We start from the raw sequence: 143,530 nt of genomic DNA, 5'->3' as shown, positions 1-143,530 counted from the left end.
TTCTTTACCTTACCGCATCTAGACCCAATATTATATTCAGTGTATGCATGTGCACTCGTTTTCAAGCTAACCCTAAGGAGTCACATCTTAGCGCAGTTAAAAGAATCCTTAAATATCTAAAGTGTACACCTAGTATAGACTTGTGGTACCCCAAAGGCTCTAGTTTCTTACTCTTGGGATACTCGGATTCAGATTTTGTCGGATACCATATGGATTGTAAGAGTACATCGGGTGTGTGTCACTTGCTAGGGCAATCCATAGTTTCATAGTGTTCTACGAAGCAAAACGCTGCGGCCTTGTCTACCGCGGAAGTAGAATACATAGCCACCGGAGCATGTTGTGCTCCAATCCTTTATATGAATCAAATATTGTTAGACTTTAGTATTCTTCTAGAGAAGTTTTCACTCCTTTGTGACAACGAGAGTGCCGTAAAACTTGCAAATAGTCACATTCAACACTCTCACACAAAGCACATTGATATCCATCATCACTTCCTTAGAGATCATGTGGCTAAAAATGATATTTCTCTTAGTAGTGTAAGATCGGAATATCAATTGGCAGATATCTTCACAAAACCTCTAGATGAAGCTAAATTATGTAGATTTTGAAGTGAGTTGAATGTGATAGATGCTTCAACGTCATGTGATGCCGTGTCATATATACGTATTTCATGATAGGTGCTTGTCTAATCTTCTCAAGATAATGGTGAACATGGGTTTTGCTTGAGTTGATGGCCCTTAGTTTCACTCAAGGTATGTTGTTGAATTCACTATGAAGAAGCTTGAGAAGAGAAGTAATATGACAAGATAGATTTATTTCATGTTATGCATTCGCTTGTCATATAGTTTCACTCATGTTTACTTTCATGCACTTGTTTTACATTGCATATACATTGATGGTAGAGAGATCATAAAGGAGAATATCACTCTTTGATATTGTTATTCGCTCTCAATGTGAACATACATCTCTATAAGTGAGATTAAAAGATATTTGTGCTTAGTGCCTATTAAGTCATGTCCTAGCGAATTTGAAGTCTTAATCTTTAAGTTCATAGGCAATATGGCTCATATATTTCCTTAGAATTTTCTCCCTCCTTTCTTTTTGGTTCTTATTGCCTATTGCAAAAATTCTATATGGTATAGCCCCGTTGGGTAAATATTTGCAAATGAGTGTTTGATAGGGTAAGGTCTTCACTCAAACTAGTACAAACATGTGTTTTTATTACGTGTTTATTTGAAGTTTGGACTCAATGAGAGATTCTGGTTCCACAGAGTCTTTTTCTTCTCATCAGATGGTCCGATGCCCCTATTTTTCTTCTCAACGGACCATCCGGCACTTAGTTCCTCTGTCAAAAGGTCTGGTGTGTGCTAAGTGTTCTTCACCGAACCTTTTGGTGTTCAGGTCTATGGCAGCTTCTCAGAAGTTCTAGAAAATAGTCTAGCGGGTGCACAATTTTCAACATCGGACCTTCCGACGTTAAGAATGCAGTATACACTTAGATAAGGTCCGGTGTTCGGTGCAACTGGTCAGTGGATTAACCGGTGTGTGATATTTGGTTTCGGCTCAGTTTTGCAACTCTCTTAGAAAATAGTCCAGTGGATCTATCCAGCACTCAGATGGTTTAGCAGCAGATCTTCCATTGTTCGCAATTTTCACAGGTCCCACCTGTCATGTATCTTCTCGGTCTCAGCGGTGCTTTTTGTGTTCATCTACTCTCACCACCACCACCCGAGCCCCCACGCCTCTCACCGAGTCGATGTACCGTCGCCTTACGCCGACACCGTAGGCTCGCCGCAGCTTGCCTAGTGCCCCTCGCCGCCACAAACGCCTCACCGCAGAGTAGCATCACTACTCACGCACTAGCCCTAGCGTTGTCGCTACTTCTCTGCACCGTTAGTGTCGTCGCCTAGTGCCTCCGGTCGTCGTGTTTCCTCCTCGCCGCCGGCTTCTCCTTCAGATTTTTTCTTTGTGTTGAGGATCTCTTGGCCAGATTGCAATTTCTTGCCCTAGTTTGATCATCCATGCAAATTCATACAAATTTGTCTCAATTTGATCAAATTTGGTTCAAATTCGCGCTACTTTCATTCAAATTTGCACAAAAATTGTTCAAATTTTGGTTCAAATGTTATGTAATTGATCAACTCTATTGTCATGTTCATGAATCCTGTACGACGGTATTTTGCCATTTTTTTTTGCATAATCCCTCCACATACATACACATATACATAAAAAAGAAAAGAAAAGAAGAAAAGAAAAAAAAGGAAAAAAAAAGAAGGGGCGACCCCATCGCCCGCACCTACCCTAGGGGGCACGCCGCCCCCTCCTGCTCTTCTCCCACGTCTCCTCCTCCTCTCCCAGGCGCCGGAGCGACCGCGTCGCTCTCTCTCCTCCCTGCTCCCTGGGCCCATGCCGCCAAGCTGCTCTCTCCTCCGCTCGGCTCACACCGCCAGCCCCTCTGCTCGGGCCGCACCGCTAATGTTCTTCTCCACCCGCCCAAGCTGCCGCTTTCCTCTCTCTCCCTATCCCCCTCGAATCGGACTTATCTCTATTTCTTCCGCCCAAATCAGAGCCACTTGATGCTTATCCCTCTGCGTGGGAACCCTAGCCGCCGGCTTTAAAAGGCAGGGAAGGGGTGCCGCACAGAGGGAGGAGGAAGGAAGGTGGAGGCTGATGAAGAAGAGATAGAGAGAGAGAAAGAGAGAAAGAGAGAGAAGAGAGATCCAAATAGGGAGGAGGCCGGTGAAGAAGAGAGAGATAGAGAGGAAGAGAGAAGAGAGATCCAAAGAGGGAAAAATCCAAGCCGGAGCACCATGGCCGCCGCCGCCGCCCTTGCTGGTGGGTACCTGCTATGACACATCTCTCTTTCTCCCTCTTTATGCTACGGGGCTCTTGCTGCCGGTGATGCTGCGAGCCTTCGATCTCACTGGGGATGCCGAGCGTGTTGCCCCCCCCCCCCCTTCCATATCTGCTACAGGTGCATCCATCGTGGTTCCTTCGGCCGATGTGCCACGCTAGTGTTGAGTTGAGGTAGCCTGGCCCGCCCCGCGTGCTATTGTTGATCTGTGGTGTGCAGGCCACCGTCGTGCCGTGGCTCGCCCATGCTAGCCACCGCTATGCATGCGCCCCCAGTCTCTATGCTAGCCACCTATGGATATCAGCGCGCGCAGAGGATAGGGTACACCGCCCTCCTGCTACCATCATGCTCCCGCGTCGCAGCTGTTGAACTCGCACCGGTGAGCTGTTGTTCCGCTGTGCACGGACATGGTTACACCAGCTATCATTGAGGTATGCATGTGTGTCGGGCTTGTTTGTGTTGTAGCGCGTTGCATGGTCGCCACAGATGAGATACTCTAGCCGGCCTTGGTGTTGTGCTGAATGAGATTGCTCTAGCCAGCCTTCGTGCCATAGCTGTTGAGCCCGTGTTCTGTTTCCGGTGAGGTGTTCCAGCTGCGTGTGTTGTGTCTCTCCACTCATAGAGCACCACTGCTTGTGCCAATTCAGTCAATATCTTTGTGGTGCCGCAGCGCTTTCTCTCGCTGACGCGGTGCAAATGAGTACTCGAGCATGCTTACGTATTTTGATTTTCAGTGGCTCAGTTGATTTTGATTTCAGCTGTTGCCTGTATCATGGGTCAGCACTAGTGTTGTTGAAGGCCCAGAAGTATTGTTGCAGTTGAGGGCTTGATGACCTGTGAGGAGATGGCATTTTGCTTCCCTCCTTGTTGGTTCTCTGTTGCCTGTTACGCTGTGATGGCTAAGAGTTGTCAATTGAGACTGCTGCTTTTGATTCCCTGTTGATGGTTGCTGGTGGATGGCTTGGGAGTATTAATACTGCTACATGTTATGAGTGAGCAGCTGGTGATGATTAATATCAATGTATGGCTATGAAAATGGCTCTGTTGATATTTTCTTTGGCTCTATTATTCGGAGATTTGAGGATGATGGTTCTGTTGGCAGCCAAGACCCAATGGTGACAACTACCTTGCTTTTCTGTCACTTGCATGATCTATGGCTCAATGATCTTAATGGTGCTACCCTTCTGCGGTTTGGGCTTGCCATTTAGCTCCAGTTATTGTTGCCATGGGATATACCTACTGACGCCATTGCCCCTTTGCTATAGGCTTGGTGTCACTGATCATCTCATGCAGGTCAAGTTCACTCAGAGGGCTCCTTTAAGTATTGCCCCTGTTATTGACCTGTTGGTGCTCGCTGTCGCCTAGAGGGATATGTTGCCTTTGGGCCCTGGTTATCACCCTTGCCTGTGTGGCCTGATGCCTTTGTGGCTCATAGCCTTTGTGGCTCATTGCATGTTGCCTTTCGGAATAGCCAATGAGGATAAGTTCAAGGCCCAGCGAGGGATTTAGTGAGCTAGGCATGGCATTGGGCTCCCAGTCATGGCTTCGCTGTTGAGCCGGTTGTAGCTATGCGTTGTGCCATGCTCCTAGCCCACCTCATTTGTATACACTATATGTTGAGGTTGTTTAGCCGATGATGACTCGGGATACGTAAACAGTCCATAAAACTCACGCTAGACTGTTTGTCCCATCTTTTGCTTTTCTAACGCTTACTTTGATCTATTTTGATGCGTGTGACTACAGCATTGCAGACTCGGAGATGACCTAAGTACGACCAGCCAACAGCTTAATCGGAGGTAGCCCGAGACGGGCATAATTAACCGGGGGGCTTCGCGAGGCCCCGGGAACCAGGACGAAGCAATCACCGAAGAAATAGTCAGATAGCGTGTGTTTGTACATGTGTATGAGCAAATTGTAAACTATGAAACTGTACTTTATGATTTCGATATTGAATGAATAAAGTTATGTGTTTCAATTACAGTTTGTCTCCTGTTCTTTCGTATACTTTGAGTATATTGGCACGCCCGTAATACATATACAGTTACATATACAGCGGTTCGAATACACGAAACGGAGTGTTTCGAATCCGCGAAACAAATCCATAGCAAGTTCATTTCAATTCCGCATCCAATTCATGCTTAGGGTTTGAATTGGGTCAAATTCATATCTATTCCTTAAACCTAAAGCGTTTGCTCATCTTGTTATCATCATTATATCTATCAGATGGGTCGTGGGTGTCGCGATAAAGGCAAAGCAGTTGAGCAGCTGAAGAAGAAGAAGACAATGGGACAGAACGAATAGGATAGAGCCATAGCAGCCGTAGATGCTCTAGTCACCCAGAGTGGACGAGGTATTCGTATCAGAGGTAACAATTCTCCGCCTCATCGGTCCGCCCACACTCGGTCTGTCGTGGGCTTGAGCTCGATGCCTTCCAAGCAGTTAGGTAGCCAGAAGAGGGCTCGTCAGGAGCCAGAGCCAGAGGAGCAGCAGCAAACAGAGCAACCTCAGGTACAGGTAGAGATCAGGTTGTGTGACTTGACATCCTTTAAGTCACCAAAGACTTGACATCCTTTAAAGTTTGTAGGATAAAAATGTATGATTTAAACATCTATTTTGTCTAAAATAAAAATAATATGACTTAATCAAATACCAGCAATCTTTTCATAGCTCCAACTCCAAAAATTTCTAAAGTTAGAGATGAACAGCTTTAATAATTCTTGAAGCTGAAGATCTGCAAACAAGTCCTATATATCTCCATTCTTAGTCTCATTTTAAAATGTCAGCAAGGTAATCTGACATCAGAGTTTAAAATGTCAGCAAAGTAATCTGAAGTAATGAAATAGATAGGTTGCAATGCAACTTATTGCCAAAATAATTATAAGTCCAAAATGAGCTTTTGAGAAGTCGATGTCAATTTCCGTGGAATCAATTGTCACGCTAGAGATCGACTCGCAACTTCAAACTGACTTATAATTATTTCGGCAATAAGTTGCATTGCACAATTTCAGTCTAGGCAGTAGTTTCTTTGAGGAGGGAAGGAGGATCAGCGACATGAGCTCTGTCACCGACAGAACAAGGCACATCCCTAGGTAAACGATCCGGTTCTTGTACAGGAACGAGGCCAAATCCGGCGGCAGCTGCTCCCACACAGTCCCCTTGAGGAACGGCACCACCTACAGGCCCAAAGAGACACCAGCTAGGCATTCCTCCACTAGTGACACGCCAATTTGCTCACGGGAGTTCACTAGCAAAGCGCGGAACATACCATCACGACGACGTCCCTGGCGTCGCGGCTGTTGACCCCGCAGGCGGGGTCTGGATGAGGGTTCAAGAACCACGGCTTGGAGGCGGCGGCGAGCACGCGCGGGCAAGCGGCGACGCGGAGGTTGGGGGAAGACGGGGCGGGGAGGGTGGAGGGAGAGGAGAAGAGGGCGCGGGAGTCGAGGGCGACGCGAGAAGGGGACAAGGCGGCGGCTGCCTCCATGGCGAGGCGGCGGTGTGCGGGGAGCAAACTCAGCGGAGGAGGCACGGTCGAAATGCGGATAAGGCCCCGCGGTCGTGGGGTTTGGTCTGGGCGGATGGGCGACGCGACGGCTATGATGGGTTTATCGGTGTCGTCTAGTACGGGTGTTGTCGGTGACATGGGAACCAGGGGTCCCCGAGTCCCGAGGACAGGACAGTAGAGTGCCACATGACGCCCTCCCTCGGGGATTATCTCCCCGAGGTCCGAGAAGACCAAGTCCCGAGAGAGGGTGCTCGGGGCCATGAACAGTGGTCCCCGAGCACCCGAGTTCCCCGAGGACCCGAGAAGACCAAGTTCCGGGAGAGGGTGCTCGGGACCATGAACAGTGGTCCCCGAGCACCCGAGTTCCCCGATGACCCGAGCAGACACAGTTCCGGGAGAGGGCACTCAGGGCCATGAATAGTGGTCCCCGAGTACCCGAGTTCCCCGAGGACCAAGAAAGGGCATATCCGGGAGAGAGTGCTCAAGGCTATGAACAGTAGTCCCCGAGCACTCACAGTTCCTCGAGGACCTGAGAAGTCCTTCGCCGGTGGTCCCCACAGGGGCTCGGTGGTGAGGTGTCAATTGGTGAGAGGCCCGATACTACATTTAAGAGGGTGCGTGGCCTGTCACTTCCAACCACTCCCCTCACGCCTGCTGTCAGTCCCTGCCACAGCCTGACAGGGAGCGTGGGGACATTTAATGTGGCGGGTTCCATCGCGCGTCATCCAGCGCGCCTCGGGATATTGTCGCAAGGCTCGAGGCATATCATATGCCGCTCTGCTGTGTCAAGCTCGCTCTGACCGGGCGGGCATGTGGGGTGCTCGGTGGCTGCCCAGTGGGTCCTCCCCGCAGCACCCGCTGAAAAGCGGGATGATGACGACAGGACCGGACGGGGGTGCATTTTCAACCCCCCGTCACATCAAATTGCAGCCCATGATGGTTGCTTACCATTTATGGCGCCTTGGAACTCGCGCCATCCTTTCTGGGCACGCTACCCGCCTCGACGGGTATAAAAGGAGGATCGGACAACTTTGGATCGATAGACCGAACTGAGAAGATCGAGAGACACAGAAGACAGCGACTTCTTCAAGATTGAGACAAGCTCACGAAGCTCTAGTTTTAGACAGACATCCTTGTAACACAAGAGATCCTCAGAGAGGCATTTATAGTGCATTTATAGCATACACATAGGAGTAGGGTATTACGCTCCGTGCGATCCGAACCTGTCTAAAATCCCCAGAGCATTTATTTCCTCCTACATCTGATCATCCATTCCACCTATATCTCATTTACTCTCATTTTTTTCACATACGTGGTAGATTCAGAATCATCCCCCCGGCCGAATCTCAAAGGGGGCCCCTCCGGATCCCCACTTGTGGAGTTCATCCTCCGACAGGTGTATTGGGTTTTCTGGATCGTATTTAGTTTGGCTCGGTGAATACTATAATCTCAGTAAGAAACTGTTTAGCTATTTGATGTGGGTAGATGTAAATATACGATTTTATTTTGGCGTAGGAGTGAAGCTCAAAGTGAATATAGAGTCTTTATCCGCTCATGCAGATAAACTCACTTGTTAGTATCATAAAATTATTTTCATATGAGTAGTATCATAAAATTATTTTCATATGAGTAACCAATCATTAGATATCTAAATCCCTACTCGATGCGTCCAGTCTCCATCTGCCCCGCCCCGGTTGAGGTAAGACAGGACGGGGCACCGGTCAGGGTAGGGTAAGATGGAGCGGGGCACCGGTCGAGGCAGGGGCGAGTTAAGTTCTGCCTCGCCTCGCTCCTTTTCGGAGTATGTGTTACATGCATGTTTAGCGGGTTTATTATCCTTTTGTAATAAAATTTTTAGTATAATAATACATATATGTAATTATTGTCATGTTATGTTAGGCCTCATGAATTTTAGGTGTAGTTTTTATTGATTTGTATGTTATGTTAGCTATAATCTTCTATTTAAACTTGATTTAGAACTTTTAACAATTTTAATCAGAACATAGTAGGACGGGTTGGGTCAAAGTCGGAGCTCCATAAGATGAGACGGGTCAAGAAAAAATTTCACCTAGTCTCAAATCATGGCGGGATGGGACGGGACGAGGGACATACGGGTGAGAGCGGATGGGAGGCAAAATCCTCCCTCGCCCCGCTCTATCTATATCCCTATCAATTATAATCTCAATTCTTACATCCGCTCATACGATCTCATATTCAGTCAATTAAATAAAAAATCAACTCAGTCTGTCTAAACAGATATAATTAACCAAACATTTTTCTTTTCAATACATATAACTTCACTTAATCTATTTTTCTGAACTTACTTATACGACGGAGCTCCCTGTTAGAACAACTAAACACACGCTACGTCTCAGCGGCCAGATGAATCGCATCATTCGCTGGTGGCTTGGTGAGAGTGCGTGTAACGCACTGTATTTTTTTTTTTTTTTTTGCAATTAAAATATAATCATGAACGACCAAGAAATGTGCAACAATGGCCGAGAAGAATGGTCGGTTTTTTCTGGGTTCTATGTACCAGAATAAAACTTCAATATATAGCGATATACATAATAAAAGTTAATTCGAGAGGAGAAATTACGATGGGAATACAACACTCTGGGCCGAGCTACCCCGCCTTCCAGGCTCCTATCACTATCAGTTCAACCATTCTTCAATTTTACAGCACCAAGGAGTTAAGGATTTTTCATAATTGGATCAAGTAAAAATTAAAGAGGTGAACTCAGAATTTTGGTTTGTTCTGTACATATCTGCAATACATATGGCGTATGAAAATGTTGATTTACCTCATGTTGGGATATTACCATAGCCCTGAAGTTTTTGTATGATCACTGCATTACACATTGTTTTCTTTTTTTTCAGTTATCTTTTATGATGGCATAGAGTTTTCGTACAAATTTGTGTAGCTATTTTTAAGTACTGCTATACATACGACTTATTTGTACGACCGCGTTGTACGACTAAAGATCCGATGGCCAGCTTATATCACTAGAGTGGTAGTTTACTTGGTTTTTAAGGTATCGGATCTCCGGCTGTACAATCCGGTCGTACAAATGGGTCATATGTGAAGTAATTTTCATTTTTTTAGCTCAGAACCATGGAGTGAGGCTAGTGCGGACCGTAGGGGTATAATGACTACCGATGAGCTGGCCGGAGCAGCGATTGTTGAGCGGCAGGCTCTAGCAGAGCTAGCAGCACACCTGCAGATTGTCTCACAAGTTAGCCTCTCAAATATATAAATATTTTTAAGTGAATTATATAAAAATATTAGTATTGTGTCATTTATAACATAAAACTATAAGTATAAAACTGTAAGTATTATACACTAATTTCACATAAAATCCTATTTTAATTAGATTCATAAAAAAATACTCTTATATTTCTTCACTAATCCTAGAATTTTTTATATATGTTCCATAATATATGTACAACCTATTTTAATTAGATTCACTAAAAAATTTCATGTAAAATTTAAACTAAAATTCTTCAAAAAATACTACTTTTATAACCCCTTAAAAATTGTTAGAGTTTCAAATAAAATACTAAAAATATGGAAAATTTTATTAATATTTTTCTTATATAATGGACTGAATTTTGAAATTATTTTCAATCTTATGTTATATGGTGAAAAAGTGAGTTCCTTTGTATATAAATAGAGCATTACAAAAGAACTCATCTTTTCACCATATAACCTAGGGTTATAAATAATTTTAGAAATTATTGTATCACATAAGAAGAATATTAATGAATTTTACTATATTTTTTGGATTTTATTTGAGGTCCTAACAATTATTAAGAATTATAAAAGTAGTTTTTTTGGATAATTTTAGTTTAAATTATATATAGACTTTTTGTGTGAGTACTATTAAAATGGGTTGCACATGGATTATGGAACACGAATAAAAAGTTTTAGGATTTTTGAGAAACAGAAGACTATTTTTTGAGTGAATCTAATTAAAATCGGATTTTGTGTGAAATTAGTGCACAATACCTGTAGTTTTGTGTTTCTATTCACAATACTTATAGTTTTGTATTATAAATGACACAATACTTATAGTTTTGTGTAATTTACTCAATATTTTTTGATGGGACAATCATACAAATATCAATATACCTTGTGACTATCTTCCCTTATTCTCCTTCTGAAATTAATTACCATTTGAAATCAGGATGTAGACCATCTATCAATTAGAATGTCTCACTGTCTGAAGGTTTAACAGGTTCTGATTTCAGAAAACTGAAATGTCTAATGAATTCTACCTGCCAAGTGAAAGGATTCCTTCGTCGAAGATAATACTATTACGATGACAACAAATTATCCAGCAGGCTACCATAACAACTTCTCTGAATTTTTTTTATCCAAACATGTGAATTTAGAAATTGTTTCACCCACTACAAAAGAACGAATCTTGAAGCATATCTCATGTGCAGAATAGTGGGTGAAATGAAAGAAGAGCAATAGCGATGAAATTGTCACAGAATATTTGTTGTTTGTATGTTTCATTTTTACCCTATTATGTGGAGACGTAAATTCCAATAAACCCTGACAGGTGATTTGCTCTGGACCTCGACACAACCAGTTAGTTTAATTGTCTAACGCACAAGTTAACAATCCATTCTTATGCAGGGACATGTCTGGTTATTTCATTTTCAAATTCATAACCGTCAGATTGCATGGTGAAGCACTAGAACCGTCAGATTGTATGGTGAGTATTCTCCATCGCACATTGGTATACACTTAGCACTTGAGCGCTAAGCTTGTACAATTATTATGCATGATGATGATATATAATGCACATGCAACCGAGGAAGCAATTTTTGGTACATCTATTAAAGTAATGAGAATGAATTTGAAGACAAATTTCCTTAAGTTATGCAACATTTTTGTCAAAAGTTTCGACTCAAGTTGCAACATTATCGGGGTTTTTTTTGGTACTCAAGTGAATTTCAGTGCATGCTCACAGTCTTAAGTAGTTGACAACAGGGTTAGCCGATTGGTCAGAGATGGATGCCTGTTCAGATCATGAAATTATTTAAGAGTAAGAGTGCAAACGGGATGTATATTTCCTTACTAACCAAAAGGTTTGGATGCTATTTGGACAAAAAACTTAGATATCTGAGATATTTTTCGGATATCGGGTGCCGAATCGGATAGTTGGATTGGATATCGGATCTGAATACTGGGAGACTGATATCCATAGGATAGCGAATATCCTATATATTTTTTGATATATTTGATAAATTTTTAATCCTCCAAAGTCAAGCCAATCGCCCAAGCTGATCCGCATGGAGTCACGAGCTCACCGCTCACGGCATCACTAGGTTCATCCCACGCTCCCAAATCCCAGTCGCCATCATCTGCTCCCGGGCCACCTCCCCTTGCTGCCGGCGTCACCTGAACTTGTCGCCGCCCAGCCTGCCTCATAATGCCCACTTGCTGCAAACAGCCACCACGTGCTATGCTCCCAGCAGGCCAGAACTGATTCCTTTCCACCACTGCCGACCTCAATGGATCTCCCCCACAACTGCATATAGTTTGTCGCTCTCTCCAGTACCGACCTCTCCATCCCTTGTGCTCCTATCGCCAGGTTTTACCTTCAACCTTTCTGTTGACGCAGAAATATACCACGCTAAACACTAAGCACCTCATATGCAACATCCAGCAAGGAGCACCTTGATACCTCGATCGTGATGCTGCGTTATTGGACCTTCATCGTCACCGACACTCAGGAGGGACCCCGTCGAAGTGTGGATGGTCGGCGGCTTGTCCTTAGTCGTCGAGATTAAAAACATGTAGTAATGTAGATTGGAAAAGAGAACCGGACTATAGGAGCTAGGAAAAATAAAAACGTAATGTAAATTGTGTTTGATCAATGGGTTGATGATTCTCAATCGAACATGACCCTCTCATATTGAAAGGAAGGTAGATCTTAGCTATAAGAAATCAGGTCTCCTAATTCAAACCGAACAAGACATACAGATATGATTCGTCTATGCCACACCACTTGGTCTCTAAACTTTCTATAATTAATATATCTTTCCTAATCAACCATGTAAACTCTCATATATTTACCTGAGTATCCTTTATTGAAGTTTGACATTCTTAGATTCGACTACATGCTCGACCTGAACATCTGCTCACATACTATCTTCTCGGTCTGACTACCTGCTTAGAGACCAATTGCTCCATATATCCATATGCTCGAACCCGCCTAGTTCTTCCACTTATTTAGAGACCAACTGCTGAAATTCACCTTATTTAGAGATCACCATAATCGGTGGTCGCCTAGTCGTGGTCACCTAGTCACTGGTCGTGGTTGTTGGTCGCTTGTCGTGGTCAGTGACCATGGCCAGTGGGTAATGACCAATGTAGATGACAAATCTTGTCATCAGCACATGCCCCTCTGTTTTTAGTGAACAAGCATGTTTGACACAAAACAATATCCTCGGTTATTCTTCAGGACGACGGTAAGCAAAACATCGGCTATATTTTATCTAAATACTCTACCACATACTAGGATAATATTTCTTTAAGTACCGTCCGTTAATAGCTCTATGCAATTTCTCCCCTTGCAAGGTTTTTAAAAAATAAGAATTTTCAAGGATGATACTTACAACTCTATATGGATTTTTCCAACTTGGAGACCAGTTGTCAAACCTATTGTATTTTGATCTAATCGGCAGGATAGTCTTTCACACAAGATCCCTAATTTGAAATGATTTCACTTTTACCTTCTTATAATCTTTGGTTACTCTTAATTTGTCCTTCTCCATTTCTCTCAAAGTCTGTAATATATCATCTGTCTCTTCATCAATACTATTTATCATTATATCATAATAATCCACAGCTGACATATTATTCTGCTCGACCAACCTTAAAGCACCAAGGTTTACTTCAACATGTAGTACAACTTCTTATCCATAAACAAGTTCATATGGTGTTATTTTAGTGGCACCATGTCTAGAGAAACGGTGGGCCCATAAAGCCTCTGATAGAATTTTATGCCATCTTTTGGATGTTCCTCTATTTCCTTCTTAATAAGCTTAATCAAAATCTTATTATTAGACTCGGTCTGACCATTGGTCTGAGTATAATATAAAGATGAATTGAGAAGCTTAACTTTTAATGACTTGGCAAATTCACGTACCTGATGTGACATGAATGAAGTACCTTGGCCGTAGTTAAGTTTGCGGAATGCCGAATCTATGAACAATATGCTCCAAAATAAAAACCAATCACCTCCTCATGTGTCATGTTTTGAGACAAACAGTTTCAACCCACTTGGTGAAATAACCAATAGCCACCAAAATAAAGTGATGACCTTTAGACGATGGATGATGTATATGACCAATAAAATCCAAGCTCCATCCTCACAACTGTCATGATTTATTAATAGGATGCATCATAGTAGCAAAAACTGATTGAATATCACTAAACTTTTGGCATGCCTTGTATCCCTTATAATACATAAAACAATCCTTAAGCATAGTAGGTCAATAAAATCTAGCTCTTTTCAATAACCACTTCATCTTATGTGCTGATTGATGTGTGTCACATATGCCTTCATGTACTTTTTCCATAGTATTTTTTGCTCGATCTAAATCCAAGCATTTGAGAAACAAACCATCTACAACTCGGCGATATAAACCACCATTCAATAATGTATATTTGAAGGCTTATCGACGAATCCTTCTATCAATATTTTTGCTTGGATCCTTCAAGTAATCAATTAAAGGCATTCTCCAATCCTTAGATTCAACCACTTCAACTTTTTCTCTCACTGAAGAAGACATAACCAAATCCAATAACTCATGTCCGGCTATACAATGACCAACATTTTCAAACATCAATATTTCAATTACAAAGAATTTGTCTCTATCAACTTGATAACCATATGCTTGTTGTGCTAAGTCATTAGCTCTAAAATTATCATCTCTAGACACATGATTAATAGAAAATTCATCTAAGATAGCAATGATGTCTAGACATTTATTAAGAGGACTATTTGGTGATTCATCAAAACACCGATAATTACCGGAAACTTGTTGTAAAACTAGCAATGAATCACCAAAAGCTTCTATATTCTTTACACCCATGAAACTCAAAACTTCTAATCCTAACAAGAGAGTTTCATATTCGGCTTGGTTATTAGTACAAAAATACTCCAAACAATAAGATATTTCAAAAACAGCAACTCTAGATGAAACAAAAACAAGACCAACACCTTATCCTACCTCACAAGTCGAACCATCAAAGTAAAGTTTCATAGTTTAACAGATACATAGCTGACTTCTAAATCATGCTTATCATCAATCCGATGATCAACAATAAAATTCGCCACAATCTGACCTTTCATAGATTTCAAAGACTCATAAGACAAATCGTATTCTATAAGTTTATAGGCTCATTTGTCAATTCTACCACTTAAAATTAACCTTTGAAACATGTATTTAACCACATCGGCTTGACGTGCTACTACGCAAGTACTAGATAGTAACTAATGCCTCAACTTTGTGCAAGATTAATACAACGATAAGTATAATTTTTCAATAAAGACATACCTTGCCTCTGCTTCCAAGAGACATCAACTCAAATAGGCAACTGCATATTCATTGCCATCAATTTCTTGTGTCAAAACAGCACCAACCATGTTCTTTGTCGCAACAATGTGTAACCGAAAAGGTAATCTGACTTTAGGCGTCCGAAGCACCGGAGGAGTAGGCAAATATTTCTTGATCTCATCAAACACAAGTTGTTATTTTGCCCCCAAGTAAATTTAGTCTCATTCTTTAGCCAAAGTATAGGAGTAAAAGCATTAACCTTTTTAGACAAATTTGATATAAACCTTCTCAAGTAATTTACCTTACTTATAAATCTCTACATATCTCTTTTACATATAGGTGTCCGAACCTTTTGTATAGCCTCTATTTTAGTAGGATCTATCTCTATGCCCTTCTCATGTATTACAAAACCTAAAAACTTTCCAACCGACACACCAAAAGCACATTTGAGTGGATTCATTTTCAAACCATACTGATGTATTCTTTCAAAGGCTAATCTCAAATCGGCTAAATGACAATCACTATCATCCGATTTAATGATTATGTCATTAATATATACTTTTAATACAACTCCAAACAAATCATGAAAGATTAAATTCATAGTTGTAAGACCCCAAACTCAGGATCTTCTATGCCTCCTGTATCAGTCCCTGGATCAAATAGTTGATACGCGTAGTATAACAGTTATAGTATTACAGTCAAACTTCGTACATAAATACTAATGTTCAGAGTACAAAAAGTTTACAAACCATACAATATATTACAAACCTGGTCGAATGGCCAACAAAACGCAACGAAAAGCAAAGACCCAAGCTACAAGCAGCTAGGGTGCGAATGCGACTTCTAAGACTACTTTTCATCCTCGCCTTCACCTCCGACGAAGTCAGCATCGGTTTCCTCCTCTGAATGACAACAAGAGTGAGTACGGAAGGTACTCAACAAATCCTATACTACTCCAAGGTGTTGATAGATGCATAAAGGGGGGTAATTCAAGAATGAGGCTTTACGGTTTAGTTTTAAGTGTAAAATAGTTTATGCAGGTATTCAATTGTATCATCTATGATTGACTTTAAAACAGTTTAAATAGTTCAAAACCATATAACAAGCTATATCTGGAGGTTTTTTTGTCCTAGAAGGGGCTACACCTTACTCCGCAGTTTCTATCATCACCTTTGATGTACCTCTAGTACACACAACTTCTGGCAGATTGAGCCAGCAACCTCATCACACGGATATCTAGTCTACACACTCACTCATCAAGACACACACACCCCGAGTCTAGTCAACGTGATTGCTGATGTCGCATATCCATGACATTGGACATGACTATTCAAATAGGTTTACACTCTGTAAAGATTGTACACTGTACCCACGCGATATGCTCAGCCTCCAACCATTACGAGCGGAGGAGCGAATCATACCGAGAAACTCCAATCACCTTTCCTACCGGGTTTTTTTACAAGATACCCCAAATACCAGAGTCCTTAGACTGAACACTAGATTGGCTATACCGTCTCTCGAAATATTCAGACAGAGGGACAAATGGTCACCTGACTCCTCGCTGCTCCCCAGCCTCCTAGTATGATGCCTAACTCAGTCCGGTGAAGGAGAAGTCAAGTTTTGTCCATTTAGGACGCATGGTTGCATGGGATGGCTAGGCTAGACAGCACAATGACTCGGTCCTTAAGAGGCCGGGCCAGACATCTTTATTGGCAATGAATACCACCAAGTAACTCAAGCCCCCAAAAGCATCCTCCCCGGAGGACCACTCTACCTGCCTGCGCCAAAATAGTTTTCACTTATTTTTACACATCACCCTCCATATCCCACACAGCATCAAGGATTTCACAACCATCACGAAATTCAAAACCATCAAGGATTCATGATATATGAGTTAACATTGATAATTGTAAATTATTATCTCCGAAGAGATGTATTTTAAAGGTGACGTCTTCGAGGAGACGTATTTAATCCTAAGCATGCTAGATGTCAATGCGTCATCTAACACTAATGTAGATAACGACAGGTAAATCCTAAGGTGATATGTATTCTAGATGATGATATTTAAGGCATGACAAGTGTTTGATAGGAGTAACTACCGTAGGTAGTTTGTAAAAGCGTGATGCATAGCACATACGATAATAAGTCAAGTTTTAGTTGATCATGTGAATTATCTGAAAACATAGGTTCAATATGATCAAGGAAATAGGACTTGCCTTCTCTGAGTTTTTTTTTCAAGATCTTAGTTGTAGTCAGGATCTCCCTCGCTCCTAACGCTTCCCGCGCAGTACTCGCAGAATTCTGGTGGTTCTGCAATTGTGACTACGATCATTAACGGGATATACTAGAGAAGAATAAAATAACACTAAATGAAAAGCCAAATGATCCCTAATGGATATCACACTATGATAGATAGGTAAATCTTGAATTTAGATTAATTTTGACAAAACAATCACCAAAATCAGAGCCAGAACGGAGAAGTTATGACTCCAGAAGATTTAATCTAATGAAAATTGAGAAAATACAAAATAACACTATTCATGGGTGGGACCCACATGAACAGTAACCTGGGTCCACATGCACAATAGTCGAGATTGGGTTAAAATGGGCTTGGATTGGGTCGGGCTTGGGCTTGTGCCGCATAGTACTGAGCCATACAGTACTCGGTCCACTTAGGTTGGGCTGGCTGGTTTAGCGGGCTACGGAGTTGGGCCGGCCAACTAGGACACAACATTTAGGGTGGTTGGGTCGGCCTGCCAGGCCGACCGCTACCGGGCCAAGCTACGGCCTACTCAGCCGGCTGCGCAACGCGCGACAGGCCCAGCCACGAGCGCGCTTGCATGCGGGTGCGCTGGCCAAGCAGAGCGGCAAGATTGGTTGGCGGTGAACAATCGTGGCGGAGTTGCGATGGTGATCTCACCGAAATTGCGCTCCTGTAGGGGTTCACAAAGGTAAAAGGTCGTCGGACTTCTACACGTGATAGTGAACTCAGTTGGGGGCTTATCAACGAGGGGCCACAACCAAAGGGGCGTCAGACGGTGGCCGGAGCGGAGCTAGGCGGCGGAGCATAGTTGGGGCAGTGGCTAAGCACTAAGCACACAATTAATATCGATGACCTATGTCTATGGCTGCTACACAACAACACGGTACGAAGGCCGGCTCAGCAAGGGGATAGGAGTTCACCGGTGGCGATAAATACGTGAACTATGAAAAAGTAGTTCTTAGGGATAAAGTCAATACGTGGATCCCACATGTAAGTATATATTCCTAATATATTATTATTTTATTATTAATTAAAGATTAAGATTAGATTAGTAAAGGATTATCTTAGACTAATTATAGTACTTAAAATATGGTTGTTTTGGCAATGCAAACTGCTATTATTCTTAAGCATTAAACTTATTTATGGGTTGATTCAATTCTTAAATTAATTAGTTAGGCAAACCTCTAATTATCTTATAATTAATTAATTGGTTCCTCACATTCTTGAAAATGGAGTATAGCATCAAGTTAACCGCGGCTTCTCCATCAACAAGCATTCTCAAAATTGATTTCCCATTAATAAGGGCAATTTACATATAATGGCTTCAAATGTCGATCTATCTCTATGGGCTTTTCAAAGATAGCCACTCTTGGGCCCAAATCTAATTGAGCCACTGCACCTTCATCTATAGCACGAAACTCTAAAGGTAACATAAAAACCATATTGATATCCATACCTTGGGTCGGTGAAGCATCATTAGTGTGTACCAGTAAATCACCATAATTGAGCAGTTCTTCATCTTTATTGTCATCTTGCATATGCGTGTGTCAACGCCGGTGTAGAAGCTGGCGTAAGAGCTGATATTGGCATGGTTGTAGTACCTTGGTTTGGCCTCCACACTTACTTTATGGGTTGCATTGGTTTGACCTCATTGAAAGTATCATCCTGCAACTTTTCAGCTTATTGCTCCATCAATTCTTGCTTGCACAGCCGCTACAATGTTCTCTTCTTTGTGTGAGATAAGCCTGAGGGACACCACCTCGACTGTAGGTACTTAGAAAGTGGCTTGCTACTAATTGCTTCATGATTTTTGGTCTTTGGATCAACTTGGACCATAGTAGGCACATATTTAGATTCAATCAAATTATTACCAATGACAATTGGCCTTTTGCCAAGTTCTTTGGTAACCACTTTCATTGAACTAATCTCAATAATATTAGCAGCAATGGTCCTTATGTTATCAACATTAGAATATGATATTTGAGTAAAAACCCCACCCTCCTTGGCTCGGTATACTCTCGTCACATCCTTAGCATATTAAATATCACTAGACCGATTTATATGCCCCAATTGGTCATGGACAGAACGTGATACTCTATCAAATACCAGCCCACGTGGTGCTGCACATCCCGGATGAAAAAGAGGAAATTGCATAGGAGGAAGAGGCATCCACATATCGTTATAACCCCACATCGGGCAAGGAGGGAATGGCATAGGAGGGGTGCGCATGGCCATGGCGCTAATGGCCCAAGTGGTGGGTAAACGGCGGTAGCAAGGTCTTCCCTTAGTTGATAATGATCATGCACTCCTTGCCTTAAAGTTGATTTTGGTCACTTGAACCTATTTGTCCGACTCATATGAGTTAGGACGGCCTTGTTTTTCTTATATTTAGACAAGAGTTGCTTGAATGTGGGCTTGAATTCTCAACCTTGCCACGTCTCTTTGCCTCATTGACTTTCCACTTGTCGACTTTCAGGCTTTTTGGTTTGAACATCCTTGGCTTAGCATTGTAATCATGCTCCCCAATAGATGAAGTGTGCACCACAATCTTGATTGATTCTTTACCTTTGAGAGTCTTCTCAAGTAACACTTCTCTTAACAAGCTTTTGTTTTCCCCCAAAGGCTTAGGTCTTTGTTCACCAACGATTACATTTTTCCCTCTAGTTGATTCGGTTTGATTTGGTCGAATTAGGATGCTTTTGTCTTAAAAATCGACCACGTTAACCAGAAACGGTTGTTTATCCATTTGCATCTCTGCAAATTTCAATCATCCTTTATTAATGACCGATTGAATCTATCGACGAAAAACATTGCAATCGTTAGTCGCATGAGAATAAGAATTATGTCATTTGCAATAAGCTCACCTCTTCAATTCATCTAATGATGGAATTACACAACCATGAGACAGCTTAATCTATTTTTCTTGTAGCAAGTAATCAAAAATCCTATCGCATTTTGCTATATCAAAAGTAAATTTAATTTCCTCTTGCTGATTCTTAGGCGGCATCGGCTTAAGAGTAGAGGAAATGAATGATTTAGACTTAAAAGACCAAGCCCATTCAGCTACACATACATCAACGTCATCATCGTCCGAACCTTTATATTCATATTCAAGCATGTGAACATTAGGACGATCAACTCTCGATTTATCATTTGATCTCTAAAAATTTCTAAACTCTTTAGCTTGGCTCTCTTGTGCCAGAGCTCTTTGCAAGACTTGACTAACTTCTTGAAAATCATACATTCTCATATTTTCTTTCAGATGAGACAATAAACCCGAATAAGCTAATCCGGTCAAGTCTTTTTCAGAACGCGTCAAGTTAAAACATTGGTTCTTTGTATCTCTAAACCTCCTAATAAAATCAACAATGAGTTCATTGTATTTTTGTTTTACCGATGTTAAATGTGAAAGTCTCAATTCAGTATCAGCACTATAAAAATATTTATGAAAATTTTCTTCTAATTGAGACCACATATGTACATAATTGGGAGCAAGAGATGTAAACTATGTAAAAGTAGTTCTAGACAATGACAAAGGAAATAATCTAATTTTCAAGATATCATTGGAACTAGCTTTATCCAATTGCACTAGAAATTGACCCATATGCTCCCTAGTTGTTCTATTATCTTCCCCGGTAAATTTTACGAAATAAGAAACTTTGAAACCATGGGGATGTAGAATTGTGTCATAATGCTCGGGATATGGCTTTTAGTATGCACGAGCTTTTCTTCTAACCTCGATGCTGAATAGTTCCCTTAATACGGTAGCTACTTGTTCTCGCATAATTTTAATATAATTGGCCACGGGCCGAACGGGGTTAACTACTGACTCCATTTGTGGTGTAGGCACATTCGGCATATAGGATGTAATAGGAGGTGACGTGGTAAAATTTGCCTCAAGTGTCGGCCCATAAGGTATCCCCGACCCTTGCGGCGGTATAGGCGGAATACTATATGCGACAGTTTGGTAATAAGGTGTTTGCACATTGGGATAACGTTCGGCTCTATAGGGTTGAGCCGAAGTTAAAACATTATGCTTAACATACGGCGTTTGATATAGATTTTGTGTCACATCAATTTTAATAGCATAAGCAGTAATATGTAGGTGCAACACTACCTATATAATTTTGGCTATCATGAGGATTATTCAAGTGCGCATAATAAGCACTAAGTAATGTTTTAATAGCAGTAGGAGGAATTAAAGTATTAACATTACTAGCAACATGTTTTTTCAAATTGTGTCCCACATGTATTTGTAAAACTAAAGGTTATCAACCAATGTATCCTCAACCATCTTTTGAACACTATTTGCCATGGTTGCACTAACAGATAGATCAATCATATTAGCTACATCTTCATGAGATAGAGAGGGGGTTGAATACTTACATTGGTTAGCATCTTAGGGTTTTGGATGACAGATGGTGGAGAATCGTCCTTCTTGAGCACGCCTTGCTAAGTCTTTACGTAGCGTGAGAGCAATTATTGCCGATGTTGCTCCAAGTCAGCCTCGATCACCAAACATACTTCTTCCGGCAACTCATCCTAGGATGTCATGATGATGTTATCTTTGTCAATCAAAATAGACATGCCTAGGGTTTAAGAATTTGGCTAAAAAGCAACCAAAAACTTCGATTCCTCAGTGGAGTCACCAAAAAGTGCGTTGACGCAGAAAGATGCCACACCAAATATTGAGAACCTCGTATGCAATATCCGACAAGTAGCACCTAGGATACCTCGTTCGTGATACTGCATCGTTGGACCTTTGTTGTCACTCACACTTGAGAGGGACCCTGTCGGAGTCTGGATAGCCGTCGGCTTGTCCTTGGTTATCGAGATCAAGAACATATAATAATGTAGATTGGAAAAGAAAACGAGGCTATAGGAGCTAGGCAAAATAAAAGGGTAATGTAAATTGTGTTTGATCGATTGGTTAATGATTCTCAATCGGCCATGACTCTCTCATATTTAAAGGGCGAAATGTCTTAGCTGTAAAAGATCAGGATTACTAATTCAAACCGAACAAGATTTACAAATATAATTTGGCTATGCCACGCCACATGATCTCCAAAATTTCTATAACTAACCTATCTTTCCTAGTTAAGAATGGCAATCTGGTATAGCGGGTATGAGTAATGCTCATCCATACCCCATACTCATTGCTTTTTACCCACCCGCGGGTATACCCGCTGAAAGGATTGAATGGCCTAAGAGGGGAGAGTGAATTGGACTCTAATTAAAAACTTCTACCAATTTCTAGAACAAGTAACAACCTTAGCCTGGATGAAAGAAAATACGATTACACGAACAAGCTAGAACAAGGCTAACAAACTAGCAAACAAAGATACTAAGGAAAATACGTAAACGAAAGCTTGCAAAAATATAAATGCTCAAAATAAAAGTGGAATAGTAAAGAGATGGCAAAGAGTGCACTGGATTTTTCGCCGAGGTATCGAGGAGTTGACACTCCCCCTAGTCCTCTTTGGAGCATCCACCAAGGATATCGTTCCTCCTTGAGTCACTAAGACTCAAGTGCTCCCTCATGATTGTCACTACTCCATCTCCGGATTAGCGGGTATCAAACCAAGTACTCTTCTCGGAACTCCCATAAGAACTCCAAGAGCTCATTGAGAACACCTCAAATTACCAAGATCGGCTAGGTGTTGCCAACCACCAAGAGTAACAAGCCAATAGTTTCACTTAACAAAGATCAAGCCTATACTATAGCTAGATGCACACTTACTACTCCCCAATCACTAATGATGTCATTAACCTTCAATTCGGGACTTGCAAATTAACTCAAGTGCTCTCTCTTGCTTCTTGATGACACACACACACAGTGTATGAATTCCTCTGGGTCGCTAGAGATCACAGTGAAACGAAATGAGGGGTATTTATAGGCTAAAGATCCAAATTTAATTGTTGCCTAACCACCCACTTTTTCTATTAACGCTGGATGATACGGTGAGCATCTTCTTATTCACATCGGACAATCCGGTGAGTTCAAATTTCAATACCCTACTGTTCCGGCTGTCATTAGTCGTTACTGCAAATAATGCTCCAGTGAGGTCATCCAATGAGCACTCCATTCACACTGGACCATCCGGTGAGTTACTCATTAAACTTCAATAGCTGCGACCTTCTCTGGTAGAATTTATTCGGTGTATTGTCCAGTGTCCACAACATTATCATCGAACCATCCGGTCAACTTATCTTTATTCTTTAGTACTTGAAATCTCCTATGGAAGAATTACTCTGATGTAAACATTAGTCTATCACTAGACTATCCAGTTAGTAGAACCACTTCAATCTACCTGTTGCAATCTTCTCTAGAAAAAAACACTCCGGTGATCCATCCCACAGATCACTGGACCATCCGGTGAGGTCAAATCCATTTTCAAAGAGTTTTCACTTCTGTTCAAAATAGTTTGGTGATGCTCTATACTCGAGCACTGGATCTTCTGGTGTAATACTTCACCTTTTTCTGAACACATGTCGCCAAGAAAAGGCTCCTATGATTTCATCTCATCAATCATCGGACCATCCTGTGTACTCAATAGCCTTCAGACTCTAGAGAAGAAATATGCTCCGGTGAGTTCACTCTACACAGGATCGGATCATTCGGTGAGACAAAAAACCTTCTAAACTCATCCAATTCAACCAATCTTGATTTCTAACTCCTTGGTAACTAATCCATGGGCCTCTCTGAGCTATCTAGTGCTACAATTTCACAAGTGTACATCAAACCAAGTCTAAACTCAACTAGATTAAGCTACTACTCTTAGTCTCTCTTTATAGTATTGTCAAAAGACTAAGAAATGAGACCTATACTGCTCTAAGTGTCATTCAGCTCATCTGTGATACACATATCATTTGATCATCCATAAAATTGCCTTAGGGACCAAGAATACCCAAATATCATTGTGAATTAATTTTTTATTCCCTTCAAAATAAATTATTAGTCACAATGATACGATTTTACTACCCCTGTGAACACCCATAGGTGAAGAACGAGCACCAAACCTGTCACCCACGAGTACCCGTCCAGGGGGTTTGAATGGATGAGTGACACTAGCGGTGATGGCACGAGGCAGGGTGGCGCCAGGCTAGTCGGGGCGTCGCGGCGTGAGGCGGGTCGGGGTGGCGCTAAGTAGGGCAACACAGGGCGAGGAGGGGCGGCGCATCACGACATAGGGGCAGCGCATGGTGGGTCGGGGTGGCGCTAGGAGGGGTGGTGCTAGGCGGGGCGACGCATGGTAGGGAGGGGTGGCGCGACACGGCGTAGGGAAAAGCTGGTGGCGGGGGCGTGTTGAAAGCTAGGGAGAGGGAGTATGCCGGTTGGAAAAGGATCGGGGATTTGGAGGATTAGGTTGGGTCCACCTGTTAGACAAGTTTCATAGGTAAACGAGTTTCATGGATATGAGTATGTCTTACCCATACTCATGCCTATCAAGTAGTATTTTCTACCCACAAACGTACATGTGGATACCAAATACTACCCATACCCTACCCTATTCGGGTATTTACTCAAGGGTAAGTGAGTAATCGGGATAAATTACCATTCACATTCCTAGTCAACCACGTAAACTCCCATATATTTATCCGAGTATCCTTTATTGCAGTTCGGTCTTCTTAGATTCGACTACATGCTCGACCCAAACATCTGCTCGCGTACTACCTTCTCGATCTGACTACCTTCTTAAAGACTAATTGCTTCATATATCCATGTGCTCGAATCCATCCAATTTTTCCACATGTTCGAAAACCAACTGCTGAAATTCACCTTGTTCAGAGATCACCGTGGTCGGTGGTGGCCTAGTCGTGGTCACCTAGTCACTGGTCGTGGTCACTAGTCATGATCGCTGGTCATGGTCACTGGTCATAGTCACTGGCCACGGTTGTCACTGGCCACGGTCACTTTCTCGAAGATCACCTCCCACATATTCGACTAGATCCAACAATATACTGTTAAACCGATCATTATTGTAATAACCACTGTAGGTATCAAATCTTATCATCAACCATTTCTCCCTCTCTCTTGACTCATCCCTGTTTGTGTGCTTTATGCAAGGGATATTAATTGTGCTATCGTGCAGGTCCGTTGTTCTGTTTGACAGTGGATGCTACTCATGCGAGTGTGTGAACTAAACACTAGTGTTAGCCGAGACCAAATGGGATGAGCTGACGAACTGAATGAAAAATAACTTTAGTCGTTGTAGACTTGTCTGTATTGAATGTGCCGGAGGCTAGTAAAAATTCTGGACTCAATGGCTGGATTTATTAACATGTTTTCTATCATGCTATGGTAAGATAAACAGCTCAATGATGTAATCCAATGGACGTTCACAGCTAGCGACGGCATGATAGCGCGTTGCAAATATTGCCTTTTCAAATAGTGCGGATGGATTCTGCTTGTTCCCCTTTACCCGTTTTTTTTTCTTGAGCTGTCTTTGACTATTTTCATTTCAGTGAAGAATACATCCTTTAGTTATGTCTGTGGAATGTATCATGAGCTAATGAGCTGTTAATTTAGTAGTGAGTGAATTTTGCTTTTGACCTACAATGTAGTTGGATTTCTGATTTGTGGAATGGTCAGATAATTCTAACATATATAATATGTATGGTTGTTACTTTTACTTAATATTCGAAGAAATATTCGTGACCCACAATTTCCACATCCGACAAGCCATATATTCAACCTAAATCGATCTGTATTTGTGATCCAGACTATCAAAATCCATATATATATATATGTATATGTATATGTATATGTATATATATATGTATGTATATGTATATGTATGTATATGTATATGTATGTATATGTATATGTATATATGTATATATATATGTATGTATGTATGTATACATATATACATATATAAATATATATAGAAAAATTAGTCTGTACTCCTGGGAGTACATACTCTCTACTATGATATACCACATAAATAAACTGGATATACTCTTTTATCACTATGAGTATACTTATATACTCATTCTAAGATACTTCAATATGAATTACATGAAAAAATTGAAAAGAAGTCCATCAATTTTAATAGATTTTGATAATACCTTCATATTGTACATAAAATGTAATATACTCAAAAAAATATGTACAAATCACCTAAAGAAAGTATACATACCACTTGGATGATCTTATATACTCATATGCTCTATATACATACCATTTATCACATGAGATATTCCCTATATTATGAGATACGCATGTGAGAGTACATACTCCTGAGAGTACGAAATATACTTTATATATATATACACGACGAGTCTATCCTGCGAGGCGCAACAGTGAACTATGTTGTGCCACTCTCAGTTGTTGTAGCCACCTTCGTACCACCCTAGTTACGACTAAGAAACTAGTCAGTTACGACAGCACATATAGGTGAGTTACGATCACATGATAAAAAATATATAATTATGAGAAACATTGTAGTTTAATGCTGTGCCACCCCCAGTTACGACTAAGAAAATAGTTAGTTACGACAATACAGATAGTTGAGTTACGATCACATGACAAAAAAGTCAGTTACGATAGCAACTATACTGCTTTTTGGATCGTAACTGAAAGTGCATCTAGCCCTTATATATGGTTTTGGTAATTAATAACAATACCTATGGGCTAACAATGGTGTTGAGTTTGTTAGTAGGTTGTTTCATAGGTAATGCATTGAGAGATACGCATGAGCTCTAGGTGTATGGGGAGATTGAAAATGCATCAAGATAAATGAGCTATATGTGATGCTCGCGTAAGTGATGATATTACCTATGGACTAACAATTGTGTTAAAAATTATTATTAGGTTATTTCATAGGAGATACATAAGTGATGAATCATGGATTTCCTAAGAAATACTATGAGAATAAAAGAAATGCATCATTGTCTTTGAGCTCCTAGTGATTCTCATAAGGAGAAGAAAAAGCTCAATAAGATTGACAATAAACTTGAAGATTAAGTTACTTGTGGAGATCAAGTAACTAAGATATGACATTGTTAATAGAGTTTTATGAACTAACCCGTGTGCTATGTGCTTGAGAATGAGTGGGGTTAGGTTCTATATGAAGATTGAAAATATGCATGAAGGCTAATAAGTTACATGTGGAGATCAAGTAACTTAAGGTACAAAAGTTATCAATTAGGTTTTATGAACTAACCCATGTGTTTTGTGCTTGAGACTGAGATGGGTTTAGGATCCATAAGAAGTCATAAGTTGAATTGAAATCATATATGCCAAGAGTGAAGAACAAGAGTGGACTTCATATTTGATAAAGTGAATTCTTGAAGATGTCGAATACAAAGTGGTTTTCTATGGTAAGACGGTGAAGGGCAAGCAAGACTCGGCTGCGATGGACCATCCGGTGGTGAAGGGTAAGGAAATGGCTTGGCGCCAAAGGACCAAGATGGTGGTGAAGAGCGAGTGAAGGCTTTACGCAAATGGACCGTGTGAGGCCATGGGAAGCTATGAGTGATTCGCATCAATCATATGAAAAAAATCAAGAAGAGATGTAGTGAAGAATATATGAAAGTTGGCCACCCTCAAGGTTTGAATGAAAGAAGCGGTACTTGAAAGTTATTCAAAGGCTCAAAATGGTTCAAATGAGTTTTGTCTTTGAATTTGAGTATAGGTATGTCGCACTATTAAGAGGGATGCAATGTAGAGCTAATTGTTGTGTCTCAGTGCTCAAGAGTTTCTAACCAAACTCAAGTGAGAGTTCTTTTTAGAAATCCCGGTGCAGAAAGTATAGAAGTGTCCGAATTTAGTTTTAGAGTGTTCATAATTTTATCCAATGTGTTTGATATCATGAATTCAGTTGGGATGTGTAGACCTCTAAATAGGCTTTCCATAGAGTCCAAAATCGTCGAAATTGAACTTCGGGATCAAAAGTTATTGCCGTTTTTAGAGGGCTAGCTGTGTTGAACCCGCATACTCCGGGTTGACCTGGATTCTCCGGGTTGTCTGGAGTCTCCGGGTGAGATTCCGAGGGGAAATCTCAGTTTGGAGCTGTTTAGTTCACCCGGAGTCTCTGGGTGGACCCAGATACTCTGGGTTCCGGAGTCTCTGGGTTGAGTTCCAGCCAGGGTTCTCGGTTAAGCGTTCCTGTGCCAACTCGGAGTCTCTGGGTTGACTCGGATACTCCAAGTCAGTAAAGAAACTGTTGTAACGGCTAGTTTTTGGAGGTTAGGTATTTATACCCCCTCACCCCCATCCTTTTGGCCAGCTGCAAGGGCATGAAAGAAAAACCGCAAGTGAGCTAAAATCCATTCTTGAGCACTTGAGTTCATCAACAAGAAGTCCGTGAAGCATTTGTTACTCTTGGAGGTGAAACCTCCTAGTTGGCTAGGTGTTGCCCGGTGAGCTCCCGCGCGTGTAGTGAGTCGCGGAAAAATTTGTGAAGGTCGATCTCGCCTCCGCAAGGGAAGAGATAAAGCTAGTGGATCGAGGAAAGTGGTTGAAAGAGACACGGCTCGTTGGAGCTTTATCAACAGGGACGTATGATTCATGGTGGTGAATCCGAATTTTGGGAAACAAATCTTTGTGTCCCCACTTCAGTTTGTTTATATTTGAGTTCTTGGTCAATATTTATGCATATTGCTCGATCTACTCGTTTGTGTGTATTTGACTGTAGATTCTTCGTGGATCTACTTGGAGTCATAAATTGAAACACACGACTTCATTTGGTTTGAGCTAGAACTCTTTAGGCGCTGTTTAATTTTAGTGTCGGGCTAGTTTCTGTACAGACCCCGGAGATTCCGAATTTACCCGGAGGTTCCAGAATTGTACAACACAGAGTATCCAGATTAACCCAGATACTCTGATGAATAGTGTTTTCAACTTTTTTTTATTAATATTTTCTTGCATATCTTTTGTTAGAATTGAATAATTTTTGTCACCATAGAATTGTAACTTTCACACTTATTTAGGTTGATTGTGCACTAGTTGAGCCTAGCATATTTAGGTTTTTTGCTTCTGAAAAATCCGTTAGTTTATTTTCCGCTGCAAGTTTAGACTAACAGTAAAAGGGGACGAAATTTTGCAAAAACGCATATTCACCTCCTCTAGGCGACATCATTGTCCTTTCAGTAACTGGGGTATGAGCAGAGGTGACCCAGTTGCGATCACAGTTACGACTAAAAAAAATAGTCAATTACGACAGCATAAATAGTTAAGTTACGATCACATGACAAAAAAGTCAGTTACGATAGCAACTATACTGCTTTTTATCATAACTAGGAGTGTGCACATAGTTGACCCAGTTGCGATCATGACAAAAAAGTGTATAATTACGACTAGATAAGATACCTAGTTACGGTCATATATATTTGTAGTAACTGACCTATCTTGTGAGTCGCAACTATACTATTTTTTTATCGTAACTGCGGGGTGATGCAAGAATGAACTACAATACGTCTAGACACATAATAGATATACAATATATATATATATATATATATATATATATATATATATATATATATATTCCAGTAAAACCGGGCTCAAACTCGAGAAAAAAAATCTCTATCTTATCTACTACTTAAAAAGTACCTAGCGCTTTCTAAAGCTTTCACACACCCGAATGTTCTGCCTCCGTAAAAAAAATCACGTTCTCACAAGTGGGCCCGTGCCAACCATCGACGTTTCCTCCCACACGTACCCTTTCACGCCCACCCTGCCCTTCGTCCCGATCTACCTCATCTGAGTCCACTGCCACCACCGCCACCGCCCCTGGCTCGAACTGGCCGACAAGATTCCTCCGCACGCTTACCCCTCCATCCCCTTCCACCAATTCCGTCGGTGCCACCATTGTCCCCTTGTTCCGTAGTTCGAGACAACACCACTGTCGTGCTCCTCCTCACCCTCAACCTCGAGGACTTCAAGGTAGTCGCTTCCCCTCAAATTCAGGGCGGTGGTCTCCGCCGCGATTTGGTCTCACCGTGGCAGTTGTGTGTGTGCGTGCGGTGCAGGGGGCTTCTCCTTCAATGCGCTATTCGGGGGCCTGGAGGACGAGCTGCTCCCAGCGTACCGTGGGGACGATGTCGCCAAGCCCACGTCGCTGCTGTCGTCCATGCTCAAGGCAGCCCCGCCTGTCTTCCCAGCCGTTGACGACATGCTAGGGCTCTTCAAGCACTCGTGCAAGGAGCTCATCGACCTGCACAGGCAAGTCCGTCATGTCCCCGCCCACTCCTCACGTTCTACCCTCGCTCATCTCCCTGATGCACCGCCACCTCCATGCCATCTTTCTTCCTCGCGCACGATCGCCGCCCTACACCGACCCTATCAGGTCCACTGCCACGGAAGGCGCAACGAGTGAGGGAGCGGCCATGCCTGACCAAGAGATGAATGTCGAAAGGCGCATGGCATGGGGATGAGCCCGGCCACGGGAGAAGCGGCAGAGGCACCGTGCCGCCCCGCGCGCATCTGCTGCCCCCGCGGTCTAGCCGGTCGGTAGACCCAGCCACTCCGCGCACCAGGAGCTAGCTCCGCCATCGCTTGCCTTCCCCACTAGCGCCAATGCCCTCTGCACGCTACCGATTGGACCAACAAGAGCAACGTTATTAATTTCAGACCTCCACCCCGACAAGCATGGACGGAGCTACAGGGTAGTCCGGGTAGGTCCAGGACTACCTATAATTTTGGCCTAATTTTTTTATACTACTCAGCAACTCATGTTAACTAAGAAAAAACCCACAAATTTTTACTGACTATAGCCCACTAGGCCCAACTCAGCAAGCTCTCCGATCGGCCACATCCCGATCCCCATCCCGATCGGCTGCACAAAATTCCCCAATCCCCATCACGATCCCTAGCTTGATCTGTGCTCACTACAGACCGTCTCCTCGTCGGAATCCCCACCGACGGATCGATCGACGACAAATGTTGTGTGCTGCTGTGCTCGTCGTGGCCTATCGGGATGGAGCTCCATGGCGGAGTGGCCACCAAACGCCAGTGAGGTGACAGGGCTACACCGCCACAGCCCACAGGGGCTGCCCGCTGGCCGCTGCTGCCTGCGCCAGTGTGCCTGCGTTGCTTCGACTATGCTTGCGACGCAGCGCTAGTTGCCGCTTGCTTCAGCTGCCGCGGTGCCACTTACACCTGCGCCTGGTCGGCTGCTGTAGTGCCGCCTGTTGGCTTTTGCCAAGGCAGTGAGCCAGTGAAGTCTCTCAGTTCTTTAGAACGGCACAAGCGATCCAAGAGGTTGGTGTTAGCAGGATTTTACTTTTGCAAAGTTCATTGGTTCTGTTGGCAAGAATGCTCAAAATGTGATTACGTGGATTCTGAATGGCAATTATTTTGAGGATATATATGCTAGGCTAAATCCTTTCGGTATAGTCTAATGCAGATAAGAAATTGTATTCCATTTGTATAAGCTTCTGAAAAGGAACAATTGTTTTTATATTTTTCCTATTGCATCAATTTGTAATGTATTCAATTTGTGCTTTTTATATCTTTCCTGTTGCATCAATTTGTGCTTCTTATTCAATTTTACTTGTGAATTGCAAATGTAGAATTGTTAACAGTTAAGATATGAAGAGGAACAGCAACATTGCGTCACTTTTTCGGAAATATGAAGCAAAGACAAAAAAGATTGCAGATGAAGGGCTTCAAGAGCAAACTCAAGAACAAGAATCATCTCCGGTTCCGATTGTGGATGAAGGGCTTCAAGAGCAAACTCAAGAACAAGAACTATCTCCGGTTCCAGTTGTGGATGAAGTGGGAATAGGAGAACATGAACCACCTCCTGTTTACGATGTTAATCGTCTCCAACTTGATCCAGGATTAAGGGTGTCTATTGCAAGCTCTCATATCAATGATCAGGATGCAATTCGAAGAGGATATATTCTAAAAGGTCTATGCCAACCTTATGCTCATGAGTACGAAACTAGAAAAATATATTGTAAAGATCACCGCTTTAGTCTTATTTAGTTTCATAAATACCCTTGGCTTGAATGTAGTATTGAGAAGGATGCGGCATTTTGCATGGTTTGTTTCTTGTTTGGCAAGGGAAGTGGTAAACTTGTTAAGGATGGTTGGAGAAATTGGAACAAAAGTGACGCACTAGACAAACATGTAGGGGGTATAGGTAGTGCTCACAATATGGCTTAAGAGAAATACAACTTATTTGTGCAAGTTAAACCAATTGGTAATGTTCTTGTGAAGGTGTCACAAGAGAATCTATCTCTTTACAAGGTTAGGTTGACTTATTCACTTAGATGTTTGAGGTTTCTTTTGCATCAAGGATTGGCATGCCATGGACATGATGAAAGTGAAGAATCTAGCAATCGAGAAAATTTTCTTGAACTTTTAAAATGGCTTGCAGAAAATAATAAAGAAGTTAATAAGTTGGTTCTGAAAAATACTCCAAAAAATTGCATTTTGACTTTCCCTCCCATACAAAAGCAAATTATTCAATGTTGTGCCGAGAAAACTACTAGACACATAATTGAAGAACTTGGTGACGATCATTATGCAATTTTAGCTTATGAGTCTAGTGATGTATCACATAAAGAACAGCTAGCTCTTTGCTTGCATTATGTTGATAAATATGGAAGGGTATGTGAAAGATTTCTTGGAGTAGTTCATGTAGTTGGTACCACTTCATTGTCACTTAAGACAGCAATTCAATCTTTACTTATTGGTCATCACTTGACTCTTACTCAAATTCGTGGACAAAGATATGATGAAGCTAGTAACATGAAATGAAATGAGAGATTAATGGGCTGAAAACATTGATCATGAAAGAGTCTCCTTCTGCTTATTACATCCATTGTTTTGCACATCAACTCCAATTGGTTCTTGTTGCTGTTGCCAAGGGAAATGATGGTTGTGTATCATTTTTTCTCAACTTTCTCGCTTGTTGAATATTATTGGAGTTTCTTGTAAGCGTCATGATATACTTCAAAATGTTAGAGCTCAAAAACTAAAGACAACATTTGAATTTGGTGAAATAGAAAGTGGAAGTGGATTAAATCAAGAGATGGGCTTAGCTAGACCCGGAGACACTCGGTGGGGCTCTTATTACAAAACTATTTTGCATATTATTGATATGTATTCCACAATCCGAGAAGTGCTTATAATTCTTGAAAAAGATCCCACACAAAGGGGTGATTAGCCGAACATACATGCTATGGTTGATGCCTTTGAGTCATTTGAGTTTGTTTTCAATGCTCACTTGATGCTCGTCATTCTTGGATACACAAATGAGTTGTGTCAGTCTTTACAAAAGAGAGACCGAGATATTGTTAATGCAATGCCACTTGTGAGTTTGGCAAAGGAAAGAATGCAACATATGAGATCTCATGGGTGGGAAGAGTTCTTTAAAGGAAAGGTTACATCATTTTATGTAAAATATAGCATCAGCATTCCTTCATTGGATGGTAATTATGTGCCTCATGGAAGATCCTCACGGTTTTACCCCAAACAAACAATTGATGATCATTATAGAAGAGAGGTATATCTTGGTGTCATTGATAAAATTCGGCAAGAGCTTGACAATCGGTTTGACGAGGTTAATATGGAGTTGCTTCTTTGCATATCGGCTTTGAATCCGTTCAATTCATTTGCTTCTTATGATACACACAAGGTACTTAGACTTACCCAGTTTTATATGGATTTGATAAGACTTGAAATCCAACTTGATAACTTTATTCATGATATGAGAAGAGATGATAGATTCAAATGTCTAAACAATCTTGGGAGGCTCTCTATTAGGCTTGTTAAAACAAATAAACATGCTCTTTATGATTTGGTATACTTGCTTTTTAAATTGGTATTGATCCTACCGATGGCAACGGTAAGTGTTGAAAGAGTATTTTCAGCATTAAGTCTAATGAAAGATAAATTGAGAAATAGTATGGGTAATAAGTTATTGAACAATTGTTTAGTCACATTTATTGAGCGTGATATTTTCTGTAAGATAAGTGATGATGATATAATCGAGAGTTTCATGGTTATGAAAAAGCGTAGAGTAGAGTTCCAAGGCCATCCCATTCTCCTCCGAGAATGTCCCCGGGTTCTTGTAGCAGCACCCGCCGCCACTTCATCTTCAGACTTCCACATGAACAAGAATCGATGGCAGTAGCAGCAGAGCGAAGAAAAAGGTTGATGAATGCCATGAGCAAAGCCATCAGATTTGCTACCTCTCCATCGGAGAAGCTTTACCATCGTTGGTCTTTCTCCTAACCTCGTAACTGGTTGCTGCCTTTTACCCGTTCGACAAAATTCCCAACCCAACGGACCGTGCTGATGTGACGTTGCGTGCGCCGGTGCTCCTTCTGTCAACATTCAGCTGCAGCCTTTCTCTGCGCCACAACCAAGCGACAGGCACTTCTTTCAAGCCCTGCAGACTACCAAAATAAGAATTGATGGCATTCGGTTCAGGTAGACTTATTTCAGTAGGCCACTGTGAACAAATCATTATTCAAGTGGGTTGGGTGAGTGTCATGGAAGATAGTAGCAAATCTGTTAATTTCTTTCATTTTCATTCATAGGTAATTCAAGTCTTTGAACTACTTTACTCTTGTTCCTTGTTAGAGTTAAATTGATACTCGTAAGTTAAAATTCCCAAATTATAATGCAGCCTAATGGAGGATAATACGTGTATAATTTTTTTGAACTACATATGCTAAGGACAGAAGCAGAATGTTAAATGTGTTAATTTTCAGATTTTACAAGAATCTTTACAGGTGCTCATATATAGAAATTTACTTACCACAATCTTATTTACCCAGTGGCTGACACCATCTGCCCAAGAAGATTAACCTGAAGAATAGAGAGGCAAGCAGGCACATGGATAGGTCATTCAAGTCAAACAGCCATTCGACGAAAGCATTCAGAGAAGATGTTACAGGGGAGATGAGATTCTGAAAATTACACTTGATCATGAAATGTGGTGTCAGTTCGTACAGTAGTCCAATAGATTGATCAATGTGTAATTGTATATCCTATAATACCTATTTCTTTTGCATGTAAATCTTCATATATAATCATACAGATGCCATGATATTAGTCTATCTTTCCTAAACTCACTAATTTCCTTTTTTTTTTGTGCATTTGAAAGTGGTAAATAGCAAAATAGTTCTAGGTGGTTGGATATGACTTCCTAGAGCAATAAGTACTATTAGAAGTTGTTTCAGGGTCAAGCTCATAAGAAGCTTTTCGATTGTACAGACTGAATGCATTCCATTAAAAAGCATCATGTGTCTTTGTATTGATTGTTGCTCCGCGTCAATAGAAAAAAATATACGATCATTCATCATACACAATTTCATTGACATTAAAATCTACTAACCATACATTCTCGAATTATAACCAACATGAGAAATTGTCAAATTTTGAGAGGAAATTGTTGATATTTTACCCTAAGCACACTTACCTTACAAATTTATAAAAATGGAATAGGTATGATCATTTTCACGATCCAAGTCAGCGGCACCGTGGTCAGCCTGTTGTTAATAGTGGCGTCAGTTAAATCTAGAACTCAATCAACATACGAGTTAGACGTTTGGTCATGCCCCAAAATATGAACTGGATGGTCATAATTGGTATATAGGAACATATTGCCAATGCTGATAATCTTGCGTTGCGCCCAATTCTTTCACCAACAACCATTTACAATGTTATGCTTTGTCTAAAAGAAATTAACTATTAAATACGAGTCCATAACCTTCACATTGTATGTACCAAAAGCATATTAGCAATCAAAACAGAGATGCAAATGGTATATCTTTTTTGTACTTTTGATTGTTGTAATGTTAGACTTTTAGTGTTACGGAGCACTTTTGCTCTATAAAATTAAATATATTATCTTTAGCATGTTGTTTAATCTCTTCATGTGAAAAGTAAAATCGATATCGTTTGTCAAATTTAGGAACATTTTTCTGTGTTTCTGTTACAACACACATGTATTATTATGAAAATAAATATGGATAAGACGGTTGTCGGGTCTCAAGGGTTGTTGGTTCGGTCTCAAGGGTTGTTGGTCGGGTCTCTATGGTTGTTGAATGCTATCTTGGGATTTTCTATCGGTAATGTAGGATTTGTTTCTTCTAATCTTTTTTCTTAAAACCTATTCTTTTAACTTCAAGCTCAAATATCTAAGCAGAAAAGGAATAACTCCAATTTTAAGTTTTATGTAGCCGCATCTCGTGGCACCATAGGATTTTTTTTTTTTTTATTTTATATTTTGTGACAATTTCTAAGTATATACTTTATGTTCTACTTCAACGCTTAACCTGACTCTCCTTTCCTTATGTTTTTTATGAGTGTTCTATGAATGTTCGAATAAGGATGCAAACTTGGTTATACAACAATGTGTTGTATGGTGTTCATAATAGTGTCTTTAGTATTTGCAATGCTTCAACAATGTTAACAATATTATTTTTTGAAAGATATTTTGACGATGATATTTGGTTTTAGAGGAATCAACAATATTATCATATGCAAATTTGTGACTCCCGTTGCAACACATAGACATTCAACTATACAGTCTAATTTGCACACATACAAGATCAAACCATCATTCAACTTTTAGAGGTAGTAGAAATAAAAATAGTTATAAATATGCAGCAGATCTGTCATGTGGTAATATAGAGAATCTCTACTTAGATTTAATGATATAAGTAATATCTATCTATATATATATATAGTCTTATATCAATTTTATTTTCATTATAACTCACGGTGACTCAACTAGTAAAATAAAAAATAAAACCGGGCTGCCCAACTTCTGCCGAAATCCGTCCGATCGGGCGCATCACGCATCCTGGCCGTCCAGCCAAGCACCTGGTGTTAATTCCGACCTCCTTTCGGCCTTTCCGCCGCAGCCATTAAAGCCCGCAGTCCGGCCGCACCCTCTGCAATCGAAGGCAAGGTAGTCGCACCGCCGACCGCCGAGATGGCCTCCCCGGACGCGGAGCTTCCGGCGCCGACGGAGCCCGAGAGGTGGCGGGACCTCGACATGCTCCTCTCCCGCCCCGGCAACCTCGCTGAGGCCACCTTTGACCCCAGCCCCAAAGTGAGCCGCCCCCGTTACTCATCCTCCTTCGCCGTATCTCGTTGCGATTCCTCCCTCTTTACTTACTCTGATACGGTTGGTTTGATCCGTGCGCGCAGTTGCGGGACCTGCTTGGGAGCCTCGTGGAGGTCCTGGTGGTGGGCGCTGGCGGGCTGGGGGGCGAGCTCCTCAAGGACCTCGCTCTCTCCGGGTTCAAGAAACTGCACGTCATCGACATGGACACCATCGACGTCTCCAACCTCAACCGCCAGTTCCTCTTCAGGTCCGGCTGGTCTTCTCCTCACCCCCGTCGCTTGTGTATCTTCGTTTGTTATTGTCTTGCGAGTTGGGAGAGGAACTGAAGGGATTTATGTTCTGGTGATGTTAGGATTTGATGCTCCGTTCAAATGCCAATCGCTACCTGCCTGTAGGCCTTCTGATTCCACTGATATATCTCTTCTGCATCTTCTTCTTAATCGGATGGCAGAGCTCCTGCCCTTCGGGGTTTAAGGATAAAAAAATCTCTTTTATCTTCACTAATCATAATCAAAGGGTTAATCTTTTCAGTGGCAAACCATCAATTTATTCAAGTGGCTTCGCTTATTTGCCACTGTGACCCACAGTCATTGACTCAGATGGTCTTACATTTTATTGATACGAGTGACATCATAATCAAAGGGTCAATCTTTTAAGTGGCAAATCATCAAAAAAAAAATTACCTTCACTATGCATTTGTTTACAAGTTTTGAGTTACCAAATGACAGTTAGACAGGATGCAGGGTAAACAGATTTTTTTTTTATGCAACGGTGCTGTAAACACATCCTCTGCAAAACCATTTAGGATGCCGCCACTTGTCCCCAACATGGATCTCAAAGCAGTGGACGAGCGAGCGGTGCTACATGACAGGTTTGAGATCCACGTTGAGATCTAGGACAGGTTTGAGACCCATCTATCTCCACCACTTTCAAATCCATGTTGGGGACAGGTGGCAGCCATCTAGGTGGTGCTGCAGAAGGATGCGTCTACAGGACCACTGCATGGAAGCTCAATGTGATGGTGATGGCGACATAGTATAGGCATATTTCCCTGAGAAAACTTTATAATGTCTTGGGAGGATAAATAGCGACAGGAAGGATAATTTGGGTTCCCCAAGGCAAGCCTAAGTGAATCGCGAAAGAAAGAATTATCATTCTCCATTTTAAATTCAAACTGAGGCTAAAATTTGACTTGGTTTCTCATCACATTATGCTGAAGCCTCACTTAATTGCAGCCACAACTATTTGTGTGCTTTGATATTAGATTTTCTTTATATAATTACTTGTCATCTTTTATCGTTTCATTGTGGGCTGTATGCACTCATGTACAGAATTCAAGATGTTGGGAAGTCCAAGGCTGAAGTAGCGGCGAAGAGGGTTATGGAGCGAGTTAGTGGGGTGAACATTGTGCCCCACTTTTGCAGGATTGAAGATAAAGAGATAGAGTTCTACAGTCAGTTCCACATAATTGTGCTTGGTCTAGATTCCATTGAGGCTCGAAGCTATATCAATTCTGTGGCTTGTGGTTTCTTAGGTATGTTTTTCCGTGTCAAATTTTATGTAGATATATTCTGCGACTCAGGAAAATTGGCTTCAAACTAGGAGACTGCAGCCTTTGGGTCTACAGCATGTCCTTGTTCCTTTCTAGAACTGTGGTTGTGACATTACACATTGAGATTTGCAAGTGAACTACATCCATCACGCTCAATTGGGACTAATAAAGTTTTACAAGAAAATGTGCGCTAGAGATTAATGGCAATCAATTTTGTTCTGTATCCACTTCAACTTAAACTATCAATGGTCAACTCTGCACACTGCTTATAATTCTTCAAAATTATTACTTCTTTTCTCAAGTGATAATTATGATGCTGTGGAGATAAACTCAAGGTTTTGGCTATGAGTTCACTGGTCTCTCCTCAGTGCAGACTATATTTGGCCCGTTATTGTTGGTTATGACCTTCGTAATGTAGTTTGTTTATGTTTCTGCTTATCAGTTGATCAGAGCCTATGCATGTTATTATTTACACAGTAGAAATCAAAATGTGTCATGCATGACATAATGGTTCGCCACATATTCATTCATATTGCAGAGTACGACTCAAATGACAATCCAATCCCAGAGACGTTTAAACCTATGGTAGATGGTGGAACCGAAGGCTTCAAAGGTCATGCTAGAGTCATAATACCAGGGAAAACACCTTGCTTTGAATGCAACATATGGCTTTTTCCTCCCCAGGTTAAATATCCCTTATGTACCCTCGCTGAGACTCCAAGAACTGCAGCTCATTGCATTGAGTATGCTCATTTGATCAAATGGGATGAGGTACTACTTTTGTCTCTTTATGATTTCTCTTTCAGTTCTCCCCACGCCTACAGTTAAATTCACTGTTGTAGGTTCATCCCCGAAAACCTTTTGATGCTGATGATGCTGAGCATATGCAGTGGATTTATTCACAGGCATGCTTTACTGCAATGTCGTGTAATTTATTTTATTATTAGTGTCCTCTGTCGAATCTTTTGATATGTGTACTTATACAGGCTTTAAAGAGAGCAGAGCTTTTTGGTATTTCTGGTGTAACATATTCATTGACTCAGGTTTGTTCTCTGTTTATTGACCAAGCCTTGCTGTATTTTAGTCCTTACGTATCTCAAATCGTTGCTTCTTATACTGATAGAATGTGTTTTACCTTCAATTCGGTAATGATGCACGATTTCTATAGACAAACCAATTTTAACCTCTCTTTTTTTCCGAAGTCATAACTCATGACATTTAATCTATATTGCACGTAGTGATGTTAAACAATAGAACCTTGTGATGTTAAATTTTGTGTTCAAAGAGGACATGAATGCGGGGATGGGTGGGTAAGAAAAATCCACTGCGGAATTGCTCATTGTCTGCTAATATGGCGGCTTGAGTGATATAAAGAAGCTAAGGTCTGAGCATAAGAATGGTTCTAAATCAGGGCTATAGCTTCTTTAAGTTCTGTTAAGTTATGGAATTGCTTATTTTTAAAATAATTATAGCGTTGTAATATGGGAACTGGCTAACTGCACATACTCTACCGGTCTACCCTAATTTTGAATGAATATGTCTTTTGATTATCAGTATATCTTTGATTCCGGTGCTATTGCACATGTGTTTCTTTGTTGCTTTATGCACAAAAACTCATCATCTAGTTGATTATTTTACATGATTTACCTGGTGCTTAAGCACTTCACTAGGTAACCATGCTTCTCATTCTTGGTACTTGGCGTTTTAATTTTCCATAGAATTGAATAGTATTCTTTTGTCATAAATGTTTTTGTGCCATTTTCTCGGAAGTTCAGCGACTTATTCTCTGTGCATGGCATATATAGTGCTTTCGTCTTATTTGTTTTGATATTGACACAGAAGTAATGATCTTTTTATATATATTAGTATCTGGAATCCTAATTTTTATTTTTGTCAGTAGTCTAATCTGCCTGTTTTTTTCTATATTTATTTATGTCTGCTAGATTGAATTCTAGATTAACTGGATAACAGAGTTCCAACTTTGTATGTGATGCATAAATTTCATTTTCTTAAATTTTATTTTCATAGGACAGTGACATGTGTAATAATGGCCATGTTTTATGATTTTCAGGGTGTTGTCAAGAATATAATCCCAGCCATTGCTTCCACGAATGCAATTATATCTGCTGCTTGTGCATTGGAAGCCTTCAAGCTTATATCTGGGTGCAGCAAAAGTGTGTCAAACTATCTCACGTGAGTTCCACTTGTTCATATCCCATTCTTACTCTAAAAGTTGGTTTCCTCAAAGAGTGAGGACTAAAGTAGTTCTTTAAATTTATGATTTAGAAATGTTTTCGTTCCATCTTTTAACCAAATCCATTGCCACCTGAAAATTTAACTAATAGCATAATCTCCATTCTCCAAACAAACTAATTAATTTGCATATTAGACCATAAAGGAATCCTAGTATCCTACGCGCTAGATTCTGTTTGATGATAAACACCGGATGTAACACTGCTTTGGGGCTATAAGTTACATAGCTATTCAATATTAATCGCATCACATGTAGTGATATAATGCACATGCAGATTTTGAGAGAAGCAATGGTCCTTAACTAGATAGATATATTTATTATCTCACGGATCGTCAGTCTTTAATGATTTGGTTGCAAATGTTCTGAGACCTCAACAGTACACTAAACGCTGATTGCCAACAAAAAGTAACCAAATTCGAAATGCAATTTAAAAATGAGAAAATGAATTGAAAAATAAAGGTGCCCATTCATCTTGTTAGCGCTTTGGACCAGAGTTTCCATGCCTTGGACCGTTCTGACAGTGGTGGGACATCAAGAAATGGTGCCAGTTCTTCAGCTTTAATAACTCCACCATTTGATGAAATGTACTGCCTAATCTGTAAGTTATTTAAGGAGCCATCAGAAATTTGTAATAGAAAAAATAAATATGCAGTAAATGGTCATGGTGATTTCAAATAGCGGAAGCCACATTTTCTCTGAAGAAAATAAAATACCATCTTCCACCTCTTCTCTTCAAGCCCATCATTTGGATCACCATCCCTCAACACAAATGAGAATACATGTGGAATTGATTTAATGAGCATTACGTACAGTTTCAACCTACCTACGCATGCCAGCATTACATAGTGAGAATGAACAATCAAGTCAAACCCTTTTAAATTACAGATTGAATAAAGTTCATCCCATTTTCTTTTTCTACTCGTTGCCTTCTATAATAATATGCATCCAAGTACCTGCAGGCACATGAAATTTTAGTGTCAACAATAAGAATGTGTACATGATGATTTTTGTTCACATACAAAGTTGCATTTCCAAATTATATGTGTAGATTTATGTCCCATTTCATTGTAGTCATCTTAACAGGAAGTAATGAAAGGTATAACACCGGAACATCCCAGCACCAGAATACAGATTCTTCTAACATTATCACGAATATCCTATGAGGAACATTATCATGCCCAAATCATGAGATAATTTGCATGACGAGTGTAATGGATAAATTCCAAAAAACACATATATAATAAGAAAGCACTCCAACTCAACTTAATGTATTTTATTCGATTGGTTTGCCAACAAACAACATTTCAAATAGAACTTTCTTCGGGGTTTCTTTTTTTCCCCTAGGATGCTTTTTTAAACAGGAAATTCTAGAACACCATGAAGCATGCAAAGTACAGGCAATATCCAACTCGAAATTACAGTAATATGATGTGATTGACAGGTTGAGTAGCTCTGCAAGATCAAAAGCAAAGGGAATTTGTCTTTTTGTTCCTTTCAGTCAAGAGTGTAATAGGGTGATCCAGAAGTTTCAAAATACTCATTAAAAATTACATGAAACTTACCAGAACAAATCTGACGGAATGATAATAGTAGAATCATAAGATCTCCGCTGCCTACCACGATTATCTTCATCACTTCTAGTAGAAGAGGAGGTGGTATCAACGGAAGGCACATTGAGTTAAATGACAATGCCTCCGCTAAAGCTCCCAAAAATAAAAAGCAGTAGCTAATGCTCATGAAATCTTCGAGTGTGCTTTTATTTTTCTTTTACCTTTCGAATTGAGAGAGCACCTCTCTAGATAAAGAGTGAAATGTTCGCAAAAAAGTAGATGGCATATTGATTAAAACTGTTCTTCGTTCTCAGTATGTAATTTAGTCATTGATCACTAAGACATTCACAAAATGCTCACTTCAGGGAATAGAACAACATGACAAAGATGAAGACATTATGCCAGAACAGCTTTGGCCTTTGGCCAGTACATATACAGTTAGTACGCACAAACTCTATCCTATAGTACTAAACATACTTGAACTTGAGAGAATGGCAATGATGGTAGTGTACACCAGCACAATGGAAACAATGGGCGCTGTCACGAATGAAACCCTTAACAAATACGCACCCACTTCCTGCAAAAGAGCAACAACACAACCAATATCAGCACAATTCCTAGTGATCAAGAGTATCAGTTACATCTCCCCTGCTCCATAACCTTGGCTTTCTCCAGCAGAGGCTTGGCCCGCATCCTAAATGACTTGTCAACCAGCTTTGCACGGTAGTCTTTTGGGAAGACATACAACACCTCTCCTTCCTCCGACACCTACACAATTCGCAATGATTATCACCGAAGGCTGGAAGGCCAGCAGCAGGGGATGCAAGGAGCTCGGGAGGCAACGCCACCGATGGTGACACGATCGCCGAAGTGGTCGACTGCCTCCATGGCGTGGTCCCGCAAGTCAGAGGGGAGGTGGTCCATCTCAACGACGCTGCCAGGGCGCGCAAGCGTCGGTGTCTGAATAGTTCCCGTGCGCGCCCTCACATCAGGGCGCCAAGAGTGCGGGGACGGGAGCCGGCTGGGGGCGACGTGGAGATGGAGGGGAAGAGAAGAAGGGGAGAGTAGAAGGGGGCATGGCGCGGGGGCCTGCGGGGAGAAGGGAGGGGTAGGCGGAGACAAAGGTGGAGGGAGAGAGATGGAGGCGGTGGCGGCCATGGCGGGGTTGTTTGGGGTTGGTGGGGGCTGAGTGGGAGCCTCAGCGCCGGAGAAGGAGGGCCCGATGGCGGCAGAGGCGTCCATCGCAGGCGCGCGAGCTCGAAGGGTTTGGTTGAAGCGGCGGAGAGGGGAAAGGAGGCGGACGCGGAACACTACAGCGGTAGCAGTGAGGAGGCGGCGTGGAGGGTATGCTAGGGTTCGTGGCGGTGCGGAGGTGTTGCGGCGGTGCAGAGCAAGCAGAAATGGCCTAGATCCGGAGGGAGTGAGTAGGGAGGAGGGCGCACGCGCACGCGCACGGGAGGCATCGATGAGGCGAGTCGGGAGAGGAGCAGCGCTTTCGGGACTCGGAGAGGAGGCGAAACGATCGTGGGCCCGTGAGTGTTGGATGAACTGGGCGCTTTGGGCCATCAGATTTGATGAAGCCATACGAGAAGAGGTCTGAATGCTTCATTTCAAGAAAGCAAGATTCTTGCATGCACAGATTGGGCTGGACAGAGGAAAGACCATTTGTGTGGAGGTAGAAGGTTGTGTGGACGTAGGAAAGAGTTGAACTAATCTATTATATAGGTGTATAGATTGTAGCGTTGAGTAGTGGCATTAGCCTTGTTACGAGTTATCTTGCACACATGGGTGCTGTATCTTTAGAGTTACTGGGGCTGTGACCTGTGAGCTTTTGTGTTTAAGTGATCTTGGGGCTGCCGTGAGTCAATGGAATAATATCAAGTAGAAAATGGTGTGTGGTTGTGTGGACATTTCGACCGGCATCACAAACTACATCGAGTGTTGTTTCTTCCCAAAGTTGGTGCGTGTACGCGAGTCTGTGGCGTGTTCATGTTTTTGAAAAACACGATTGATTCCCTAGGTTGAGGGGGGAAAGAGTATACAGTATAGTGATTCAACTTCAGCATAGAGGTCATTAATATCAATTGGTTTGAATGTTTGATAATTGCCTTGAGTGCTGAGTTACTTTTTTGTGTTGCCACTCCACATGCTTGATTACTTGGCAAGATTTGATGGGTCATTTGTCACTATATTCCTCAGAGCATTTTAATTTGTATCCTACTAGATGCTATACTGCTGTTAACATTTTTAACAGTTATATCTGACTCATGCATTTCTTGATGGGGTTACAAAAACACAACACATGTTCAGTTTGACGACCAGTGATTATTTATGTTTATTTACAGGTACAATGGTCTTGAAGGAACTCATATTAAAGTAACCGATTTTGTCAGAGACAAAGATTGCCTTGTATGTGGGCCTGGTACCCTTATCGAGCTGGATACATCATCTACTCTTTCGGAGGTCAGTAACAAGCTCAAAACCTTGCAAACCCATGTCAGCGGAGTTAAATTCTGATTGCATGAGCAATTTTCCTTTGCTAGGATTATCTTATTCAAATTCCTACATATGCTCTGCTATGTCATTTTGTGTATTGCTAGTCTGAGGTATATTCTTTCTCATGTTATGGACGTATTTGTGAAAGGGGCATAGACATACTGTTTTTAAGTATGCAAAAGTAGCTCAACTTGATCGCATGTCTACACAGGCACATATGAACACAATCATCATATAAAAATCACATAACTGAGTCTTAAACAGAAAAACAGAACTGGCTATGTTGTTCGCTAAGTTTAATCGACGTGCCATGTTGTAGCTCAAGGGTTCTTCTATACAATGTGTTTTCATACATTTGTGCAAACATTTCTTGATTACCACTTTGTGTGCTGCTCATAGATATCTAAGCCCATTACACTGATTGACAGTTCATCAAAATGCTTGAAGAGGACCCCAGACTGCGGATGTCAAAAGCTAGTGTGACGCATGAAGGCAACAACCTGTACATGCAGTCACCGGAGGTTCTCGAGCAGATGACTCGGCCAAACCTGAGCATTCCAATGTTTGAGCTCCTTAAAGGAGTCCCATATGCGACTGTCCATGTCACGGGTATGGCAGAGAACAACGGGAAGAAAGTGTCGTCACAGAGGAAGCTCCGTCTTGCCTTCAAGGGTGTCGAAGAAGCATCGAAAATGGATACGACCGAGAGCTCGTGATACCATCATCATCACCTTGCTAGCTAAGTCTCCCAAGAAGATAATTAACCCAGTGTTTTTGAGACAGTCCAGTGCATTTTTCAAGCAGCCGGAACCAAAATTGAAATATGCGCATGATAATTCTCAAAGAGGAACATATGTGCTTTGTACAAATTTATTGGTTAACTGAAATGAGGTTTGCGAAAAGTGAGTCATGTTGGACTATTCGCAGTTTGTATGTTACGTGGGGCCTGACTTATGGGCGCCGCACCCGGCAGTTGGGGCGACTATTAGGAATCAAGGCTTGCCATTAGAGATAGGTTAGATCGGTTTAAAACTAGAGTAATTTCAGATGAGTTAAATTAGAGATAAGATGCAGTTGGATTCGGATAGAGATAAAGCAGGAATTACATTGGGTTTAGTTAAGGAGTTGGAGTCGGCTAAGATTGCATCTGCCATCTCTATTAAAGGAGAGGCCATCGTGATAATAAAGGCAAGCAAGATTATTCCCTCACCTTCCTGTTCTTCTGCTCTTCTTCCTGCGCTTCTCTCCTCTCTCCCATGACGGCGCCCTCTTGTCGACCATCAGTACTTCCTCCAAAGCCAATCCACCAGCCATAACATTGTAACTCCGGTCACCCATGCTTGAAGTGTAGGGGAAGCTTTCTTCGCATTCTTCCATGCCATTCTTGAACTTTTAGACCTCCTTTGGAATTGGAGCAAAGGAATTTCATAGGATACGAAGATTTTCTTCACGTTGCAGAGAAATTCTAGCATGAGCTCTAGCCTCATTTTTCCAATTCCTTTGAAAGTTCCAATGCATCGTCTCTCTTTCTCTTTCCTTTCTCTCTTGCTAATGAACATCTAACTCCCAAATTCCTCTACTCTTCCTGTGGAGCATCCAAACACTTCACACGAGTAATTCCTGCAGTTTTTCATTTCATAAGATTCAAGATGCTTTGCAACTCTAATTATATGTTTTTTCTATTCCTACGTTTCAAGAATACTGCGTTCTGAAAGGGCCTTATTGTTTTTTTATCTGTCGTTGGTCTGCCAATCTTGTACTTCAAACATGAATGAAGTGCGACATGCAACAAGCTGGCTGTTTCTGTTCATTACTGTAAGATAGAGGAAGCGTCTACTTGGCGCCTGATTGTGTCCGCAGCAACAATCCTACTTCTCCTTTTAGTTTGGATGACGAATGAGTATGCATCTATTCGGGGAAAATAAAGGAAGAAGAGAAGAGAGAAAAGAAGTCTCAAAAGAATAGCGAGTCGACTATTTTGACGTGCTATTTATTTATATTATTTTAAATAAAATATTGCAAATATATGTGTTTATTTTGGAAAATTATAAATCCAAACTCGTGTTGTCCTTCCAACTTATAAAAATAAAAAATATTGTGTTCTAATGCTTCAAAATTTAAAAAAAATCTAAATGGCCATAAGAAATTCTGAAACTTTTTTCGGTATAGAGGTCACATGTCTTCCTTCTAATGAGCGTTAGAGTCTAAATCTATAGTTTTTCAAAACGGGCGTATATATTTGCAGTTTTTTATTTCGAAATATAAAAAATAAAAGAAATCGTATTTTTGTAACTGTTGGGCCTCCCAATGTTGAAAACGAGTTGGGCCACCAAACTAGGACGAACCTTTCTTACTATTTTGAAAGCCTGGTCTTCTCCGGCCCACAATAGCAGGCCCGACCAAAGAAAAGCCCTAGGCGGCGGCGCATCCCCAACCGTCATAGCAGCAGCAGCTCCAGAGAGGCGGCGCGACGCGGGCTTCAGGTTTCAGCCGAATCCTTCCGATAGCACAAGTCGCGGCGGCTGTTCGGTTGATCGATTGGAGAGGAGGGAGATGACGCAGAAGCAGAGCCTGTTCAAGGGGCAGAAGAAGAACAAGTCCATCCCTCCCAGTCGCCACGGCAAGGCCCCCCACGTCCGCAAAGGTATGCGTGCCATTCTTTCCTGCCCTGCCTCCTCCTAGATTGGATTCTTGATTTTTTGTTCTTCAGGGCTTGTTTGATTGATTGATTTGCCACTGGATCTTGCAGGGAAGAGGGTCGTGAAGCCGAACAAGTTCACCAAGGACATGGACGCCGACAAGGTATAGTGGACAGCATGAGTGCAGTGCACCGTAGCATTAAAAATTGATTCCTCTATCAATCGGTACTTGGTACTTGTCTTCTTTGTTTAGTACACAAGATTAATTGAAGTCCTTGCTCTGGATCGTGATGTTTTAGTGTAACTGGGTTTTTCGATGTTTTAGCTTAATCGGGTGTTAGAGGCTACTGTTGCTAAATTAGACTAGGATGTCACTGAATTCAGCTGCCAGCACCCTGTTCTGTTTCTTAGCAATTAGAGTGAGAGGATGCCAATTTTTCAATCATATAGGGCATACGCTGCTGAAATTAAGAACTGGATTACTGTTTGACGTTAGCTAGTTTTATAAACCAATCTATTTCTGGTTTCTTCCCTTGTTTCATGTAAATGTCACTTGCGATGATATGTTAATTGAGTGTGATAGTGCACTATTTCTGTTGTAGAAATGTTCTGTGTTTTGTGACAAAATTGTGCTGCCATTGCTAAATTGTATCATGATTGGAAGTTGGAACATACATTTTGGTCAATCATAACCACATATCGATTGCTAGCTGGTGAACTACTCCCATTGTCACTAAATATAGGTCGCCATGGGATCCATGTGGTCAAACTTTCAAGATCTTGCCAATTTTGCCTAGATTTTAGTCTATAATATGCCAGTACAGTAGTTGATGTGGATCCCATTGTCATTCAAGGACCATTGTCACCTGATGTTCAATTGTGGCAGAAACTGCTGTATTGTGTTTGCAGATGCTATGTGACAATTGTTAATCTGATATGATTTAATATTGTTGTTTTTTGGCAGTGATAAATTGCAAATACATTGTTTGAAAACTGGAATGTTGCGTTGAAATTAATTTAACTATGGATTTGTATTCAAATCTGCATTCCGAATTCCAGCTGGTTACAATAATACTAATATGAGTTCCCCGGCGTTTTAGCAGGTTAGGTGGTTACAGTTTTCCCTGTACACATTATTTATCGCAGTTTTATCTATTAAATATATAGGGTTAATTAGATTCATGCCATTATAAATATCGCGGTTTTGAAATATGCCAATACAAATCCGGTATTTGGAAACATGCCATTACAAATCTCTTGAAACTATATCCATGCCATTACCGTTATAAATCAAGCACATCTCGTAATGACATGGATCCAATTTCAAGAGATTTGTAATGGCATGAATTCAGATTTCAGGAGATTTGTAATGGCATGGATCCAATTTTTAGAAGATTCGTAATGGCATGACCCAATTTCAAAAGATTATAATGACATATTTCAAGGCTGCGATATTTATAATGGCATGAATCTAATTATGCAAATACGGGGGTATAAACACAGAAATCAATCTTATTAGAATTTGAGTACTTGACTCCAGCATACGTTTAGTCTGATGATGCAGCTTTTTTTTTATCTAGCATTTTCTACTGTGTTACATGGACACGGGTGCGGGTGTCGGAGTCCGACTCGTGTCGGGGCGTCCGATTCGGCAAAAAAATTTGGGACACACCAAATACCACTTGGAATCCGACACGGATACGCGAGTGTCCGACTTGGCAAAAAAATTTGGACACGGGTGTCCGGTAACACAGATTTTCTATCGTAGTCATGTACCTCAAGCTACCTTGTTGCGTATCTCAGGCTGTCTGTACCATGGTTCATTGTATTTTGTACTGCAGTGAAATAAAAGCTGCAAATCTTGCTAGCAAAGAAGGCAGTGAATCGTATCATATTTTGTACTGAATTTAATCAACAAAATTTCTTTAATTGCAGGAACTGACCAAATTCATCAACCACTGCAATGAAATAAAAGCTGCAAATCTTGCTAGCAAAGAAGGCGGCGACCTCAATATCGTGAAGCCAGACGGCGATCAATCTAAATCAAAGTAGGAAGCTGGAAGCTAAACTGATGTGCAACTGAAGACGAGTTCGTGGACTGTGAAATGCCGTGTATGCTGTTCCCCTGAACCAATTCAATTCAATTCAATATGGCTGGGTAGAAGAGCATGTTTGCAACCAGTTTTGTGGAACACAAGTTTTGTTCTGTGAAATCTCTGTTCTTTTATTTTTTGGGTGTTAGTTTGCGTGTAATTATCCGATCCATTAAAACATACTTAACTTAGCCGTGGGCCCATAGGATCGCTGTGGCAGCATAAAGCTGGACGTTGCAATCATGCCATCAGTAGATTGTTTCTGCTCGCAAGCATGGCCGCTTGTTTTATCTGTTTTACGCATGTGGTTGCACTCATGTGTTTCTTGCTTTTGCACCTTGTTCCCTACCATTTGAAGCAAATCGAGCTGTTTTTTCTGCTTGCAAGCCACTGGACGTCGGAGTCGTCCTGCCGTATGTGTTGCCAAATTTCTACAACTACTTTGAAACTCGTTATTTTTTAAAAAAAATCCTACTTTTGGAACGTAGTAATTTTACATGAATCTGAAATGTAATTCTATTATTTTTTTCGCAAGAATCCTAAGAAACTCCTGCGTGTCAAATGAGTTGCAGATCATACAGAATCTGTCAATGAGAGATGATGCGAAGGCGAGGCCAGAGATTGAATTGCGACCACGCAGCTGCATCAAGCACTACTGCGTGGAGTTGCCGTTGACTCGAACCATTTGATCTGGTCGCTTACAGACCGGCCCCACGTGGGTCCCACCTGGGAGCACTTTTCCAGCGAATCCACGTCATCAACTGTTAATTACCATGATGCCATCTGTTAATTCTTAATCCTCGCTTCCCTCCCAGCTTGAACGCGCACGCCAAGAATTCTAGAACCTAGAGAGAGAGTAGAGAGGGGGGAGAGATGAACGCAGCGGCGCGGAAGGCCGCGGGCAGCGTCGCGGGGCGCGCGCCGGCGGTGGTGCTGGCGCTGGTGGCGGCGGGGGCGTTCCTGATCTCGTACAACTTCTTCGCCATGGTACTCCGCCGCGGCGGCGGCGGCGGCAGCACGGGAGCATGCGCCGGGAGCGGGAGGGACCCGGTGGTGGCGATGCCGGCGTGGATGTGCGCGGCGGCCGTTCCACGTGGCGCTCACGTCGACGGACGCGCCGTACAGCAGGTGGCAGTGCCGGGTGATGTACTACTGGTACAGGCGGATGCAGGCGCGGCCGGGGGGCGAGGCCATGGGGGGCTTCACACGCGTGCTGCACTCTGGCAAGCCGGACGGCCTCATGGACGAGATCCCCACCTTCGTCGTCGACCCGCTCACCGCCCGCAAGGACCACGTACGCAACGATAAACAACACAAACTTCTCTTCTCGTTTCTTTTTCTTTGTCTGTTGATCAACGTGGGAGGGACAATGTGGGGCTATCCACAATCTGGGGCTAAAAGAAATATTTTAGGCATAAAAATTGCTGCCGCAGTTGAACTTGCAGTGGCAAACTGAAGTGGTTCTCTGTCGTTTTTTCTTCTTTTTTCTTATACTACTTTCTGACAGTTTAATGGTTTGGTATCCCGCATGTATAAGTTTATGATTTGGCATGAAACTTGCTTGCGGGGTAAAGAATCATGGTTAACTTTTCAGAGTCATGTACCCTGAAATCAGCAATCTGTCGATGTCGTAATTGAAGTACCAATTCAACTTGCTCACTTGTTTTATAATTAGTCTCGATAGGTCTGTAGTTTGCACATCGAAATGCTTTCAAGTTATGATTTTTGTATTGTTTTGCAGGGCTATGTCGTCTTAAATAGGCCATGGGCATTTGTGCAGTGGCTTCAGAAAGCAAAGATTGACGAAGAGTGAGTTAAGACGTATCTGTGTTTTTTTTTTTGTGTGTTATGGTTTTCTTTTTTCTAGTTTTGACCTTCCACGCCTAACCTCATGATTTTGCATCCTGTCAGGCATGGGTTAAAAAGAATAGGCATCCAGTAGTTTTCCTCCTCCATGCTTAAATAACACGGATGCTCTAATTTGTTTATACTGTTCTGCTTTGCTGAACATGGCAGTTATATACTAATGGCAGAACCAGATCATATGTTTGTGAAACCTCTACCAAATTTGGCCCATGACGACGATCCAGCAGCATTCCCCTTCTTTTACATCACACCATCAGAACATGAAAAATAATAAGGAAATACTATCCTAAAGAAAAAGGTCATGTCACAGATATTGACCCTATTGGGAATTCTCCTGTAATCATTAAGAAGGTAATTTCTTGTTGCAGACATGACACTCTACCTATAAGTTTCATGGATTTGTTGAACTTCCATTCAATCCATTTAATTTTGCACGAGTTTTATTGTACTTGTTGTTTTCTGTTTGGGTTAGCAACTTGAATAGACTTCACTTTTCTCAATCTCGTCATTCGAGTAAACATTTCAGACACTTCTTGAGATGATTGCCCCCACATGGATGAATGTGTCACTGCAAATGAAAGAGGATGAGGAAACTGATAAAACTTTTGGATGGGTCTTGGAAATGTGAGGATTACCTTTTTCCTGCATGCAAGTTAATTGAGGTCATTTGGTCGCTTGTTACTTCATTATAATTCCAGCTTGTCTCGCTGTTTTTATTGACCTCTAGGTATGCATATGCTGTTGCTAGTGCATTGCATGGGGTTCAGCATATCCTTCATAGAGATTTCATGATCCAGGTACTCTACTTGTTTGGATTTTTCTCGACAGTATGCTTCTTCACTTCAAATGATGTGTTTCAGTGACATGATGGCAAACAACATATGCAGCCACCATTTGATACGAAGCTCGGGAACACATTTATTATCCACTTCACCTATGGATGTGACTATTCACTAAAGGTATTAGAATCCCAAATTGGCATTTCTTCTATACATCTGGTTTTCATATGAATTCAATATGTTTGAGTGCATAAAGGAAATATGCCACTGTTCCCATTATTCCACTGAGATAAAGTATTTGACAATAATAACCTATCAGGGTGAACTGACCTATGGAAAAATTGGTGAATGGCGTTTTGACAAAAGATCATTCCAAGATAGGCCACCACCAAGAAATCTTACATTGCCCCCTCCTGGGGTCCCAGAAAGTGTGGTACGTGTACCTTAACATGTTTATTATGATACAATAAATCTATTATGATATTGAGGTGTTTTTTATGCATTCTCCCTTTACATGAAATTTTCTTTTGATTGTTCCTGTACTTGACTATCTACCTTGGCCTTCCCTAATATTCTTTTAATGCAGATGACACTAGTAAAAATGGTGAATGAAACTAGCGCAAACCTTCCCTGGTGGGATGATGGAAGATAAGCTTTGGCTGATGTCAAATATATCTGAGTTCCCGTACTGATATGCCCCTTATATCGGGGAAACGGCAAAGTATCAGGTGCAATCTGCTATTCGGGTGCGAACAGTTTGCACCCAAATAGCATCTTGCACTTGCACATCATACCTGACAGAAGAAAATACATAATTTTCCCTTTATACTTTTAGAAAGAAGTAAGGTAGCACCCAAAGTTTTTCATTTAATTCTCTTGTAATTGCTACTCGCTGCTGGAAATCTCAATATCTAGTTTTGTGCAAGTGCAGTTGTGCTTGCGCTCCTGTCTCAGTGCTTTAGGCAACTTTGGTTGTCCCTATGTGGTTCCCTTCCGTTCCAACTTGCAAGCCGTAAAATTTCGTGTCTGCAACCCGAAATTTTTGCAAGCACTGATGCTGAAAAACTAGAGCTTGCAAGTTCTGAACGTAGGGCATCTCACTCGTTTGCAAACAATTTCATGTGAATTTGAATCGAAGTTCACATATTGTGTCACAGGACAGCGAGTTGATTGTATCTGGCTGTTGTATACAAGTTTTATTTTTCCCCAGAGTGTTGTCCCTTGGCTTCCTTTTTCTTCCCGGTTCATCAGAGTCCAGAAAGCAAGAGTTGACTAGCTGATTATCGCCGGGTTGCTTTTCTTCCCTTTTTTTCCTTTGGAAGGAAAAATAGCTCTCAGCGAGATGAGATTAAAAAAACTCGGCATGGCATGCAAGCACCAGTCTCCTCGTATCGTAACGGCCACCTCGTTCCCCACGTCCCCTCCGCATCCCCACGTCCCCGTCAACCCAGAGCGCGCGCCGGCGGTCAAAGGAACCGCCCGACGCGGCACAAGTTGCACCAACCGTTCGACCTCGTGCTGCCGGAGCCCCCTATAAAACGCGCGCGCACGTACACGAGCGCGCACCTGCAGTTCCACTCCGCAAACACATCCCGCGCGCGCCTCGGCGACGCCAACCCCGAACCTGTACTGCAGAGCAGCACCGCGGGCGCACCACCTCCATTCAGGCTAGACGACGGATCCATGGCTGGAAGCTCCCGTAGGCTCCCGCTTCTCCCGGTGCTGGCGCTTGCCGCCGTTCTCTTTCTGATCGCTCCCGGCGTCGCGGAGGCGGCGCCGGAGCTGGTGTTCCACGTCGGCGGTCCGCGCGGGTGGCGCGTCCCCGAGGTCGGCACCAACTACGGCTGGTGGGCCATGAACAACCGCTTCCACGTCGGCGACGAACTCTGTGAGTACCAACCAAACAACTAATCCCGTCCCATTCCCATGCAACGCCAGTTCTCAAATCCCTGCCTGCCATCGTCACTGCCGTGCGTGTTGATCTTTCGCAGACTTCAAGTACACGAACGACTCTGTTCTGGTCGTGGACCGGGAGGCCTTCGACGCCTGCAACGCCACGGAGCCGCTCACCACGTTCGCCGACGGCGCCACCACGTTCCGCCTCGACCGCCCGGGCTTCTTCTGCTTCATCAGCGGCGAGCCGGGCCACTGCGAGGAGGGGCAGAGGCTCATCGTGCGCGTCATGGTGCACCCGGCCGTGGCCGCGTCCCCGGCGCCTGGCCCGGCTACGTCCGCGCAGCCGGACCACGGAGGGTCTGGCGGCCGCCCCTGGCCGTCCGGTTGGCCGGGCGCGGCGTCTGGCGCCGCCACGGTTCCTACCGGCGTCGCATTCGCGGCGGCGATGGCTGCTCTTGTTTGTTTCGTCTTGATGCTTCAGTGATCAGTTTGCTGCGTGCAAACTCGCGTACGTAGTAGTTTATGCTTTGTTATGTTTGATTTCCTCTGCTATTAGATTCATGACTCATGAATTACCGTTAACTACGTTGTGTAAGACATTCAGTACTATAGTCTTTATCATACTGCGATTTATTGTACTAATTCGGTTCTTGGAGTTCTTCTGCGATGCATCTGAATGATTGTTCTGTGAAAATGTGCATGTGGTGTCTTGGTAGGGTGAACTCAATTCACAAGTGTGTCCTCTGTAGTGCGGTTTACAGCAAGCGAAAATGATAAAATCCTTCAAATTCACATGAACTCAGTACATAGAAACTGGGTTGGTGGGCAAAGCGTCGGACACCTCTGTGATTTACATTTGTCATTGCTGAGCTACAAATTGCTGGTTCAATACTCCAGATATAGAGCAAATGTTGTATCAAATCCAAGATAAAATTGACCTGTTGTAGGAGAGAGAACGTTCATTATATGTACTGCTCATCCAGTTTGGATTATCGAATGGCTAACGGTCCATTATATGTACTGCACAAGTTGTTCAGCCATGTGAAAACTATACAGGCTGCAGTCCTTTGCTTTGCTACATAGCTCAGACACATGGGCGATCAAGAATGCCTATCTAATCTACCACGGCTCGGAGTTCTTGGTTCAATAATTCGCTGCCGGTCTGCGGCTGCTCCAGCCATCCTCTGCTAAAATTATTCCTGCCCGCACTCTGGGAGTATTTACGACTTCATCCTCCAAGATCTCCAATGGAGTGCTCGGTGACTTCCAGCCTGCAAGGAAACAACAAAGAGTGATGTTAAGGAGCTCTACATTCTAGGTTTCTGCAATGACAGGATCACATCTGAAAATGAGTTACCATGACAGTTTGATATGTTGTTAAGTACTGTAGGCAATCTTCATAGTACCCATAGTGGTACAGAAGGGCGGCATATTCCCAGTTCACATGGATCAATATGCAGTAGAATGAGTCGCTCACATGCTACAATCAAAATGCAAGATATGAACTGTTTAGGGACTGTTTGAAATGAGAAGTAAAATAATGCAGAACTAGCCGAAATACAGCGATTTTCCTAAAATAAAGTACAAGAGCACAGAAATGGCCCATGATATATCCAAATTATTGCAGACGAATAAAAGAACTAATAAATATGGGTATTTTGGGTGTACCACAGAAAATAAATAGTAAGATCGATTCTAAACAGGGTGAAGTAGTCAATGAGGCGACATAATGTAATCAGTTCATCAAAAACAGAAGCTAACAGTTTCGTGAGTCTCGCCGTGCCTTCCTTGCCCACACCTCTATCCCAAATTATGTTTGAAGTATTCAATAACGAAAACAAATAAGTGATTAAAGCATTAAAAACAAATAAGTGATTAAGCAACAAACATGGTAATCATGTCTTAATTCCAGATGCAACATTGTTGCCCGCATGCTGCTTCAATGTAGAAATCTCAGCTTTCATCTCGGCCATGGTAGTCTGCATACGACCTCGCATAATTGGAGATCGGCATCACAAGGAAACCGGGTGTAAAGCTCTAGAAAACCATTATCCACGAGGTACCCATGATACTCATTTTCCCACTTGAAGAAACCGTAAGAATTTTCCGTCTGCAAACAAGAACAAAGGAAAAAAAAATCCCCAATTAGAAACACTAGAACGAAACCAACTTGTCCAAAACCTAAACCCGCCTCAAAATCCATCCATGAAAATCTAAACCCTCTATGAGTTTTGATGATTGGCAATAAACAATTAAGAGACTAAGGTATACAATGGGTATTTAAATAGGTGAAGTCTCATTGATGAGAGCATCATGACGTTGGTGACCTCCCCAAAAATTGAAAGAAGACGACGAATGATTTTTACCTTTTAAAGTACTCTTTTTATTTTTGAATTGAGTATAGGATCACCGTACTATTAATAAGGATGCAACATAGTAGTTTTATCATAAACGTAGTGCTTAAAATGATCTACACTCAGGTTAGAGAGAGAGACATAGTTCACAACACAAACACTGAGTCAAATATCTCTTAGTGAAATCGAAAGTTCCGATCAAGTCGGATAGTTAAAGTTCTCGAGTTGCATATTTCCTTACTTTATTGCAAATTCATATATTGCATAGTGTAAATTCTAGTTATGTTTATCTCATGTAAAATTGCATTTTATAACTTACCTTAGAGTACCTTTAATTTTATCATTAATTTCTTAAAACAAAATTTTAACTTGTTTTAAAAAAATAAAAAAGAAAACATATTCACCATCCCTCTTCACCGTCATCTAGATCCTTCAATCCAGAAGGATTAAAGGATCCTACCTTATACTCCTTCAAACATCTATAGAACTTCATTCTTGGATTTTAAGGAGTGAGGATTCGTCGTGAGGCGCACCACCTAGTGGTCTAAGTGATACGGACACTCAACGAAGGGCAAAGAGCATGTTGCTTCCACCAGGCTACAGGATCTCGAGCAGGCCAAAGATGACGACCACGAGTTCGTCGTTGTCATCCTACCTTCCTCGCTGCATAGATGATGTCGCTCCGCTTCTTCTCGTCACCGCTCTGCTTCTTCTCACCTGTCGGGATGAAACGGGATGGGGAAGAGTTGGGCTTGGAGGAGCGACCTGGTTTGACTCAACCAAGCCGCTATAACCTGACCCGAGTCGGAACAAACACCAATCTCACTCCAAGGGCACCAACGTCAGTTTTCAACCCCCTCCCTCCAACCGGAACGAATTATTTTGGATTATTTTATTCGCTACAGTGTCAACGAAACCCCACAATCGCAGTATGCTATTAGCAAAATCAAACGTAACGTTATCCTAGGACCAAACCATGTAAAAAAACAAATTTCCCTATCATCAGCCGGCGTCCATCATTCCGGTTCCCCGTAACTTGTCAGAAATTTCTCTATTAGATGATAGATATAATAAAATTTGATCTTCACGAATTTATACGAGGACAGGATAGAAAAACACTCTGTTCCCGCTATATTTTCGATATCACATGTGTACATATTTTTTTATATATAAATATACAAATATTACATTGCGTAGGATAAATAATAAATTAATCTTATATTTTTTATCTAACCTATAATATTTAACACATCTTATATTAATTACTCTAGTATGTATCAATAAATTATTTAATTTATACTACGGCACATTGTTAATATATAAAAACAATCAACTACACCTCCATTGAAAATTCGATCCTCGTAAAATTCTCTATAAGAATAAAAATAGAAAAAACTTCCTTCCAATAATTAAAAAGATTGAGAATAAAAAATATTCCCCCACGAAAATTGGCACTGTTGCCATCACTAATTCTGGTCGCTGCACCTTCAATTCGAGCCCATGATTTGACATGGCGGTGGTCAGCCAGATCACCAGGCTACTGCCCCCGCCTACCCACCTGGCATCCCGGTCCCAGATCGTCAGACACCCACCTACCCATCCATGCCCGCTAGTACAATGCCACATATTGGTACGAACGCGTGCACAGCCCTCCCTCGAACTGGCCGTTGGAGTCGGCGGCCGCGGCGAAAGCTGTCGCCCAGTCGCAACGGCAGATTCAAAGCGCACCGCCCTCCTCCCCTCCCCAACGGTCACTAGCCTCGACCCCCGCACCAATCACGCCTCGCCTTTATAACCCCCCCCCCCCACCCCCACCCTCTCCCACCACTCTCTCCTTCGCTCGCTTCCTCTCCCCCCGGCCCCGCAAGCTTCCACCGACTCGATTCGATCGGCGCCGAGGAAGAAAGGAAGGGGGAGCGAAGCCGAGATCATGGCTCGGGGCGAGAACAGCGACGCGCAGGCCAGCAACGTCCCCGCGGCGACGGCGGCGGGGAAGCCGGGCGCGGGCCCGCGTGGCGCGGAGGGCCAGTCGGTGGTGCGGCGGCTGCAGTCGGAGCTGATGGCGCTGATGATGGGCGGCGACCCGGGCGTGTCGGCGTTTCCCGAGGGGGACAATATGTTCCACTGGGTGGGCACCATCGCCGGCTCCGCGGGGACTGCCTACGAGGGCACCTCCTACCGCCTCGCGCTCGCCTTCACCGCCGACTACCCCTACAAGCCGCCCAAGGTGCGGTTTGACACCCCCTGCTTCCACCCCAACGTCGACGCCCACGGCAACATCTGCCTCGACATCCTACAGGACAAGTGGTCGTCGGCGTACGACGTGCGCACCATCCTACTCTCCATCCAGAGCCTCCTAGGAGGTAATTGATCGCTCGAACTCATCGTTAGATTGCTTCCTTTGATCGATCCTTTTCTGCTCTTGCGTTCCTGTTTCTGATGGATGGGCTGGTTCTTGGCACGCGTGCAGAGCCGAACAACGACTCGCCGCTCAACACGCAGGCGGCGGCACTCTGGGCGAACCAGGAAGGTACGCGATTCGACATCTTGCACCAAGAATCGCGTTTTTTTTTTTCTGAAAATTCGATCGATCCAATCGGTTTCTTGTTGTTCTGAATCGTTTTTTTTTTTCATTCTTTCTCGCTCTTGATTGTTCAGAGTTCAGGAAGATGGTGGAGAAGCTCTACAAGCCCGCGTAGAGGAGGAAGGCACTCGGCGCAAATGTCGCCGGGGCTTAATTTCGCAGATGGTGGATGGAGAAGAGATCAGATGGATTCTTTCCCTGGGTTTGGTTCCCAGTCTGGCGTGTAGGGTGTTGTGATACGAAGTGTGTTCTCAGACCTCTTGATCTGTAATTGTCTTTTGAGTTTTGGATTGTTCAGTGATTCCTGATTCGCTTTAGTCGTTTTCGCCTCTTGTTGTTCCATTGTAATGGTATGTATTCGCATCGCATCGGTCTCGCGTTCGGCACCTGCTTGACCTGAGGCGCGATCAATTCGATTTCGAAAGTATTCAGAAACTGCATCGGTTCAGTTGCAGATTCAGAAACTGAGGATGCATTTTGATACCAAAACTATACCAGCAGCGGTGGTCAGGTGGTCACAGTCACACTCGTTTCCTCTGTTCTACGCAGGCGGCAATGATGGGCATAGGATATTTTATTTCCCCTGGTTTAGAATTTCGGCAGTACGAATTATAGTTATCTACCTAAATTTAGTGGATTTCGTACATATTATGAATATGTAAGCAGAAGTCAATAGTCAGTACCATTTCAATTGTACATCTTTGGTTTTAACTAACATAGTATGCAAACATTTTTATAAAACCAATCAAACTAAACAAATATCCCACTAAAGATTGGGGAAAACATGAATGTCCCCTTAACCACAAGCCAAATTTCGAAATTGTCTCATTCACTGGAGCTAAGTTGACCACAATAGTAGCCATGTGGGGATTCCTAAGTGAACTGATTGCTGCATTAGGTAACCCAATTTAGGGGTTATGCAACGGCAAACCAACTGGCACTCAGAAACCAGTTTCTCAACACAGGAACGCTGAAGGAGAAACAAGAATACAGGCAGTTCTGCTACGAGAGTCTGTCAGTCATTTTTACATCCGGTTGCTTCCAGTTCAGTAGGCAATTTGAAAGCAGCAAGCTTTCAGCCTTTTGTGATGATGTTTGATATCCGCTCAAAGAAGAGACGGCACATGTTCATGCTAAATCTTATGTCTTGCCTCATCCAATCCACGGCTATCCTATCCAGGGTGCCCAATTGAGTGTGCTTGTATGACCATTCACCACCGCCAGGTTGCTCTAACCATGTGAGAGTGAAACTGTAACCTGCAGCAGTTTGAACAAGTTGGTAAGGACCATATTCAGTTCCTTTATACCACAAATGTGAGAGCGCCTATAACAACCTGGACTGAAATGAAATCATATGAAAGATATTACTCTGTTAACATCTTCGCCAGCTCGTAAAATTTTCAGATGCTGATGGTAGAAAGCAGACAGGAAGGTCACATGCAACAGAATACAGAGACATGATGCTGATTCTACATTCTTAAATAAAGGACAATATCTTGAGCCAGATATCAGACAAGTACTTAACCAGAAGGCTTACCCCATATATATATATATATATATATACACTAAAGATTGGGGCGTGAATGCCTCCCTGATCACTGATCTTCTTTATACCCCCAACATACACTCATATATCAAAAACATGTATTTTGTATCTAACCTTGATGTTTTTGTGTAACCTATATCAATTATTTAGTATTATTCTACAATTCTGTATACCTGAAAAATAAGTTAATATATCACCATATTATAAATTTCAGATCATGACAATTTGTAAGTGTTGTACTGTTCTGATAAATCATGGTCTAAGTCTAACATCATTGTTATGGTCACCATGACATTACACATGTATTTGCACCCAGTAACACACAGTATGCAGCTATTCCATATAAAGGCCAGGTCAAACGACAAAGCACCAAAAAACGTTCTTGTTTTTGCTAAAGATAATAAGACATTAGCATGTGTATTTGGGTGCAACTTTTGGCAGTTTAAAGATATTATTCAGGTTGAAGATGCAGCGCCAGTTCTTAACATGATTACAGTCTGCACAAAGTTACATACAAAATCACATTGATCGTAACAGAGCATGAACAAAAGTATATATAAAGCATAACAGAGCATGAACAAAAGTAGATATAAAGCATAATAAAACAAGAACATGAGATTTGACATATGAAAGTACCGGTAGCTTCATGGGAGACTGAAACCGAAAATCTTTCTGTGTCATTATTTAATGAGATCTTCAAGCGAACTAAAGATTCAAGGAGCAAATGTAACATATGAAGACTGGGACATTCATTTGCCCCATTCCCTGCAAGCAACAAACTTATAAGTTAAACTAATTTATAGGCATGTGACAAAGTAGTAACGGTGTTTATATTATCACTAACCTGAGATGCATGTATGCCTTCTAGAGCATTCTTGCTGCAGGACCAATTCAAACCATAAGAAAAGGATTAGAAAACAAAGCACACTCACATACTTGTACATTATGAGGAACTAGATGGACTTCTACAAACAACTGACCTTTCGAGCTTCCTCCTCAGAGCTAATGCAAGGAAGAATAGCTTTTTCACTTAATCGTACTCTCTTTGCCTTGCTGTTTGACTGTGGTGTCTTCTTTGCAGGCAAAATTGGAGTTGAATTTTCTGGGATAGCTTCAGGCGTTCTGTTCAGAGACACAGTAGCTGTAGAATTGTTTTTGTCAATCTTCTCAGCCAAGAGAAGCTTAAGCCTCAGAATTTCATTGTCCTTTGCTGCATGAAACAAAAATGGAAAATAAGTTTATATGATTGGGTTGCAACTAAACCAACTTAGTTAACGCCAAATAAAAATGAAAGACGAAAAAAAAACTATCGTGGCAGCCTTAAAAGTAAAAGTGATGCTACAAGGACTGCTCTATCTCACAAATTGTGTGGAATTATACCTTGTCATAACTAGATTATAAACCAGGTGCAAGCAAACCATGAATTGCATTAACACATCAGGACTTTGGTACATTCACAGGATAGTGTTAAAGTGTTCTTCATGTAGCACTGTTCAGTAACCAGGTGTTGAAACATATTTTGGACCATACAGAGAGACATGCATATGAACACAAGTAGAGGTAATATTTCAATGGAGCAGCCTCCCAAAGAAAACATGATAAAACTAGGGAAAACATAATGATGATTTTTTCTGTCAGTTTGCCACTTGCGTGGAATAACCATTTAATTAGAATTGTCAATACTAAAAAATTATGAACATGGAGTAGAACAGTTGATTGACTATATGGCAGGCAACACTAGCAAGCAATACACTAGACAAGTCAATTTCGATGTATTTACATGAAATAGATGACTAGCATCTCCCTTAGATGTCCTTCTGTGTCCATAATGCGATGTGTTAGTATTCTTTGACCTGAGCTGTTTGATGCACATATCTGTGCGGTAATTTCATAGAAAAATACCCCAACTAGTATATACTCAGTCTATTTTATATTTGTCCCTTCACGGGCGGAATGTTCGAAGTATTTGACAATTGAGGAAAATAAGAGCATAGTTATTGCAGCATTTTAACTCTCAATTCATACTTTAATGATGTGAAAGACGTTAAATGATTGTAGCATGCCATTTGATAGGGGCATGTGCGGTCATTTATCATGAAATATTTTTTTTAAGACTTAGTGCCTTGTTGGTCTTTGTGTATGGCTGTTAAAGACAAATATAGGGAGATGGAGGGCAGCAATTCTATTAGTTATTAGCTTAAGAAACATCACACTGTTTATTCAATTTCCAAACGATTAATCAGTACCCTACGACATGTCACTTTTCTTGCTAATCTTCCCAATAATCTAATTTGAGCATAAATACATCATATTAAGTAGAATTAACTCAAAAGGATTAGCTCCATTCGTGACTACTTCCTATGCCAAACTAAATAGCAAAAAAAGAAAAATATGGCAGCCAGACAGGTACGACCTAGAGAAAGAAATTTACTAAAATAACTCAAGCTGATCAAACCTATGATGTGTAAGTTTCAGCAGTATTCACACCATTCATCATTAGTTAGATACCTAGATATGCGAGCTGAGCTGTTTCTAATACAGAGCATAACCAAGATAAACGTTGGCACAAGTTGATCAATTAGTACTTTCGAGCAGGGACAAATCACTGCCGCCATTTCCCAAATATGCATATCAGCTCCAAACAAGTGTGAGTTACAAGCTCTGAGTTTCTATTCCAAATGCTAAAACAAGTCCAACTAAAAATTGAGGAACTTGAGATTTGATAGATTCTTACCGCGAATATCTTCAAGATAATCCATACGGGCCTTCTCAAGCTGATCCTGCTTGTCCCCCCTGGCATCATCAAATTAACAAAAAAATAAAAGATAAGAGAAAGAAAACGAGAAAGACATATGCAACGGCGTGTAGGCACCAGTTCCACCCCCAAACAACGGAACCCTAACCCGCGCACACGCATAATAATCTTATCTTACAGCTTCTCGTAGAGCTCCTCTTTCTCTTTCTGGAGGTCGCTGACCCATTCCTTCATGGCTGCAACATCAAAACCCCAAAAAATTCATTAAAAACCAATAGAAAGAACAATATTCTCTCGAAAACCCCAAAACTCTCCCTCCCACAATCCCACCCAAATTAAGGAAGACCTAATCGCCTGGCCTTACCATCGTAAAACTCCTTGAGCTCCGCCTCCCGCTTCGGCTCCAGCACCTCGTCGACCAGCTTCCGCTTCTGCGGCGCGGCAGGAGACGGAACGGGAAAAATGCAATGTCAGTGTTCTGAGCCACCGCGAGCAGGGGGGCGGGAGAAAGAAAGAAGCGGGCGGGCCGTACCTTGAGAGCGTTGTACTTCTCGTAGATCATGTCGTGGACCTTCTCCATCCGCGCCTGGGGGAAGGATCCAGAAGCTTCTAGACGCGGGTGCGGGATCCGTGGCGGTGGGAGGAGAGGGGAGAGGAGGGAGGAGAGAGATTTGGGGAGGTTTTCGAAAATCCCCGCGGGCTCGACTTTTGCCCCGACGGCCGAACCAGGCGCACGAGAGGAAATCGCCAGATTTGGGATTCCACGGATTTGGAACACGAGAAAAAAAAAACAGAAGGACCTTTCTTGAATATTTCTACGGATAAATTAGATATACTAGAAAGATTAGCGCACTACGCTGCATCATAGAGGTTTAATTAATTCTTAAAACATTGCTGCTAAGAGCAAACCCCACATTAACATTAAGATAAGATTGTCACTTCGATACAAACATGATATTTATGGGTTTCGTGTCTAACATCTTTCAATAAAGTATAATTCATCTATACATAGACAAAAATGTTCAAATAGGAGTGACACTCGGAGATCCGGTGATAACGAGAAGGGATCAATTTTTTCTTTTCTATAGTAGTGGATCCACATGTTAAGAGCAATAGTTATAGTGAGGAAAGTGGTTTGAGATATCGTTAATCTTAGTTTTGATAAATATGTACTTGATTGATTCTAATTTTTGTTGTTTTAAAAAAAATTCTTGGGAGGCACGCTCCGCCCCGTCTGCACAGTTGGGGTATGCGTCTGTAAAGTATGGACTATTTTTTGACCGGTCATATGGTTTACAGACCAATAGCTCTAGCCCACTTGAGGAAGCTCAATAGCTCATTGTCGGAGGGTTAACTCATGTCGCAGTGATCCTGAGGGACTTTTTTTAGAGATTTGGTCAGGGGATGATCCTGAATATGTTTGTCGGAGAAATAAATGGATATAAATGCGATGGCTGGCGGGGTGGAATGAGAATGTCCCTCAAGGATGTTGCTAGTTACAAGAATGTTTGTCTATCCTAGAGCCTGGGGCTCCTTGTTCTTCGGTCTGTGTGTATCTGTTGGCTTTGGGTGCTCTTGGGCTTCTCGATCTTCTCTACTTTCTTAACTGCTTCAGCTTTTCCTGAGCTAAAACCACCTATCTTTGTCCGTGCTGCCGGCTGCCTTAAATACCCGCCGACAGTAGCGTGTCCCGAATGGGAGGGCACGAGTTCCAAGGCACCATAAATTGAAAGGGCGTCATCATAGCCTCTGTGCGAAGTGACCGAGGGTGGAAATACGCCCCGCGCCCGGTCATCTGTCACCATAAATGCACTGGCAACGGGCGCCGTGGAGAGGGCCCACCGGGCAGCCGCAGAATGGCCCGACGTGCCCGCCCTGTCTTGTTCTCCTGCCACAGCAGCGCGGCTGATGGAATGCCTCGACCCTCACGATGTTATCCCGAGACTTGCCGGATGGCACGGGATGGGACCCGTGCATTTAATGTCCCCACGCCCTTCTGCCAGAATGTGGCAGGAACTGACACCGAGCGTGGCGGGAGCAGTTGGAGGTGACAGGCCACGCGAGTCCATGTGGGAGCGAAGGGGACGGGCATCGGCCACATCGCCCTTGGCTTCAAGAACATCAGCCAGCGCCTCGAGGCGCTCCCCCAGGCCGTCCAGGAGCTAGCCGCCCGGGAAGGGCGAGGCTTGGCCCAAGCGATGGCCGAGCACGTTCTGGCCTGCTACCGGAGACAGGATCCGAACTTTCTGCTGGAACCAGCTCGGGAAGGGGTGGTCGAGGTCGAGGAGGAGGCCACCCGGGAGGCAGTTCGGGGCGCCACCACCGAGGTGGCGGCTTGGTTCATGCGAGAGGCGCCACCGATTCCGGACCTGGGGAGCAGCGGCGAGGAGGCCCCGCTATCTTCCGAGCCTGAGGGCTCTGATTTAGATTAGGCTTTTGTAATTTTCTTTTTCTTTGACTTGATGTAAATATGGGAGTGATCTCTCAGAATAGCTATCCTTTCTTGTGAATATAATGGAAGCCTTTCTTTGGGGTCGCAACTCCAGTGTTCTTCCAAGTGCTTGATGAAGTTTCTGTTCTTCTCACTTGATGTCCCGAGGAGTACTCAGTCAAACCGAGCCCGACCTTTCCCTCCTCGAGAACGAAGTCGCCCGAGCAGTGAGGTCTTCTCTACGCGTTTAGCCCCTGAGCCCTCGCGAGTCCGCAGCGGCTAAGTCAAAAGACAAAGGCTCGAACTTCCTTGCTCAGGAGATAGGTCGATCCAGCACGGAGCACGCCACGACCAGTGAACACTTTCCCATTCTGCGACCACTCAAACAGGTAGACTGGAGACACGTGCGGGTGGAAATGCGATCAAGAATCCCCACGGTTTGGTGGTGCCCGGGCTAGAACGGACCGGGCCGTGCACCGACAACCCGCCCCTAGGGTCTAGGCTCCCGACCGCTCTTTGCTCGAGCGGTGAGATTACCCGAGAACCCTAGAGGCTCGGTAGTGCGCGGGGCCTTTTAAGCGTACCGAACACCACGACCACCATGAAAGACTTCGGTCAGACATTGCCGTTCGTACGGTACACCTTTCTACTGTCCGTTCTGTAGTTCCGGGAAAAGCGGACACGTGGCAGGGTTTTGTGTGCGAGGAGACCATCTCGTCGAACAGATTAGAATACGGGGCCCCCGAGGATAACTTGGGAACAATACATTACTGAATGTAAATTCATATGAATTTAACCACTCACCGGACAGCTGTCAGCTTTTCGGCCGACCGATCCAGGAGAGGTATGCGCTCCGAGCTCGGGGTGCCCGGGAACTTGGTTCCTTCGACTAGAGCGCCCAAGCACTGGGGAGCGCGGTGGGGAGCCCGGGACCAGGCGATCCCGACCACTCATGTCTGAGCAGTAGGACCACCCGAGGACCCCTAGGGCCGAGCAGCGACCTGGGCACTGAGGCCCTCGCGGTCGAGCTGTTTTTGCTTTTGATTGTTCATCTGTGATTCGAGAAAAATAGAAAGATTCTTTTCTTGGTGCGCTCTGTTAGTGCGGTACTCATTATAGGTTGCTCTTGCTTTCGACCCGAGACCTCTCGAATACCCAGACCGGTGGACTATACAGGCAGAGGCATAACCCAGAGGTCCTATGGTTCGGTGGCGCCCGGGTATAACAGACCAGACCGAGCACCGACAGCCCGTCCCTGGGCACTAGGCTCCGGACTACTCTTTGCTCGAGCGATAGGATTACCCGAGAACCCCAGGGACTCGGTGATGCCCCGGGGACTGCCACGATACCGAATACCACAGCCTATCACGACAGACATAAGTCAGCGGCAACTGCCCGCACGCATACCGATCGGGATTCTTTTATCAACGGGGAAAATGGGAGAGCAAATTTTTTCTCGCACAATCGAGCATCTCACCAGACAGATTAAACATATGAAATCCAGAAAAATAAAATTTTGACATAAGAACTGCACATTGATAATATATATATTGTATTGACAATTTTTACAAGATTGGGTGACTTACCCGGTTAGTGGTAGCCCCTGGTCAATTTGGGCGGGGGGAAGCCCCCGGCCTGGTTGAACTGAGCACGCATACATGTCATCTACGGGAAGAATTTGCGCAGGTGCTCGATGTTCCATACGTTGGGGAGCGGCTGCCCATCCTCTGCAGCCAACCGGAAGGAGCCTTCTCGCGGGACACCGATCACGGTAAAGGGGTCTTCCCACAGAGGGGACAGTTTATTCCTTCCTTCACGTAATTGGACGCGTCGGAGAACTAGATCCCCCACCTCGAGAGACCGGGCCCGGATGTGACGCTAATGATAGCACCGCAGGCATTGCTGGTAGCGGGCTGCTCGGACGGCAGCACGCCGCCGGCGCTCTTCCAAGTAGTCGACGTCGTCGCGCCTCTGCTGTTCCTGTTCGCCTTCAGAGTAGGCGTGCACCCGAGGGGAGCCTAGAGTGAGCTCGGAGGGGAGGACCGCCTCAGCGCCGTACACAAGGAAGAAAGGAGTCTCCCCGGTAGCGTGACTTGGTGTGGTCCGATTGGCCCATAGCACGGCAGGTAGCTCGTCGATCCACCATTTCCCGTGCTTTGCGAGCACGTTGTAGGTCCGGGTTTTGAGCCCCTTCAGTATCTCCGCGTTGGCGCGCTCGACCTGTCCATTGCTCCGAGGATGAGCGACAGAGGTGAAACAGAGCTTGATGCCGAGGTCCTCGTAGTAGTCCCCGAACAGGGCACTTGTGAACTGAGTGCCATTGTCGGTGATGATCCGGTTCGGGACACCAAAACGACTGGTGATACCGCGGATAAACTAGAGCGCCGTGTTCTTGGTCACCTTGATGACTGGGACCGCCTCCGACCACTTGGTGAACTTGTCGATGGCGACGTAGAGGTACTCATAGCCCCCGATTGCTCGGGGGAACGGACCCAGAATGTCCAGCCCCCAGACCATGAAAGGCCATGACAGTGGGATGGTTTGAAGAGTCTAAGCTGGCTGGTAAATCTGCTTTGCGTGGAACTGGCACGCCCTGCAGCGCCGAACCAGCTCGGAAGCATCCTGGAGGGCTGTAGACCAGTAGAAACCTTGCCGGAAGGCCTTCCCGACCAACGTGCGGAACGATGCATGGCCACCGCACTCGCCCTCGTGGACCTCAGCGAGAAGCTCGCCGCCTTCTACCCGGGTGATGCATTTCAGGAGGACGTCGCCTGCGCCACGCCGGTAGAGATCCCCATCTACTATGGCATAGCGTTTGGACTGCCGAGCAACTCTTTCAGCAGAGGCATCATCCCCGGGGAGGAACTTTTCCTTCAAGTACCATCGGATCTCGTCCATCCACGAGGCATCTTGAGAACTGCCAGCAAGCGCAGCGCACTCGCTGGACGGCGGCACCCTGTCGGGGCTTCCCACTGAGGGCGCCGCCGGGGTCCCCTGACTTGAGCTCGAGGTTTTCCCTTCGTCCTGTTCGGCAGGCAGGACGGAAGGCCGTGTGAGTCTTTCTTCAAAGACTCCGGCAGGGACGTGCGCACGGGAGGAGGCAAGGCGAGAAAGGTCATCGGCCAGAGCGTTGTCGCGGCGAGAGATGTACCGCAGGTCCAGGCCGTCGAAGTGCCTCTCCAGCTTCCTGACTGTCGCCACGTACACCGCCATTTGAGGATCCGTGCACTGGTATTCTTTCGATACCTGGTTGACCACCAGCTGGAAGTCTCCCTTAACCAGGAGGCGACGAATCCCAAGGCCCACCGCGGCTCGGAGGCCGGCGATGAGGCCCTAATATTCCGCCATGTTGTTGGTTTCATGTCCTATTCACCAGACTATCCGGTGAAGGCTATTAGCCTCTGGACATAATAATCTGGTGAGTACAAACTCCTCTACATCGGACCTTTCGGTGGGGCAAATCTTCCTCGAACTTTTTCAATTCAATCAAACTTATCCCGACTGCGGTGGCTTCTTGATGTATTACACCCATGAGACCTACTAACATATATTTTTGAAAAAATATGTTAGTTCCAATGACTATATTGTCATTAATCACCAAAATCATAATTATAGCCTAATAGGACCATTTTTGCTACACCTCACTTGCTCTTCGGGTGACAGAGATACACAAATGTGACTACCATCAAGAGCATCAATACAATCTTTGAAGTGTGGATAAGCATACCTATCATCTCTAATCCTCATCAATTTTCCATCAAGACCTTACTCAGAAGCCATAGCACAACATGCACAAACAGAAGATGCAAAGTCTCATCAAATTTCCATCAAATGTACTACATACAATGGGGTATTGATAGTATCGTCCCACTTTGATTTCATCTATAACTAGACAACAACCATTTACAATTTTTAAGGGTTATAAATTATTGACTATAACATAGCCACTCAGATGCAGAATGTGGGGTACCTCTTATCCAACTTATGCACAAACCTACTAAGAACTTCTTGATCACAAGTGGCAGATTCAGACATTAATTTTCAAAAACTTCTTGATCACAAGGGCAATAATAGCAAGAGTCAGCCCAAATGTGGCCAAGGTCAATAGCATGTCATGCTTTGGCTTTTGGATTGCAACATAATGGAAATAACAAGCATTATCACCACTAGGACATAGTATCAACAGAAGGGGGGAAAAGCAAGCATAATTTGACAAAGCACCCATGAAAATTTGATAAGACCAATTGTCAACTTGGTGATGGTGGGCAGTCAGCGGTGCTGAGCGTGGCGGACGGCTTCGATTTGTCGCAAATCATGGGCGGTGGCGTGCAGTGTCGAACAAAGGTAGTTGATTGCGAGAGTAGGTGGCGAGTGGAGGTGGGTGGAGGTGGGCGGAGGAGAGCAGTGTCGGGTAGAGGTGGTGGAGGCGAGCAGAGGTGGTGTCGGGTGGAGGCGGCCAGCTGCGGGTGGAGTTGGCCAACGGCAGAACGATGAGAGTTAAGGCAAAAATCATATCTGCATTCCAGTTGTATAGGGCAGGGGCGGGCCTGGGGGCGTGAGGGATGGGGGTGGCATCGCATGGGGTATTACCCTAGTGGCAGTGACGGGTAATTACCCCCAAACTCTATGAGGACATCTGAAAATGAGGTCCCCTTCAACCGCTTCACCAAAATAAACTACAAGAGGGACTGCTCCATAGAGTTGGCTGATTCACGGATGGATGGAGCTAGGGTGTTGGGGAGAGCTCCATCTAGATCCACGGTGAGTTTGGAGCTGGAGCCCTCCCAAATAGGCCATATATATTGACGACATTATTGTATCATTTTAGTGTCAACTTCTCTCAATATATGATAGATTTATCACTATGATTATATCTTATCATCACTAGTATTATCAATTTTGCAATACAGTGCATTTGAATTGGTTTTGTTGTGATTCTAAATAGATCAAAGTTCAAGAGCTAGACACGATCACCGTAAGGTATGCCTATTATAGTGCTTGTATCATTTACCCTAAGAAGATTGATTTGCCTTTCTAGAGTATATTAGCGATCTTGTCTCTCTCTTGGTCCTTATTCTCACGATCATGCTTAGCCATTCTTTTAGATGCATCTAGATGATTAACTAGTAGATGCAATCGTAACAGTTAGATCTGTTAGTCAACCTATCATGATAATAGGGTATGATCTAAGTGGGTACGTTGCTGGTTTTCGCTAAACTTAATCTGGTTGAAACTTCTCTATTAGGTCATGATTTTCTACTGGTCTTATAGACTTTCAGAGCCATCTAACATCTATTAGCTACAAGTCTACTTGTTTAGGCTATATTAAAAAAAAAGTGAATTACCCTACAATGTGATAAGGAACCAGAGGAGTCTTCGTGTAGTAGGTGATCATCGAGAGAGGTAATATATTTAAATATGCTTAGCTTAGCAATAACAAAACTATCTTTTGGCTAGAACTACAACTAGTGCTACCAAGTTAAGCATAATTCATATATGACTAAGACTCATAATTTTGGCTATTACTTTCTTGTAATGCTTTCGCTCTCTATATGCAATCATGTTTTATGGTTAGGGTTAACTTGTTAGATTAAGTAGAATGCCCAATTAGTTTGCTTGCTAATCCTTGTTGACATGATAATCTTGGAATACTTCAAGTGAAAAGATATGTGCGCTTATAGTAGTAATATTACGCATAACCAGTGTCAATACTATATTAAAACAAACACTACCCTATGAGTTCCACTTTTCATGAGTTGAAAATTTTGGATCCTATAAATCTATCATATATAATATGTTTTTTCTGCTACTTCTCAATCTATTTGTCTTTTCAAACAAGTCAACAACAATAAGGTTTATCTAAAAAATATGTAATGTCATTTTTGTCAAACTTATAGTCCTTCAAAGTCTTCCTTTTCTCTTTCCAATACAAATAGAATTGAGTAAAATGACACTTTGCATATGTCATCGTAACATTTAATCTCTCTTGTATCCCCTCCATGAGTAAGCGATTAGCATGTCCATGGTTAAGGAGCGCATGAGCAGTGTTTGGAGATTGTTGCCAATCTTCTCAAGTTGCAATGTCGTCAAGTGTGGAGGTCAGCACACGGTTTAGGTCGAGTGGAGGTTGGGTGAGTGGTTAAGCTATGGCAAAGGGTCTTCTCTCGTGCAAAAAGTGTTAAAAGATTGCAGAGGCAAAGTTGCAACTATCTACGGTAGCCAAGTCCACAAAACCAAATTAGGTTGGATATTTCTTAGTCTTGAAATTTTCATTGCAACAAAGTTTGCTAAATTCAAGTTAAGACGTTCTCGGTATAATGCTGCTTAGTGAAGGATGATTTAAACTTGTAGTATGCTAAATTAAGAACTAAAAGTACCTTGGTAGATTTTTTTTTCCAATTGACTCTATATTAGATTGTACCTAATTCAATTTAAAATAAGGGTTTGTTAGCAACCACCTTTGCATGTAATGGTGGAAACATGATATTACGATTCTATTTATATGATTTAAATGATGGTACTCACGATTTACGTATACACGAGTATTTTTAATGGTATTATCTACATATGATAGAAGGCGCATTTGCGTATATGTGAGTGTGTTGTGCGTGCATACTCGCGTCACCTTATAATAAAAAAAATCAGGATTTATTATCCTTTTGTTTTTTGATACAGTAGAAAGGACAGCATCCGACGGTGCCATGGGTCTAGTGGATCCAGACCCGCAGGTGGGCAGAAAGCTTTGCCTCCACCAAAAACACCACATCGGGGTTGGGCTGGTCCGCATCGCACCCAACCCAACCCATCACCCGGCCACCTTCCACTAACCCATCCCTCCGTCCCTCGTCACTCTTCCCCATGCTGCAACCGGGCCCACAATATCTGGTCCCACTCGTCATTGTAACGAATAAAGCTATAATTAAAGCACATGGCGGAGAGCAAGGGAAAATTATTTTCTCGCCAACGGCAAGTACCAGATTTATCTATCTCCCGACGGCGCCTCCGCCTCCGCCTCCGCCTCCTCGTCCAGATCCAAATCCGAACCCTGATCCGCGCGCGCCCATGGATTTCTTCAGCTCCGTCTTCTCCGCCCCCGCCCCCGCCCCCACCGCCGAGCAGGGCGACGAGGAGGAGGAGCAGGAGAAGCAGGAGGACGAGCAAGAAGCGGCGGCGGAGGCGGGAGAGGAGGAGGAGGCGGAGGAGTCCGGCGGCGGGTGGATCTTCGGTGGGCTGATCAAGACTCTAAAGGAGGAGATTGAGGAGCAGCGGAAAGAGCAGGAGGCGGCCGCCGCCGCGGAGGAGGCCCAGCGGGGAGCCGCGGCGGACGGGGAGAGGGAGGCTGACACCGGCGGCGGGTGGATTTTCGGCGGCCTGATCAAGACGCTCGCGGAGGAGATAGAGGCGCAGCGGAAAGAGCAGGAGGCAGCCAGCGCGGCGGAGGAGGGAGAGCGGGGAGCCGAGGCGGAAGCGGAAGCGGAGGCGGAGGCGGCGGATGGGGATGAGTTTGAGGAGGGGAAAGTGGAGGGTTCCGGCGGCGGATGGAGCTTCGGGGGGCTTATCAAGACGCTCGCGGAGGAGATAGAGTCGCAGCGGAAAGAGAATGAGTCCGCCGCCGCTGCGGAGGAGGAGGAGGGCGAGCGGGGAGCCGAGGCGGAAACCGCGGCGGCTGATGAAGGGGAGGGTTCCGGCGGCGGATGGGGCTTCGGGGGGCTGATCAAGACGCTCGCGGAGGAGATAGAGTCGCAGCGGAAAGATAATGAGTCCGCCGCCGCTGCGGAGGAGGAGGGCGAGCGGGGAGCCGAGGAGGAAACCACGGCGGCTGATGAAGGGGAGGGGGATGGTGAGGGTTCCGACGGCGGGTGGAGCTTCGGCGGGCTGGTGAAGACGTTCGCGTCGCGGTCGGAGTCGGTGATCGGGGGCTACCGCCGCGACCTCCAGGACCTCGGCTCCGGCCTCCGCCTCGAGACCGCCGCCCTCCGTGCGGCCGCCGCGCGCGCCGCAGCGGTGCTCCCCGGCGCGCTAGAGGCTGGCGCGTCCGCCGCTTCCGACAGGCTCGAATCCGTCGGCCAGGCCGTCGACGACCTGGGCGCCACAGCTGCCGTCCTCCTCTCGCACGCCAACGAGGCCCTCCGGTCCGCCGAGGCTGACGGCGAGGGTGTCGACGGCGGCTCCCGCCCCTCTGACACTGCTGCTTCCGGAGCCTCCTGGCGCGCGTCCCTGTCGTCCAAGAAGTACACCAGGTTCGAGGCACAGGTCCTGGCACTGCGTGCTGACCCCACCACGTTCACCGAGGAGCCTGAGGACGTTGAGGGGTTTGCCCGGTGGAGGGTATTGTTCTCAATTGACGAGATGAGGGAGCAGATAGAGGGGGTGCTCCGGGAAAGCCCTGGACTGGTGAGCTTTGTGGAGAGGCTTGTACCGTCGGTTGTGGATAATGAGACATTCTGGTGCCGGTATTTCTTTGCGGTCAATAAGCTCAAGCAGGCGGAGGATGTCCGCACCAAACTCGTGAGCAGGGCCATGTCGAAGGAGGACGATGAGGAACTCAGCTGGGACATCGATGACGAAGATGATGATAACAATGTTGGTGATCACAAAGAAGACACATACTCCATGGCAAAAAAGAAAGAGGAGCAAATAGAAGAGCCTGTTAACCGCAAACCAGAGGGCAGTGGGAAACAAGAAGCAGTGGCTGAAAATGATTCGGCAGAAGATAAGGAGACAGATTTGACGGCAGCAAAGGATGGTAATGGTGAATCCAATGGTGAGACAGCAACACCGAAGTCGAGCGATGGTCTGGGGCGAGAAGAGAAGGCTGAAGCTGGTGACTCATCCAAGGAGAGTGATTTTTCAGTGGTGTCTCAACCATCAGCGCAGGAGGAATATCTTAGCTGGGAGGAGATTGAGAATGTCAGCGATCAAGATGAGAAGAAAGGGGCAAATCCACAGTCAAGCTCTGCTAGCAAAGTGGAGGTTCTCCAAAAACGTCTTAATTCTGTGGAAGATAATGAGGACCTGAGTTGGGATGTGGATGAGTAGAAAGAACCTGTGCAGCCCTAGATTGAGTGGTCTGAAGGCCTTTAAGTTAAAGAAACTACCATAGTTTTGCCTCTTTGGGCATGAATTGGATCTATACGGTGCACCGATGAAATGAATACAGTTTATGGATGGATTGACATACGATGTGAATATTGTGATGAGACGCCAGTGATTAATATTCAACGGGGGCTGTATGTTTGATTAGTCCCCTTGTATGATCTTGATTGAATGGTAGTTTTCTTCTGTTATGGTTTGCAATTTGTTTTCACGTAGTATTCATTTGTTGCTAGTCGAATATGTACTCCTTCATGTTTGAATATGACACAATTAGGCCATTTACGTAGTGTAGCGATAGATTCATAGTCAACATCTGAATTTGCGAAACTATTTGTCCAGTGTGACTGTAGTTCATTAAACGTACTCTTGTATAGGTAGTTTCTATACTCAGTAACCACTGAACTTTGGGAGTTCCCAGATTATTTAGGGAATATAGCCGTCTTCTGATCTTCTCCCCTCTTTCAGAATGTCTTTTTTTTACTGTTATATGGTTATCTACCTTCCAGTCGGTGCAACTCTGTAAATTTGTATCAGATTTCAGAGTGAGCTACTCGAGTGATTTGTATTTCTTTGTGGTAGGGTAGTATATATAGTTTCTGTTTGTTTATATGCAATTCAGGAACCTTTTCTTTTCTTTCCATTGGCAATTGCATTATTCCATGTGTCCAATATTTTCAATCGTGTTACGTCGTAGTCGTGTGAATTGCTCTATGGATCAAATAGTTGCTCACTCATCTTTTGTAGACTTATGTAAGCGAGAGGACCCACAAGTAATTAGTCAGTTAGTTATGGTTGTACTAAAAGTTGTGAATATCTACATCTATTTGCCTTTTCCTTGTCCAATGATTTCAAAAGAGGTAAATGCATTTGCAGTACTCGAATTTATCTTGACATGTTATTTAGTTTTATAAACTCTGAAAATGTATTTTTAGGTTATTAACATTGTCAAACTGTGTTAATCAGGTTCATATAGGCTCAGAGGGGGTTTTGACGTTGACGCATCATTGCCACGTGGTGCCTACATAGTAAAGGTGACTGACGTGGCATACCATACGGTGCCTACATGGTAAAGGCCACATAAAAACAATCAGAAAAAATAAAGAAAAATCATAAAAAATAGGGGAAAATAAAAAAAAGAAAATAGTAAATCAGAAAAATAGAAAAATATTAAAATTCAAGGAAAAATCAGATTTTTTTAAAAAAAATCAGAAAAATAGAAAAAATTAGGGAAATCAAGAAAAATCAGTTTTTTAAAAAAATATAAAAATAATTAGAAAAATTAGAAAAAATCAGGACACATGAATATGTCACTAGACCATGTGCAACATGTCCTATCTTATAAGATATTTTACTTTTAGGAAGGATTTAGAATATGAAGAGCCAACAAGTGAGTATATTGCTAACAGCCAGTAGAATATTATATGTCACTAGACCTCGTATAACACGTCCTACATGCTAATAGGTAGTCTATTGCTAGAATAGGGAGCGGGAGCAACGCGACCGGGGACAAGGGGGCGCCGGGAGCAGGAGCGGAAGCAAGAGGGTCAACGCATGATTGTGTCGAGCTATTTTCAATAGATAGGCAAATTACTGCTATAGCCCTGAATGGTAAGGTGGGTAATTTTAACAAAATTATCATAATTACCAAAATATCAAATTATGTGGATCGACGGATTAAGTTTATACTACCCCTCACCTCTATGTAGTATAGACCACTATAAAAGAGCTCTATTTTCTTCACTCATCTTTTCTTCATGCGTAACCAGTTGTAGCGAAAATGACCCTATTAGGTCATGATTGTGATTTTGGTGATTAATGACAACATAGTCAATGTAACTAATATGTTTGTTAAAAATATATGTTAGTAGGTTTTATAGATGCAATACATGAAGAAGTCACCGCAGCCAGAACAAAGTTTAGTTGAAATGGAGAAGTCCTAGGAGATCTGTTCTCACCGAATGGTCCAGTGTACTGAAGGCTATAATCACCGGAGTATTCTCAACAGAGGAGAAAGAAGGCACCGAATAGTCTGGTGTTAAGACCCTTATACTCACTAGAGTGTTTCTGCTTAGAAGGCAAAATATAACAACCCACCTGATGGTCCGATGATCAGCAAAAGATATATACCAGAGCAATTCTTATAGAGATGGTTGCAAGTGCTGAAGAGCGATGATTTATTGATCGGATGGTACAATGTTTGACTTGTGCACATTGGATGATCTCACCGGAGCATTTCTACCAGAGAGAATGCAGCTGTTGAAGAAGAAGAAGGATGAAGCCACCAGATAGTCCGATGATCATAGAGACAATTGCAATGGAGCATTTCTAAGAAAAAAGAGAAGATTTAACTCACTGGATGGTCCAGTGTGAATGGAATGAATAGCAGATAAATGAACCAGAGTATTTTACACAGAGAGCCTACAAAGGTGCGGTTTGGATTAGGAACTCACCGGATGGTCTGGTGATGAAGAGATGCACACTGTAGACTTCACTGGAGCAATTTACATAGAGAAGATACAAAGGCTCGGATGGCTCAAGATAACTCACCGGAAGGTCCGGTGATGAATTTGAGTATACACCAGAGAATCCGGTGTTCAGAAGAAGTTTGAGTGGAGTTCCAACGGCTAGTATCCACTACCGGATGATCCGGTGCTTGTACTATTGTTGTCATCATATCATCCGGTGTTCATATTAAAGTTGAGCTGTTGGAGCAACGGCTAGTCCGTGAGTTTGGGGCTATAAATACTCATCCACTTAGTTATTTGAAGGGGTGGCATGCTGTTAGAGTCTAGAGAATCCCATATACACTTAAGAAGACATCCAAGCTACTAAAGTGTTTAAAGTGTTCATCCAAGGCAATTTAGCATACCAATAGAGAGTGATTAGTGCTATTAGGCCTAGAGAGAAGTGTTGCTAGGTGTTGCAATCTAGAGAATGGATCAAGGAGTTATCTAACTGTGTATCGAGAGGTACGCTGGCGCCTTGGAGTCTTTGTGACTCATCGGCAACTTGTTGATCCTCCGATTTGGTGTGGAGTGGTGGCAAGACACATGTATGGGGATGCGTAGATCCTTGCCTTGGTAGCTCAAGCTCCGATGTAATCATGGTGGCAAAGGATCAGAAGACAGGCTTGTGGTGAGGTCGTACCTTGGTGGCTTGGTGGCTCATCCGAGTTGAGATGTTATCTTTGTGACTTGGTGGCTCAATAGCTGTGACCGGATGCCGACCGAGAGCATATCCTTAGTGGAGCTCCAATATGAACTAGAGGTAGCATTCATGTCATCGATACCACGAAAAAATCCTTGTACCGAGTTTGCTCTCTCTACCTTATTTACGTTTCTGCATTTAATTATTTATAATTTACCTTCTTAGATAGGTTGCAAGCACTTTGATCGGTAGAATAGATACACTAGATAAACCTAGAACACATTCAGATAGAAATTGATGTAGGTTTATCTTATATTGTGTTTGTAGCCGAATAGATTCTAAGTGTACTAATTCACCCTCCTCTTAGGACGTCACCGATTCTCACACCAGTGACCACAATTAACGGATTACTTTTTCATTCTTATTTTGTTTAGGGTAAAATAGGCTCACTTGTTGCATGTGGTCTAGTGATATAGAGACTTAATAATGTCTAGCATTTTGTATTAGTTGATTCTATGTTAAACTGTCTAAGAGACTTTGATGGTATGTTAAACATAATGGTTGGAAAGCTTGCTTTCATTTAGCTTGCTGTTTTCCGTTAATTGCTGTGTCACATTACCTCCTATTATACCTTGTCATAATATGTTGTTGCTTCCATGGTGCCCCTTTTCCAAGGGAGTTGTTGCCAAAATTTTCTAATAATACAAGGAACTTTGTAGTGTAGTTTTAGTAGCCCATGTGTATGCAGAATATCGGGGCGTTACACCAAAATTAACATTAGTGAAAGGAAAGGATCAAATGAAGCGTTGAAGTCGTCGGCCTTCGCGTGAAGATTAAGAAAGGAAATTAGAAGGACCAACGGGTTTCAATGCAACTAGTGTCTAGAGGGGGGTGGCCCTTGCTGGCCTCCCCTTGGCTCCGTCACTAATGCCGAGATTAATTCATAGGGTTTGCTTAGACTCCAATCTGGCGTTTGACATAGCAACTTTGAGTATTCTTTTTTTTTGGCTTCTCACTTCAATAACTATGGTTTTGAATTTTTTTATGTACATAGTTGTAGAAAGATGAATATACGGTGATAATTGTGGATTATTGTATTGAGTCTCATGGGCTGCTGTTTATATATAGTATATGGTGGTTTGGATATCAAGCAATCCTACATATTAGATGGAATCATATCGTAGAGACTAATCCTATACTACCATAGGCCAGATCCTTACCATATGCTCTAACATCTCCCCACAATCGTAGTATGAGCATCGCGAACGCTCAAACTTGAGTGGAAGGCGACGAGTTTGCTCAAGTGGAGGAGGGTGCAAACCCAAAGCATCAATACAAGCACACGTGTGCACAAAGTTAGGTTGATCCAGCTGAGGACCTCGACTATCGATGGCGGCGGCCTCGATAGGGCGGCGACCTAGAGGTGAAGGAGGAAGGCACTAACTTGGAGTGATAGTTAGCGTGGTAATGAGGGCAAGCAACATGGGGTAGAGCCACTACTTGGAGAGGTAGTGACCCCGATGATGATGGCGTGACCATGAGAATCGACGTTCCAGCCTGTGAGGGCATGCAATGAGAGCCTTGTCTTGATGCAAGGCTCGTGCTCGTGGACAACGGGCCAACGACGATGATCATCGTGAGGAGGACGTGTAGATGGGGCGCTCAGAAGGCCGTGGATGAGGGACGTGTCAATGAGAACTCCGTGTCACGCCACAACGTCATCGGAGGAGAGGAGGCGCCGGAGAGGTCAAAGCTGAGGCGGTGAAGTTCAGAGTCGAGGAGCATCGATGGGTTGGTAGGGCGACGCGAACCAATCTATGATTGAAAATACTTAGAGAAAACCTGATCTAAAGATGACTAGAAAAAATTCTATTTGGTAGCCAACTGGATGATCGATGACATGACTAAACTACGGGTTGCAAAACCCTCAGGGGAGATCATGGAGATCATATCATCTCCTTGAGGCGGCGCGCGTGAAGCTGTGGAGGTGACTGAACGACACTGGGTTGATACCATGTAGAAAGATGAATATGCTACGATAATTGTGTATGTATTGTATTGAGCCTCGTGGATTGTTTATATAGAAATACATGATAGCTTGAATCTTAATCAATCTAAGGGATAAGATGGAATCATATTAGAGAGACTAATCCTATCCTACTATAGCAGCCAAATCCTTCTGGATCCTTATCATATACTCTAACAATAATAACGGTTCGAAAGTGATGCCTTCAATTAGAGCATTCCTTTTTTTTTTTTTGAAACAATTGTTGTACTATTCAGATAGTTGGTTATCCTCGGTAGTATTTCTGTTTGGGAGTTTATAATTTCTCAATCAAGTTGCTCATAATTTTGTACAGGGATTTTATCCATGCATAAACACAATTCTTCGATATATTTCCCGTGTTGCATCTTTTTCCAGCTTCTATAACCAGGATACTATTCAGGCGTCACACGTACGTTTTGGCCAATTATTTGCTATAAAGTTGTCTGTCAACGATAATGATGATTGTCCTGTTATTCTAAGTTGTTGCTGTTATTACATTTGTAGGTTGATCAATGGCTTGAGTATGCCCCAGTCATTCTTTCAGGCTCTGAATTTGAAGCGGCTTGCTCATTTCTAGATGGATACTTGGCATCTCAAACCTTTTGGTTGGCTATTGTCTGTCAATTGCTGGCATTGTAGTATGATCAAATATCGCAGGTGATTTTCTTGCTTCTTTAATCAGTGTGTAACTTGATTTCCTAAAACACATATTGCTTAACTTTGAAGTTCCACCAATCTTCTTCAGGAACTGGCCAACGATGGGGAAGTCTTAGGTCCAAGAAATATCAAAAACCTTGCTCGCTGGTTCAACAGCATAGCTGCAGACTATGCGGGCAAGCTAGATGAAGTTGTAGCAGCTTATGTTGGGAAGCGAGGAATTGGAAAATCTCCTGCACCAAGCCTGAAAGAAAAGGTTCACGATTCAAAGGAGAACACAGAACACCTCAGGTCCTGAAGTGGATCTTCTGGGTGCAAAAGTTGGGGAGGTTTGCATTTGTTTTGCCCCGGAGCCTAGCTGGTATCTCCACATTGGTCATGCAAAGGCTGGGCTGTTGAATAAGTACTTTGCAGAGAGATATAAAGGGCGTCTAATAGTTTGCTTTGATGACACCAATCCTTCAAAAGAAAGCAATGAATTTGCTGAAAACGTCCTGAAAGATATTGAAACACTGGGCATCAAATATTTGCTTTGATGACACCAATCCTTCAAAAGAAAGCAATGAACTTGTTGAAAACGTCCTGAAAGATATTGAAACACTGGGCATCAAATATGACAGTTACATAAACATCAGATTATTTTCCAAAGCTAATGGAAATGGCCGAAAGTCTGATTAAGCAGGGTAAGGCATATGTTGATGACACGCCAAAGGAGCAAATGAGAGACGAGAGGAGGGATGGTGTGGAATCTAGATGTAGAAACAACACTGTTGAAGAACACATTTTGCGTCTCTCATTTGCTCCTTTGGCATAACATGACATTGTTGACTTTACCAGCTATTCAGGGCTTGTGTCCGATATATCATTTCGGTACGATCAACATTGCTCTTCCAGCATTAAAAAACACATTTTGCTTTTCTCTACTCTTACCTTTCGAACCAGTAACTGAGACCAAGTTTAATAGAACTGGTGAACTGCAAACTTCTGAAAGATACAATTGCCAAAGCTATATCTACTGCATCCTTCACATGGATTAGGGAATTGACGTGATATCATGTACATTTTATGAAATAAAATTGAACGCAGAACAACCCAGATCAGGCAAGTCGTGTTCTACATCAAAACTGCCATACATCAATTTTGATGACATTAACATGAAAAGTACAGCAAAACAAGAAAAAGAAAGGCAACACTAAGAGGTATTGAGTCAGTGGAGCCCAATTATTGTAATTGCTACATTTAATGGAACTTACAAAGAAGAAAAGGGCCATTGAAGGTAAATGTTACTTCTTCAGACTGAGCTCAAGTCGTTCTATAGCAGCACCCACACGGCTTTGGTTTCCTTTCTTCTCTGTCAAATCGGATGATGATTTCAAATTTGCAACCCCAAGATTGGCCTTTTCTGCAAGCTTCAACTGTATCCAGCCTGTAGATGAATTCACAAGAGGCAGATAAATGAGCAAACAACCAATAGATTTTGCTGGGTTGACACAATGTACAATGATCATATAAGCTGTAAAAAAGGACCTACAGTAGCACTCCTTTCAATCCTTGAGCATTCTATAATAAATAAATGGTTGTTTGGTGCTAGATGAAAAGGGCATTGGAAGATGGACACAAATATGTACATGTTGAGGAAGTAGTATCAGTTTCCACAACAGTAGGCTAAGCTGAAGAACTAAAAACCAGACACTAGAGGCTATCCATCAGGCAACAAACTTTTAGCATAAATATCAAAATGGTATTTAAGTTCGTGAGGGCTACTTCCAAATATGGAGCAAGACGCTGCCAAAGATGCTAAAGCAATCATTTAACTTGCAGAGTTCAATAAGTTTTATTACTGTCATGGAACATACTAGGACATCTATGAATATTCCATTATCAGGCCCATAATTTAGAACGTGAGCAAATAAATGCCACTTAAAGTTTTTAGTTCAGAGTTCATAACTAAATAATCGAATTCATGATGAGATCAAAATACCAAGGGGAAAGCCGATTCCAGCACCAAGAGCAGATCCGACAAGTACATTCCTTGCACGCCACATCATTGAACCTGGCACTGAAGATATACCAACATCGGTTCAAGTGAACTCAGTATACAAAGCACTATCCCAAGTTAGCACTGATTATTTGCATGATAGAATCAGAAGTAAATACAAATAATATAATAAATGATGATTTAGCTGGTGCAGTAAAAGAGATGCAGAGAACTGCCCCAAGGACAATTAGCAGAGACTCCTGAGAAAATTTCAAGAGGGAGCAAACCCCTGTTGACACCTCAAAAAAAGAGATGCAATGGCAACAAACCCAAAAAGATATTTACAGTTTCTGAAGATCTTGAAAATTATCATGAAACAGCATCATCAAAGATACCAAGAATAACTAAGATATTCCAGCAAACAATTTTTTTATGAACTTCTTACCCAACCCAACTAACTATATGTTCAAGGCATTGACATGAAAAAATTCAAAGTTTGGCATAGCCTGTTTGGTTCATTACCATAGGTTACCGCATTTTTGGCAAAATCGTGCCTAAGGTGTGGCAAACAAATTGCTCGCCACACCTTAAGCAAAGTTTGGCAAAGAAATTATTCTATGAGAGGTGGGGTTAAAGGCTGAAAAACTATGGCACGCCAAAACTGTGGCAGCAAACCAAACAACTGCCAGAAAAAGTGTGGCAAAGTGCGGCAGCAAACCAAACAGGCCCTTAAGAATATTGAGCGACACAAAAATTCAATTAGAACTAACTTCAAAGTCTATTACATAATTCCATGTATAAGATGTTCATATCATCAGATGGCTAGGTGTTAGATAACTGTAGAAGGCCTCCAAAGGCAGCCAATCATATAGATGAAGACGAATAAAATAAACAGGAACAATATTACCATTAAGCCTACATCAGAAATCTTTTAACAAGCAACCATTATGAGAGAGGAATATAAATACCAATTATTACTATGCTACTGTTAATTCCATTTTAATCTTTTTTTGATGTGAATTATAGTATTTTTAATTACCCCAAATCATACAGTGTTAAACCTGAATTAAATTTAAATGTCTTCATATGACTGAAATTCTCAAATCTTTAAAGTTTCATTGAATAATAAAGTCCAAGATCGAATATGGTGAGACACATACAGATAAGCCCAAAAGTAGCCGCCGTAGCTGAGCCAGCTCCAGCAATGTTGAAGACATCATGTACCCCACGATTCTCAATAAGAAGGTTCTGTATGCCAAAGAATGTGGCAGTAAACATCCCAAGGCGAACACCGCCAACTAGTGAGCCTTTGGCAATCCGGATGAACCTTTTTTCCATTGCATCTCTCATCAATCTATACTGTTCGCGCTTGTCTGTGGTGCTTCCCATCTTCAACATCACTTCGGCATCCTTGCTCTGTGACAATATATGATACATACCTTGTTGTCATAGAAGGCATTTTTTAGCATAAAGCACGTTCCCAGTCCAGGGATGACACAAAAGAGAGAAAAAATATGCTCCTAGATTAAAATAGAGATGAAGTTAAACGTCTTATCATAATTCAGGAACTACATGACAGTTGGTGACACCTGATTCCCTTTTGATCCTATATCTGTAGATATATTCGACATTACAAGAGGGGCTATTTGTACATTTTGTAGCTTCACACAGTTCTGCAACGTAACCTCCACAGTCCACAATTGTAGGTCATTTCCACGATTTCAGGTTGAATTGAATCATTCTGTCATATGCAACTGTTGAATATTCAATAAAAATGAAGGCAGGCAACGCATGAGGTATTGAAACAGGAGATTATATGCCCTGGTCTAGGAGCGAGCGGTAACAAGATGACATGAATAAGATGCAAAATGAGCACTGAACAATTCATCTGAGTAATATACTCAATTGCCACGGCAAGCTAACACAGAGGGCAAAAACAACAAGCGAGACCAGAGTAGAGTGGCGACTTACGACGGAGGCGCTGGCCTCCCTGCTACCGCCATAGAGCAGCCCGGTGAAGACTCCAACGAGGGTGGCCGTACCCCAGTTCACCGTCCCCACCGCCGCAGCCCTCGAGGGGGAGCCGCCCGACACCTCCGCCTCCTCCTGGATCATCCATCCTCACCCAAACCAAACATGTCAGAAGGAAAACAAAAACGTATAAACTAAGCGTCCACAAGCACAAGAACCAGCATCACGAGGCGCGGGGCGAACCGTAGCCGCGGGAGAAGCCGGAGTAGGCGCCGCCGCCGCAGGCTCGGCGGGAGGAGGCGCCGAGGCGGGCATGGGCGATCGGGTGCGAGGCGGCGACCGGCGCGGGGAGGCGGTGCTCTCTGGGACACGAAAGGGAGGGGCGATTTTGGGCGCACGGGGGACAGGTGTTGGGGGACGGATGGAGCTGGCTCGTCGCGCAGCTCGGCGGCGAGATCGCGCACCGAGGACGAAGAGGGCAGGCAGCTAGGCAATGCGGACAAGGGTAGGGATCTCAATGGACCCTGATACCCGTACCCGACAGGGAATTCCTTATTAGACCTTATTCGGTTCTTTGAGATTTAATTTTTAATAAGAATTTATTTAAAAAGAGATTAAGTGGATCCCTCCTATATTATCTAAACTCTCCCGCTCCCCTTAATCTCTCTTTTGAAGAATATATTCGGTTTTAGCTAGGATTTTAGCTAGGGTTTTGAAATTAAAATTGAAATCTCTGTAGCTCACTCTGATTCCGTTTGGTTTGAGTTAAGTTCAGGGACTTCCTGGCCTGGTCTGCTATGCTCTGCATCAGTTGGCCTGGCAATGCTAAATGCACCAATGCTAGATCCAGGTAAATATGCATATATAGGCATTGCATTTAGCTCCCAACATTGATCAAGATGATCAATGACACCCTCGATACCATTTTATTACAACTTATCTAAAGAGTTACTCATCATTACTGTCGTAACTTTATCAGATAATGCAAAACAACTAGTTGAGACAGGACAACAATATATTTCCCTACACCATAAATATAGGATCATCTTCGTTTAACACCATCAAACAGTTTTGCTCAAGAGCATCTTTCTTAAGTTGGTACAAGGAGGTGGCATCAAGTCTCTCAGACGATAGTAAAGATGCCCCTCTAAGCTAATCTATCATTACCCAAACAACTAGGACGCTAGTAAATAAATATGGTTGATTTTGATCACAACTTCCTTGCACAACAAAGCAAGCTGCACATTAGCCAATGAGCATACAATGCATGTATGGGCGCATGCGCGCGTGTGTGAGAAAGACCAGACCTCAATTGTCACAAAAATATTTATTCTTCAGCGTTGACCATAAAATCAAGGCAGCTAAACATCAAGTTCCACTTCATTTCTTAAACAAATTAAGGCAAATTCTGAATCCTTATTATAAGCACTCAGAAAATTTTCTCTGTTATCTAGATTCTTGAAGACACCATATGCTTTACCCTTTTCCTCCTTTATCACTTCCATTGAGTTAAGAACAGATCTGCATCTCTTGATTGAAAAATTATTACCTTGAGCAACCTCCTTTTCTGTTACTAATTGTGCAGCTTCATCCTCAGCCTGTTTGGTTCTCATATCAAGGTATCTCTCCATCAGTACTTCTATATTACCACTCTTCTTCAACTCCTTTTCCTTCTATTGAATTTAGGCCTATGTGAAAGTCATGTACTTATCCCTATCATGAAATTCCTTCACGATCTTGTTCCAGGCTTCTGACGACCATCTATTTTGACCCTTATAATTAGGAGTGTTGTACTCATGCAACAACTCAACAAGGGTCTTCTCTAGGACTTGATTTCAAGAGGCTCTAGATTTTTTACATAAAACAAGGATCAAATATCAATGGTAGGATTTTAGAGTTGTAAAACTATAGAATTTGATGTGTAAAACAACTAGTATTATGTTCTCTAGTTGCATACTTCTCAGAGAACCTCCATGCTTCTTTGTAGGACAGTCTTTAGGAGAATTTTTCTTTTCTCTAGCTTTAGACAAGAGCATGGTCAACCTTAAAGAACCTCTTCCAAATATATTAACTGTGAAAATATACGTAACAAAATATTCAAATGTATGTAAGATGCAACCAACATAACTTATGATAACACAATATTCATAACATATTCAAGTTATTGCAACCCACAAAATATCAAAACATATTCAAATATACAACTTATTACAACCCACTAATTTCTATGTCGTTGGTAATCATTCCACATTTGTTGTGCTATCATGTCTCTCATATTGTTGCCTTGATCATTGCCTTGACCACCTTCTGGTAGATGATAAAATTTTGTGGATGAATATTATCTGGATGGTCATCTAAACATTGCTCGTCTCAATTTAGTGATCGGATAATATTATGCAACACAGCAGTAGCTACGGGTATCTTCACTTGGTTCTTTATTTTGTGAAATGTGACAACTTTGAGGATGGTGAAGTGCTTCTTTAGAACCCTCAAAGCCCTTTCAACATGATTCCTCAATACCACATAGCGATAGTTAAATAACTCTTTGTAGTTTCGAGGTCTACGGCTGCTCTGTACTCCTTCAGATGGTATTTGACTCCACAATATGGTGCAAGAAAAGAAGGGATGTTCACAAACCCACCATCAACCAAATAGAACTTCCTCATAGGTACTTGAAAACCGTTGTTCATTGCAGATCTAAGAACTCTAGCGTTCGTAGCCGATCCCTCCCATCCAGTAGATATGAAAGTGATATTCAGATCAAAATCACAAGCTATCATCACATTTTGGCTAAGAGTCTCCTTCCTATTTCTAAATGGAGCGGCTTTTTCAGATGATATGGATATAGGTATATGAGTGCCATCAATTGTACTGATGCAATTCTGTAAAAAAAACACTACATGTGATTTTCTAAAATTAAAAAAAAACAGATATTGATCAGGATAGAAGTGTTAAAGTAAGCATCTTGAAGTAGGGATAAAATCTATGATCTCTTTTAATTTTTAAATATACTTGATTAGGATTGGGAGGCTTCAAAAATCGCCCGGAGAGGGTAGGGATTGCCAAACTGCGCTGCACTCTCAAGTCTAAAGCTCGGCACAGATTTCAATTTCGTTTTACAATCTTTTTTTCATCTGCAAAATTCACCGGTCTTTTTCCGTCATCCGCTCAGTGGGTTTCATATGTTAGTAAAAAATTATAAAATTAGATATTTCGTTCCTCTCCAAAATTCACAAAATTTCATCAATATTTCAGCAAAATGTTAATCGCTGCACCGAATTAAATTTCGATCGTCTTATATAAACATCCAGCCATCTGATGAGCATCCAACCACCTTCGGAAAGGCTTCCTTTTAATTATTTTGTACAAACTTATAGAGAATTCCCTTCTCATTTGGAGTCCATCTATGCTCCACTTCGAATGTTCAACTTCCAAATTCTCCCTCGTAGATTGTAGAGTCCATGTTAGCCTCCTCCATCTATTGTCACATGCCACTTCGATGGTTGACCGCTTCGTGAAATGTCACTGCATACATGTCAAGGAGATAGAGCGAATGGCATTTCATGACTTGCCAATCTTTAGAGCGGCTTTTCATGAATTCTTCCCGATATTGTATTTCAAAAAAGTTAGTTCACATTTCGTATCTGCTTTCTTATTCTACGCCATTGGAAAAGCAGGGATTCTATTCTAGGAAATATGTACAGCTCCATTACGGGCTATATACTCAAACCAGTACTGGGTTTATTTATAAGACAACATCCAAGTGATTTCAAACCTTTTGACCAGTGTGTGCTCTTGACTCCTACTAGTGGTCCAGAGGAACTATTCATTTGAATCTTACCAAGGCATAAGAAATATGAGGGTGCTGGAAAGAAGGCTACAACCTTCACAAACAGAAATATGCATCAGTCATCAGCACCGGTCAGGGACTCACTTTGATGGATTGGGGAAATGCTATTATTAAAGAAATCAAGGCAGAGAATGGAATAATTACTCAACTGGTTGGTGAACTCCATCTTGAAGGGTCAGTGAAGTTGACTAAGCTGAAGCTAACGTGGCTGCCTGATATCGAAGACTTCGTATCTCTATCTTTCGGACTATCTAATAAAGAAGAAAAAGGTTAGACACAAAAAGCACATTCTTATGCTATGTATCTGCTACAATAGTTATATTTTTGTACAATTGACTGCATTTTCACTTTGATGATAATTTATATATAGGAAGCTTTTTTTTACATACTCCCATAGTTGATCCCATCATAACTTAAGTATATACTACTTTCTGATATATATATATATATACTATTTTTGAGATGTATATATTACTTTTCTGATATGTATATGCTATTTTTTGAGATGTATATATTTCTTTATAAGTGAAATATATATTTTTTCTGAAATGTATATACTATTTTTTAAGATATATATACTCTTTCTAAACACCCATTAAAGAAAGAGTATGTACATCTGGGAATACAGAAAAGACTTCATATATATATATATAGATGCTATTTAACACGTAGCGCGTGGAATCCAATGTCCGGCCCAATCCAACCTCGTGGAAGCAACCAAACATACCTACAAGTGGGAAAAGCAGGAAACAACCTATTAAGAAATAGGAATACACATATTAAGAAACCGGAAATGGCATTACTTGGAAAACAGTAAATTTAGTCCCCCCACGCGTCTAGCATGTTACGCAGCTCTTTACTTGTTCTTTGTTGACTCTTTACGGTATTGTATACGAGCTTTTCCTGTTTATTTGAATCATATTTACGGTACATTTACTATTGTAAGAGCTCTCTACCTGTTGCTTTATTGATTGTTTATAGTATTGTATACAAGAGTTTCATATTAGTTCTTTCTATAACGGTATCGTATACATGTGTTTACTATATGTCGCTTGGACAATGATGAATTTATAAAACCGATGTGAGTAAAGCAGTAATGGGTTGTCAAATAAGATGGAAATTGTAGGACAAAGAAGTAAATAAAAAATTCGAACTTGTTGATTCATTTGACAATATTGCATCATATGTGGAGTACAAAAGCAATAACAGCATGTGAGATTTTCTCTCTAAACAAGGAAACTAATCACGTAATCAAAGGAGCAATTCAAAGCTGATCAAGGAGATAATCTCTAGGTAATTTGATTGGCAATAACAGTATGTGAGATTTCCTCTGTAAACAAGAAAACTAATCACATAATTAGAAAAATAATCTCCAACTAATCAAAGAAATAATCATCTAAATAAGGAGATTACATGCACTCACATAAATGGATTCTTAATCTACTAACAGAATCAAACAAAAATGAAAAACATATTACAATATATAATTCATTAGATCTCTTTCTATACTAGAAAAGATTTTAGATTTCAGCGTGGGCATGGCTGAGCAGTGCACACACCCGCCACACCGACACCGCCGCGTACATCAATTGGGTCGATGATGGAGATTGTGGAGGTGTGACCAATGGATGGAGATGCCGATGGAGATTCTGCATGTACAATTCTGCTTGCAATGATGGACAACATCTCGAATCGTCATTGAGCGTTGGGGAGCGAGCGCAAAGAGTTGGAGAGATTCACGAACGTGTTGGAGTCGATGGATGATGTCTCGGCTCGTTGTTGAACATTGGGGAGCGAGCACAGCCAACTCCAGTGGACGAAGTCATGGGCAGCGCAAAGGGGCCTTGTCCCCTCTCATAGCATTAAATGCTATGGAGTGGGACTTTGGCAGGTCAACGCGGCACCGCATGACAGACGGGACGTTGTCAGTAGGCCGATCAAGCAAGTGGTTGGGAATGGTCCTCCGTAATGATGGCTTGGGTTAAATATTAGGATGAGTAGGGTCTTTTGTTTGGACCTACACGTAAGTTCTCCCCCTCCCTACTATATAAAGGGATGAGGACCCCGTTTGTAGAAAAGGAAGATCAAGTTTGGCAGCTAGCTAGAACAACTTTTGTAACCAATTGAGATCCTCCATAACACAACACACATGATGTATGGCTATTATCCTCTAGGAGGTCTGAACCTGTATAACTTCATGTGTCCCTGAGTCCATCGTACGCGCACACGTCGATTCTTGAAATGCCATTCACGCACCTGCTGTCCAGCATACCCCAAAATCATTTCAGGGACTAACCCTCGACATTTGGCACGCAAGGTAGGGGGACGTGCTTTCGTCGTTTCATCAAGTTTGAAAAGCTTGATCAGGTTACCAATGGCTAGATCTACGGCAACCGCTAAGTCTCGTTCTGAAGACCCCGGCCGCCGTGAGGTATTCATCATGGGGTACCACCTGAATGAACCTAGTGTGCTCCAGGCATGGGACACCGAGACAAAGTCCGAGAGCTCTGAGACCCAACGTGAGGTCTGCATGACGGATCATACAGCAGGGGGCGCTGGAGGCCCTCACGTCCCAAGCACTGGTGGTGAACCCCCGACTATACGCCCAAAGGGAAACCAGTCCAACGTCAGACACGCAAGTGCTTCGAGACAGCTCCCGCATCCCCAGCATCATCATGAGGATCCCCTGCACAGGGCGCAGTCTATGGTGGCATTATTGCATAGGCCATCGCGTCGCCCAAGCACTAGGGACTCCCCTTGCGACTTATCACCGCTCCACGCCCAGCGTCTCGACTACGAGACCATGATGCCAATGTAGAACCTATAGACCCTGCGAGTGCTCCTTAGCCAACCACCGGTTATACCGGAGGGCTCACCTGTGGCACCGTGGCTGTGTGTTCTCGCCCTCCTGGTTGAGACTGCCAGACGCCAAACCACATCAACATGCATCATGCCCATCACAAAGGTTGGTGAGGGTCACGGTTGTCAAGGGTCACGGCAGGGCCCGCGTTGGAATAAGTCATGTACTCCCTTAACCACAGGGGGTATTTGTGGACCACCACCACGTTGAGACAGCCAACCTTCTGACCTGCACGACTCTCTATGCCAACATGACCTCTGTGACGTGATCCAAAGCCAGGTGGCCACTAAAGAGTATGAGGACTGAGCTAGGCGGGAGCAGGAACGGGGGCGGGCAGACCTAAAGCACGCCTTCCCCCTGCAAGGAGATATCAGACGGCTCCACCCCATCACCGGGACCCCAAGACCATCGTCTCTCCCCCCAGGCGCGTGCCACCACCCAATAACAAGCAGCTCCCCATTATGGGACAGGGTGCAACACCCTATCCGCCCGGTTACGGGAGGTGCGTTAGCCGGACAAGTTTCGGCTGGTCCTAGCCGAGAAGTATGACAACTCGACCAACCCGGAGGAGTTCCTGCAAATCTATACCCCCATGGTGCAGGCTACGAGAGGTCATGGGAAGGTCATGGCTAACTACTTCCCTACTATCTTGGTTGATTTTGCCCGGTCCTGGCTGATGAACCTCCCCATGGGTCACCTGTGTGACCAGTTCGTCGCCAACTTTTAAGGGGACCTACACCCGACCAAGAGTCAAGGATGACCTATATCAGGTTTGGCAGTGACAAGGAGAGTCACTGTGAGACTTCATATGGCATTTCACCAAACGCCGGAACATCATTCCAAGGATCACGAGAGAGTCTATGATCATAGTGTTCAAGGGAGGAGTCAAAGACTAGAAAATGGTCGAGAAGCTGGACACCCGGGTAATTCGAAGCACAATCGAGCTCTTCGAGCTCGTGGAAAGGTGCGCGCAGGCCATCGAGGCCCAAGAGCGGCAGATCAATGTCAAGCCATGACCTACTTCTGACCAGCCCACCTCTTCCAAAGGGGTCGGCCGAAAGAACAAGAAGAGCAAGTGTAAGGCCGGACCTCCCGAGGTCTTGGCGACTGAGAAAACCGACCTAACATGCCAGCGCTTCGAGAAGAAAGATGGGAAAAACTGATGGGGCTACTGCCCGATCCACCATATAGACGCCCACAACCTGAATGAGTGCAAGGTCGTTTGAGGCATCATCGACCAAGAGCTCGGGAGCGCAAGCACAAGCACGACAAGGACGATGAGGATAGGGCTGCCCCCAACCAGTTGGCGTCGGTACTGGGATACCAGCTGGTCGATCATATGGCCCACCACTTCTTCAGAGGCGTCACGACATATTCCTCTAACAGGGAATACAAGTCGATGGTCCGGGAGGTGTGGGAGACCGCATCAGATCCGAGCCTGCGCTTGAAGTGGTCGGAAGTCCCGCTCACTTTTAGCTAGGTCGACCACCCTGCGTGCGTCAGACGTCCTGGTCGCTACCCCATCGTGGTCTAACCCACGGTGCAGAACATCCAACTAGGCCGAGTACTCGTCGACGGGGGGAGCTCAATCAACCTCCTCTTCGCTGACACGTTGGACGCCCTACAGATTATGAGGAGCTTGTTGAGGCCATCTCCACCTTTCTTCAGGATCACCCCGGGCTCCTCGACTAAGCCTCAAGGGAAAATCAAGATGCCTGTTACCTTCGACTGGGCAAAAAACTTTAGAACCAAAAGGGTCCTATTCGATGTGGCCGACTTTGGGACCACGTATAACGAGATCCTCGGATGACAAGCGATGGTCCAGTTCATGGCCATTGCCCACTACGCATACCAAGCAATCAAAATCCCTGGGCCAACAGGGCCATCACCATTTTTGGCAATACCAAAACGACCCTGCACTGCCACAATAGGAGCCTCGACATGGTCGAGCTGACTCCTGGATTGCAACCAGTGACCGCTGAACCCAGTGGGTGACCGGTAAAAGTCCATGTCATCACTAGCCCAGACAATCGGCTCAAGGCAGTGAGCCTGGACGACATCGACCCAGCCAAGGCAGTCTAGATAAGGGCTGCACTAGACCCCAAATAGGGACTCGTGCTCATCACCTTCTTCCAGGCGAATGCGGACATCTTTTCATGGAGTCCATCTGATATGCCCGAAGTCCCTAGGGATGTGATCGAGAACAAGTTGTCTATGCGACCAGACGCATGACCAGTAAAGCAAAAAAGTGCGTCAATTCACAGCCAACCAGAAGGAAGTGCTTCGTTAGGAGATCGACAAGCTCCTAGAAGCAGGCTTCATCTGGGAGGTACAATACCCAGAATGGTTGGCTAATCCAGTCATGGTCCAGAAGCACAATGGCAAGTGGAGAATGTACGTCGACTTCATCGACCTTAAAAAGGCGTGTCCAAAGGACCTTTTTCCTCTTCCCCAAATCGACCAGTTAGTTGACTCAATGACCCACGGTGATCTGTTATGTTTCTTAGATGCTTGATCGAGGTACCATCATATTAGTATGTTTAAGGAAGATGAGGAAAATGTGGCTTTTGTTACACTCTTTGGGGTTTTTCTCTATGTAAAAATGTCTTTTGGCCTAAAAAGCGCCGGTGCCACTTACAACGAAGTAATCAACTTATTCTTCGACCACAGCTCAGAAGAAACGTCGAGGCATACATGGACGATGTGGTCGTCAAAAGCAGTACCAAGATAGACCTGGTCGTAGACCTTTAGGAAATGTTCGACAAACTTCAGAAGTACCACATGAAGTTGAACCCGAAGAAGTGTATGTTCGGGGTTCCATCAGGTAAGTTGCTCGAATTCCTCGTGTCTCATCAAGGGATAGAGGCGAATCCTGACAAGATCAGGGCCATCGACCAGATGAGATCCCCGAACAGGTTAAAGGAGGTTCAGAAACTAATAGAATGCATTGCTGCTCTGAGCAAGTTCATCTCAAGGATAGGGAAGAAGGGACTGTCGCTCTTCAAACTCTTGAAGAAAAATGACCACTTCCAGTGGACACCGGAGGCAGAGGCGGCATTCTAAGAGCTCAAAAGGTACCTCTCCTCCCCTCCCATACTGACCGCGCCTTGACCTGACGAGGAGCTTTTGCTCTATGTTGCCTTAACACCACAGGTTGCAAGCGCGGTCATGGTCGTCGAGCAGGAAGGTCTCCAGCGACCAGTGTATTATGTTAGTGAGGTCCTGCATGACACGTAGGCTTGGTACCCATAGGCTCAAAAATTGCTATAGCCATCCTAATGGTCTCTCGCAAGCTCAGACACTACTTCAGGCTCACAAAATCAAGGTGATTTCCTCGTTCCCAATTAGAAAAATTCTCTATAATAGAGATGCGACAGAAAGAACAACAAAGTAGGCAGTAGAGCTCGGGAGATTCGATCTCCAGTTCATCCCCCGAACATCTATCAAGTCCCAGGCGCTGGTCATCCTTCGAGCCCGAGCAACAAAGTAGCCGAGTGGTCATCCTTCGAGCCCGAGCAGGTGTAACGACCAGAGGCAGACGAATACTGGACCATGCACTTTGATGGATCGTTCACACTAAAGGGAACCAGGGCTGGAGTGGTTCTAACCTCACCTACCAGCGATATCCTTAGGTACGTAGTTCAATTATATTTTGCAGCCACTAATAACACTGATGAATATGAGGGCCTCTTGTCTGGAATGCGAGCAGCCTCCACACTTGGGATTAAATGACTATTGGCAATAGGGGACTCACTACTAGCCGTGAACCAGGTGTAAAAGGAGTTTTAGTGCTTTAAGCTGACAATAGCGACATACCTCGCCGAAGTGAGAAGACTAGAGCGATGCTTCGTCGGCTTTGAGGTCAAGCACGTCCCTCGCAAGGACAACTTCCTAGCTGATGAGCTGGCTCATCTAGCTTGTTCTCGTGAACCTGTCCGGTCAAAGTCTTTGAAGAAAGACTCTCACGATCATCCACCATGGTCTTACGCCAAGGTGAAGGGGATGCTAGGCAACACCACCGAGGGAGCAACGACTTTTTACTGAAATGCATTACTCAAGAAGAGGGGAGCACAGTGCTCTCTGATATCCAATGAGACATATGTGGTAGCCACGCTTCATACCACACCTTGGTACAAAAAGATTTCTAGCAAGGATTCTATTGGCCCACTGCCCTCCAGGATGCCTGCGAGCTGGTGAAACAGCATGGGTCGTGTCAGTACCACGACCAAAATACCAACCTACCAACCTAGGCACTGCAAACCATACCACTCTCTTGGCCTTTCGCTGTCTGGGGGCTCGATATCATGGGACCATTCCCTAAAGCCCCAGATGTTTTGAGTTCCTATTCGTAGCAATCGATAAATTCACTAAGTGGATCGAGACCGAGCCCGTCAGGAAGATCACTGCCACAACCACGATTAAGTTCATATGAGGGCTAGTAGTATGGTTTGGTAGTCCGAACAACACGGACAATGGAACTCAGTTTGCCAATAGTGCCTTCTGAGACTACTGCAAAGAGATCGGGATCATGGTTTGCTATGTGTCTATGTCTCATCCCTCAAAGCAATGGACGGGTCAGAAGGGAGAATGGGATGATACTGCAAGGGATCAAAACTTGGGTCTTCAACTAGCTTAAAAGCTATTCAAGACGTTGGATGGACGAACTCCCCATAGTACTCTAATCGTTGCAAACGACCCCTAGCCGGGTCACAGCCGAAACCCCTTTTTTCCTGGTTTTTGGTGTCGAAACAATGCTCCCCTCTGAAATTGCCCTTCAGTCGCCCCGAGTCAACAATTACTCGGATAACAACCAGGTGGCACGACAGGAGGATGACATAAACCTAATCGAAGAGTTCTGTGATCGCACTCTAATTCGAGCCGCCCTTTATCAGCAGAGCCTCAGATGCTACCACAACCAAAAGGTGCGAAAGCGAACACTAGTCATAGGTGACATTGTCCTTAGGAAAATCTAGAATAAGGCAGGTTGGAATAAACTCTCCCCCAAATGGGAGGGACCCTACAAAGTGGTCGCCATCACCGGACCTGGCGCGGTCAAGCTAGCCATGGAGGACAGCCATGAATTACACAACTCCCGGAACATCACCTTGTTGCGCAGGTTCTATGTGTAGGGTCACTCGAAGATGGGCTTATCTTTCTATTTTGTAGGACCTTCCGGACGAGCGTGGAATACAACTTGTAAGTTCTTAAATTAAAAAAAGAACCAGACTCTCTGTTTTGTAGGACTTCACAACCAAACCATGGGCTCCCAACATATTGATTCTCTGACCACAGCACGCGACCATGCTAGACGGCTACTATGGAACTTAGTGACCAAGATTCCAAACGACCAGGAGGCCGGAGACAACGACCACTAGGCCATAGGTCCTCGCTAGGGCCGAGCGCTACTCTCCCCCGATGGACTTGTTGAGCCGTGTCTTGTTCCACGCACTAAAAACCTGACTAGCATGCGAATAGAACAAGAACAGGCGTTCAACCCCCCATGCTTTTTCATTCATGGAAAGGTTAGATTACAGGACGATTAGTTGCATCCGATCGGACTAACTATCCAATTACATGCATGTCCTATCCTTCCTGGCTCAAGCGGCTAGCGCAAAATTGACAGAAAGAGTCCGCCAAACTCTCACCTCTATTTGCCCTTGAATGAGTTAAGGAACCTCTTGTACTCCTCCTCACCACTTCGGGGATCGGATGACGACCGGTATAAGGCCCAGGGAAGGTGGCCAACGCAAAGCCCCTGCTAGGGCTATTGATCGACACCGGCACACCCTTCAGATCTCCCTTCCACTTCATCTCTGAGACTCTAACTCTTCCTCTTCATCTATCTCCTTCTCTTGAAGGTCCCAATCGACCTCATCCTCGTCATCGGAGATATCGATGACCTTGGCCGAGGGATCCACCCGAGCGAGAGATCAAGACGGACTAGAAGGGGGCGGCCTTCTTTGGAAGGGCGTGAGCTCAATGGTCACCGGCTTCAACCTTGCAAGCATACCTGTGGAAACCACCACCTCCGGAAGCACCACGGCGAGCGGATCCAGAGCCAGAGCCGACTCTGCCCCCGCCGAGCCGTCCAAGGTCATCGACCTCTCCGGCGATGAGGGAGAGGAATACGCCATGGCCTCAGGGCCTGCAGACACTACAGAGCATAATGCAGAACAGGATGGAGGCAAATGGACTCTAGGCATACGCGACCAGCCCCCCTGCACCATCACATAAACTCGTGATCGGCCTCACTGGCCGCAGGGCCGGATCTGACACAATGTGTCCAATCGCATTTATTGATATTCACTCAAGCGTTTTCCTTTCCCATGTGCCAACTTCAATGGACGAAGTCATGAACAGCGCAGAAGAATCTTGTCCCATCTCGTAGCATTAAATTCTACGGAGTGGGACTTTTGCAAGTCGACGTAGTGTAGCATGACGGATGGGACGTTGTCAGCATGCCGATCAAGTAAGTGGTCGGGGACGGTCCTCCATAATGATGGTTTAGGTTAGATATTAGGATGAGCAGGGTCTTCTGTTTGGATCCACACATAAGTTCTCATCATCTCTACTATATAAAGGGATAAGGACCCCATTTGTAAAAAATGAAGATCAAGTCTGGCAGCCAGCTAGAACTACCTCTGTAACCAATTGAAATCCTCCATAACCTAACACATAGGACATAAGGCTATTATTCTCCAAGAGGTCTAAACCTGCATAACTCCATGTGTCCTTGAGTCCATTGTTCGCGCACACGTTGATTCTTGAAACGCCGTTCACTCACCCACTATCCAGTATACCCCAAAATCATTGTCAGGGACTAACCCTCGATAAATAAATAGTGATTTCCTGTTAGTTCATTGGTCCTTTCCTCCTAGGTTAATAAATTGATATTGATTCAGTTTTTTTTCAGACACATTTACTGTTTTGAATATGATCGTTCCTGCTTTATGAAATAACTGATTATGTTTTTTTATTTTCATCATATTTACTACTTTGAAGATGAGTGTTTCTGTTTTCTAAAAACTTGATTATATTTTATTATTACCGACACAATTACTGTTTTCTGAATATGATTGTTTCCGCTTTGTGGCACATTTACTGCTTTGAAGATGAGTGATTCCTCTTTCTGAAATGCTTTATTACGGTTTTTCTGGTTGCGGAAGTAAATTTCCGCCTTTTTCCAGTTGCGCAGTGGATAGCGCATTGATTTTCTAGTTATTAAAGTAAACTTTCGGTTTTTCTGGTTGCGGAGTGGATGAGGTGTTGAATAGTTATTTCACACGCTAGAGGTTTTTTCGGTTTTTCTATGTATTGAAGTGTTAGTCGAGTGCCCAACTTATCTTTTCTTAACAATTTAAGTTTTTGGATGAACCTGTTGCTGCAACTCAACATGTTAGTAGAGAAGCTTAAACTTGACGGGAGTTGCAAACTTCATTCTGTACTTGTTGGAGCACACTGTACATGAGAGAATTTTTCATTTGCCTTATTTACACTTCAGCTGGAAGAAGAGGACGTAATTGACAATCTTAATCCTAGCACTCGACGAGAAACTTCAGCTTTTGGAGACCCGAGCATGAGGAATCTCAAACAAGGAGAAATCATACAGCTTGAAAGGAAAACATATTAAAGGTGTGATGTTCCATTTAAAAAGAGCGTAAGAATAGAATACACCTCAACCTTATAAGAAGACGTGAGAATCAGAGCTCGAACCCTAACCGATCAGTCCCTAACTCTATTCAGGACTCAACTAACTGAGCTAACACTCGGTTCTCTATGGTGTTCCATTTATCTGGCCGTCCAAACCCATTTTATTGTTCTTTTTGCAATACCAGATGGCAGACAACAGTCCACGGTGGACTAGGAGTCTTGGATGGTTTCTCGGCACATGAATTAAAATTTAGCTTTGTTCAGCTGCGGTATTTTGCATTTCTGGGCATTGTTGTTTGAATCATGTTCAAGATCAATTGCTTTTGTAATGATTAAAACTTGGGAAGTCATAATGTAAGATTCCGGTGCTTTAATATAGACTTCTTAGCTTGGTTTTGTTGTATGTTTGTCTGCCAACTACTGGTAGGATCTGTAAATAGCTGAATGAACGTTTGAAATGGAAATTGGCTGATCTTTTACATATCCATGGTGGAATTGCACTTTACTTAAGAGTGTAGTTGTTAAGACGCGGTGACCCACTACATTCACACCTTTACAACGTTTATAGACGCTATACACGTATCGACGTGACGAATACACACAATATAGTATAGGATAGTACAAAATCATATTATCAAATGACAATATAAATGTAGCTCAAAAATGATAGTCTAGAATTTTAATAAATCAAAATAGCAATATAATAGCTGATTTGCTTTTTTATTTATTTTTCAGTAAGCAATTAACCATCTTACATGTGGGACACATGGTCCATAGACTCAAAAGCTTCAACGCAGCACAACACGGCACATCTAGGGATGAAAACGGACGGGATAAATCCCGTTCCGTTCCGATCCGTTTTCTATATTTTCTTGTCCGTTTTTGATTCCGTTTTCGAGAGAAAATGTGAAAATGAAAACGATTATGGGGTTTTTCCGACCGTTTTCGGATTTCCCATTTTTAATCTAGAATTTCTCATTTTTCTAATTGAGATCAAACTTCATAAATCACAATGTAGCCCACATACCAAGCCCGGCCGGTCAATCCAAACATAATCTCTATCCCAAAGTTCAACCAGATCCCAATGGTCCAGTCTCGGTCGGCTGCTGACCTACCGGTGTTGTTCAAGCTCTTGTACCACCTACAATCCTAGTTTTTGTATGATTGTATGTTATGCCGAGTACTCGAGTTATGATATGATAGTTGTTTTTTAGTTGATACTTATGTCATTATGTGGTTCATCTGTGTATGATATAAATTACTTTTGTTAGTGTGAATTAATTATGTGTCGCGCCGATGCTTGAAATCATTGTTCTACGGATCGGTGTTCTCATTTTAAATTATCGGTTTTTGACTGATACCCTCATATTTATATTCAGATTGGTTCGTTTTTGATATCCCGACATTCCCGAGTTCGTACCCGTTTCTAGCTTTCCCGTTTTTGATTTCGTTTTCGAGAAAAAATGTGAAAATGAAAACGGTTAGAGGGTTTCCCGACCGTTCCGTTCGTTTTCATCCTTAGACACATCTTCGTTCTTATCCTCTCTCTCCAACGAGCTCGCTCCACTTGACTCTACAGCGAGTCAACCGAGAACCTGTCCGATTCTTGCTCCCCCTTCAAGCGCGAGCTACCTCCCCAGTAAGGCAGCAACACCATTGACGTCCTACAGATTTGCTCGAACTATGCCCTGAGGGCGGACGAGCAGGTGCGGAGCTAGGGCAAGAGGACAGATCTAAGCATGACCGGCGGAGTAGCGTAAGCATCTAAGCACGGGAGGCACCGCGCCGGGCGGATATGAGCACAGGTGGTGAACAGCAAGGAGTGTGTTCACCGTCATGCCATACACGCTGACGAGCGACGCCTGGATAACTATACTTTAGAATCGGCTGCACCAGCTGCAACTGCAATCGATATTCGTTCTGGCAATTAAGGATGAAGAAATCACAGGCAGTGATATCAGAAGTCCGAACTCGTTGTCTGTGTTACTCTGCAGTGACCAGTGAGGTAGAGATGCTCTACAGTAAATAACTGCATTGCTCTAAATTCGGTGCTATAATACATTCGGTAACATGACATTCTTGACTTAACCAGCTATTCAGGAGTTGCATCCACATTGCTTTTTCCAGCATTAAAATACACATTTTGCTTTTCACACTTGTATCTTTCGAACCAGTAACTGAGACCAAGTTTAATAGAACTGGTGAACTGCAATTTTCTGAAAGATACCAATTGCCAAAGCTAAATCTACTGCATCCTTCACATGGATTAGGGAGACATGAAATCATGTACATTACGAAATAAAATTGAACGCAGAACAACCCAGATCAGGCAAGTCGTATTCTACATCAAAAGTGCCATACATCAAATTTGATGACATTAACATGAGAAGTATAGCAACACAAGGAAAAGAAAGGCAACACTGAGAGGTATTGAGTCAGTGGAGCACAATTCTTGTAATTGCTACATTTTATGGAACTTAAAAAGAGAAAAGGGCCACTGAAGGTAAATGTTACTTCTTCAGACTGCCCTCAAGTCATTCTATAACAGCACCCACACGGCTTTGGTTTCCTTTCTCCTCTGTCAATTTGGATGCCGATTTCGATTTTGCAACCATTTCTTCAAGCTTCAACTGTATCCAGCCTGTAGACCAATTCACAAGAGGCAGATAAATGAGCAAATAACCACAGGAAACAACCAATAAATTTTGCTGGGTTGACACAACATACAATGATCATATAGGTTGTGAAAAAGGACCTACAAAAAACACATTTTGTGCCAGTTGCTCTCGTACTGTCATGCACACACTTCCTATAGTAACACTCCTTCCAATTCTTGAACATTCTAAACAGATAAACGGTTGTTTGGACTAAATGAAAAGGGGCATTGGAAGATGGACACAAATGTGTAAATGTTGAGGAAGTAGTACCCAGTTTCCACAACAGTCAGCTGAAGAACTAAAACCCAGACACTAGAGGCTATCCATCGGGCAACAAACTTTTAGCAAAAATATCAAAATGGTATTTAAGTTCATGAGGGCTACTTCCAAATATGGAGCAAGGCAGCTGCCAAAGATGCTAAAGCAATCATTTAACTTGCAGGGTTCAATACGTTTTATTACTGTCATGGAACATTCTAGGACATCTATGAATATTCCATTATCGAACCCATAATTTAGAATGTGAGCAAATAAATGCCACTTAAAGTTTTAGTGCAGAGTGCAGAACTAAACAATCGAATTCATGATGAGATAAAAATACCAAGGGGAAAAGCGGATACAGCACCAAAAGCAGATCCGACAAGTGCTACCCTTGCACGCCACATCATTGAACCTGGCACTGATGATATACCAACATCAGTTCAAGTGAACTCAGTATACAAAATACTATCCCAAGTTAGCATTGATTATTTGCATGCTAGAATGAGAAGTAAATACAAATAATATAATAAATGGTGATTTATCTGGTGCAGTAAAAGAGACGCAGAGAACTGCCCCTAGGACAATTGGCAGAGGCTCCTGCGCAAATTTCAGGAGGGGGCAAACCCCTGTTGACACCTCAAAAAAAAAAAAGAGATGCAATGGCAACAAAGCCAAAAAGATATTTACAGTTTCTGAAGATCTTGAAAATTATCATGAAACAGCATCATCAAAGATACCAAGAATAACTAAGATATTCCAGCAAACAATTTTTTTATGAACTTCTTACCCAACCCAACTAGCTGTATGTTCAAGGCATTGACATGAAAAAATTCAAAGCTTGGCATAGCCTGTTTGGTTCATTACCATAGGTTACCATATTTTTGGCAAAATCATGCCTAAGGTGTGGCAAACAAATTGCTCGCCACACCTTAAGCAAAGTTTGGCAAAGAAATTAATCTATGAGAGGTGGGGTTAAAGGCTGAAAAACTATAGCACGCCAAAACTGTGCCAGCAAACCAAACAGCTGCCAGAAAAAGTGTGGCAAAGTGCGGCAGCGAACCAAACAGGCCCTTAAGAATATTGAGCGACACAAAAATTCAATTAGAACTAACTTCAAATTCTATTACATAATTCCATGTATAAGATGTTCATATCATCAGATGCCTAGGTGTTAGATAACTGTAGAAGGCCTCCAAAGGCAGCCAATCATATAGATGAAGACGAATAAAATAACCTGGAACAATATTACCATTAAGCCTACATCAGAAATCTTTTAACAAGCAACCATTATGAGAGAGGAATATAAATACCAATTATTACTATGCTACTGTTAATTCCATTTTAATCTTTTTTTGATGTGAATTATAGTATTTTTAATTACCCCAAATCATACAGTGTTAAACCTGAATTAAATTTAAATGTCTTCATATGACTGAAATTCTCAAATCTTTAAAGTTTCATTGAATAATAAAGTCCAAGATCGAATATGGTGAGACACATACAGATAAGCCCAAAAGTAGCCGCCGTAGCTGAGCCAGCTCCAGCAATGTTGAAGACGTCATGTACCCCATGATTCTCAATAAGAAGGTTCTGTATGCCAAAGAATGTGGCAGTAAACATCCCAAGGCGAACACCGCCAACTAGTGAGCCTTTGGCAATCCGGATGAACCTTTTTTCCATTGCATCTCTCATCAATCTATACTGTTCGCGCTTGTCTGTGGTGCTTCCCATCTTCAACATCACTTCGGCATCCTTGCTCTGTGCCAATATATGATACATACCTTGTTGTCATAGAAGGCATTTTTTAGCATAAAGCACGTTCCCAGTCCAGGGATGAAACAAAAGAGAGAGAAAATATGCTCCTAGATTAAAATAGAGATGAAGTTAAACGTCTTATCATAATTCAGGAACTACATGACAGTTGGTGACACCTGATTCCCTTTTGATCCTATATCTGTATATATATTCAGGAACTACATGGCAGCGGCCGACCGCGATTGCCATCCTAGCTAACGAGCAGTTATTGCCTCCGGCGCCGGCGGTGGCCGGTTGCGGCGAGGCAGTAGCCAGTGGCAGGGGCCGGTTACTCACAAATTCCGTGCGCGCATTCATTCAACTGACACAGTTAGATCACTGACGTACTAAAATCACACTTCACAACAAGAAGAAGAAGAATTGCATCTTGATACGCGTACCTTGGTTTCTGTTTTAGGCTTGTTACAGCAACATGTCGATCGGGAGCTAGCAAGCTACATCCAGAGGGCGATCAATCAGTAGCAGCCATCGCAGCCGCTCCACGACGACGACGACGACGGGAGCGGCTCGGCAGCGAGGGCAGGGGCAGGCATGGATCAAGGCTCGGCGGCGTGCAATGCAGCTCCCAAAGAACAAGAATGCCTTACGTTGAACCGAGCAGATCAAGGCAGGGAGAAGGCCGCGTGCAACTGTGCAAGCAAGCTAGGTAGCTAGCTTTCCCCCCGCCGGCCGGTCGCCTCCAATCGCGCGCCGCCGCCCTCTGCCGATACGAACCTCTCCTCTTGATTGCTAATGTAGTTAGTTACAGTCTACGATGGCTGTTGTCTTCTTCCTCCCGCGTCCTTCTAATCTCTTCCCCTTCCCTCCGCGCGCGCGGCTGCGAGGAAGGAAAGGAAGGAGAAGAAGAAAGAAGCTCGGAGGAGCAGCAGCAACGACTGTCTATTTTTGCACCCCGGGAGGCCACCGCGGTGTGTATATAGATCGGGCTGTTGCTCCGATCGATCTCCGTTCCGCGGGAGCTAAATTTGGTCCGCGCCTCCTGCGCCGCCAGCCAACCCGCCATGGACACATTCAGTCTGTGGTGAGCCGAGCTTTGTGGGAGAGCAAGCTGGAGAGGAGTCGTAAACTTGTTGCTTCTTGGGTTTGTTGAGATGATTGCATTGTCCATGCCTCCATGGTCGGCGAGAGACGAGGGCGCACGCGGCTCGGCGCCGTGTGCTTCAACACAACGGTCGTGCAGATCGGTGAGGTCGAGAACTCGGGCTGAGGCCAATTTGATGTCATCGGGTTACCAGTTAGGTCCGCGGCCTGGGCACGAGTCCGGCCCAATCATTTGGGCTCTGCAGAAAATTCTTCGTCGTTTTCTCTTTTTAAGAAAAAGTAAATTTCGTTTTAGACTATGTATTAGTATATTTGATGCACTTTGAATCATATTTAATAATAACTTTCATTTTGAACTATATATTTGTTATTAATCTTTCAGTTTGCACCAGATTTAAAGAATCGACTTTTAACCATGCTTACATGACGAGTAAGCCCATCTACTTCAGCTCTGTATATTCATCTTGGATTCGACAGGTGTTTCTAGATCAAGTTTTCTTTCTCTCAATTCATTTTTTATTGCTTGCTTTCTCTTTAGCCTCAAGTTGCTAGAGTCATCTTTCTATGGTGTAGAATATTCATATTGAGTACAACATTATCCACATTCATATTCGAGAATGTTCAAATTCGTATCCATATCTATTTTTAAAACATGTATCCGTCTCCATATTTGATCCGTTTTTGCACCGCAGGTGAGGCCGGCGGCTCCTGTTTCTATGCGCCTCTTGTCCCTCAGCCCTGAGTCTCTATGCGGAGTTTTAAAAAGTCTTGGTTACATGTTGATTTTTTAATATTCCAGTTTCAAAGTACAATATGAGTTCAGTATTTTTTAAGAATCCATTTGGGGACCGTCTTGCAACTAGAATGATGTTAGTCTCCTTCAACAGTAGAGATGGTGAGTTATTTTAGAATAAAAGGATAGTATTCAAATTCTTTTTTTATGGCAAGTTATTCATGCAACCAATTTAAGGTGCTATTTGCCAAGTGAGAATATTGTATGAAACAGATTCCAACGAAAATCATGTTTTGTTCTGCTAAAGATTAAGAATTTGTGTGCCCTTTTGTTTTTTAGAAACACTAGTATAACTCATAAACACTTGCGCACACTCTTTATTTTTGCGACTGAAGAGAGCTTTATTAAAGATTACGTAATGTCATTACAAACTAAGACTCGAATACACTAAAAAAAAATTGGAAAAATACACAGGCGCACACTCTGTCTATTGAAGACCGGATATGCAGAATTTGAGAATTGACAAAGTCACTGCATACGTATTGTTGTCGATGTGTACGTCATCTATTACTAAAATAATATTTCATCTTAATAAGACACACAAGATGAAAAGTTAAAATTTGGTCTCTGATGAGTATGAGATACAACTACCTCCACCAATGTTTTCTATAAAAGCCCTTTTTGTTGTTTTCTATAAAAAGCTCACCCATTGCCATCATCATCAGGAGGTGGCCTTCAGTGTTGGCACACCCTGAGATTATTGATCGCGTGAAGGTAACAATGCAGCAATACATTGGCAGCAGGGATTCGAAATTCGAAATGGTAAAGACGGATTTTTAATCAGAGGCTATGTGCTTGAGCGCAGACTTAGACCGACCTAACATGAGGCCTGGCCATCTCGATTTTGTTTTCCTTATTTGTTTGTTGGTTTCGAAAGATACGGGCACAAAAGCAAAGGTTGATGACGTCCAGTCGTGATTAGTTAGGCTTTGGTTGTGACGTTGGGTGGCAGTAATTAGCAAAGGCACAAAGCCGACGCCATACATACATGCGAAGCAGCATTGACGATCGAATTACTCCATTGCGGTTTGTATGTTTATTGAAGCCGTCATGAGACAGTGTCCTGTTTTGTATAACTTTAGTTTTATAAATTTTTAAAGTTGAGTATTTTTAATTTTAGATCTAAAGTAGAACATAGAATGAGCAGATTTATTGAGGGATGAAGCTTGAGCCCCTACCTCGGGCACCCTTTGAGCTCCAAACTCTCCTTATAAGTTTTAGATAAAGAAAGAAAGAAGAAGAGAATAAAAGGAGGAGAGAAAAAAAGAAAAAAAAGAGGAAAGAGATGAGTAAGAAGAAGATATTAAGTTTCTCTAAAATTTTGTTTTTGATCCATCACTGAAACATAGCACGAGGACAAGAACGGTTAAGCTCATGCTTATCGATCCAAAGTACAGATAGCCGCCGAAATCCCCCTACTCCTCTCCACCGGAACCGTCTCCGATTGATTGATTGCGATTCGCAACGGTGAGGCGGCGAACACTCGGTGCGCCCGCGACTCGCGAACAGGATGCAGGCTGGCCACCATGTGCCTTTCCCCCCGTGGAGAGCGACGGCATGCAGCACGAACCCGGAGCAGCAGCAGCCCGATCACGGAAATGGCCCCCAACCTGGCGAAAACGACGCGCCCGTGGGCCTCACGCCTAGGTTCAATGGCCTAGCTCTCTAGCACCAAATGAGAGGTTGTTATATATATATATATATATAGGGTGATCGGGACATCACAAAAAAGAAAGAAAAAACAAGATCTGCCAAATCAATCTTTTATGGCCACTAAAAAAGCTCGAAAATAGCTTGCACCAACAGTAGCCTAGCTTTTACTACGACGCAGACCGGAGAAAATGACGATGGATTCAGGTTTTCGGTACGACGATCTTCGCAGTGCAATCTCGCCACGCATGTTTCATGATCCGTCGTCACTAACCCGTCTTGGTGTCTACCGGCCACGATTTGAGTCCCGCTGACACGTGAGAATTCCAACCGGGCGATAGCATAGTGGGCACCATTAACCCAAATCGATAGGTTTAAATAACAACAATGGCCTCCCCGGCCACGACAAGACCCCTCCTATCTTATCCCGTGGTGCGCTAGTGACCTGACCGGGAAATCCAACACCGGAACGTGGGACGTCCAGCCTGCTCATGTTCATGTCCTCGAGTCACGGGCGAAGCTGCTGGCTGCCCCGCCCATCGGCATCAGGCGACATGCCATGCCTGATAGGCCGGGGCCGGGCTGATTGATCCGACGCGGAGAATGGGGCCATGGGACCGGGCGGCGAGATCAATCATTTCGAGCTGCCTGTCGGCCGGCCAGTTCGCGCGGGGGGAGGACCGAGCCGAGGAGGAATCTCCGTGCAAAAGACGAGCAAAGCTCTGGGGTACTGGGCACCAACTCTTTGTCGCTTTTCTCCCCGTATCTGGTGGAGTAGAAATGGAGGAGGGAACAGACAGAGAATATCGTAGTAGGTCGTAGATTATGCTAGGATTACTGCTCCTGCTAGTGTTTCATCGAGGAGCATGCTAGCTGCGCCGACAATCTTTTTCTTTCCTTTTCCCTTTTTGAACTATGAGCAGAGCAGGAGCACTGCTCTTTCAGACAGAGAGAGAGAGAGAGAACCAAGTAAAGATGTTTGATTGTCACAGAAGGAAACTAGACCTTCCTTTTCATTTTGGAAACATGCACAGTTCAAATTCAAAGGGCACTCTGGTCTCTGGTACAGAATTTTCATGTGAAAAAAAGGCTGTGACAGTGCAAAACTTGCTCCTTTTGAGCTACTGAGCTCAGTTCTGCATCACAGTTCAGTGAATGGTCATGCTGCTCTTGAATACGATGCATTGGTCAAATTTGGCCGAGATTGGTACACCACCCACCAGTTTATATTTTTGCATTGGATATGATGGTCCTCACCGGATAGGCTAAAATTCAAAATTAGACAATATACATAAGTGTATTTATTGAAATAGACAACATATTATCGTTTTTATAATTGTAGTATTCGTATTCGACACATCATTTAACGAAAATAGAATTTCAGTATACTGTACATCGAAAAACCGCACGTCCAGTCATATTTGGTACACCGTGAGCCGAATATGTCACTGTAGCCCAATACACTATGTGCCAAATATTAGCTACAGTGCCATATTCAGCACACCTGCTGTGCAACCCTTATACGGCACATGGTCATATTTGGCACACCGTGTGACGAATACGGCATTGTAGCCTGTATTCGTCACACTGTGTGCCGAATATGGTTGATATTCGACACACGGTGTATCGAATACGGGCTACAGTGCCGTATTCGCCACACAATATGTTAAATATGAGTTTTTCGGCGTACGGTGTACCAAAAATACATTTTCAGTAAATGATGCGTCGAATATGAATACTAAATTTGTAAATACGATAATATATTATCTATTTCAGTAAATACACTTATGTATATTATCTAATTTTAGATTTTTTTCCCCATCGAATCTCGTCGACTCTCTCCACTTTACGAAATCTGAAGTTCTTGACCAGTGCCCTACCGGTGATAAAGTAGTACGTAGCATTCAAATGCAACCCATGCGCGAGAAGTCTCCACGGTATTTAACAGCAAAGATATTTAACATTTTTTCAAAAATAAAATATTTATTGGCTCTCTTCGTTCATCAAAATGATATATTGCGTAAGAGAATATTTTCGACTTCTACATCACATGCACATAAAAAAAATCTTGCGCGCTCAGAAGTGAGGTTGAGAGGCAGCTGATGGTGGGATCAATGCTAGTGGCGCGGTAATGCTTAAATCTCGAAGGTCGCTAGTGGTCGTACATAAACAAACCTTGAATCGCATAAAGTTGCTGTTTCTTAATCGCGCTCAGTTCGCTAATCACCATTGCCTTCTGTGAATCGAAGAAAAAAGCAGAGGAACTGATGAACCGCATTCCTTGATTAGAGCGGCAATGCCAAGACGAGTAATCTTAATTCTTACAGCTTCCACGATCGAATCGAACACTTAACAAACCAATGGATCTCGGGGTGGATCAACCCGAATCACGGTGCACAAATATATTGATCCGCGCCGATGAACGGAGAGAGAGAGAGAGGGAGAGGGGCAAGAAAACGCAAAAGGGAGCCCAGAAAAATGTGTTGCCGGCGAGGCGATCAGGAGCCGACTTGGCGGCACTGCTTCCTGATCTGGCCGTTAGTGCCGGTGAGCACCTCGACGCGGCCCATCTTCTTCATGGAAATGGAGAATGCGGCGTAGAACTTGATGGGGTTGGTGAAGTCCGCCACCATCTGCGCGGCCGCGGCGTTCTGTGTCAGGGCCGCGTCGGAGGCCAGCGTCCCCTGCTTATTCTGCAGGTTGGTGTAGTAGTTGCTGTCGAACTTGAGCGGCGTGCCGCTGTCCAGGTTGACGGTGGCCGCCGACGGCGACGGGTTCGGACACGACGACATGAGCGTCTTCGCGTACGCCGAGTCCAGCAGCGGGTCCACGTTGGTGGCGTTCCCCTGGTACAGCCTGGGCGTCACGCTGGAGCAGCCGGCCACACCGATGGTGTGCGCGCCGGACAGCGCGACAAGGTCGGTGAGGTTGAGCCCCCTGTTGGAGAAGCTCTGCAACAGGCCGTTGAACCCGGCGAACGGCGACGGCAGCGCGCCCGTGTTGGACGCCAGCGACACGTTGCCGTCCCGGCGCCCCGTCTCCACCTGCCACAGCGTCGCCCCGAACTGGTACGACACGGCGTCGCGCGCCGCCAGCGCGACGATGTCGGCGCAGGAGACGACGCCCGGGCAGGACTGCTCCAGCTGCGTCTTGATGGCGTCGATCACCTCGTAGCCACCGACGGAGAGGTTGGGCCCCGCCGTCTTCTCGCTCTGCGCGTTGTCCAGCAGGATCGACGCGTCGCACCCCTGTGACACCATCCACGCGGAACAGGCAACCGGTCAGTCACAAGCTCATCACGACAACAGCGACAGCAGCGGCGCGGCACAGCACAGCACAGCATGGCGTCGCGTCGCGAGCGACGACAGCGACAGGACGCGGCACGCATGCGTTGCGTGGTACGCCCGGGGTTTGAACTTTTGCGGGCGCATGGGACAAGGCGACCGCCGTACCAGGGCGCGGCAGCCTTGGATAGCTGTCGCGCGCCACCGATCGGATGATGTGCATTGGGCAGTAAGTAGGCTCGGCGCGCATGTGAGCGGGGCACGCAAAGCCAGGGGGGGTATCGACAAGATTCGCTTTGCTCCCCCTTCGGATAGTAATTTCAATTCCGTTTTATAACTTTTTTCGTTCACCCAAAATTCGTGAAATTTCACTAAGATTTCAGTTATTTTTCATTCTCTTTCGAATAAGATATTTTGTTCCTTTCTAAAATTTCCAAAATTGCGAGATTTTATTGAAATTTCGATGAAATTTTATTAATCCCTGAACACATCTTCCGTCTTTTTTTTTTTGCTTGGGTGTGTCGCTATCTACTTATTGCCAACCGGCCAAAGAAGAAGGGTGCCGTAATGCTTACGTATACTAAGGAAAAGTGAAGCGAGCTGGAGTTGAATACTACTCTACTAGCTCCTTGTCCTTAGGTGTTACTAGCAACTGTCGAGTACGTAACGTCACGTACCAACCCACCCGCGGTAAGAACCTGCTGCGGCTGGGCAGAGGGTATCTGTTCTGTAGTATTCTGTATGTATCGGTATCGTGTATGTAAGATCTATCTGGCCGGCGCCTGTATCTGTATGATAGCTTCTTGGTTTGATTTGAGCGTCTCTATCCAACTGATGCTGTGGATCAATGCAGTTAGAGATGCGACATTCTTGGAGGAAGAAGAAACCGAGGCCGGAAGCCCCCCCCCCCCCCCGGTGTGTTTCTTTCTGGAGAAGAACAGGCACGGCGCCGTGCCGACAGAGTAAATGCACAGGCGAATTTAACTCGAAACCATCTTCTAATGGCAGTAGCAAATGAAATGAAATGGGGTCAGGTGGTGGATGGGTTCTTGAGGAGCGAGGACGGACGGACGGACGGACCTTGACGAAGCAGTCGTGGAAGTGGAGGCGGAGGAGGCGGCCGGGGAGGGCGGGGTTGGCGGCGACCTGCGCCCAGGTGACGCTGCGGACGATGGAGTCCACGTTGGGGCAGCTCTTCTGGTAGAAGTTGTAGGCCAGGCCCGGGTTGGTCTCCAGCAGCCCCGCCCTGGCGCAGCTCACTAAATAGCCGAGGACCACGGCCGCCCACCACCACGCCGTCACCTCGCCCCCTCGCCACCGCCCCCCTGCTCCTGCTGCCGCTGTGACCAGTCGCCCCCTCATCTCCCCACCTCTCTCTCTCTCTCTCTTCTTAACTATGCCAGGGGATCTTGAGAGAGAACAGAGGGAGGCCAGGGGAGGATGGGTCTGGTTTGCGAGTGTGTCTGGTGATGACAGTGTCATTAAGCGGGTGGCTCGGCGCTGCGTTTTATAGCCTCAGCAATGGACCGGCGTTTCGGCAGCTAAGCTTTGCGCGAAAGCAAAGCCACAAGAGGTCAGGAGGTCACCAGCTCGCACTCGCACAGCCAGCCAGGAGTAGGACAGTGACGCGGCGGTCTCGCTAGCTGTGCCGTGCGACCCCAACTTGCGTGCTTTGTTTTCGGTTTCGGTTGTAAGAGCCGAGACGAGGGCGTTATGATTTGTTCATATCAGGCACAGCTGCACGAGCACGAGGGCACTGTGGGGGCTATCTCGGTGCTGCACCAAGCAACGTGTTCCTTGGATCAAGAAAGATGCGATGAGATAAATATGAAGCCTTTTGGTGATTTTTCGCCGTGACCATTAACGTTGTGTTCTTTGATTAGATCAAACATATGACTATGAAAAAAAAAAAGGGAAATCGGATGACCACGAGGAGTCTCGAACTTGAGCAACGGTTTCTTGAAGTCGAAACTCCGAAAAGATCCGACTGTATACTAGCGTCTTTTGATGGGTGTGGACCGTGTGGTAACGTATTGTCTCCGGCGGCGGCAAGGCTTTGGAGCTGCATGAACGCGAGATTTACGCCTCAATCTGTGCCGATGTTGCATTCGTGGCTGCACATACCCTGTACTCCAATCTCTTGACGTAGCTAGTTCCGAGGAGCGGAAAGGAGAACAGGACGGCACAGTGGGGCATGGCATGCAACGTCATGGGTGAGTGAGAATAAATAAAAGGGAGGGAAAAGGAGGAGAAAAACAGAGTAAGAAGTCACTCTAGGTCTAGGGTTTGAACATAGGGATGCACCTGCACTGAAACCCAGAGTGAAGCAGGGATACTTTTAGCGGTTTTTGATAGTTGAAGGGAGCAAACAAAGGAACCTGTTGCGAGGAATTACGGGGCTCAAAAACTAGCTCGTCCCTCTGTACGATATCGAGACATTGGAGTGAGCCGCAGAAATCACAAATGCAAGGAGGTGAATGATGCTATTTTGCTCGGCTCTGACAAGCGCGCGGGATCGATCAGTATGCGCGTTGCGTTCCTGTGCCAGGTCGCAGACTGCGACAGCCACGAGCGCGAGATGGGCGGCGTTTGACCCCTGCCCAGCCCTGCCTCTCGCCCTCCCGGCAAGCTCGCCAGCTGCCGTTTCCCGAGCCGGGTGGGGAAGAGGACGCAGCTTCTTTGCCCGTTTTACCGCGGCGCGAGCGATCCACTGACATTCCTACGCCCGCACTCCGCGTGGGTGGTTGCTCGGGATACGTGATGCGCCTGTGCCATCGTTTTGGGTTTCTTTTTGGGCGTAAGCGCGCGGCGGTGGCCGTAAAGCCGCAGGAACCATGGGGCCGGGGCAGCGAGCGCGTCATCGGGCAGTGGACCGTGCACGACGCCATTTTTCTCGAAAAAAATTAAGGGCATGTTCATGTCTAACGGTACGATGACTAATTTTAGTTAAGCTTGATGTAAAAATGTAGCGAACAAATTATTAGTTATAAGTGTGTTAAAGTTTGTAAAAAAACTTTGTGAATGGCGTGTGTCAGTGATTAATAAAATATGAATTGTCACCATTATAACAGTCAACCAAACAATTACCTAAAAATCTTTAACATAATAGATCTGACTAATTCTCAGTCGACTGAAAACAGGATATGATTCAATCGACAAAATCAACTGTTGGATGAAGATCCATCGACTAGATCTGTAATTAGTTGTATTTGTCATAACGGGCCCATCAAAAAGATCCAATATGATGATTTGTGTTGTTTTTCTGTTATTGGGTCCACAAAACATATCCATTAATCTATTTTTGTTTATAATGGACCCGCAATGAACTCGTTTATCTGTTTGAATTAAACAGGCTGGGCTTTTATAGCTCAATAACAATATGTTGTTATTTATAATGGGTCCGCAATGAACACGTTTATTTGTTTAAGTTAAATAGGCTAGCCTTTCACAACTTAATAACAAAGTAAATTTATATCTGTATTGAATAAAAGACACAAGTTAATAAATCTAAAATGGACTACTATAGGCTGCATAGATACGATGTGCTACATAATTGGATGATCCAGGTTCTAATCTTTTGTATAATTAATTAAAAAATAATAAGATAAGTCAAAGCCACTAGAGCCCATGGAGCCAAAGTTCAAAAGTAAATCAGTGAAGATTATAGCATCGAGAGGTTTAACCAATTTAGATCAAAGCATCGTACCAAAATCTGATAGAAGACATTGAGTTACCACCACAGAAAGAAACAACCGCAACAAATCAATAGAGCAACCACTGATAAGAGGGACTATCAAGAAGGAAATATGTCAGAAACAAAAACACTCCAGAATTCCAAACAACTCATTTGTCTCCAATAACAAGCATCAAAAACTAGTTTGTCACAAAAGTTACAATCTCTAAGAAAGACATAACCAACGTACCAATAACCTTAGTACCTAGTCAGTAAGAAAAACAGATTTCACAAATCACAATCTACAACCCTGGGTAGGCATAACCGTGAACCTCAAGACAGAAAACCTTATACCATACTTCAGCCAAGACTCAAGACAGAAAGAAAATAGACAATAGCACCATAATTAATAATTTTGCTGATCCATAACAAAGTTCCAGTAGTATCATTCAAAGACAGTAAAGAAAATAGACAATGGTCTAATGGCCTTTGTATGAATTGGTAAGAACAACAACAACAAAGAGACTCTCGAGGGTAAATCCCTGACAGTGATTCCGGGGTATATTGGACAGTGGGTGCGTGATCTTTGTTCGGAATACGTCTGCTGAATCTGGTTGTGTATGTGTAACTCAAGAACACTGGGGTTTATCCAGGTTTAGGCCCCCCTCAGGGTAATAGCCCTACATCCTGTGTATTCTTTTCTGTGGTCTAAGTTGGGTACAGATGATGTTCTTACCCAACCTTCTACTCGTTGGGACCGACCCCAGGTGGAGGCCGCCGAGGAGTAAAAAACTCGATTGTAACCTTTGTTATGTAACATTTTGTTTGAATGGAGCCCCCACGCCTTTGTTTCCTAACAAGATTGTTCGTTGTGGTCGTAGAGTTCCCGGAGTGTCCGAGCCTTCCACCCGAACCGACCCGCCGACCACGCTGATTGGCCCCCCAGCCCTCATCGAATCCCTAACCATATTCGTCGACCACCCTTCTAACCGACAATCCTTGGAGGTGGCGGCCAGATGTGTGCGGGGGTCTGTGGCCGAGCGGGTGAGTACTTCGAGCGACCTTCAAGGTGCGTTGCACCGACCACTCGCACCACGTGATGGTCATAGGTTACACAAGTAGGGTTCGACCGGCTGATACCGGTGTGGCTTACGCTTTGTTTTTTGATTAGGCTGCTGGGAGGAGTTACTCAGGGCGCATAGGGACTTGGAACAGACGACCTGGGAAAGCGCCCAGCAAAGGGAGGAGCTCTACGACCGCCTTCGCCACTGCCGGGAAGATTTCTATGCGGTGCGAAAGGAACTCGAGCGGCTGACCAAGGAGAGCGACAAGCGGCGAGTGGCATTCTATGACCAACTCAGTCGTGCTTTTACCCCTTTCGACTCGTTGTTTCGGTCCGCCAATGTCCAAGTTCATTTGACCCCTGGGAACACCATGACCGGTCATGTCGAGTGGTTTCTGACAGCCTCTGAGGAGGCAGGTGGCCTTGAGTAGAGGGTTCACGAGACCGTCGGAGACCATCTTTTTTAGGTCAGAGTCTCCGGCGCCTGCCTAGCCCTTGCCTGCGTCAGCGACCACTTCTCCGACCTGGACCTCTTGCCGGCAGTCGGTGTCGGTTTTGAGGGTACTCGGATGACCGCGGAGGAACTCGGTGCCCAGGCTGTTTAATTTTTGTATGCCGTTCGTTCATGTCTTTGGACCGTCCTGTTCGACCCTCTTAGGGGTATTTTTGGGTCCTAGGAGGAATGTCGTAGGCTTGTTTGGAACCAGCCCTCGGGTTTTGTAATGACAAGCATTTGGCCTTTATGTGGGTCTTCTTCGTGTTTGGATGATGAATAGCCTTCGGAGTGCCTGTATCGCTTAGAGAGGATCACATTAAGCCGCTCGCGAGTAACATTCCTGGTGCTGAGGGAGACCTTTAGCACGATGAGCCTTTCGATGGTGACCAGCGCTCGACCCGATTTAGGACTTGCGGCAATGTGGTCGTTAACCCTCGGGCGCTTTTACCTTATCATCGTGCGAGCGGGTTAGCTTTAGATCTCGTCCCATCAACACGAGCGAGCGGGCTAAACAAATCTCGAAACTTGGCAGGAAATCATGTTTGTCCATGGAGTCTTGCAACATAAAGAGCTTGATTATTTTAATTTGGAAAAACATACAAGTCATGTCCATGCTCGTCCGTAAGGTCCTGCAAAATAGTCAAACAGGCTCGTCTCCGAGCAGCCTCATACATAGAGCTGGTGCACCGCGAGCTGTATGATCGGTGGCTGACCACCCCGGCCAACCCGACCGCATGAGGCCAGGAAACTGGAGGTCGTCAATGACATGTGACCAGTTTCACGTGTGGTGGTCACGGCCGTGCCTGAGGTTAGGAATTTAGGACTGCCTAGGGCTTTAGAGAACGGTCCCACGATGTCCAGCCCCAGACAGTGAAAAGCCAAGAGAGTGGTATGGTTTGCAGTGCCTGGGCTGGTAGGTTGGTATTCCGGTCGTGGTGCTGGCACAACTCGCACCTCTTCACCTGCTCGCGAGCATCCTAGACGACGGTGGGAGGTCCGGCCTCCACGTCTACCTTCGAGGATGTTAGGGAGCGTTCTACTCCCCCCATCCCGAGCGATGTACTTCAGTAAAGGGTCGTTGCTTCCTTGGTGATAGAGGCGTCCCTCTACCAAGGAGGATTCTCGCGGTTAGCCCGCGTGACCTTTTCTGCTGACACATCGTCGTGAGGGGTTGCTTGATTCTGAAGGTAGTCCGAGATTTGATCCATCCAGGTCGTACCCGAATTGAGCAAGGCGACCACATAATGGCCACCCGAAGTCGACGGCACCGAGGGAGGCATTGCCTCCAAAGGTGTTGCCTCCGGTGTTCCATTTCTAAGTGGAGCATCCCTTCCGCTTCGGTCCAAGACCACAATGGGTGGTCATGTGAGTCTTTTTTTCAAAGACTCCAACCGGGACAGGTTCGCAAGAAGAGGCTAGACGGACCAGCCCATCGGCCAGGGAAGAAGTCCTTGCGAGGGACGTGTGTGACTTCCCGGCCGATGGAGCGTTGCTCTAGCATTCTCACTTCAGAGAGGTATGTCGCCATCGTTCGATCCAAGCACTGAAGACCCCTTGGCGACAGGGTTACACCTAGTAACGAGTCCCTCATTGCTAGTAGGTGTTTCTTCCCGCGCGGGTGATGCTCGTGTTCCGCTTTGTATTTAATAACTGGAAAAAATAGAATTGAACCATGTACCTGACGATGCATGGTACTGTGCTCGCTCCTTCCTGGTCGGGGGGAAGCATGCCCCGCTTAGCGACCAGTTCCGCGTTCGTGACCCTTTGAAATCCTGCAAGGTAGAACAAGGATTCTCCCTTTTGATCGAAGGGTGGTCAGTATCGGGAACAGGAGAGGGTTACCTTTCTGAGACTCTGGTAAGCTACCTTCCTTACTAGTACCATACGGGGAGTGGTCGTTACTCGTGCCCAAAGTTTGAGGTGTAGCCCCTTCTGTTCGTCCTTGGGTTGAACCTGCTCGAAGAAACGACACACGCGATTAGTTCCTCGATGTTCTTTTGCCGGATTGAATCATACCTGCCAAATTGTTTCGGTTCACGTTATGGGGCAGGGGTGGCAATCCTTGCGCGGTGAGCAATCCTCCGGGTGGGGCTGCCACCAAAGAAACCCGTTCCTCCAGAGCTTGCGATCCGTGAGCTCTCCTTGGCGCCGGGAGCATGGATGCCTTAGCTGCCTCCCGGACCCTTCAGATCCTTATCTGATGTCCTGAGTTTGGGACATATTGGCTCCGTCTGGGTCGTACCCAATGAAGAACACCTTACAACAACTTGAATCCCGAACTCGGAAACGCGCCCCCTACCTGGCACGCCAAATGTCGAGGGTAAATCCCTGACAGTGATTCCGGGGTATGTTGGACAGTGGGTGTGTGATCTTTGTTCGGAATACGTCTGCTGAATCTGGTTGTGTATGTGCAACTCAAGAACACTGGGGTTTATTCAGGTTCAGGCCCTCCTCAGGGTAATAGCCCTATATCCTATGTATTCTTTTCTATGGTCTAAGTTGGGTACATATGATGTTTTTACCCATCCTTCTACTCGTTGGGACCGAACCCCCCCCCCCCCCCCCCCGCTTACAAGCCTGGTACTCCGCCCTTTATATATCAGAGGGAGAGAGAATTTACATGTGAGTTAAGACATAGACCCAGGCCTAGCTAGAGCTTCCCACCTAGGCCCATCATTACTAAGAGCAGACGTATCCCATTTGCTCTATGGTGCTACAGAGCCTGTCCCATCGCTCCACCGTCTGCGCCATCCTGATCGCTCGGACTGCCCTGTCCCGTAGTGTTTAATGTTACGGGACGGGTCTCAGCCGCTTTATGCCGACCACGCTGTGGACGACCGGAAAGAGGACCTGTGGAAGGGAAATATTCAAGTGAAAAAATATTTATTGTGATTAGATTATTTAGACATATACCTACCCCACGACCATAGGAGATTGATCGTGGGGTTTGCTCTTGCGACTGGGGACTGGTCGCGGAGCTCGGTCGGAGAGCCTGGTTGCATGGTCGGTTGCTGGTTGTGCGGTTGCTGACTGGTTGTGCGGGAAGACCACGGTTCCGGACAAAATATGGTATGCAGCACCTACTGATATACCGGCGTCGGTCCGCTCGGGAGGGGACACAACTATTCTTTACACTGACAGAGACAAAGTCAACAAAACAGACCACAAAGATAGGTTGACAAAACAAATCATTCAAATAAAGGCAAAATAATGTAAGGTAATTTAAATTAAACATAAATATTTCCCATTAGCAAATAAAACAAGTATAATATAAGAAATAGACTTGTTTGCACTTAAGGGCTTCTGAAAGGAATGATCATGCAGAGAACTAAATAGACTTGTTTGCACTTGAGGGCTTCAGAAATAAAAAACTAAACATGTAGATAACTAAGTAGAATAGATTATATAGTACAAAATATGTTCATATTAAAATACAGAGTAGATAAATTAATATTACATAATATAACTTAAAGATATTCAACATAAACTAGGCATCAGATAGTATAAACTAGGCATCAAATAATATAAAGTTCTGATGCCACAAACTACATAACTTAAGATAACAAGATAACTTTGTAGGGTCATGTGCAACATCATCAACCATCAACAATAAGCCTAGTTGACATGCCTGATAGTCATCTAAAAGCCCTCGTCATGAGACTCATGGTAGATGTTGAGGTTGAGCACATGGTTAAAAAACACCATGTCATAAGGCTCTTCATGGTTGGCAGTCTCATTGACAAAGACAAACGGCGATGCAGATATTTAGCATCAACAGGAGTCACACAGAGAATAAAGCATTTGTTGCTCCTTGGGTCAATCATGATGCTGAAGTTGTAGTTGGGACCCATAGCAAAATGAACAACAACAACAACAATCATCCACCTGTTTGGATGAACTTGATTGCCAGAAACTCCAAGAAGACGGTCTTGAGGTCCTTCAACGAGGCCAAGGTAGCGAGCCACCAGACGGCTCACCCCTAGTGCACCTCAAACCATCCAGAGCACCAGACATAGGACCAGCATGAGACATATTGCTATAAAGTGGACACACAAATCATTTCAAAATTTTCATGTAACAATAAAAATACAGAAACCATAAAATTCTAGTCATTTCAATAACAGAGAGGCAACAACAGCATTAGAACACAACATACTTTACATAATATAAAATAGAAAGACATATATAAACCAATAAACCAATATTATATATATACTGATCAAAGGTGCTATGTAAACTCATAAATTTTGTACTGTAATCATACTGCACATAATATATGTATATATATTATGTGCAATATGATCACATATACATAATATATGTAATCATACTGCACATAATCAACATGCATTTTATTACTTCTAGAAAAGAGATATACAAAAGAGAACAATTTGATGTAATATATAAGATTTACTTACTTATACAGGAAATCACAATGAAAAAGACAATACAAATACTACAAGGAATTCAGTATAGATCATACCTAAACATGAAAATGTGACTGCCTCACTGGATTCAGCAGAGAAGTGAAGATATCTGGAAAAAGAGAAAAACACAACATATTGTCAAAACACATCGACGTATTCATGTACTGCGATTCAACATGGAAGTTTTAGGAAAGTGCAATAACTATCTGATTTAGCACAAGTAACAAAACCCCAACAACAGTAAGAATGCTACAAATAACAACAGAAGAACAAGAACATGATATGAATATGAAATAAAAACTCTCTCATACCTCTATCTGCTATGGGCAATGGAACTGACGCAGAGAAATGAGAGAGAGGAAGGAGAAATAAATATAAAGAAGAAGGCAAAGGACCGGAGCGGAAGGAAGGAAAAGGACTGGTGCGGAGATTAAGGCGTACCGATTGGTAACTATGTTTATGAGAGAGGACGTAGTAAACCAACAGCCCCGTATTACACCCTATCGTACTGGAGATATGACAGCCTCCTTATCGATTCAGCTACTCATCAAACCATTTCCTTGCCCAAATGGGTCAACGATGTCGAAGCCCAGCAAGATTGCAGGCTAGATGTATCCCATAAGCTCAGCAAAACTTCCCGCTCCAGAACACTAAATGATAAAAACCCAACAACAGATCTCAATTAAAAGCCATGTTGAAATAAATGGAAGCCCAATTACTACAAAAAGACTAAAATACCCCTAGCCTGATCTACAAGAAAGAACCAGTGATGCGCCCGACTCGTCCCTCCTAAACCAGATCGATCAACAATAGAGAAGAAACGAGTATAGACAAGCAGAGAAGAAATTAAATATCTGGAAGATTGAGGATGAAGAAGAAAAACTAGAAAGATCCAACGTGTAGGAAGGTACATTACCTGATCTAAATTTTTTTGCTTCTTCACATGAATGCCACAAATTTCTTCTTCTCATGAAAAACTTTGTCGGATTAACTTTCTTCATTAGTTGATCTACGATTCATGTAGAGGCAATAGTTTGACAAATTGCTAACCATAACTCTGTATAAACAACAAAATCAAATAAGTTGAACAAACTAGAAACTTGGTCATGTAAGTAGCAGCTGCATGTCTACATGTCTGACTGAATGCAATGCACAAAAAATTGTTGTACAAACTAAATACAGGCATCACAGTTAGTCAAATTGATGAACAAACTGAATGCATAAATATCTAAAAAAATGTACACTACAATGCATATACGGAAATCAGCATAGAAAAACCACAGACTGCAAAACATACATACAAAAGAATCAATTCTGTCACCAACCTACAATGAGCAAATTCTGCAATGTTTCACTGAATTACAATTGACTGAAACTAGGAAGTTACCAATGTGAGTAGTAGCTAAGTAGTATTACTGATCTAAAAAGATCTACAAATAGTCCATCTGTTCTAGTCATTATTTAGTCATATTCAGCTATTTTTCTCATGTTAGGTCTTACAGTAGTGATATCAATTAGTTCTAGATATTATTCAGTTATTTAGGTAGTCTATAATAGATATGATGCATGGCATAAACACATGTAGTACCTGATCATGCTCATCTACAATTCTGCAACAATATTCCAAAACAGATCATCCTTCTGTTTGTCTTCTTCCTGCAAGATTGAAGTACCATATTGTAGTATTATATTCAATTTTTAGAGTGCCCATATCGATGCTTAAACTAAACTATATATACAGAAAAAAATAGAACAAGACAAGTAACTTAGGTACAAGTAAACAAATTTTTCCTATAGTTAGAACATAAATAATTTTCTGGAGAATGCTGAACAAAAAACCCTTAAAAAACATTACAGAGAACTAAATAATTCAAGACAAATATGTACTTATCAAATTATCTGTAGAGAGGCCCAGACATAAACATTCAAAAAAGAAGTGCAAGTATATCAGAATGTATGAAGGTAATTGCTTCAGCATTTAGTATAAACAACAATACTTTATGCTTAAAATTGTAGGATAAATTAGTGTGAATTATTTATGTATAATAAACATTTCATGCTTATAGGGGTTAAGTAAAAATATAATTTCAATTGACACTCAGGATAATTTCTATAACACCAATTATGGACAAATACAAAGTAAATCTAACCAGTAAATATCTACACGATGATCTACACAATTATTGACACTCAGGAAGGACATTTGCAATGGAAAAAAAAATATCTACACGATGTTATGTTTGATACACTAAGGAATTCTTTGACAAAACAAGAATTTGAAGCCTTATATACAGATTTGCCAAGAAAATATGATGTCACAAGGTTCAAGTATATGGAGGAGATGTGGAAAATTAGAGAAAACTTTGTGTCTGTCTATTTTAAGGAGTTCTATCCATTTGTCAACTCAACAGCTAGAAATGAGGGCACAAACACACTATTCAAATTGGATGTCGGACCTACATACAACATTATGAGGTTTATGCATGAATTCAAAAGAATAGCAGCTACAACTGAGAAGAACCAGAGGACACAAGAGTACAATACAAGGAGAACAATGTCGTTCCTCATGTCAGGATATGAGTTTGAGAAACAAGCTGCAAGTTTGTTGAACAGGAAAATATTCTTCAAATTCCAGCAAGAAATTAAATTGGCAACTACATATATATGTGAAGAAATAGAGAAAAACAATAGATATGCAGTTTTCAAAGCACCATAGCACGGAGAAAGATTTCAGAACAAGAAAGTTTATAGTAACATTGGACTTACCTCATAATGATTAGAGCTGCATATGCTGGAAGTTCCAGAAGGATGGACTACTGTGCTCCCGTGTCCTGAAAGTATTACAGAACTTGAACAGCTATGTGCTGGATCACAAATATTTCATAAATAGATGGAGACTAAATGAGAGAAAAGAAGACAATAGGCAAACAATTTTACCAGAAATAGAATTAACCAGCAGCCAGCTCAGGTTCAACATATTCTCGAGAAGACTATGTGGAATTGCATATGATGGATCAAAATCAATGAAAAAATTCAGATTTGTGCTACAAGAAGCTCCAAGAATGGAAAGCAAGTTGAATGAAATGATAGATGAAGAATAAATATCCGAACCTACCATCAATTCTGCTGGCCCATCAACTGTCATTTCAGAACCTACTGTCGAGATTCAGGACCCAGATTATGCTAAAAAAGGGAAGACCAGCAATTCTTAGAAACAATGTAGGATTATCAAAGATTATGAGAACAAAACAAAAAATTCATTGCAGACATTGCCAAGGTAACGACCATAATATAAAAACTTATGGCAAGCTACATCTGCCACCTGTACCTCAAAAATAAAGAAAAGGAAAACAACAAACCACTAATAAAGGTAAATAAGTAAGAGTATTTGATTTAGTACCCAACACAAAAGGCATACTAAGCTACATGAATTTGATTTGCAGGTGGTACAAAACAACCACCGGCAGCATTAAAGGACCAGCAAAAAAAAGAAAGACTACAACCTAAGAAAAAAATTTAGATGAACCATTTATGTACTAGATGTAATGAAGTATAAATATATATTTATACTATTGTGTAATATTCAGTACAAAATAGAATCATTGACAATTGCATCAAAATCTAAACAAGTATATGACTAGTACCAACCATCAGTCAATCACAACACTAGAACAACATATTTACAACCAAATAAGCATAGTATTCATTACAAAATAGGGTCATTGACCATTGCATCAAAATTTAAACATCTTCTCCAAAGAAATGACTAAATTCATTACATCGACTTGTCTTGGAAATATTTAGCATAAACCTACACAAAAAAATTAAATACATTCAGTTACAGCAAAACTCATATATATGGTGAAATTAGGTAAATTCATGTCGTTAACCAAACATCAATACCTCAGAATCATATCGCTTCACTAAATCAATGGCACCATGTTCAGTATTGGAATCATAGAAAATCATCTCATTCATGTACTTGATACAAATGTTTGATCTTATTGAGAAAACTTGTCATTAACATTGACTAATGGTTCCCAAAGCTCTAGGAATTTCATGATGAAAATGACAGCATCATCTCTGAATGAAACAGAGTGGGAAACTGTATGAAATATCTAGTATAAAGATTGAATGTATATACATACGGGAGATGGAGAAGAGAACCTATTCGATAGAATGCCGAGGGACATTGTCAAAAACATTTTTATATCCATGAAATCACATGCCCATTTATGTAGTCTCTTCCCAAATCTTAACGAAATTAGGAATCTAAATAGAATTAAAAAAGATAGATACAATCACTAAGATTTTAGATTACCACATAGATGAATTGAAAATAGTATAAAATAAAGAATAGCTTGAACTCATAAAGATACCTTTGAATTTCCTATGATAGTCTAAATACTAGCCAAAATCATACTTGCATGAATCTAAAATAACAAATTTTCTATCCTTGAAATGCACCATAACAACGAACCAATACCCTTCATAGTGAATAGCCCCATTACCAATGCACCACAACAATGATATAAAGACAATCCACAAATTTCTATAGCTATTACATAAACAATTCTATATCTAGAACATACACATATTTTTGGTACATAAGGGACAAAAATCCCTGAATGAGGTAAGAAACAAAAAAACTGAAACACAAAAAATTTAAATTTAGATAATATGTAAATTGTACCAGATTTGAAGAATATAATCTCCTGACCGTTCCTGCACCCTAAAGTAGTTGATAGCGTTCTCTTTGAGGCCTCCCTTCTTTTTCTCATATGACAAATTATTCATCAAATAATTCTAAAGGTATAAAAAAGTTGTAAACTAATAAGAATATAAAATTAGCAACCAAATGATGCATACAAAAGAATATAATGCTATAAGGTACTTACACCAACTTTTGTGAAGTAGTGCTTATATGATTCACGAGGATGAATAGAATTGAATACCTTCTTGCACAGGGCATTGACTACAAAATACTGAACATTTCCACTGGTTTAAGAGAATTTGCAAGGGAGCTGAAGTTTACTTTGACTCCCTTATAGTCAATTGCTATTTTCCTATATCAAAAGAAGCAAATTATAACTATTGATTACAAATAAATGTATAAATTGAAAGAAGGAGAACTTACAATTCATGTTGACTGTGACCTAGTCTTAAAACAACATTGTACACATCAACATCATTGATTGATATTGTTATCTTTTGACGTGTAGTAACGTAAGGAGAGCACTTAAATCTGCTAGGAATTCCAATTCTCTTTCCATGATGAGCTGCTAATTTTGCAGAAGAATTGACACTACCAACACCACCATCATTGCCACTGAAGGACAAACTGTAGAGCTTATCAGAGTCATTTGACATCTCATAACATTTGTCAGAGAATTTTTTTCATTCCAACAATTGTAACTTCATCATCAGATTTTTGACTCGGTTATAATAGTAGCATGAAAAAAAAAATAAGTATTTTGAACTGAAATTAAAAAAACAAATATCTAGTACCAGTTCACACTAAAACTAAAACTTACAAGATTCACATAAACCCCTTTATTATCGACAACAGCAAGTGGAACAAGCTGAATTGGATGGCCACCATTTTCATCATCGGTGAAAGGAAGAGCTTGCATGTATATAGTGTCCTATAAATTAAAAAAAATACATATTACTAGCAGAAAATATAATGGCAGATACTTTATAAAGATAATAAAAAAGAATAATTAGATAAACTAACCTCCTCCTCGTTGAGGTTATTGCACAGCTGTTGTGTTGAATATCTATACTGAGATTGACAAATAACCACAAATTCACCTTCATCATTCAGTGGACCTCTCATAAAATGGGAAAACAAATGCCCTTCACCTTGAGGAAAATATTCAATCTACTAGAAGGTTGAAGCTTTAACATGGAAAATAAAAATTGTTACTAATTAAAATCAGTAAATGATGAGTATACCTAGAGCAAAGAAAGTTACAATTAAAAAACTACAAACAAAGCATGGCCAATTGAAAATTTACAGAAAAAAGAATACACATTTGAAGTAGCATTCGCAGGATCCTTGAAGGTTGGAACGTTTGATTTTGAACTCTTAGCGTTCATAGAAGATGCATGAGAAGTAAGGGGCAGCAGAACCGATTGGAAGCCTAAGATTATAATCTTGTACAAAATTCTCAAGATCATCTTCATCATCAAATATGCGGAATGGAGGTACAATTGGAGAGTTAAAATAAGGGTCTTTCTTACTTGAATGTCCTTGAAGTTTAACAAATTCACCTAAGTAAAGAAATATGTACAAACAAAAAAGACAACTGAAATGCAGGTAAAAGAAGAAAATGTTAACTTCGAAATAAGCAAGTGAAATACAAATCTAACCCTTATCTCCCAAATCAAAAGAAGTGGCCTTGTTCCAGGAACCAGATTTGGATACATGATTCTCATGTGCTGCTATTTCATCCTTATCATTATCATGAAGATTAAAAAAAATGAGAATACACATATAATAGCTAACATGAAAACAGCATTTATGATAGTAATTTTTAGTGTGATGAACAATCTCATGAGCTGATACAATAGCTAACCTTATCATTATCATGAACAACCTCATGTACTGGTACTTCAACGTTATCAGTAACATGAACATTTGCAATAGGAGGATCCTGGGCAATCTCATTTCTCAAAGTAGAAGACATGTCATTTTTGGCAGATATAGACTTGGAAATTTCACAAATTTCATCACATCCAGACTTATTTGCAACAGGAGTAGCACAACTTTGTATAATCTTAGTCTTCTTAGAAATTTGACAATAAAAAAGAGTCACCTTGTGGTAACAAAAGAAAAAAATAACAAATATACAAATTAGTGTCAAATTTCAGAAAAGAGCTTACAATTTTAGCTGCACCGACATTTGTTTTTTAGCACAATAATATTCATCATGCATCCTATCAACTTCATCTAATACTTCTTTAATAGTTTGATGCTTTTTGGAAACTTTTGAGACTCCAATAGCTGCCTCTTCAACATCAACTGGATTCTCTTTGCCACCAAGCTATAGGGAAAAAACAATTTGCAAATAAAATTTCACTAAATGAACAAAATCAGAAGGATTATACTAAAATTCACATGGGCATATATACTACATAGACATAATGAAATTCAAAAGGAACCAACATCACAAACCTTAATGACAGGCTGACTCAAAGAAGATTTCGGATTTCCCAAGTCTTTGAGAAAATAGACGTCGTGTTCTAGAAGTAACAGATTCTGAAGACCGAGGACTCAAACATTGCCTTTTATTCTTCTTTTTTTTAATAAAAACTTTACCTAAATCTAAATAAGTTATAAAAAGTAAATAATTAGTAAATTGATTTCAAAGAGTTGCAAACAAGAAACAAATAAACTAAAACAAATACCTTTAGATGTAGTGTTATCAGAAGGAATTATGACAGTAGCTTGAGAAGCACCATTATTAGTATCAAACTGAGCATATGTGCCATGAGATGAAAGCACTTCAGTAGCTGTTGCTTCTCGCTCTTGCACTACATCTTTGTTTAAATTCTCATTTGGCAAATTCTCATTCTTATCAGCATCATCATTATTATTTGGATGTCAATTATTAAAATTATTAGGAACATGTTCAGAGTTAGAAGGCACATTAACACTAGAATCATGAAGGTACTGGAACATAGCAAAAACAAGTTGATCAGGATCATGGTCTAGGGGATGAAACCCATATTCACAAAAACCTTGGTACAACCCACATAAATCATCTCTGACCAGAAAATAGAATAAGATATTGTATGAAACAAGTACTTAAGAATATATGGAAATATATGGTTCAAAAAGATAGGAAACAAAAAATAAAATTGCACACTTAATATAACAAATTTACACGTAACAATAATAGCAATTATTAAAAGGCAAACATGCAATTTAATACTTACTGTTGTAAACTACTACAATAGTAAGTATTAAGGATAATCATGTCTCGAATTTAGCAAAATTGAAAATGACAAAAGCAATGCTAGCTTACATTATATGATAAGTACCCAAATCTTGAATTGAGGGATTCCCTAAAAGAAGCAACTTGATCAGCTGGTAAAACATGAGCATAGCAAGTATCTTCAATGAACTTAAACTGCAAATATTATAAATATATTAAATTTTATATAGTACTACATAACAAACTAATGAACAATAATAATAGTTAATGGTTCAAAGTTATAGACTTACTGGATGCTTCCCAAAAGTATTCTGAGAAACATGATCATAAGATATGTATTTCTTGATCATTTAATCTTTCCAAACTCTTATTCTTGGAAGAGTAGGGGGAATTGCTTGCATTTGAGATCTAAGTTGAAGGAAATCAAGATAGTACAACTACAATAAAATCAGTAATGAACAACAGTCAAAGTTGATTATAATATGATATGATAATAGAAATTAAAACTTAGTAATAAGAAAAATACTAAACAAGAAATGCATTGCTGCAATGTGATACTATCATACTGCACCCTAATACGCTGAATTCTCAAAGATAGATGTAAAAGTATTAAAATATAAAGAATCAGTAGAACACATACAACAAAGAAGTATATACAACCACCCAAGGTTTTCCTCTTCTTATTACGGTACTTCTTGATAGAATCGAATAACCTTTCGTACACAAATTTTGACTAGTCTCATTCCCTTGCAGTGGCAACATTAATCAATGGACTAAAGTACTTTGGACTTAGTTTTGTGCTCGAATTGGGACATAAAAATATCGACGATGACACAACCATGAAATATTGGCAGAATTGATCATCAACTATATCCTCTTTGATAGTATCTTGGACCCAAATGATTTATCAGAGGAATGTTAGTTTCTTTCATTTTGGTTAGAAAATCAACTTTTCTAGATTTTTCCAGTTTCTCTAATATCTCGACTACCTATTAGGAGACTCGAGGCCTTATGGACAGATAAATGAGAAACATGAATGACTGTATCACCAAGGCGAATATCTAAACAGTTGACATCAACTTGATCTACTATCCATTGAACAAAAGTTTCTAGGAGCAGGGCAACCATCATATTCAAGAAGAATAGCAAAACCATAGTCATCCATAACATCTCTCCTATGCTGGTTTAGAGACAAAATAATATCCCTAAAATATGAATGGTTACACCTACTGATAGCTTTACTGCAACCAGCTGTAGAAATTTCTTTGGAAGACCTTGTTTCAGCTTTACTGCAAGACCATAAACCTATATGTCCAATATTATACTCAAATAATTTTGACATCTACAAATTTAAAATAAAACGTATCAATCAATTTAACTACTCTTGTATCTATGTTTTGATAAAGATTTATCTTCACAACTACAAATTTAAAACTAAACATATCTTAAACTGACTACATATTAAGCTAAGAAACATATACAAATACCCATATCAGGATTTTGAAACTCTTGAAAAGCTTATTGTCATCAATATCATGTTTTGAGGAACATACGGCCTAAACAGAAACAACAACATTCAAAGCAAGAATTTTAAACAATTTTTTTTTAAAAAAAAGATGCAAAAGACAGTTTATATAAGTTACCTTGCCATTGTCACTTATCTCTAAGTTATCTTCTTCAGAATTCAGCTCAAAACTCATTTTCTTTATTGCCATAAACAAATTCATTATAAAAAAAAATATCTTCATCATCATCCATGATTCACATCCTGACAAACATATGAAATAAGTAGAGGAATATATGAAACAAATACAGAACCTAACAAAATATTTTCTTTCATATAAAAAATACAGATAACTATAGTCGACTCACTGCCATACAATTTCATGGTTTTGTAACAAGAAAGTAAACTGATTTGATCAAGTAACAGAAAATTTTTACTATTTGAGCAAAAAAATCACTATTTAAGCAATACTACATAATATGAGTGTAGTCTGCTTATCGGTAACATTTATCATTTTATCCATAACAATAAAATCAATTAATGATAAACATCTTTTCCAGCATTGCTACCAATTTACCATTCCATAGCAAACACAAAGAATCTGTCCAACATACAGTCTCATCAATCCAGGATTATTTCACACAATAAGAACTATTTGAAAATGTATGTAAGAAAAAATACACGATAGAGGCATTGATGGAGATACTACAGGGCTAATGGTGGCGGTCCAAATTCCAAACCCTGAAGTCTAAGAAAAAACTGTATAGTTAAACACACCATTCAACTCAACTGCACGATCATGTTCGAGAACTACTAATGCATCTGCATTCCGTGCAATCGATATCTTCTCCAAATAATCGAAATGGAACCACCAACCAAAGACAATCTCTTCTCCAAATAACAGAAATAGAACCACCAACCAAAGACAGTCACATTACCAGTACAAAACCTCAGTATACTAGGCATAGCCTACACCTCCATCTCCAAACACTTACTAACGAAAGGATGTAAATAACATGTTACGCCTATCTTTGTCCATAACCATCAGTATAACAAAAGATATAAATAATATCGACCACAACAACAACAACAATAACAACAAATAACCGTAAGAAAGTAGCCCCATTACCACTGCTAATTGCCCAAATCAGACTGCATAATTCATTATTCACTACTAACACACGAAGCATAATCCATATTAAACCACATAATCATTCACTAGTAACACACAAAGCAAATGGAGACCAAACCCTAGCCAACCAAAATCTAAAGAAATTAGATCAAATCATGGAAAATTGAATCCAACTGACAAAAAGAAAGCACCCTACATAGCGTATCAACCAATTTAAACCGAATAACACATGCACAGACAACAAATCAAATGAGGAAAGAAGCATTAGGAGAGAATTGCCACTGAACAGAGCGCAAACTATAAAGGCAACAGCCTATTGCGCGCACGAGAGAGGAATAAGGAGATTGACCGAATACAAATAACAAAATCGCAAATGGGGCTCCGCCGCCTAGAAATTGCCGTCACCATCGATGAAATCGCCTCCGCCTCGCTCTCTCTCCCTCTCCCTCTCTCGAAGTCTCAATGAAACCGAAGCTGAGCGCATGGTTTGAAGACAACAGAAAGTCAAAATAGCACACCTAATACAGATCGGATCTGTATCCAATAGCATGTAGCGGGCCCGATAACACACAGAACCATTTGGACTTGGTTTCGACAAACGCACGAATCGCGACGTGATCGTATGGACATGCCGTTGCATGAGACAAAGCATGTTTTCATTCGACTATCATGTAGTAAATAGTAATATAATTAAACTTATGCGTGACAAGATTATGCTCGAACCAAACATGTGATAAGTGTAAGGTATTGCAAATATTTCTTGTTATAGCACCATCTCTATAGTTGCTACCTGTTTTTAATGAGCATGTATTAAGAATCATTTATGTTAAATAATAAGTATGTATGATAATTTTTTTATTTTAACCTCATCTATGGTATTAAAGATAAGCGGCGGCTATCCAGATAGAACTATTATACGAGGTGTTGTTTATAACACCGTTTTATAGTTTTTTTTTTCCGTTTTTGTTGAGGGAAGCACGCGCCATTAATTCTCGTGCCGGAGGGAAACATGGCCTTTTTTTTTTCTCCCGCGGCAGGCTTAATCATGCCATCGACGCGCTCGCCTGTTTTTAAGCATGGGGAAAGACAGGAAGAAAGCCTGTGCTTTGCCGTGCTGCGCCTGTTGTTGATTGGCGCGTGGACCCGGCGTGGGAGTACGGTGATTGCTTGCTTCCGGGTTGCGTGGCCAAAGGCACCCGGATTCTCTGTTTTAATTACGATTAATGCAGATAATTACTGTATGAACAGTGTAATGAGTCAACAACTGCAGTATTATGTATTAATTAATCGATATAACTGTAGTAATACTGCAGCAACAGTGATGTGGCATATTACAGTAACAAAATGTACTGTTCATAGGATACTGTAGCGATAGATGATCTCTCCGCTTTCGATCGGATGGTGCACGTTCACTTAATGCAGAGGTGCATTGGCTTCTCTAATACAGAGGATCTCAGTCCAGCAGAAATGGCTCCAGGGAGGGAGGGAGAGGGGTGGTCGTGTCTTCCTTCTCTTCTCTGTATTCACTGATTATTAGTAGCAGTAGAACCTGTAGTACTAAATCACAAGGAATCAAGGAACGTGTAAGTTGGTGAACACATTCCGTTAACTTGTGCACCGCGGATTGAAGCTGATGGCAGCAGCACCGGCGGCGCCGGAACTGGAAGTAACACGCGATCGTGCTTGCATAATGCGACGAACTTGGAGTTTATTACGGGAAGCCAGGTACCTACTCCTTCGGTGACAAATTATAAAATGCCCTCGCAGCATTGTCTGCAGGCAGCACTGCTGTTTTGAATGGGTGTACCTCGTCTAAAATCTTGGGGAGGGTGAGCACTGAACAATCTGTTAGAACATGTGATGTTCATCTTCAACAATCTGATGACCGCACTACCGAGAGTAGAAGGGAGAGAGGGGGGAGATGGATGGGTTCATACCTGAGACTCCAGTGGTTGGAGTAAGGTTGCTAGAACCCGCCATCTCTGCTTCGTCGGTGGAGCTCTGCGCTAGGGCAGCGACGGTCGGGGCAGAAGGGCTCGCCGGCGTCCGACGATGGTGACGTAGGCGCACGTAGTCCAGGGCGTGACGCAGAGGGCCAGGTGGAGCTTCCCGTCGGCACAGCGCCCCCTCCTCTAGATCGGTTAGGGTTTAGGTGTCGGTGGGGTGACTAGCGGCGCGGTGAACCTCGTGCCGAGCGCCCCGGCCCCCCACCTCTTTTTATAGCGCTGGCGACGGGGGCCCACCAGCCAAATTGGGCTGGACGCCCCCGATCAGGGCGCGGGTCAAGGTTCTAATTAAGCCGTTGGGCTTAATTAGTGAGAGATCAGTCTAACATTCTCCCCCTTGATCTCACTCTACACTTTTACTTTTAAACTTTTACTTTTATCCCATTCCATCACAGATAGTTGCATAGAGCATACTTCATCGTCACGGTCAATCGCCGATAGATTTGGTAGCTACAAGCACGTCTCTGTTTTGAAACAGATTCTTTGACTTTTGGGCCCTAGTAGTCCAGGAATCACAGGCTATCCCTTAACCCCATGCCGGCTACATGTTCCTTGAACACGTTGGGTGGTAAGCCTTTCGTTAGCGGATCCGCGAGCATCCTTGCTGTACTTATATGCTCGAGACTTATGATTTGATCCCGGACTTTATCCTTCACAACGTAATACTTTATGTCAATGTGTTTGGCAGCACCACTTGACTTATTGTTGTGAGCGTACTGTACTGCCGGATAATTATCGCAGTATAACTTTAGTGGTCTATAGATGTCGTCAACCACCTTTAAACCGGGTACGAACTTCTTTAGCCAGTTCACCTGCCCCGTTGCCTCGTAACATGCTACAAACTCGGCATACATTGTGGACGATGTAGTGACGGTTTGTTTGGAGCTTTTCCATGATATTGCTCCTCCTGCGAGAGTAAACACGTACCCTGACGTGGACTTTCTATCATCTCCCGCATAATCAGAATCCGAGTACCCTACTATGTGCAAGGAATCTGATTTTCTGTACGTTAGCATGAGGCCTTTTGTGCCTTGCAAATAACGCAAGACCTTCTTTACCAATTTTCAGTGTTCTGGTCCTGGATTACTTTGAAATCTGCCAAGTAACCCGGTGACAAAAGCTATGTCAGGGCGTGTACAAACTTGCGCATACTGTAAGCTCCCGACAGCTGAAGCATATGGTACCACTTTCATTTGATCGATCTCGTATTGATTCTTTGGGCATTGAAAATCCCCATATCTATCGCCCTTGACTATGGGTGCAGGTGAGGCACTACACTTATGCATACTGAACTTTTTCAAGATCTTTTCTATGTATGCCTTTTGTGACAGTCCTAATACCCCTTTGCTTCTATCTCGGTGTATCTCAATTCCCAGAACATATGCAGCTTCACCGAGATCTTTCATATCAAAGTTCGAGGACAAGAACTTCTTTGTTTCTTTCATTAGGCTGACATCACCACTCGCAAGCAAGATGTCATCCACATATAAGATCAGAAAGATATACTTTCCACTTTTAAACTTTGAATATACACAATTGTCCTCTACATTTTCTTTGAACCCAAACTGTCTTATTGTCTTATCAAACTTCAAGTACCACTGCCTTGAAGCCTGTTTCAACCCATAAATGGATTTCTTTAAGCGGCATCCCAGACGTTCTTTTCCTTTTACGGCAAAGCCTTTCGGTTGTGCCATATAGACACTCTCGTCTAAATCCCCGTTAAGGAATGCTGTCTTTACATCCATTTGATGCAAGTCTAAATCATAGTGGGCTACCAGCGCCATTATGATTCTGAAGGAATCTTTACATGAGACTGGAGAAAAGGTCTCATTGTAATCAATCCCTTCTCTTTGCGTAAAGCCTTTTGCCACAAGTCGCGCTTTATACTTTTCTATATTCCCTTGGGAGTCATATTTTATTTTGTAGACCCATTTGCAGCCCACTGTTTTGGCTCCTTTAGGAATTACCTCTAAGTCCCAAACCTCGTTGGCACTCATTGATCTTATCTCATCTTCCATGGCCTCAAGCCACTTGGATGAGTGTTCGCTTCTCATGGCTTCTTCAAACGAGGTAGGATCACCTTCCATTTGAAACTCTTCAATGTTATACACTTTATAATCGTCAGGGATAGCTGATCTTCTCACTCTTTGAGACCTTCTAGGAGCCTCTACATTTGGAACATTTTCAAGTTGAGGCTGTTGTTGCTCCCCTTGATCTGTGGCAATAGCTTCCATGGGTTCCTGAAGCACAGGTTCCACATCTTCATTCGTTGTTGCCACAGGAGGGACAACCACAGGTGCTTGCATCACAGTGTCTTCCACTGTCGGTGCAGCTACAACGGGTAGTGAGAAGAATGGCTCATGAGTCAACGGAGTGGGCACATATTCCCGCTTCTCCTCAAGGTCAAACTCTCGAGCTACCACGCTCCCCCTCATCATCTCATCTTCTAGGAAGATTGCGTGTCTCATTTCCACAAACTTTGTATGTCTATCAGGGCAGTAGAAACGATAACCTTTCGATCTTTCAGGATAGCCAATGAAATGGCAACTAACTGTTTTGGGATCTAGCTTCCCAATGTTTGGGTTAAACACCTTGGCCTCAGCTGGGCTCCCCCACACACGTAAATGCTTTAGTGAGGGTACTCTCCCTGTCCACAACTCATACGGTGTCTTGGGCACCGATTTACTTGGTACTCTATTGAGAATATGGATTGCTGTCTTTAATGCTTCTATCCATAGACCCAATGGTAGGGATGAGTAACTCATCATACTACGCACCATATCCATCAGGGTACGGTTACGCCTTTCAGCTACTCCATTTTGCTGAGGCTCGCCCGGTGTCGAATACTGGGCTACTATTCCATTTTCTTGTAAGAACCTTGCAAAAGGTCCAGGAATCTGTCCATACGGGGTATGACGACCGTAGTACTCCCCTCCACGGTCAGATCTGACTATCTTAATCTTTAAACTGTGTTGGTTCTCAACTTCTGCTTTGAATATCTTAAATTTATCCAATGCTTCTGTTCTTTCTTTAATTGGATAAATATAGCCAAAACGGGAGTAATCATCTGTGAATGTTATGAACGAGTCAAAACCATCCACACTTTTCACAGGAAATGGACCACATATGTCTGTGTGGATTATTTCTAATATTCCTGTGCTTCGTTTGGCATTTTTCTTAATTTTCTTTACATATTTTCCTTTTATGCAATCTCTGTATTGCTCTAAGTCTGCGAACTCTAATGGAGGAAGAATATCATTCTTTACTAGTCTCTCTATTCTCCCCCTCGAAATATGGCCTAAACGACAGTGCCATAATTTCGACGACGCATCTTGAGTTCGCTTTCGTTTTCTGTTTACATCCGCAGACGAGGATACGTTTTCACTATCACATATAACATTTACTTCATCACGTAGTGATAACAAATATAACTCATTTTGTAAGATAGCAATCCCAACACATGCATTATTGAATGTTATCTTACATTTGCCATTTCCAAAATGGCAATCATATCCATCATTGTCCAAACATGAAACACTAATCAAATTCCTCTGTAAAGAGGGAACATAAAGCACATCTCTAAGAATTAATGTGAATCCATCAGCAAGCTCCAGAGGAAGGTCGCCAATGGCTTCAACATCTGCTTGGACTCCATTTGCGACTTTAACGTGTCTTTCGCTTCTTTGCGTAGTCCTCGTCGAACGGAATCCCTGTAATGAGTTTGCAACATGAACAGTTGCTCCTGAGTCAATCCACCATGTAGATTTCGAATAACTCACATACAGGATTTCATTTATGAACGTAATAATGTTCTCACCTTTCTTTGCCATTATCATTTTCAAGAATTCGGGACAGTCTTTCTTGTAATGCCCCGTCTTCTTGCAATGAAGACACTGATCTTTCTCCACTGTGAATTTCTTTTGTTGATGCTGCATGGGGCCTTTGCCCTTGCCCTTTGGAGAGTTGGCATCGAAATTCTTTTTCTTGTTATTCTCTTTCACATAGTTGATGAAACCACCATGTGAAGCTTTTATCCTTTCCTCTTCTTGCACACACATAGCAATGAGCTTCTCTAAATCCCACTTCTCGGGCTGTATGTTGTAGTTTACAACAAATGTATCAAACTCTTTTGGCAAAGAAGCAAAAATCAAATGGATAAGGAACTCATCCTTTAGAGCCAGATCCATTGGTTTGAGCTTGGATGCCAAGTTGCTCATCCTCAGTATGTGCTCTCTTATGCCACTGCCTCCACCTGAGTATCTTTCTGTTACCAGCTGCTTTATCAGCTGGGTAGCATAAGTCTTTGAAGAGCCAGTAAACTGACTCTTTATTCTGTTCAGGTACTCAGTGACAGTGTCACACTCTGAGATCGAACCCACAATAGCAGGCTCAATCGTGTTCTTTATCACTGCCAAACATTTCTTGTTGGCAGTGACCCACTTCCTATGCTCAAGGTCATAGGCCATCTTTTGGGATTGATAATCCCTATCTCTGGTTGCCCAAGCGGCATCAGCCTCGTTTGTCTCTCTCACCGGTGCCACAGGATCTGTAGGACACGGTGTGGTGACTACCCAATCAACCTCAGCCAAGATGAAGGCTAGGTCGATTTTCTTTTTCCACTCTGAATAGTTGTCACCTTTCAGAGTTGGAATCTCATTGATACAACCCATCAAGTTGTACCCTCCTGAAAATACAATTCAAATAATGTGAGAACATGAAATGACACCACAATTGCATGCCTTGATTGCAACGTTGGTTAAAATCAAAACATACAACTGTTCCCTGCACTAATTCTATATCACCGTTGGGCAAAATAGAATTAATACATGAGATTATACATTAATATTATTATAATATTGCTATTAATCAACGTTGGTCAGAATAATAACAAAATTATAATAATAATCATCATTTTCATTTCCAGAATTAAATTCTCCCGTTGGTTTGAATTTAATAATGAAAATACGCAGCGGAAAACAATTTTAAATACTTTATACTATTTTTCCAGAATTATTTCTAGACTTTATAATTTTCTGGGCAAAATTATCGTTGGATAATTTTTTTTGCATAAAAATCACACCAATAATTCAATTTAAATACTTTCTGAAAAATGCTAAACAGTATAGATACTTTTATACTGTTGAAAACGCCATTTCGGCCTTGACAGCCCATCCATTTCACTTTCGGCCCGTTACTGTTGGGCCCAGCCGGAGATTTGGCCCGCTAGCGGCCCGCGGCGGACGCGCCCGCGACAGCCGACGCGCGCCCAGGCCGCAACCTGGGCCTGGGTCGCCAATTCGGCCCATCAGCGCGCCCCCCCGCCCGCCCGCGTCGATCTCAGCCATTCATTTGGATCGGACGCCGCAGCGGCGATCTCGGCCGAACAAAACCCGACGTCGCCGCGCCCCTCGCCCTAACCCTAACCTATTCAATCTCCTCTCTCTCTCTCGCGAGACCGAGCGGCGACACAGTGGCCGGGGCGCTCCGCGGCGACCGGCGCCGGAGAGGAGAGACGGTGCCGCCGCGAGGCTCCTCGCCGGCGTGCGCGCTCCCCTAGGGGTGAGCGCGCCGCCGTCGAGTGGCTTCACGGTGGTGCCTGACCCCTTGAGCCCGCGGAGGAGGCGCTCGGGGCTCGGCTCTGTGCCGCACGCCGTCGAGCGGCGGTGCGAGTTCTCTGCCGCCCACGGCGGTGATCTACGGCCAGAAGAGGTGAGAGATCCCCCCCCCTGAGTCGAAGATGAACTGTTAGGGTTAGGGTTTGGTTGTGGGCTCTGATACCATTGTTAGAACATGTGATGTTCATCTTCAACAATCTGATGACCGCACTACCGAGAGTAGAAGGGAGAGAGGGGGGAGATGGATGGGTTCATACCTGAGACTCCAGTGGTTGGAGTAAGGTTGCTAGAACCCGCCATCTCTGCTTCGTCGGTGGAGCTCTGCGCTAGGGCAGCGACGGTCGGGGCAGAAGGGCTCGCCGGCGTCCGACGATGGTGACGTAGGCGCACGTAGTCCAGGGCGTGACGCAGAGGGCCAGGTGGAGCTTCCCGTCGGCACAGCGCCCCCTCCTCTAGATCGGTTAGGGTTTAGGTGTCGGTGGGGTGACTAGCGGCGCGGTGAACCTCGTGCCGAGCGCCCCGGCCCCCCACCTCTTTTTATAGCGCTGGCGACGGGGGCCCACCAGCCAAATTGGGCTGGACGCCCCCGATCAGGGCGCGGGTCAAGGTTCTAATTAAGCCGTTGGGCTTAATTAGTGAGAGATCAGTCTAACACAATCTACTCAGGTTACTCTAATATTTTATTTCTTATATGATGTTTAAGAGAGCATAGAGTAAAAAATTAATATTAAGAAATAAGTTTATAATACATGTATACGTGTTGCTTGTTTCTTAAAATATTTCAAAATTTTTTTGTTTCACAAATAATTTAGGATTATTCAAAAAGCTAGTTTTTTTTCGTAAGAAACAAATTTTCTCCCTCATCTTTAAATTACTAACCATATTATCATTTTACTTATATGAACATTTAATTAATATTAAAAAACTAGCACCGTGAATGGCCTTAGAACAGCTCCAGTGTTGCTCCAAATCCAACTGAGAACTGTGTATGGTTGGATTTGTACACTAGAGCAACCGAACCATATCAAAAGAGTACTTTGTTCGATCTCTATTCTCGGTTCGAACCGAGAGGAATAAAATAATGAAACCGCACAACTGGCTGCTAGATTGGCGTTCTTCCTGCCGCCGCCATGAACCGAACAGAACTTGGTTGAAGAGAAGAAATGGATCCAAATGCTTCTAGAAAAAAAGAAATCGATCCAAATGTTTCTAAAAAAAAAAAATGAAATGATCTAAGTTTAGAGCAAGGGCGCTCTCTAGAATGGCTCTCGGTCAGATCGTGAAGTCTCACAGTTTATCCGTCATAATGAGTAATGTTAAAAAAAGGTGCATTTAATGCACTTAATAGCCCTTGGGTTTGACGACGATCTTAGCTTCAGTTGTATTGTGGTCTAACAGCTAAGAACATGGGAGCTCATGACTCTTTATAGCTCATAAATAGTTCCCAACCAAATGCAAGGAGACCCTCTTAATAATTTGGATTGCATACCCCATTATCTTGAGTTCTCTGTCCCTCTCATTGCTTAGATACGTATTATTGTGAGAATGAGAATATTCTAGTACTTTGATTTGAGTGTTTGAGCTTTATAGCACTAGTAATTATTCAAGTAAGTATCATCGACTTATTATTCTTTGAGATTAGTATCATCGACTTATTATTTTTTGAGATTAGTATCATCCACTTATTATTCTTTGAGATTGTTGACTCATAAACGATTTAGAGGTGGTGAAATCGGTGAATCCTTCGAAAAAACTTGTGAAGATGCCTTGGTTTGTCATTGTGAGATGCCTTGTGTGCACATCACTGGAGCAGTCAAGTGCAACTTAGTGAATCGATGTGTTGAGTGATTTATTAGATTAATCCGACTCAAAGATCAAATCTATCACTTTGTGAGAATGGTTGACTTTGTAGAGGAGTGGTTAGAGACTTGAACCCACCTCAACATGAATTAGGGGGTGACCGACTAGTCATCGATACCACTAAAAAAATCCATTATCTCATTTGTGTGATATCTCTTAAGCTCAATTCATATTTATACAATTTACATTCATATTATTCTTATTCCTATAAATTAAATTGTTACATATCACTCTAGGACCGTAAAGTTTTGACTTATATAAACTTATGTATAGTCATATTTATCTTTCTTACTGACTATTTAATTAAATTCCACAATTAGTATTATTTATGTAGCAATTAGTTTTAATACCCGTATTCACCGCTTCTAGTATCCTATATCCTAAGATAAGAAGCACATAGTATTAGCAAACATAACAGATAGTTTATATGCCTTTGATCGAGTACATACCCATGATGCCATGAGGTTTTGATCACTGCAACCTATAACGCTCTAACATGACCATATATATATAGGTGGTCCGCAGCTAGAGGCTACTTCATTGTTTCGTTATGTTTGTCGATGCCTTCAAGAGTATCCATTTCATAATATTTGTCCGTCACCCTTGTAACGATGTCACCCTTGTAACGATGAACATTCTTTTGTTTACGAGAGATTTCAAAGGCATGTGACTTTTCGAGAGGAAAAACCAATGCATATAGAGCAATTAAGGTAAATAATGATTATTCTTTTCATGCTTCAAGGGGTGGGCACATGATTCTAAGGATTTATTGCACCTTTTATATTATTTTTAATATTTTTAGTCTGTGCGTAATAGTGGGTATAAATAAATATAGCGAAATGGAGGGAGAAAAAACAAGAATTTAGACCTCTCATATGGCTCCTTTAAGACTGTGTTTGTTTTTTTTACTTTTATTTTTGTTTTCACTGCTGCTAGAAGTCAGAAGTTAGAACAAACGAGTTCGAGAGAAATAGCTTTTGGAGAAGACATAATTCTACTTCTGAGGAATATGAATTAAAGCTGAGAAGCTCACCGAGAAACGTTTTCTGAGAAACTATGTATAGAGAAACTAAAAATTTATTGTAGAAGCTAATATTTCATTTTAAAAACAGTTTTTCAGACCAGTTAAAAGCATAATTTTTTTTAAGAAAAACATAAAAATAGAAGACCAAATAAATATGCGTAAATCATACTCCGCTAAATGATGAACCAACTTGTTGGATGCATCCACCGCTGGAGCTTAGCTAGTTATGCTAATTGGCCCCGGAAAAGCCCGGATCCATTGCGGAGGCTCACACGGCGTGCCATTGCTCTGTGACCGACGCATGCGATCCACGGCACAGGTCAAGATTCCAGCGAGATTCTACTATGCGCATGGTAGATTATGCCCGGATTGGGTAGTATAAATAATCGCTCGTGGGAGCCGCCCCGACACTGGTCGCCTAACTCGCTGTCCTTCCGTGCATGATTAAGCACTGCCATTGCTGCTAATACTGTCCGTGATTAGGGAGGAGGGATCATGTGGCACATGAGCGCGGCGAACACATGTGCAGGGGTGGTGCGCACTGGCCAGGCCGGGTACAGACTACAGAGATATTCTACTGCGATATTATCGAGCACAGTATGGTTGGGCTCCTCCACCGTGAGATATTCTACAGAGATATTCTACGGCGAGGTGAAGTGCCGTCCTACGTCTAGGACCAAGGTATCCGTTGGGGATCCGCCAAGAGCAAGGCTAACATACTCCAGCCGTGTCTGGTTAATTAGCAAGGACAGAACAAATTAAACGTGGCCCGGAAATGGCGATAAGGTTAAGTAACCAGACCCATACATTTTTGGACATACCAACACCACAACTTGGCAGGAATTTCACGACGCATATAAGCCTACATCTGATGATGGTTATGGATGCAAATTTTGTATTTTTTAATCATCGGGTTGATCTAAAACTCACTTAATTGAATTAAAGATTCGTTTTCACCTAATCGATTTAATAAAAAAATAAACTAAGTACTGAAGCTAGATGTTTCACAGTAAGCACCTCAATTTCCCCGTTGCAAGCGAGGCCTAACCATTGGCGTTCCAAACACGAACGTCCTCGCGTTGCCAATTGGCGTAACCCAGAGTGCGTTTGCAGAATCATGGACGCGATCCGGCCTAGTGCTGTCATGACGCAATCGAGACCTAAACACTTTGGAATTAGCACGAGGCGCTTTGCAGTTCAAAGTTTTATGCTACGGCTTGAAAGGAAAGGCGCGAAGGAGGCAGCTTTGGATTGGTTTTGCATTGGTCCGCCGCAGCTAGCTCAGAGATCTGGAGCTGAGTGCCGCAATCCCCATGCGTTGCTACCAGTGCCTGTTTGTACTCTCGGCAGCATCCCACGTGAACTTTTTGGAGAAGGGTTCCTGTGCAACTTTAAGTAGTCGCACTAGCGGCCGTGGGATGCAAAGCAGGCGATAGAGGCTCGCGCGAAATACTGTAGCGATTCACTGCACTGTTTATCACGGAAAAATCGGTGCAGTTGTAACGTTTAGTCGCAGTTGCGACTGTACCGTATCCCGTGGTTGGAGAAGGCACTGTACATCACGAAAACGGATGACCGAGAATCGGTGCAGTCGTAACTTGCAGTTGTAGTTGCAGTTGCGACTGTACTTGATCCTCTCGTTTGGAGAAGAAGGTAGCGTTCAGATGATAAATAAGATCCTTGAAAATTTTCTTTTTATTTTTTATTGTACTAGTTATATTTTTGTCTAATTTTTTTAAAGAGCTAGATAATAGCATTTTTTACACCAAGTATTTTTTTAAAAAATTTTCATGATATTTTTATAGTGTTTAAATTTAAGAGCATTAAATCATAATGTTTTTTATCTTTAAATCCGTCGCCCTTTAGCAAGCGACATGTTATTGTTGCCCTTTCAAAACGGTATGAGTCTAGATTTATAATTTTTTAAAATAGATGTATATATTTCTAATTTTTATTTAAAATATAAAATAAAAAAGTTCCGGGAGTTACAG

General features: G+C 42.8%; 10 protein-coding genes and 2 pseudogenes across 11 annotated transcripts; 7 read left to right on the top strand and 5 right to left on the bottom strand.

Annotated features, from left to right (window-relative positions):
- Window positions 1-5,811: 5,811 nt before the first annotated feature.
- Window positions 5,812-6,338, bottom strand: LOC133931151 (ATP-dependent Clp protease proteolytic subunit-related protein 4, chloroplastic-like). Its single transcript, XM_062377961.1, has 2 exons — window positions 6,120-6,338; window positions 5,812-6,027 (listed from the first exon to the last, which is right to left on the bottom strand). Exons 1-2 carry the CDS (start codon window positions 6,336-6,338, stop codon window positions 5,812-5,814), a joined length of 435 nt encoding a protein of 144 aa, XP_062233945.1.
- Window positions 6,339-37,041: 30,703 nt separating this feature from the next.
- LOC133909925 (NEDD8-activating enzyme E1 catalytic subunit-like) lies at window positions 37,042-45,998 on the top strand. Its single transcript, XM_062352456.1, has 9 exons — window positions 37,042-37,229; window positions 37,328-37,491; window positions 38,576-38,778; window positions 39,335-39,567; window positions 39,639-39,701; window positions 39,783-39,839; window positions 40,868-40,989; window positions 44,946-45,063; window positions 45,525-45,998. The coding sequence occupies exons 1-9, from the start codon at window positions 37,110-37,112 to the stop codon at window positions 45,810-45,812; spliced, it is 1,368 nt and encodes a 455-aa protein (XP_062208440.1). The 5' UTR covers window positions 37,042-37,109; the 3' UTR covers window positions 45,813-45,998.
- A 1,501-nt stretch (window positions 45,999-47,499) lies between these two features.
- LOC133909936 (uncharacterized) lies at window positions 47,500-50,125 on the top strand. The gene is made up of 3 exons (XM_062352465.1): window positions 47,500-47,740; window positions 47,846-47,898; window positions 49,671-50,125. The coding sequence occupies exons 1-3, from the start codon at window positions 47,650-47,652 to the stop codon at window positions 49,785-49,787; spliced, it is 261 nt and encodes an 86-aa protein (XP_062208449.1). The 5' UTR covers window positions 47,500-47,649; the 3' UTR covers window positions 49,788-50,125.
- Window positions 50,126-50,423: 298 nt separating this feature from the next.
- On the top strand, window positions 50,424-53,439 carry LOC133887766 (hydroxyproline O-arabinosyltransferase NOD3-like; annotated as a pseudogene).
- Window positions 53,440-54,050: 611 nt separating this feature from the next.
- LOC133887755 (early nodulin-like protein 5) lies at window positions 54,051-54,913 on the top strand. The gene is made up of 2 exons (XM_062327733.1): window positions 54,051-54,361; window positions 54,465-54,913. The coding sequence occupies exons 1-2, from the start codon at window positions 54,157-54,159 to the stop codon at window positions 54,851-54,853; spliced, it is 594 nt and encodes a 197-aa protein (XP_062183717.1). The 5' UTR covers window positions 54,051-54,156; the 3' UTR covers window positions 54,854-54,913.
- A 3,615-nt stretch (window positions 54,914-58,528) lies between these two features.
- LOC133909916 (ubiquitin-conjugating enzyme E2 20-like) lies at window positions 58,529-59,675 on the top strand. The gene is made up of 3 exons (XM_062352452.1): window positions 58,529-59,086; window positions 59,194-59,253; window positions 59,382-59,675. Exons 1-3 carry the CDS (start codon window positions 58,654-58,656, stop codon window positions 59,420-59,422), a joined length of 534 nt encoding a protein of 177 aa, XP_062208436.1. The 5' UTR covers window positions 58,529-58,653; the 3' UTR covers window positions 59,423-59,675.
- A 610-nt stretch (window positions 59,676-60,285) lies between these two features.
- Window positions 60,286-64,394, bottom strand: LOC133909898 (uncharacterized). 2 transcript variants are annotated; one of them, XM_062352444.1, is made up of 9 exons: window positions 64,141-64,394; window positions 63,973-64,039; window positions 63,787-63,844; window positions 63,588-63,646; window positions 61,834-62,063; window positions 61,698-61,731; window positions 61,490-61,618; window positions 60,676-60,714; window positions 60,426-60,564 (listed from the first exon to the last, which is right to left on the bottom strand). In XM_062352444.1, exons 1-8 carry the CDS (start codon window positions 64,186-64,188, stop codon window positions 60,680-60,682), a joined length of 660 nt encoding a protein of 219 aa, XP_062208428.1. In that variant the 5' UTR covers window positions 64,189-64,394; the 3' UTR covers window positions 60,426-60,564; window positions 60,676-60,679. The 2 variants fall into 2 exon arrangements, with proteins under 2 accessions (XP_062208424.1, XP_062208428.1); XM_062352440.1 differs by lacking the exon at window positions 60,676-60,714 and having other exon boundaries at window positions 60,286-60,564.
- Window positions 64,395-72,773: 8,379 nt separating this feature from the next.
- On the top strand, window positions 72,774-75,587 carry LOC133909888 (uncharacterized). Its single transcript, XM_062352432.1, has one exon. It carries the CDS (start codon window positions 72,898-72,900, stop codon window positions 75,076-75,078), a length of 2,181 nt encoding a protein of 726 aa, XP_062208416.1. The 5' UTR covers window positions 72,774-72,897; the 3' UTR covers window positions 75,079-75,587.
- A 4,322-nt stretch (window positions 75,588-79,909) lies between these two features.
- On the top strand, window positions 79,910-99,509 carry LOC133931142 (glutamate--tRNA ligase, cytoplasmic-like; annotated as a pseudogene).
- Window positions 82,028-85,463, bottom strand: LOC133909877 (uncharacterized). Its single transcript, XM_062352421.1, has 5 exons — window positions 85,179-85,463; window positions 84,936-85,070; window positions 84,125-84,380; window positions 82,968-83,045; window positions 82,028-82,412 (listed from the first exon to the last, which is right to left on the bottom strand). The coding sequence occupies exons 1-5, from the start codon at window positions 85,248-85,250 to the stop codon at window positions 82,270-82,272; spliced, it is 684 nt and encodes a 227-aa protein (XP_062208405.1). The 5' UTR covers window positions 85,251-85,463; the 3' UTR covers window positions 82,028-82,269.
- Window positions 99,510-101,593: 2,084 nt separating the features above from the next.
- On the bottom strand, window positions 101,594-104,162 carry LOC133887748 (uncharacterized). Its single transcript, XM_062327721.1, has 3 exons — window positions 103,716-104,162; window positions 102,554-102,631; window positions 101,594-101,936 (listed from the first exon to the last, which is right to left on the bottom strand). The coding sequence occupies exons 1-3, from the start codon at window positions 103,990-103,992 to the stop codon at window positions 101,830-101,832; spliced, it is 462 nt and encodes a 153-aa protein (XP_062183705.1). The 5' UTR covers window positions 103,993-104,162; the 3' UTR covers window positions 101,594-101,829.
- A 5,612-nt stretch (window positions 104,163-109,774) lies between these two features.
- Window positions 109,775-112,296, bottom strand: LOC133909867 (peroxidase A2-like). Its single transcript, XM_062352413.1, has 2 exons — window positions 111,877-112,296; window positions 109,775-110,760 (listed from the first exon to the last, which is right to left on the bottom strand). The coding sequence occupies exons 1-2, from the start codon at window positions 112,276-112,278 to the stop codon at window positions 110,011-110,013; spliced, it is 1,152 nt and encodes a 383-aa protein (XP_062208397.1). The 5' UTR covers window positions 112,279-112,296; the 3' UTR covers window positions 109,775-110,010.
- Between the last annotated feature and the right edge of the window lie 31,234 nt (window positions 112,297-143,530).

Source organism: Phragmites australis, chromosome 1, assembly GCF_958298935.1.
Source record: "Phragmites australis chromosome 1, lpPhrAust1.1, whole genome shotgun sequence".
NCBI classification, from domain to species: Eukaryota; Viridiplantae; Streptophyta; class Magnoliopsida; order Poales; family Poaceae; genus Phragmites; species Phragmites australis.
This window is presented reverse-complemented; position numbering and strand designations above follow the sequence as displayed.

What these genes read in the sequence shown, in the direction of transcription:
- LOC133931151 (XM_062377961.1), bottom strand. Translation starts at nt 6,338, where the DNA reads ATGGAGGCAGCCGCCGCCTTGTCCCCTTCTCGCGTCGCCCTCGACTCC. An exon ending in CCAGGGACGTCGTCGTGATG is followed by an intron (nt 6,028 to 6,119) that starts GTATGTTCCGCG and finishes TTGGGCCTGTAG; the next exon opens with GTGGTGCCGTTCCTCAAGGG.
- LOC133909925 (XM_062352456.1), top strand. Translation starts at nt 37,110, where the DNA reads ATGGCCTCCCCGGACGCGGAGCTTCCGGCGCCGACGGAGCCCGAGAGG. An exon ending in TGTGGCTTGTGGTTTCTTAG is followed by an intron (nt 38,779 to 39,334) that starts GTATGTTTTTCC and finishes TTCATATTGCAG; the next exon opens with AGTACGACTCAAATGACAAT. An exon ending in CATCATCTACTCTTTCGGAG is followed by an intron (nt 45,064 to 45,524) that starts GTCAGTAACAAG and finishes ACTGATTGACAG; the next exon opens with TTCATCAAAATGCTTGAAGA.
- LOC133909936 (XM_062352465.1), top strand. Translation starts at nt 47,650, where the DNA reads ATGACGCAGAAGCAGAGCCTGTTCAAGGGGCAGAAGAAGAACAAGTCC. An exon ending in GGCCCCCCACGTCCGCAAAG is followed by an intron (nt 47,741 to 47,845) that starts GTATGCGTGCCA and finishes TGGATCTTGCAG; the next exon opens with GGAAGAGGGTCGTGAAGCCG. An exon ending in AGGACATGGACGCCGACAAG is followed by an intron (nt 47,899 to 49,670) that starts GTATAGTGGACA and finishes CTTTAATTGCAG; the next exon opens with GAACTGACCAAATTCATCAA.
- LOC133887755 (XM_062327733.1), top strand. Translation starts at nt 54,157, where the DNA reads ATGGCTGGAAGCTCCCGTAGGCTCCCGCTTCTCCCGGTGCTGGCGCTT. An exon ending in CCACGTCGGCGACGAACTCT is followed by an intron (nt 54,362 to 54,464) that starts GTGAGTACCAAC and finishes GATCTTTCGCAG; the next exon opens with ACTTCAAGTACACGAACGAC.
- LOC133909916 (XM_062352452.1), top strand. Translation starts at nt 58,654, where the DNA reads ATGGCTCGGGGCGAGAACAGCGACGCGCAGGCCAGCAACGTCCCCGCG. An exon ending in CATCCAGAGCCTCCTAGGAG is followed by an intron (nt 59,087 to 59,193) that starts GTAATTGATCGC and finishes GCACGCGTGCAG; the next exon opens with AGCCGAACAACGACTCGCCG. An exon ending in ACTCTGGGCGAACCAGGAAG is followed by an intron (nt 59,254 to 59,381) that starts GTACGCGATTCG and finishes TTGATTGTTCAG; the next exon opens with AGTTCAGGAAGATGGTGGAG.
- LOC133909898 (XM_062352440.1), bottom strand. Translation starts at nt 64,188, where the DNA reads ATGGAGAAGGTCCACGACATGATCTACGAGAAGTACAACGCTCTCAAG. An exon ending in TTATCTTGAAGATATTCGCG is followed by an intron (nt 62,064 to 63,587) that starts GTAAGAATCTAT and finishes TGTTTCATGCAG; the next exon opens with CAAAGGACAATGAAATTCTG. An exon ending in CTGAGGAGGAAGCTCGAAAG is followed by an intron (nt 61,732 to 61,833) that starts GTCAGTTGTTTG and finishes TTGGTCCTGCAG; the next exon opens with CAAGAATGCTCTAGAAGGCA.
- LOC133909888 (XM_062352432.1), top strand. Translation starts at nt 72,898, where the DNA reads ATGCTGCAACCGGGCCCACAATATCTGGTCCCACTCGTCATTGTAACG.
- LOC133909877 (XM_062352421.1), bottom strand. Translation starts at nt 85,250, where the DNA reads ATGCCCGCCTCGGCGCCTCCTCCCGCCGAGCCTGCGGCGGCGGCGCCT. An exon ending in CGGCTTCTCCCGCGGCTACG is followed by an intron (nt 85,071 to 85,178) that starts GTTCGCCCCGCG and finishes TGGATGATCCAG; the next exon opens with GAGGAGGCGGAGGTGTCGGG. An exon ending in GGCTACTTTTGGGCTTATCT is followed by an intron (nt 83,046 to 84,124) that starts GTATGTGTCTCA and finishes GTATATCTTCAG; the next exon opens with TGCCAGGTTCAATGATGTGG.
- LOC133887748 (XM_062327721.1), bottom strand. Translation starts at nt 103,992, where the DNA reads ATGTATCATATATTGGCACAGAGCAAGGATGCCGAAGTGATGTTGAAG. An exon ending in GGCTACTTTTGGGCTTATCT is followed by an intron (nt 102,632 to 103,715) that starts GTATGTGTCTCA and finishes GTATATCATCAG; the next exon opens with TGCCAGGTTCAATGATGTGG. An exon ending in TGTATCCGCTTTTCCCCTTG is followed by an intron (nt 101,937 to 102,553) that starts GTATTTTTATCT and finishes ATTGGTCTACAG; the next exon opens with GCTGGATACAGTTGAAGCTT.
- LOC133909867 (XM_062352413.1), bottom strand. Translation starts at nt 112,278, where the DNA reads ATGACACTGTCATCACCAGACACACTCGCAAACCAGACCCATCCTCCC. An exon ending in TCCACGACTGCTTCGTCAAG is followed by an intron (nt 110,761 to 111,876) that starts GTCCGTCCGTCC and finishes ATGGTGTCACAG; the next exon opens with GGGTGCGACGCGTCGATCCT.